The sequence below is a fragment of the Lemur catta genome, chromosome 1 (genome assembly GCF_020740605.2).
Source record: "Lemur catta isolate mLemCat1 chromosome 1, mLemCat1.pri, whole genome shotgun sequence".
Classification (NCBI taxonomy): Eukaryota; Metazoa; Chordata; class Mammalia; order Primates; family Lemuridae; genus Lemur; species Lemur catta.
The window spans coordinates 164,132,796-164,254,691 of NC_059128.1; the positions used below are offsets into that span (position 1 = coordinate 164,132,796).

General features: G+C 39.3%; 1 protein-coding gene across 3 annotated transcripts; it reads left to right on the forward strand.

Annotated features, from left to right (window-relative positions):
- Positions 1–17,664: 17,664 nt before the first annotated feature.
- COL6A5 (collagen type VI alpha 5 chain) lies at positions 17,665–121,356 on the forward strand. 3 transcript variants are annotated; one of them, XM_045538524.1, is made up of 40 exons: positions 17,665–17,749; positions 19,725–20,324; positions 24,801–25,433; positions 29,690–30,250; positions 33,277–33,831; positions 36,298–36,873; positions 39,884–40,459; positions 42,294–42,634; positions 42,738–42,819; positions 44,316–44,458; positions 45,042–45,134; positions 46,928–46,981; positions 48,808–48,879; positions 49,710–49,736; positions 49,848–49,892; positions 49,983–50,036; positions 51,963–52,025; positions 52,660–52,725; positions 53,138–53,191; positions 56,387–56,422; positions 56,922–56,984; positions 58,482–58,544; positions 59,554–59,616; positions 61,254–61,316; positions 63,822–63,872; positions 64,001–64,036; positions 65,392–65,454; positions 66,494–66,556; positions 69,185–69,220; positions 69,336–69,372; positions 72,978–72,989; positions 75,027–75,514; positions 80,193–80,286; positions 80,824–81,483; positions 84,180–84,270; positions 86,430–86,638; positions 110,008–110,697; positions 112,312–112,405; positions 113,091–113,332; positions 120,385–121,356. In XM_045538524.1, the coding sequence occupies exons 1-40, from the start codon at positions 17,683–17,685 to the stop codon at positions 120,402–120,404; spliced, it is 7,836 nt and encodes a 2,611-aa protein (XP_045394480.1). In that variant the 5' UTR covers positions 17,665–17,682; the 3' UTR covers positions 120,405–121,356. The 3 variants fall into 3 exon arrangements, with proteins under 3 accessions (XP_045394480.1, XP_045394470.1, XP_045394461.1); XM_045538505.1 differs by lacking the exon at positions 17,665–17,749 and having other exon boundaries at positions 20,247–20,324; positions 84,183–84,270; XM_045538514.1 differs by lacking the exons at positions 17,665–17,749; positions 120,385–121,356 and having other exon boundaries at positions 20,202–20,324; positions 113,180–113,260.
- Positions 121,357–121,896: the final 540 nt, after the last annotated feature.

Genomic DNA, 121,896 nt, shown 5'->3' on the forward strand with positions numbered 1-121,896 from the left:
TATAAATTATCTCAGCAGTGTAAGATTCCAGAAAACAATGACTCCATTTAAGGGCTTAGAGGGAAAAGGCAAGGAATGGAACCCAAGAACTCTATAGTTCTCATCAGCACATGGAACATTTTCCAACATAGATCATATGTTGGACCACAAAACAAGTCTTAGCAAATTTAGAAAAATTGAAATCATACTATGTATCTTCTCAGATCACAGTGGAATAAAACTATGAATCAATTCCCAGAAGAACTCTCAAAACTACACGAATACATGGTAATTAAATAACCGGCTGCTGAATGATCCATAGGTTATTGATGAAATCAAGACAAAACATTTTTCAAATTGAATGATAAAGGCAACTCAGCCTTCCAAAAATCTATGGGATATAAAAAAAGCAGTGCTAAAGGGAAAGTTCATAGCCTTAAATTCTTACATCAAAAAAAAAAAAAAAAAAACAGGCTGGGAGAGGTGGCTCACGCCTGTAATCCTAGCACTCTGGGAGGCCAAGGTGGGTGGATTGTTTGAGCTCAGGAGTTCGAGACTAGCCTGAGCAAGAGTGAGACCCCATCTCAACTAAAAATATAAAGAAATTAGCTGGACAACTAAAAATATATAGAAAAAATTAGCCGGGCATGGTGGCATATGCCTGTAGTCCCAGCTACTCGGGAGGCTGAGGCAAGAAGATTGCTTGAATACAGAAGTTTGAGGTTGCTGTGAGCTAGGCTGATGCCATGGCACTCTAGCCTGGGCAACAGAATGAGACTCTGTCTCGAAAAAAAAAAAACAAAAAAAACAAAAAACAAAACAGAAAGATCACACATTAACAACCTAATGTCACACTCAAGAAACAAGAAAAAGAACAAACCAAACCCAAAGCTAGCAGAAGGAGAGATATAACAAAGCTCAGAGCAGAACTAAATGAAATGGAAAAAAAAATGATCAATGAAACCAAAAGTCGGTGTTTTTAAACGATAAACAAAATTGATAGACTACTTGCTAGATTAACCAGAAATAGAAGAGAAAGAACTCAAGCTCAATCACAGACGAAAAAAAAGACATTACAACTGATACCACAGAAATACAAAATATCATCTATGACTACTATTATATAAAAACCTTTATGCACACAAACTAGAAAACCTAGAGGAAATGAATAAATTCTTGGAAACACGTAACCTCCCAAGCCTGAATCAGGAAGAAATAGAAATCCTGGACAGACTAATAACGAGAGAGTGAAACAATAATAAAAGATCTCCTAACTAAAACAAAGCCCCAGCCCAGATGAGTTCACAGCTGAATTCTATCAGACCAACAAAGAAGAATTGACACCCATTCACTGAAACTGTTGCATAACATTGAAAAGAAGGGAACCTTCCCTGACTCACTTGACAAGGCCAATATCACCATAATACCAATTCTCATTGACTTTGATGGTCTAGGTCAGGTGCTCATCATTGGATCAATCATAGTGACTGTAGCAATGCTGGCCTAAGCCATATTTCCTCTCCCGGAGTAGGGATGAGGTCAAGATTCCAGCAACTACAAGGATTGAAAATGGGGAAAGCGATTCCTCAGAAGGAGTAATGAATGTTGTGCAGGCAAAATCAGCAGCAGTCTCCTTCAGGATGCTTTATGTACATGATTTCATGTAAACTTCTTAACAACACGATGCCATAGCCATTATTGACCACAACTTACAGATAAAGCCATTGGGGCCCAGACTTTCTTGTCTTTGAGACAGTATCTCTGTGCTTTCTCTAGAGAGCTTTCTTAGATCATTGAGGATGGCCTAACCCAGTGGTTCTCAGCCATGGCTGCATGTCAGAATCACCTGGGATGGTTTAAAAAATGCCAGCGTTTAGACAGTACCCTGACCAATTGAGTCAGAAAGGTTGGGAATGGGGCTGGGCATCAGTATTTTTTCATATCTCTCCAATATGCAGCCAAACTTGAGAATCACCAGTCCAGAGTTTGTTCTCTCTTAAGAAAGTTATAACGAGAAGAGCGAGCAGAGCCATGTTCTGTTTTCTCAGCAACAACAATAACGAGGTATACACCCAGACCCCAAGGAGATCAACAAGCCATAGGAAAGGAGACTACAATTCCACCACTGGAAATCAGGCACTGAGAATGTAGATGGTAACGATGCTGATTTGGAGGTTTCATGATTTGGAGGGCAGCTGCAGTCCAATGTCATTCCATGTGCATATGACAGGTCTCATGAAGTTTTGGCAAACAAGAAAGCATTAGAAATACAAGCAAGATATTCTTCCTTCAGGGATGTTTATTAAAACAAAATAGAGTGTGTAATAAGCTTATGGAGTCAATGGTTGAAAGGTAACAATACTTGAAAAATTAAAAAAAAAATCTGATCCCTGGGCACTCAACTAAAGGAGCCTTCTGCATAGGTCAGTGTGGTTTCCATCAGTGCTCTGGCAAGAAGGGTGACACTTGCCCTTTGGAGGGGTCCTCAGTCTAGGAGGCCCAGACCTTGGAGGGATGGACCTGCTCATTTTACACCTTTGGTAGTGCACACATTCCCAGAAGACCTGGACTCTAATTCACAAAATACTTTCATTTTATAGCTTGAGTTCAATCCTCTTGTATTGTAGATTAGCAAAGCAAGTCTCAGAGAGGGTTCATTATTTGAATTATGAGTTCTAATTCCTTAATATTCTTTTCCGCTATCCCTGATCAAACTTGTAGAAGCCTTTAGAATATATCAAGTGCTTTTGCTTATTTCTTTTTGATACCATTTGATAAATTAGACTCTGAAGTATTATATTTCATTCTTTAAAGTGCATTCTAACTTAATTCTTTACAATGTACTCTGAAACATCGTGCTCATTTATTCTTTCAACAAATATTCACAATGCACCTCATGTGTCCCAGGTGCTGGAATCAGTGCCACAGATAGTTATTGTACGATGGAATTTGCAGTGATGTTTTAGTCAAAACTAACAACTTTCTAACTTCAACTGACCTTACAAAGTAAGCCCCTTAGTTTAGGGCTTAACATTTGGTGCTTCCTGTATTTTATTTTTTCACAAAACTGTCCTGGCTCTCCATATAGACTGTGTGCTCTTGGGGGGAATATTCTATGTATTTTACTGTGTCCACAAGCCTATAGAAGTACCATGACTTATCTATAAGGGGCAGTTTTGGATGACTGGGCAAATGACAGTTGGTAGATTTGTTAATTAAGCTACAGCCCATGTTTCTGACATGCCTTGTTTGTCTTGTTTTTACAAGATGGTAGCATAAGCATTCCTGCCTTCAGTCCTAATCTCCTTTGCTCTTATGAAGATATCCTTTGAGTGGGATATGAGACATTCCTCAAATAAGAAAAACTGTAGAAACTATTTCCTTGCAGTGTGATGTGCTGTGTTATCCAGTTGTAGGCACCTCTCTGTCTTGGGTCCTTGATCTTTCTTCTTCCCTTTTATACACAGAATAACCCCCTGGCAATGGCAAGTGCACTAAGAGGCTTTCTAGTCAAGGTCCACCTGATGCAAAGAATCAGCCCTTCCACAGCATCCCCAGGGCCTCTTATTACTTCCTCTTCCCTAAGCCAGGAACCATCATTGGCTCACAGTTGCCAACAGAAAAAGTCTAAGTCCTCAAGTGCTCCCTAGAGCATCTAAAGCCCTCCACCACTTTGTCATCTCAAGCCCAGTCTTTCCTGCTTCTACCCTACCCTCTTCCACATCCTGGACTACAGCCAAAGCAGAAGTCTGCAGCCTCCAGGACACATGTTCTGTGTGCTCCTATCCAGAGCCTTTGCTGTCACTCTTCTATCTGCCGCCAGAACCATCCCTTCACCATTACTTCTTTCTCTGATACTCCAAGTGCCCTTCAAGTCTAATTAATCCAAATGCTACCTCTTCCTTGAAGCCTTTCCCAAATTCTGCTATGTTTCCATGGTATATTTATTCATCCCCTCATTTGAGATAATACCTCACTCTGCCTTGTTTTATGAGACTTTGCATAATTATTTCCCTGCTGATTCTTCCCTCATTTCCTTTTCTCCTCTCTTACTGAGTACTCACTCTGTGCCAAGTACTGGAGACACAAAGATATATCAAACATACTTGGTCCCTGCCCCAAAGAAGTTTGCAGTTCAGAGGGAGGCGGACATGTAAGCAACCAGAATGAAACCTTCAGACGAGCTTTTTGTCTGTTTTGTTCACCACTGGATCCAAACAGCCTAAAACAGTGCCAAGAACATAGTTAGCACTTAAGAAATGTTTGTTGAATGGATAAATAATCTATCAGAAGATTGCATGCACATGTGTGTACATATGTATGTAAACATGTTTGTGTGTATATATATAAATATATTCAGACTATATAAATAAAGTCTGGTGATTCTATATCCATAGTTGATGCGGGAGAAAATTAATTAATTAATTAAGTCTGGTGAGACCATAGAAGAGGGAAGACTTTGCTGAGTCAGGTTCTAAATCATCAGTAGGCTTCGCCTGGCTAATATTCTGCTCTTATTTTAGGCAAAGTCTAGGTTTCCCTCCTCATTTCTCCATGTTGTCTGCATTGAGCTTTATGTGTGATGGTTGTTCAGTAACTGTCTCTGACATTGGACTGAAGCTATTTCTAGCCACATCAGAACTCCACATCCTCACTTCTCACATTCTTGACCCAGCCTGTATTAAAGGACATACTGGTCCTAGTACTGCTGCCAAATCCCCTTTCCCCCATCTATTTCCTCCTGGGCTGACCCTGGGGGATTTGGAAGGCCTCTGGTTTTTGCAGAGGTAGAACTAGGACTGTATATACAGCCTCCTCTGCTAGAGCAGGCTCCCCAGGACTTGCCGAGAATCGTCCAATATGGTGGCACAGCTTTGCCACATAGTTGCTCAGATTGATGGCGCTTGCTTCCCAGGCATAGAGCATTACTTTATCAATCTCAGGATACTCCAGACATGGTCTTTTTTTTTTCTGGAAATATGTGGCATTGCTGCTATAGGAAGTTGAGTGGCCATGGCTGGATCAATGGGTTTTTTTGTCACCTCCTAAGTAATTAACTTAATTCAACAAATTTTTCTTGAGAACCTACTCTAGAATAGGCACTGACCTAGGCAAGTGTGGCATTCAGTAGAAAGGGATGAAGAGTCCAGTCCTGACTTCAAGAAGCATAGTGTTTGTATGTGTGTGTGTGTGTGTGTGTGTGTGTGTTAGGTACTGGGTAAGGAGGAAAAGTGGGGGATTAAGAAAAGTCTTTCAGTAACCACAGAACAAGGCAAAACAAGGTAAGTGCCAAAGAAGAGGACCGACATGGCAGTCTGGGCAGCTAAAGTGGGTGTCTGAGTGTGTTGATAGATTTGGAGGTGTGGAAGAGGTAGCACATTGTCTTTGAGGAGTGGCACCATGGAAGAAACAAGAGAATCACAAAGGCCAAAGGAAGCAGAGCCATGTAGCCCCCAGAGGATGGACCACAGCACTGGAAAATCAAACCAGGCAATTATCTGGCCTCACTGTCCCTACTGACAGGAAAACCCAATGTGTCTTCCAGATGCTCCAGAAATGGGCCAAAGCACCAGGGAAGTTGAGGCCTAGGGTTTAAACCTTAGCTCAGCCATCGGCTGGTTCTGTGACCTTGGGCATGCCACTCAATCTCAGATTCTCAGCAGGGAATGAGTAGGTGGTGCATGTGCAGTCTAAGGCCCTGACCAGCTGGAGGTTGCAGTCTCTAAGGTTGTATCCTTCTCCCTTTGCTGGAGTGCCATATTCTGGCCAGATCCCCATCTTGGCCTCTTTGTGGCACATATATCTTGCACGGGGAATGATTAACCAGGGAAAGTGGAGGGCTGGCCTTAGGGAGAAAGGAAACAGGGTGGAGGACAGAAGGAGAAAGTACCTGGCCTTTATTTCTTACCATCTTTCACGACCTCTTTCTCCTTTGGCTGCAAAAGGAGAGTGGCATGTTTTATTTAGGATTTAGCAGTATAAACCTCCAATAAAACGTTTACATGCTTATTTCCAATCCAGTGGGCTCAAGAGTTACACCACTGCCTTTGCTGTGTTATTATACTTACTAAATAATCTCTGTTTTCCTTTAGTGTCTGAACCTGCCAGAAGGTTGCAAGCTTTACCATGTGCCTTTGTATTTTGCTAAATAAAGCTTTTCTTTTTCCTGCTTCATCAAGTCACATTAAGACCTCATGCCATGTGTTATAAAACAGACTACTCAGTAGAAAGTACTGTTTATTATTCAGAATGAGTGAAATTTATCTTCTTAGACATTTGTGACCAGAAGAATGTAATCAAAAGAAAGGATGTCATTAATCATTAGACCATTATTGCCCTCCTATTTAGTCTTCTGGAAATGGCTGGGAGTTTCATCCTCCATCTCTATGGGTCTGATCTATTAATACATGTGCTAAACATTCTCACAGGAAATTGCAAGGCCAGCTAGTTGCTGCCTGCCCAGCATTCAGTGTATGGAGCCTTCTCTCCAGATGTGCAGTTTGGCTGTTGATTCTTGAAGCTTGGGGAACCTTTCCTCAAAGCAAATGCTAACTTTGAATTCCCAATCAGCCTCTGAGAATTTGAGCATTTGACAGTATGAGAATGGGTGAGTTGGTTTACTAGGCAACTATTCAAACTTGGACCCCAAGTCTGTTTTGGGGTATATCTCCTTCAAAATGGCCAACTAACTTCCTTGAAGTATCATTTGTTTAGGCCACTCTCTGCCTCAAGTCCTTCCATTAGAGCATCACGGGATTAGAGAATTTTAGAGTTGGGAGCCTTAGAGACATGATCCAATTCTTTCCTAAATATTGGTATTGCAACTCTGATATCTTAGTACCTCTATATTCTAATTTTTTTTTCACTTTTCCATTGGTATAGGAAATTTTGAGTTTTAGAAATGGAAATTTAGCACTGGCTTCCTGCACCAAATTCAAACTTCAAGATGTTACTGGAGAGATAGGGAGGTTGAAGCATGAAAGAGCTGAGAGTCATAAATAAGTAATGATTGATAAAGAGTGGCTTCCCCAGAATAACTACAGGGTTGGGAGGGGAGATTGGGAGCAGTAGAGCCTACATTACAGCACTGGAAGTTCTCTTTTCTGAGAGGCTATCCTATCTCCACCTTATCTGGAGGAACACAAACTTTCACCCTATCCCCAGGTGTACACTACTGGCCGAGGGAATGAAAAATAAGCTTACACACACACACACACACACACACACACACAAATAGATTCATCTCAGGAGCACAAGCCATATGAAAGATAAAAAAATAAGTATATATACATATATGTATATATGTGTGTGTGTGTATATATATATGTGTGTGTATATGTGTATATATATATATATATATACACATATACACACACACACAGTAGAAGTAATGGAAATGACAAATAAGAATGTGAAGTGAAAATAGTGGAACATGCTGTATTTGGGCAGGTGTGGGAATATTACTTGGTACCCAAAGGATGGCAATTTGCCAATATTCATAGAAACTTAAAGTAAATATACCTTTTTTTTTTTGAGACAGAGTCTCACTCTGTTGCCTGGGCTAGAGTGCTGTGGCATCAGCCCAGCTCACAGCAACCTCAAACGCCTGGGCTCAAGCAATCCTCCTGCCTCAGCCTCCCGAGTAGCTGGGACTACAGGCATGTGCCACCATGCCTGGCTAATTTTTTCTCTATATATTTTTAGGTGTCCAAATCATTTCTTTCTATTTTTTAGTAGGGACGGGGTCTCACTGTTTCTCAGGCTGGTCTCGAACTCCTGACCTCGAGTGATCCTCCTACCTCGGCCTCCCAGAGTGCTAGGATTACAGGCATGAGCCACCGTGCCCGGCTGTAAATATACCTTTGACCCAGAAATTCCACCTCTACAAAATTAAGCTATTGCCACCATTTCAGAGCCAAGAAATGCAGAGTGGGAATGTGAGCTGAAGAAAGAACTAAAGCAGAGCCAAGCCAAGGGATGTGGGCAAGGATGGCCACCCAGGATGTGTCCTCTGGGCGCTAGTGTTCATATACAGAGAGGGCAACTGAGTTAAGCCTGGGTTCAGACCAGCCCAGTCTTACTCTCCAAGCTTACACCCACTGTAAAGAAATGTATATACAGCTCTGAACATTTATTGACTCCTGAATCAGCATGGCTGTTCAAAGAGGCCTCTTCTTCATCCCTGAGTTCTTATAATGTCTTGTTCTTAAAGAACATCAGTGAAAATATGGAATAAGGAGATTTAAAAATTCTCTCCTTCATAGAAGTCTCATATTAATGGATTGGAAGCTTAAGATGGGAATACTCCACAAATTTATCTACATTTTAAATACAATCTCCGTCAAAATTCCAGCTGCTTTTTTCTGCATAAATTGATAAAGTGACCCTAAAAGTCATATAGAAATACATGGGGTCCAGAATAGCCAAAACAACCTTGAAAAAGAACCAAGTTGCAGGACTCATGCTTCCCAACCTTAAAACTTTCTACAAAGGTAGAGCAATCAAAACTGTGTGGTACTGGTACAAGAACAGAAATATAGATAATTAGAATAGAATTGAAAGTCTAAAATTAAACTCATACACTTATGGTAACTTTGTTTCTGACAAGGGTTCCAAGAAAATTTAATGGTGAAAGAAAAGTCTTTTCAACAAATGGTGCTAGGACAACTGAATATCCGCATATAGAAGAGTGAAATTATGTCCCTACCTTACACCACATGCAAAAAATAACTTAAAATGCATCAAAGAACTAAATGTACATCTACCCAGAAGAACAAAAGTCTCTATAACAAAGACACCTGTACCCGAATGTTTATAGCAGCACAATTCGCAATTGCAAAGATGTGGAAACAACCCAAATGCCCATCAATCCACAAATGGATTAGTAAACTGTGGTATATGTATACCATGGAGTATTACTCAGCTATAAGAAATAACGGGGATACAACATCTCTTTGGTTCTCCTGGAGAGAGTTGGAACCCATTATATTAAGTGAAGTATCCAAAGAATGGAAAAACAAGCATCACAGGTACTCACCAGAAAATTGGTTTCCCTGATCATCACCTAAATGCACATCGGGGAAGGATACCACTTGGATATGAGACTGAGACGGGGGGTGGGGGGAGGGCATGGGTGTATGCCTACATGATGAGTGCATTGCGTACCGTCTGGGGAATGGTCATGCTTGAAGGTGCTGACTCGGGGAGGTGGGGGGTTGGGGGAGGGTATGGAGGTATGACTACATGATGAGTGCCAGGCGCACTGACTGAAGAATGGACATGCTTGAGGCTCTGACTTGGGGGGATGGGCGGGACATGGACAATGTATATAACCTGAGCTTTTGTACCCCCATGAAGAGCTGAAATTAAAAAAAAAAATGATGAATTCCAAATTAAAAAAAAAGTGTTGATCAAAAGTAAGGATTTTTCAACAACTCAGGTTGGATCCCAGGGATGCTATCTATCAGTAACTAAAAATAAAAAATAAAATAAAAAAAAAATAAAAAAATAAACTCTTAGAAGAACACATAAGAGTAAATCTTCATGACTACTGAGTAGATATTTTAGATATGACAGTAAAGTACTAGCACCAAAACAAAAGTACAGATAAATTGGACTTCTTCAAATTTAAAATCACTTGTGGCTCAAGTGATTTTCTTAAGGTCACCATTAAGAAAGTGAAAATACAACTCACAGAGTGGTAGGAGTATATTTGCAAATCATATATCTGGTAAGCATCTATTACTCAGAATATATAAGGATCTTATAGCATAACAACAAAAGATAAATAAGGCAGTTAAAAATGGGCAAAGTATTTGAATAGATGTTTATCCAAAGAAGATATAGAAATGGCCATTCAGGACATGAAAAGATACCATCATTCATCTTTAGGGTAATGAAAAGCAAAACCACAAGGTACCATTTATATCCACTAGAATGCCTATAATAAAAAGAAGACAATAGCAAATGTTGGTGAAAATGTGGGGAAATTAGAAACTTTATACATTGCTGGTGGGAATGTAAAATGGTGCCTGCACTTTGGAAAACAATTTGGTGCTTTCTCAAAATGTTAAACGTAGAGTTATGATAAGTCCAAAAATTCTCCTAGATATCTTCTCTGAAGAAATGACAACATATATCCACAAAACATGTACATGAATGTTCACGGAAGCATTATTCATAATAGCCAAAAAGTAGAAACAACCCAAATGTTTATCAACTGATAAAAAAAATTTTAAATGTGACTTATCCATATAATGGAATATTAACCATAAAAATTAAGTACTGATACATACCAAAACATGGATAAACCTTGAAAACATACTAAATGAAGAAGCCAAACATAAAAGGCCACATATTATGATTCTATTTAGTGGTGACCACGACCTGTAGGAAGGAAGAATGGGGAGTGACTGCTGTGGGTTTGGCGTTTCTTTTCTGGGTCGTGAAAATGTTCGGTTTTCTCTTTAGTAAAATAGGAGCTTAATCTAAATGATTTATAAACTGTTTTCCAAATCCAGCTTCCAATTGTTTTATTAATATCAATCTTCCTGCCTGTTGAGCAATTTCAAAAGAATTGCTGGAAAAGTCAACTCTAGAATAAAAACCAGCCTTTATGCCTTTGGTATCTCATTTTTTTTTTTTTTTTTTTGAGACAGAGTCTCGCTCTGTTGGCCGGGCTAGAGTGAGTGCCGTGGCATCAGCCTAGCTCACAGCAACCTCAAACTCCTGGGCTTAAGCGATCCTACTGCCTCAGCCTCTCAAGTAGCTGGGACTACAGGCATGCGCCACCATGCCCGGCTAATTTTTTCTATATATATTTTTAGCTGTCCAGATAATTTGTTTCTATTTTTTAGTAGAGACAGGGGTCTCGCTCTTACTCAGGCTGGTCTCGAACTCCTGAGCTCAAACAATCTGCCCGCCTCAGCCTCCCAGAGTGCTAGGATTACAGGGGTGAGCCACTGTGCCCAGCCCTTTGGTATCTCATTTAGGGCAGTTCTATTTTTGAGTATCGGGAATTTTTTTTTTAACTACACAAATTTTTTTTATTTTCTGAATTTCTTCTCTAAATTTGTAATTTACTTATTTATTTTTTAATTCAGGATATTATGGGGGTACAAACATTTTGGTTACAAGAAATGCATTTGCCTCACTCAAGGCAAGGTCACAAGCATGACCTTCCCCCATACAGCGCACCCCATCTCCATTAGCTGTGGGTTTACTCACCCCACCTGCTCTAGCCCCCACCCCCCCACACCTGACCGGCACCCAGTGAGTATTACTACCATGTGAGCACCTTAGTGTTGATCAATTAGTACCGGTTTGATGGCGAATACATGTGGTGCATGTTTTTCCATCCTTGTGATACCTCACTTTGAAGGATGGGCTCAATCTCTATCCAGGATAATATAAGAGGTGCTAGATCACCATTGTTTTTTTTCAGTTGAGTAGTATTCCATGATATACATATATAACATTTTGTTAATTCACTCATGTATTGATGGACATTTGGGTTGTTTCCACATCTTTGCGGTTGTAAATTGTGCTGCTATAAACATTTGAGTGCAGATGTCTTTGTTATAGAATGTCTTTTTTTCCTTTGGGTAGATGCCTAGTAGTGGGATTGCTGGAACAAATGGTATTTCTATTTTTAGCTCTTTGAGGTCTCTCCAAATTACTTTCCACAGGGGTTGTACTAATTTGCAGTCCCACCAGCAGTGTAAGAGTGTTTCAATCTCTCCACATCCATGCCAGCATTTGTTATTTTGGGACTTTTTGATAAAGGCCATTCTCACTGGAGTTAGGTGATACCTCATTGTAGTTTTGATTTGCATTTCCCTAATGATTAGATGTTGAGCACTTTTTTATATGTTTTTTGGCCATTAGTCTGTCTTCTTTTGAAAAGTTTCTGTTCATGTCCTTTACCCAATTATTTTTATTTTATTTTATTTTATTTATTTATTTATTTGAGACAGAGTCTCACTTTGTTGCCCGGGCTAGAGTGAGTGCCGTAGCGTCAGCCTAGCTCACAGCAACCTCAAACTCCTGGGCTTAAGCGATCCTACTGCCTTAGCCTCCCGAGTAGCTGGGACTATAGGCATGTGCCACCATGCCTGGCTAATTTTTTCTATATATATTTTTAGTTGTCCAGATAATTTTTTTATTTCTATTTTTAGTAGAGACGGGGTCTCGCTCAGGCTGGTCTCGAACTCCTGACCTTGAGCAATCCACCCACCTCGGCCTCCCAGAGGGCTAGGATTACAGGCGTGAGCCACCGCGCCCGTCCCCTTTACCCATTTATTGACGGGGTTGTTTGATTTTTTCTTGTCAGTGGTAACCCAACTTGCCAAAATACCTCTAAGATAATAAATACAAGGCTTAGAGTATTGGGAATTTTGATCTATTTCTCTTTTCATAAGGAACAATCCTGATTTGTTGGAATTTTTATGAGACTTTAATCTACCACGAAGATTTCTGATTGATTGTGAACTGTGTGAAGAGAAACGTCAAACTTAAAGTAGTTTGTAACTGGTTATAACTGTGAGAAAGCAGTTTTCATAAGGGCTCACTGAAGAGACATGGGTAGCTTTTGGCTTTTTAAAACTGCACAATATTTGTATATCTTTATAAGGTACATGCGATGTTTTGATACAGGTATACAATGTGAACTAATCAAACCAGGGTAACTGGGGTATCCATCACCTCAGGCATTTAACATTTCTTTGTGTTAGGAACATTCCAATTCCACTTTTAGTTATTTCAAATTATACCCTAACTTATTGTTGATTATAGTCACTTTGTTGTGCTGTCAAATATTGTTCATTCTATTTAACTGCATTTGTACCCATTAACCATCCCCACTTTATCCCCCCGCTCCCCTCCACCCTTCCCAGCCTCTGGTGAGAACCATTATTCTACTGTCTGTCTCCATGAGATCAATTGTTTTAATGTTTAGCTCCCACATATGAATGAGAACATGAGAGATTTGTCTTTCTGTGCTTGGCTTATTTCATTTAACATAATGTTCTCCAGTTCCATCCACATTGTTTCAAATGGCAGCTTTCATTCCTTTTTGTGGCTATATAATATTCCATTGTGTATATGTACCAAAATTTCTTTATCCAGTTCACCCATTGATGGACACTTAGGTTGACTCTATATCTTGGCTATTGTTAATAGTATTACAAAAATCATGGGAGTTCAGATATTTTTTCAATATACTGAATTCCCATCTTTTGGATATATACTCAGCAATGGGGATTGCTGGGTCATATGGTAGCTCTATTTTCAGTTTTCTGAGGAACTTTCCTACTGTTCTCCATACTGATTATACTAATTTATATTCCCAGCAACAGTGTACAGGGGTTTCCCTTTCTTCACATCCTCTCCAGCATTTGTTATTGTCTGTCTTTTTGATAAAAGCCATTTTAAATGCAGTGAGATGATATCTCATTATAGTTTTTTTTTTCATTGTAGTTTTGATTTGCATTTCTCTAATGACTGGTGATGTTAAGCATTTTTTCATAACCTGTTGGCCATTAGTATGTCTTTGTGAAATGTCTATTCAGATCCTTTACCCATTTTTAAATTGGGTTATTTGATTTTTTCCTATTGAGTTATTGGAACTCCTTATATATTCTAGTTATTAATCCCTTGTTAGATGGGCAGTTTGCAAATATTTTCTCTCATTATGTGGGTTGTCTCTTCCCTTCATTGGTTGTTTGCTGTGCAGAAGCTTTTTAGGTTGAGGTGATCCCATTTATCTGATTATGCTTTGGTTGCCTGGGCTTTGGAGGTATTACTCAAGAAGTCCTTGCCCAGACCAATCTCCTGAAGCATTTCCCCAGTGTTTTCTTTTAGTAGTTTTGTAGTTTCAGGTCTTAGATTTAAGTCTTTAATCCATTTTCATTTGATTTTTGCATATGGCAAGATATAAGGGTCTAGTAGTTTCATTCTTCTGCATATGGATATCCAATTAGTTTTCCCAGCACCATTTATTGAAGAGACTGTCCTTTCCCCACTGTACATTCTGGGCACCTTTGTCAAAGATAAATTCACTATAGATGTTTGGATTTATTTCTGGATTCTCTATTCCATTGGTCTCTGTGTTTGTTTTTATGCCAGTACCATGTTGTTTTGGTTACTATGCCAGTACCATGTTGTTTTGGTTACTATAGCTCTGTAGTATAATCTGAAGTCAAGTAATGTGATTCTTCTAGTATTGTCCTTTTTGCTCAGGATAGATTTGGGTACTCTGGGTCTTTTCTGGTTCTACATAAATTTTAGGATTATTTTTTCTATTTCTATGAAGAATGTCATTGCTATTTTGATGGGAATTGCATTGAATCTGTAGATTGCTTTGGGTAGTATGGACATTTTAACAATACTGACTCTTACCTGGGATGAATCCCACTTGATCATGATGAATACTTTTTTTAATATGTTGTTGAATTTAGTTTGCTAGTATTTTGTCGAGGATTTTTGCATCTATGTTCATCAGAGATATTGGCTTATAGTTTTCTGTTTTTGTTGTGTCTTTGTCTGATTTTTATATCAGGATGATACAAGCCACATATAAGGAGTTTGGGAGCATCCCTTTCTTGATTTTTTGGAATAGTTTAAGTAGGGTTGATATGAGTTCTTTGACTGGTAGAATTCAGCAGTGAAGCCATTGGGTCCTAGGCTTTTCTTTGATGAGAGACATTTTTATTACTGTTTCTAGCTTGTTACTTATTATTGCTTTATTCCAGTTTTGGATTTCTTCCTGGTAGAATCTTGGTAGGTTGTATGTGTCTAGGAATTTATCCATGTGTTATAGATTTTTCAATTTACTGGCATATAGTCACTCATAGTAGCCTGTAGCGATCCTTTGGATTTCTGTAGTATCAGTTGTAATGTCTCCTTTTTCATATCTGATTTTATTTATTTGGGTCATCTTTTTTTTGTTTCTTACTTAGTCTGACTAAAGTCTATTTTGTTTATCTTTTCAAAAAACCAACTTTTTGTTTTATTGATTTTTTGTTTGCTTTTTTATTTCAATGTCATTTATTTCTGCTCTGATCTTTATTATTTCTTTTCTTCTACTAATTTTGGGTTTGTTTGGTCTTGTTTTTCTAGTTCTTTGAGATACATCATTAGGTTGTTTATATGAAGCTTTTCTACTTTTTTGATGTAGGCACTTGCTACTATAAAGCTGCCTCTTATTACTGCTTTTGCTTTGTCCAATAGGTTTTGATATGTTGTGTTTTAATTTCCATTTGTTTTGAGAAATTTTTTAATTTCCTTCTTAATCTTTTCATTGACTCACTGGTCATTCAGGAGCATATTGTTTAATTTAAATGTATTTGTATATTTTCTAATGTTCCTCTTGTTATTGATTTCTAGTTTTATTCCATTGTGGTCAGAGAAGATACTTGGCATGAATTCATTTTTTTTGAATTTTTTGAGACTTGTTTTGTGGCCTAATGTATGGTCTATTTTTGAGAATGACCCATGAGCTATGGAAAAGAACATGAATTCTGCAGCTGTTGGATGAAATATTCTGTAGATATGTTTTAGGTCCATTTGGTCTATAATATAGCTTAAGTCCAATGTTTCTTTGTTGACTTTCTGTCTAGATGATCTGTCCAATGCGGGAAGTGGAGTGTTGGGGTCTTGAATGATTTTTGTATTGGGATGTATCTCTCTTTGTTAGTGATTATAATATTTGCTTTATATATCTGCGTGCTCCAGTGTTGGGTACCTATATATTTAAAATTGTTACATATTCTTGCTGAATTGACCCCTTTATCATTATATGATGACTTTCTTTGCCTCCTTTTACAGTTTTTGTCTTGAAATCTATTTTGTCTAATAGAAGTGTAGTTACTCCTGATCTTTTTTTGGTTTCCATTTGCCTGGAATATCTTTTTCCATCCTTTTATTTTCAGTAAATGTGTGTCTTTATAGGTGAAGCGTATCTCTTGCAGAGAACATTAGTTAACTCTGGTTTTTTTAATCCATTCAGCCACTCTATATCTTTTGAATGGAGAATTTAGTCTGTTCACATTTAATGTTATTATGGATAGATAAGGACTTACTACTGTCATGTTGTTATTTGATTTCTGGTTGTTTTGTCTTCCTCTTTTTCTTTCTTTCTTTCTTCCTTTGTTAAAAGTGATTTTCTCTTGTAGTGTGTTTTAATTTCTTGTTTTTTCTTTTTTCTGTATCTAAGTTTTTTGATTTGAGCTTATCACGAGGCTTGCAAAAAACATTTTATAACCAATTATTTTGAACATTTGACAACTCTGCTTACAAATAAATAAGCAAAGAAAAATCTAATAGAAATTCTACCCTCTACCTTCAGTGCCCTTGCTTTTTAACCTCTTGTTGTTTCCATCCATATCTTTTTATATTATCTCTCAAAAAGTTGTTGTTATTTTTGATAGCTTTGTGTTTTAGTCTTCCTATTCAAGATATAAGTGGTTTATATACTGCAATGAAGTATTCTGTATTTGTGTATTAGCTGTTACCAGTGAGTTGTATACCTTCAGAAGATTTCTTATTGTTCATTAACGTCCTCTTCTTTTAGATTAAAGAACTCCTTTTAGTATTTCTCGTAGGACAGGTCTGGTGCTGACGAAATCCCCCAGCTTTTGTTTGTCTGGGAAAGTTTTTGTTTCTCCTTCATGTTTGCAGGATATTTTTGCAGGGTACAATATTCTAGGGTTAAGGTTCTTTTCTTTTGTCACTTTGAATATGTAATGCCACTTTCTCCTGGCCTGGAAGGTTTCCACTGAGAAGTCTGCTGACAGATGTATTTGTATGTTATTATTTTATTTTTTGCTTCCTTTAAAACCTTTTCTTTGTCTGTGACCTTTGGGAAGTTGATTATTAAATACTTTGAGGTAGCCTTGTTTGGGTTAAATCTGCTTGGTATCTATGACCTTCTTATACCTGAATATTGATATCTTTCTCTAGGTTTGGAAAATTCCATTTTATTATTTTTTGAATAAACTTTCTACCTCCATATCTCTCTCTACCTCATCTTTAAGACCAATAACTCTTAGATTTGCTCTTTTGAGGCTATTTTCTAGATCTTGTAGGTGTGTTTGTATTTGACTGTATTTTCAAATACCCTATCTTCAAGCTCACTAATTGTCTCTTCTGCTTGGTAAATTCTAGTGTTGAGAAACTCTGATGCATTTTGCAGTTTGTCACCTGAATTCTTAAGCTCTAGGATTTCTGCTTGATTTTTTTATTATTTCCATCTCTTTGTTAAATTTCTCCACCAGGCTTCTGAATTCCTTCTCTATGTTGTCTTGAAATTCATTGAGATTCTTCAGGACAGCTATTTTGAACCTTTGTCTGAAACGATACCTATCTCCATCACTCTGTGTTTGGTTGCTGGTATCTTATTTAGTTAGTTTGGTGAGGTCATGTCTTCCTGGCTGTTCTCGATGCTTGTGGATATTCATAAATGTCCGAGCATTGAAGAATAGGTATTTATTTTAATCTTCACAGTCTGGGCTTGGTTGAACCCATCCTTCTTGAGAGACTTTCCAGATACTCAAATGGAACACTTGGCACTGCTTGACAAATACTTGCACAGTGTATTGTGCTCTAATACAACTATCCCAATAATTACTTCCTGGTATACAATAAGACTTTTTATATTGCAAATAAATATTTCTTTTGCAGATAAAAGTAAGAAATCTTCACAAAATGAAGATCCTGCTGATTATATTTGTCCTAATTCTTTGGAGTGAAACATTGGCAGATCAGAGCCCAGGTACCAGTATATTTTATGCTTACTATTATGTAGAAAAATAAATGTTCCTATGTCTCAGCAAACTTTAACAAACAGAGGTAAATAAAGAATTTATTTATTTACTAAAATATCAAAGTACACAATACTTAGAAATAGTTGTAGATATGTAATATCAAACTTAAACTCTCAAAGATAGCACAAAGTTATGGGCAAAAGTCATTAGTTATGTTATACCTGGCTAGATAAAGTTTAATTATTCATTGATTTGCTTCAGTCTCAATGTCCCATGTCTCCATGAACACAGTCAATCCATTTGTTTATAGGTCCATTTTAATCTTGGTCTTAACAAGTAGAAGAAAAGAACCCTACACAGAAAACAAATTCTAAGTATTTTTGTGGCTTAATCATTGCCTTCCTTCTATTTTAAAGGTATAAATATATCTATATATAGCTATATACATACACACACATACACACATATATATACACATACATTTCTTTTGCAAGTATGTATATATTTATGTAGTTAGTATATATATGTACACACACGTACGCAGTCATGCATCACTCAATGACAGGGATCCACTCTGAGAAATGCATTATTAGGCAATTTCATCATTGTGCGAATATCACAGAGTGTACTTACACATCGTTGAGTGTACTTACACAAACCTCGATGGTATAGTCTACTACACACCTAAGCTATATAGTATAGTCTATGCACCTGGGCTACAAACCTGTACAGCATGTTATTGTACTGAATATGTAGGCAGTTATAACGTGATGGTAAGTATTTGTGTATCTAAACATACTTATGTCTAAACAAAAAAATGGTAATGCCACTAGGCAATAGAAATTTTTCAGCTCCCTTATGATTTTATGGGACCACTGTCACATGTGCAGTCTGTCATTGACCAAAACATCATTACGGGGTGCCTGACTCTGTGTGTGTGCACATCTGTGTATGTATGGAACGTGAAAGCTAGGTTTTTCTACTCTCTTATAATTACTATTTAATAAAAAATAGTTCAAAGATGCATTTCTAACTATGCACTGTGCTACCTTAGGATTTCCTAGCAAATTTCTGAGTTACTTTGAAAGAAAGAGCCAGTTGTTAGACATTTACCACCACATCACTGATTTCACAAGTGGAGGTGACTGGTCATGACTGCTAAAGTAGATGCTGTCGGTGCTTCCCCTTGCCATAACTCCTTATCAGGCTGGGGAACCCCTCCCTTATCTGCTGTGAATATTTCCTGCAACAGCTCACAAGTGTGCCTCTCTTTCTCAGGAGAATTTCTCTGGGCTTTCCAAGAGCTGTCTTACCTAAGAGGTTATGTCCATAGCACTTCTGCTCCTTCCCTGCCACTCCTGGGGATGGTCTGCATTCAATGACTTACTGATAGGGGAGCCCAAAACACTGACCTTATTGCCTCAAGGAGGGATAGCTTTGCTGTAATTTATGCTCCAGAGCTCCCTGCAGAGCAGGCTAAAGCTGGACCTTACTTGACGACACACCTTTCTCTGCTCCTTCCCTTGTCCTGTCCCACTTCTCTCTTCATCGAGCCCATTCACCTGAAATCCTGGTCTTAGACTCTGCTTCTAACCTCTCCAACCTAAGACAGCTGCTTCCTCTGTACTACCAAAAATTGATATCCATAGACCACTTTGGGACTTTCTTGGGTGGTATCATGTTATTTATCCTTTAGAACAACATCACAGTTCGGGATTCCAGGACTAAAAAATAAAAACAATGTTGGTTGCCTCTGGTATAGACTTAAGGAAGAAAAATCTGTTGGCTAACATTAAAGTCCTTTTGTTTGACATTTTAGTAAAAGCAATTACAGTTTCTTCTGTTTGACCTCCAGAAGACCCTTTCCTTGGGATTCTGATATACACTTAATACTAGAAGATAGTCTCAAATGAGTACTGTGGTCTAAAATGTAAAGGCTGAACAATAACCTTGTTTTTGTTTGTTGTCACTTTATTTTGATAGGGCCAGGCCCTGAGTATGCAGATGTGGTGTTTCTGGTGGACAGCTCTGATCACCTGGGAATTAAATCCTTCCCATTTGTGAAAACATTCGTCAACAAAATGATCAACAGTCTCCCCATAGGGGCCGACAAATACCGCGTGGCCCTGGCCCAGTACAGCGACGAGCTCCACAGCGAATTCCAGCTGAGCACCTTCCGGAGCAGGAACCCCATGTTGAACCACCTCAAGAAGAACTTTGGGTTCATCGGCGGGTCCCTGAGGATAGGAAGTGCTCTCCAGGAGGCTCACAGGACTTACTTCTCTGCACCCACAAATGGGAGAGACAAGAAGCAGTTTCCCCCTATTTTGGTGGTCCTGGCTTCGGCTGAGTCTGAGGATGACGTGGAAGAGGCTTCGGAGGCCCTGCGGAAAGACGGGGTGAAAATCATCTCTGTGGGGATGCAGAAAGCATCTGAGGAAAACCTGAAGTCCATGGCCACGTCTCAGTTTCATTTCAACCTTCGGACGGTCAGAGACCTCAGCATGTTTTCCCAAAACATGACGCAGATCATCAAGGATGTAACAAAGTACGAGGAAGCAGCAGTCGATGCTGATGCCCAAGGTGAGGAAGCCCGAGGTTGAAGAGGTGCCTGATCCCCATACAGACCTTCGTCTGGCCACCCTTATCTCCTGCAACTCCTGTTCCGTTTTTATGAATAGCCATATTGAAGTAGTGGAAACATCTATACATCATACCCTTGCTTGCTTCTGTCTTTGTGCCATTTTCTCTGATAGGAATCCTGATGCACTCCTCTGCTTTCTTATAGCTTGAATAACTCCTGTCATATTTAAATCTTACCCCTACATTCTTATCCTTTTGGAATGCTTTCCTTTTAAATTTCCTTTTGGGTTTCACAGTTCCTTGTGCACACCCTGTGACAGCAGCACTTTCCCTTAACTTTCCATTTCTGTGTTTGTTCTCCTTCCCTCCCCACCAGCAAGGAACTGGTAGCACATGAGGGCAGAATTGGCAACTTATATTCACCCCTGTATGCTTTGTGCCTAGCTCAGTGCCTGACAACGAGCTGTTCTATTTCTTAATGGTTGAATCCATGAGGGTCTTACAGATAAAGAAATAAGATCCTTATCTGTCCTCTTTCTCTCATAGTCCTGGTATGGTATGGGGCACACAATAAATATTTAATAAATGCCTGTTAACTGATACGTAGCAACACTCAATGGGAATGGTAACCTTAGAATTAGACCCTATTAGCACATGTTTATACTTTGTGTTCAGCCAGGCAGAAGTAGGGATACCCTCCATTGTACAGTAGCACAATGCAGTGTACTGCGGTCTTGAGCCCTCCGTGTGCTGTGTTGGCCCATCCCCTCCTGAGCCATTATTTTCCCCATAGAGGTAAAATCTCTCTAGTGAGTATCAGGATCTACTAAAGACTCATTAGCTCTCCCACTTATGCAATCATTTTATGATAATATTTTTTACATCTAAGACGTACTTCCCTCTCTCCCCCACATTTTAACATTTTTGATGTTAGGATGTGTCTTTCAGTAGTGCTTAAAAAAATTTCTGAAGAGCTGTCATTAAATAATGGTGTATCTTCCAGTAGAGTTGATCTTTGAATTGAAGAAGTACTGAAAGTATTTCTGACAAGCTTATGGGTATGAATGAGATCAGTTAGAAGCATCTCAAATTGAACTGACTCAGTACCTTCACTTGTATAATTTAAGACCTTAGCTATCACACCTTCAGTGTAAAATTCTCCCCAACTTACTTTCTGAAAACCCTCGAGAATGTCTCATGTGACTGTATAAACCTTTTCTCTAAGGTGCCATCATCCATGTTGATGTCTGTTGTGTGCAAAGCTACACAAAGGCAGCGCTTACCCACCCATTGCAGCTGGTTTCCTTTGGGAGAATTCTGATTCCCAGGCCAGAAAGCCATCTTCTATTATCCCTAAGCTGCCAGCCAGCCAGTGCCAGAATGGCCTTTCCTTCCATCCCTGGGAAGTCCGTGTATTTCATGAAAAAATGCAGAGGACCTTTTTCTCATCAATTTTCATTCTTGATCCCCTAGGTCAAAAGGAGGACTACCTGTACCCCCTTAACTCACAACTTATCACTTGAAAAGTGCTTTATTTGTGTCTTAGGTGAGTTCTCCATGAAGACTCCAAAAGAGAAGACCCTTGAGTACAAATAGTTTACTTGGGAAGTAGTCCCAGGAAACACCAGTAAGGAATGGGGAAAATGAGGAGGCTGCACATGTAGTATTGATGAGCAGGCAAAACAGGACAACACACAGCTTAAGGGAGATGGTCAATAGTATGTTGTACTGATTAGAGGATCCAGTCATTCTTTTTGAAGGAAAGTAGAGAGAATTTCCAGCATAATGGATTTTCCTGGCTGCTGCTGTGATCAGTTGGTGGTAGTGGGACATTCTGGCAGGTGCTATCTAGTCCTAAGATCCAGGAAGCCACATGGTATGATACGAAGTGGCCTGAACCACAGATCAAAAGATGACACTAGTTGGCTATATGATCTTAGAGAGGTGACACCATATCTCTGGGCCATGCATCAGCACCCTCATTTGTAAGATGTGTGAGTTGGGATGATCTTGAAATTTCCTTCTTGCTCTACCATTTCCTCATTCCATGGCTATAGCTATGGGCTGATGTTTTTAGTACAACCAGGCTAGGCTTTAAGCAAGTAGACTTCCTGAATAATAAGAAGTTTTTTTATCTTGTAACATTATAGGGCCAGTGTTTAGGGTGCTGGGTTGTCTTCCTCTGTTTAGGTATCTAGGCTGGTGGTGGCTCTTCCATCTTCAAATATGACTTCCAAGGTGCCCTAAGAATTGGCATACAGATGATAGAAGCGTTAAAAGATGGAAGATGACTCATGGGAGGGTTTTATGGGCTGAACCTGGAAGAGAAACTACTTCTGCTCACATTTCACTGGTTGGATGTTAGTCACATGGCTATACCTAACTGCAGTGAGGCTGAGAGATCAGGTCTAGCTCTATGACCAAGAAGAGGGACTAGAGTTTAGCAAGCATCTAGAAGGCTCTGCTACAGTAGGTGTTGCCCCTGAGGTACCAGGGGGTCCCTTTCCCTTCACTGTCCTCATCCCTCACTGCTTCTCCCTTAGGGAAATGTAGATGCCATAGCAAGTTCTTAGGGCTTAGGTGCTGCTTCTCCTAGAGAAGAAATATCCTATGGCCCTTGACCCGCAGGGTCTTGGGGATCCTCCCACCCTGTAGGTGGCTGCTTAGCTTGAGTTCTGTAGGACAGTGGAGCTTTACCACCTTCTTAGAGGGCTCTTTGTGCTGATCATGCTTGTCTCACTTTTTCTAACTTAGCTTGCAGCAGTAGTACAAGGTATTGCTTGACAGGACCCTGTCCTGCACTTTTGGAAGTTAAGAGCAAGGGTTTTGGCATCAGGGAGGTCTAGGTTCAAACTCTGGCTTGGCCACTTAGGACCTCGAGTAAGTTGCTTAACGCTAAGCTTCAGTTTCTTTACCTATACAGTGAGGATAATCGTGTTTACCTTATGAGTGAGATGACTTACATGGCATTTGGCACATGGTTTATTTTTATATTATTAATAGTAACAACTGTTTGTAAATAAATACTAACTTGAGCAGGCCACACTGGGAGTTTGTTTTAACCAACTCTGTGGGATTCAGAGTATATTGGTAGATATATGAGAATTATATTTAATTCCACAAATATTTCTGAGTTCCCACCAGGCACCAGGTACTGGAGGGATAGAGATAAGTAAGACATGCCTCTGCCTTCTAAGAACTCATAGTCCTCATGTGTAGTTTTCAGCAAGATTGAGGTTATCTCTTGGCTACTCTTTCTAGTTGCTGTTCATCCACCTGTGCTTGGAGTAGGTGTTTTATGTGAATATGGTGTACTCTCCCTTAGAGTCCAGATTGTGTAATCAACTGTTTACCTGGCATCTTCACTTGAAGGTCCAATAGCTTCTCAAATTTGGCATGTCTGAAATGGAACTCCTGAATCCCCCTTATAACTTGTTCTTCCCACTATGTTCCCTATCTTGGAAAAAGACAACATCACCATCCACTCAGTTGTTCAGGCCAAAAACCCAGGAGTTTTCACCACTTCCTCTTTTCTTCTCAATGCTTGTATCTAATTTATCAAGTTTTCTGTTCTACCTCTAAATCATGTATCAAAACTACCCTGTTGCTCCATCTTAGCTCCTATAATACTTGTCCAAGAACCATTATCTCTTTCTTGGACTAGGGTAATTGTTTCTTTGTTGTTATCCCTGAATTCATTATTTCCCCTCGGCAATAAGAGTGATATTTAAGAGATTTACTTCAGATCATGTGACTCCTAGATGACCTGGACCCTGCCACCTGACCACAGCCACCATTGTTTCCCCTCATTCACGGGCTCCAACCACCCTGGGCTTCTTGCTTGTTCCTACCTGTTGCTGTTCTTTTTGCCCAAATTCCTTCAGAACTCCACATGACTGAATCCTTCTCTTTACTCATATCTCAGCCCAGATGTGATCCTCTCAGAGAGGCTGGCTTCTTCATGCCTCAGGTGAGTTAGCTACCCCCACATGCCCAGCATAGCCACTCGATAAAATCACCTGTTTTATTTCCTTGCTAGCACTTACTACTGTCTGAAATAGCATAGTATAAGTTATCTGCCCTCACCGTAGAAGTGAGCTTCCTGAGGTCAGAGATATTTCTGCTAACTCATCCCTGCATCCCAGCACTTGAGGGGATGGTGGTAGTGGTAAAGATGGTGGTGGTCGTGCTGGTGGGGATGGTGGTTGTGGAGATGACGGTGGGGGTAGGATGTGATAGGAAATTGGCAAGCATTCTTCAGATGGAGGAAATGGCATATGCAAAACTTCTGAAGTCAATGATGTTGTAAGTCTTGTTCAGAATTTTGGTCTTTTGTTGACTGAAAGAAAACAATGCTAACTACATCTGTCATGACTGCCTCTATTTTCACTAATGCATTTTGACAATCTGTAAAGTACCTTTCTCTCCCTGGGCCGGTGATTTATACTAATCCTCATACTTTTCCTCCCTCTGTAGTTCCCCTCCCCATAACCTGTGAGAAAGATTCACTTGCTGACCTTGTGTTCCTGGTGGACGAGTCACTTGGTACCAGCCAAAATTTAAGGAACCTTCAGAGCTTTCTGGAGAACATTAGTAGCTCCATGGATGTGAAGGACAACTGCATGCAGCTTGGACTGATGAGCTATAGTGATAGCGCAGAGGCCATTTCTTTTCTGAAATTGAGCACAACCCAATCTGAATTTCAGCAGCAAATCCAGAAACTTTCTCTCCAGGTTGGGAAATCCAGTACTGGGGCTGCCATCGAGCAGATGAGGAGAGACAGCTTCTCAGAGTCAAGTGGCAGCAGAAGGGCACAGGGGGTGCCTCAGATTGCAGTCCTGGTCACCCACAGACCATCAGATGACAAGGTGCGTGAGGCTGCACTGGACCTTCGGCTGGAGGACACCACTGTGTTTGCCATTAGCATCCAAGGGGCTAACAACACCCAGTTAGAAGACGTAGTGTCTTACCCGCCGGGACAGACCATTTCCATGCTGGAGTCCTATGCAGACTTGGGAACTTACAGTAAAAACTTCCAGAAAAAGCTCCGAAATGAAATATGGTCCCAAATTTCTACTCATGCTGAACAAATGGAACTTGATAAAACTGGTATGTTTTTAAAAAATACTTTTCTTATTATGAAATTATGTAAGTGGTTACCTAGGGCTGGTGCAGGAGTGAGGATTGACTATAATTGGATAAAGGAATTTTTAGGAGTTGTGGGAATATTCTAAAACTAGACTTTGGTGGTGGCCGTACAACTTCATAAATTTACTAAAAATTGAATGATACACTTACAGTGGATCAATTTTATAAGGTGTAAGTCATATCTCGATAAAACGTAAAAAAGTAATATATGTTAATTATAAAATATTATAACAGTGAGTGGACGTACAGAAGAAAATAAAATCATCTGTAATCCTATTTTTAAATAAAACCATTCTTTAGCATTTATTTCCCTTGTCTTTTAGTCTCTCTCTCTCCTCATTCCACTCATGCATACCTACACAGACACACACAGTTGTAAAAATTATATCACATTATATATAGCAATGCCGTCCGATAGAACTTTCTGTGATGATGGAAATGTTCTCTATCTGCACTGTCCAATAGGGCAGCCATCAGTCACATGTGGCTACTGTGCACTTGAAATGTGGCTAGTGTGATGGAGGAACTGAAATTTAAATGTAATATAGTTTCAATTCATTTTAATTTTAATAGCCACATGTGTCCGGTGGCGCCATATTGGACAGTATAAACATATGCAGTTGGGTAACTTGTACCAGTCATGATTACATTTAGGTGTGACCAACAGAAAAAAAACCAAAATAACAGTGATTGAAAGAGGGTAAAATTATTATTATTTTTGTTTGTTTCACATATAAGCCCAGAGGTAGGCAGACTGATCTGGTGTGGTACATACACCACAGTGTCAGGGATTCTGTCTCTTTCTATGTTATTTTTTTGCTGTTTGAGACCTTTTTTCCTAGGACCATTGTGCAAGATACCTGCTCCAGGCATCACATTCACATCCAGCAAGCAAGAAAGATGAAAGAGAAGGAAAAGGGCAGGCCTCCACCCCCTTGTCTTTAAGGATATCCCAAAAGTTACACATACCATTTCTGCTTACATCCCACTGGCCAGAACTTGGTCACATGTTGTACCTGGTTGTAAAATTGGGACCTGGGAAATGTAGTCTTTGTTTGGGGCAGCCAGGTACCTAGGTAAAAATTGGGGATTTAATTAGCGTAGAGGAAGAAGAAAATGGATATTGGGATAACCAGTATTATCTACCTTACCCACTTTTCTGTCAACCTTATATTATGAACTTTTGCCTGTTTCCTTAAGTATTCTTTTGCAACATTCTTTTTAGTTTGGAAATAATACCTACTTGTTTCCATAATTTGTTTAACGTATCTTAAATTGTTGGGTATATAGGTCATTGCCAATGTTTTGCTCTTATAAAAGTCTCCCAGGGATATCCTTGTACCTAAATTTTTATGCATAACCACTAGTATTTTCTCACATTTTAATCTTTTTTATTACTTTTCTTTGATCGTTTTAGTGAAGGATCTCCTAGTTAAGATTCTTTGTGAATTCTGCTGTAAGAGCTGTTTGAGCTCTTTTCAAAGCTACATACTAAGAGATACTTGATGTGACTTTGAGTTTAACTGATTCTGAGATATCTGCTGTCTTCACACATTTTCTCTGCAGATAAAATGCTTCCAAGCAATTGAAAGACGAATTTGGCAACACTCACATGGAAAGGAATTGTAATCTTCCAATGATATTAATGTCTAATTTTAACCTCAGACCAGTCATTTGAAGGCAACTTTAAGGATGCATCCTGGGCCAGCCCTGGATTTTCTGGCATGTTTACATTGCAAGGCAGCAGCAAGAAATAGGTTTCCTGTTACCTCCTAAGTGATATGTAGGAGAGTCCCTCAGAATGGCAGCCACTTTGGTATAGTACCAACTATTAGGGCATAGGAGGCATGTGTGGTGTGGTCTCTCTCAGGGAGTTTGCAATAATGTGACAAAAAAGCTATGATTGTCATAATAGAAATTCTAAATGGGAAGGTAGGGGACCAAGGTTAGGGCAAAGGCCATCCAAGTGGGATGGCTATCTTCCCACTAGGAAGATAAAGCCTCACTAGGTGGCTTCTTATTAATTCATTTGCTCTCAAATATTGGTACCTGACTTAGGCTAGGTTCCTCAGAAGTGGATGCCAGGCAAGGATTCACATGAAATTGATATATTAGGGAAGCATTCCCAGGAAAAAATGAAGATTGATAGGGAAATGAGGAAGTAAAAACAGGAAGGGAAGAATGATAAGAAAAGTCCCATGGAGGGTAATGTTGGCTTACTTCCATTGTGTCATTCTAGAGACAGTGTAGAGCAAACCTTAGAATTGTCCCAGTCAGGGGACAATGTAACTAGAATTTACATTCCAGCACATGGGTGAATGTAAATTTCTAGACACTTCTGGTTCTTTATATATAACTGCACAGCGGAGGCTTTGAGCCAAGGGACACATTCTTTGGCACTGTCCAATCAAAATTTTGTAATGATAGAAACGTTCTCTACCTATGCTGTCCAATATGGTAGCTGTTAAGCAATTGAAATGTAGCTAGTGCAATTGAGAGGATGACTTAATTTTTCTTTTATATGAAGTGGTTTAGATTTACATTTTTCTCTTCCTCATGGCTCACCACCTCTACCTTCCTTGTGATGAATACTTAATTCTTCTGTATTATATGTATAAATCAATTTATTCTGGTTACTTTCAAGTTTTGCTGGCCTGGGATCAGGCTTGCCTTTTGCAGATAACTGCTTATCTTTGCCCTAATACTTTATGTATTGATTTCATAGTTTAATTCTCAGGGTCACACTTATTTCTAGTATTTCTGATTTCCAAAGAAACAACTTCCCATAGCCTAAGGCAGTATCAGTAGCTATAAATTACCCAGAAGCTGTTAAGAAACAAAATAGTTATGAAATGACTAAATTGTCTTATATCTTAAGGATCAGTTCATATACTCAATCAGATAATAGCATAAGTAACCTAAATTTTGAAAATATGCTCTTTTTCCTACCCAGTTTTGACAAATGACTACGTGGGGTAGTACAGAGAAATCTAAAGTACTTTTTTCATAGATTCAGCTTAACAAAGGAAGGAACATTGAAAGGTCTTTTATTAAAAAGAAATTTGTTGAACTCCTATGATGTGCCAGGCCTACTGGGCAGAAGCAGAGAACTAGGCAAAGTCTTTGTCCTCATAGAGCTAACGTTTTGTGGTAAGAAACAGGTTGTGCTCATGAACAAATGGATAAGGTAATTTCAGAAAGTGCCATACAGAAAACAAACAGGTTGATAGGGTAGATAATGACCAATGTACTTTAGCTAGAGGGTAAGAGAAGGCCTTTTTCAAGAACTGACTTGACACGTCCATGATGAGAAGGAACCAGCCACATGAATATATGGGGGGAAGTATATTCCAAGAAGAGAGGAGGGCAAGAACAAAGGCCCTGGGTACATTCCAAGAAGAAAAATAAGCCCAATGTTGTTGGAGCACAATGGGTGAGATAAAGAATTGCTGGAAATAAGAGTCAGAAAAGCAGGAGGCAAGACAAGGCCAATTTTTGATTTTTAAATTCCAAATGCAATGATAGATTATTTAAGTAGAAGAATAATGTGATTTTAGCTTTAAATATATTGTTCTAGTTGTCTGGGAAGAAGAGGTTATTGGGGAGGTAATCACAGAAAGTCATCATCCTATGCCTTTTCTCAAGAAATTGTGAGGTATAAACTGTCTGAAGCAGGTGTCAATACTAGAAAACTTAGAGTCTGGAGGCTTGGGAACCTGGTCCTTACTCTTTAATTAACTGGCTGTGTAATGTTAGACAAACCACTACATCTTGCTCTGTTTCAATTTCTTTACAAATTTGTAAATTTTAAAGAAGAAAATTGGCATGAGCTTTGATGAAGTGTGCAGAGTCTAGCACCTCTTGTATTATCCTGGATAGAGCTGGAGCCCATTCTACTAAGTATCCCAAGAATGGAAAAATAAGCACCACATGTACTCACCATCAAATTGGTATTAACTGATTAACACTGAAGTGCATATTTAGTAATAACATTCATTGAGTGTCAGGCAGATGGGAGGGGAAGGAGGGGATGAGTATATATACATCTAATGGGTGCGGTGAGCACCGCCTGGGGGATGGACACACTTGAAGATCTGACTTGGGTGGGGCAAGGGCAATATATGTAATCTAAACATTTGTACCCCTGTAATATGCTGAAATAGAAAAAAACTAAAACAAAATAAAGAATGCACTTTACTTTTTTTTTTTTTTTGCAGGCTGTGTGGATACAAAGGAGGCTGATATCTATTTCCTCATTGATGGCTCAACCAGCATCCAGAAAAAGCAGTTTGAGCAAATCAAGGAGTTTATGTTGTCAACAATAGGAATGTTTAGCGTTGGCCCAGACAAAGTCCGAGTTGGAGTTGTGCAGTATTCAGATAAGAGGGAAGTGGAATTTAATATTGCTGACTATTCTAATGACATTGACTTAAGCAAGGCTGTTGCTAACATCAAGCAACTAGAAGGTGGCACTTATACTGGGGAAGCCCTGGATTTCATACTGCCAATAATAAAAAATGGAAGCAAAGATAGGACAAGTGGGGTTCCCTGTTACCTCATTGTTCTGACTGATGGGAAGTCCTCGGATAGAGTCCTGGAACCTGCTGAGAGACTAAGGGCTGAGCAAATCACCATCTATGCAGTTGGCATTGGGGATGCTGAAAAAGCAGAACTGCAACAAATTGCTGGGAAAGAAGAAAGGGTTAACTTTGGGCAGAACTTTGATGCTTTAAAGAGCATAAAAAATGAAGTTGTTCACAGAATCTGCACTGAAAAAGGTAAGAAAAATGAAAAAGACTTTATTCTTCACATTTCTTCAACTGCTTAGGCAGATTAATGGCAGGCTGAGACAAGGCCTGATGTGACCAGTTGTCTGGATAACATTTTGCTAACTTCTTTTATCACCACGGAGGGATTCAGTCCCTCACCATACACCCAATGCCAAGATTGGAGGATCCCTCTATAGACAGCTACCCCAAGGCCATCTTGGAAATCATAGTAGGAAGGTTGCTAAGAATGTTGTGGCCTTGACATAACCCAGTGCTGTGCAGTGAAAGAGACTCTATTCTACATGTGAGCTGTGTGTGTGTGCACACAGATGAGTACAGGGAAGTACAGTGTGTATGTGCATGTGCACAGATGGGTGCCGTGGAAAGAAAATGGACTTTGGTTCTAGGTAGATTAGGGTTCAACTCACTTTTCTGCTTGAGCCTGAAACATCCTCATCTATAAAATGAGGATAATACCTACATCAGAGAATCGTTATAGGTCGAGCATCATAAATGCTATTATTCTTATATTATGGAAATTCCCATAACTGGTTGTTTGTTATTTCTTTTATTAATAATAGCCCGTACCAGGTCAGGATGGTATGTGCTGATTGCCACTGTTAGCACATGAAAATGTTGCCTGTTGAGAAGTACATTCACTTACTGGTGGAGAAAGAGGATGCTGGAGTCAGAGTCAAGGTTAAAACCGCAGCTTTCCTACAGATTAGCCGAGGACCCTGAATAAGTTGCTGTCTGTTTGCCTTTGTTTCCTTGTTTGTAGCTTATTGTGAAGCTTAGTGGTGACAACACATGTGGAGCACTTGGAGAAGTGCCTGGCACATAGTAAGTGCTGTGTAAAAATTAGCCATTGCAGAAGTTGGTTATTATGTTAACTGATGAGGCAAGGAAGAGAATTCTCATTTATTTGAACTTACTAAAGTGAAAGTGTTTGAATTTTCCCCGAGCCACTAAAAAACAAAAACAAAAATAAATAAATAAGGAAATAAGTAGCATTAACAGCAAGATCCTAAGTCACGATTTTGTTTATTTTTCTCCCTGTTGTGGACAGTAACAAAGTTGAGTCTTCAGGATATCTTAAAAAGAATGCCAGAGTCAACATTTCCCAAGGTGTCCTGGGATTGATGCCAAGAAAAGTAAAGGGGTTTTAGGAAGCATAAAGTAAATTGTATCTCAGGTCCTTTTAAGGGAGAAGGTCCTGGATGCACCTGAGGAGGTGCAGTCTATCTCTTGCAGTTCAGGCAGTTGCAGTCGAAGTAGTCAGCCTGAACACTTGCATGCCTGGAGGAGGAGGCAAGCTGTGGACAAGAAAATAAGCATAAGATGGTGAACAGAGAGGCAGGAAAACTAAGGAGCCAAAGCTTGAGGGGCTAGAAAAACACTAACAAGTCTCAGAGCAGATGCAGATGGAGTGAGACACAGTATACTGGTAGGGGCCAGGTTAAGCTGCTATTAAAAAAAAACGCAGACTATGCAATATAGAATATTATTTTTCTGCTACATAATAGTTTGGGGTGAACAGTCCAGGCCTCATAAAGAGGCTGTTCCATCCACATAGCTTCCATGTTTAGGTCAAGATTGAAGATCCAGTTTTCATCACTTCCTGTCTGTGGAAAGGGAGAAAGGACCAGGGGAGCCCACCGCACTCAGTTGTCTTAATGGTGAGACCTAGAAGTGGCCAGACCACTTCTGCTCATACCATTGACCAAAACTGAGTCACATGGCCACACCTAGCTTCAAGGAAGGCTGGGAAATATCATCTTTAGCTGGGCAACCATCTCCCTAGCTAAAACTTTATTAACATAGGAGAATGGGAAAGCAGATACTAGGGGGCAAGAAACAGTCTCTTTGGTGGATCAGGGGATTGGCCTTATACAGCACAAGTTATTAAATATTAATTAACATCTTTTCATTTTTCTATATATGGCTGATGCTAAGAGTTTATTTTCGAGTAGTATTGGGTAGACTCTAAGTGTGGAGAGAGAGAGACTGGTTAGAGGATGGTAGAGATTATAGATTAACAGTTTTTTTCCAATAGGTTTTTTTTTTTTTTTTTTAACAATCTGGTTTTGCTCTGCATTTTCTTTTTTTTTAAATTTTTATTTCAGGATATTACGAGAGTACAAATATTTTGGTTATAAAATATTTTTATGTCTTTGCCTCACCCAAACTTTCCAATAGTTTATAGAAATTGGTCTTATATGTGTGTATATATGTACATATATACATATGTACATAAATGTCCATTTCCAATCAGTGGGCTACCTAAAAGTTTTATGTATAAATAAAGGAACAGTCCATATTGAATGGATATGTGCTTACTGAAGCATTAATCACTAATAAGTGATAATAATAAGAAATAATAATCTCTAGTAAAAACTTTTCACTCCAATTTCTTTTCCTTTTTTTTTTTTTTAAGAGATGGGGGTCTCACTCTGTTGCCCAGGCTAAAGTGCAGTGCGATCATCACTCCAATTTATAATATTGATTTATAGTGTTTATGAAATCACTTAAAATTATTCCCAGAAATAATGCTATTTAAAAATTATTGGGAATTGTGTTTTTCAAGAATATACCTAAAACCCTGGAGTATTAGCCCTATGAGTGCAGGAAATTGATTACTTTGGCTCTGATTCCATGTTTTTGATCACCACTACATCCTTAGCACATAGGCTGATGCTTGGCATTTCAGATACCTCCAGAATTATGAATAAATGAATTATGAATAAATGAATTATGAGTGATGCATGCATGCATGCATGAATGAATACATACTTTGGAAGTTGCATTTCCTCTTTACAACTCCTTAGGTAATCTTCAATGGATTTCTGATTCAGAATTCTTATCCACAGGCTTCTACTAAAGAAGCAAATTAAAATTTCAAACATAACAGTAGTTGCTTGGGTTAATTTGCAGTGTTTTCTCATTAATACATTTATTTCTGCCTTAATGTTTCTCCATATTCTAAGAACCACGCCAGCCTGTTTTATTTCTGGTCTTTTTTTTATAATATGCAGGATGTGAAGACATGAAAGCTGATGTCATGTTTCTGGTGGACAGTTCTGGAAGTATAGGACATGAAAATTTTGAGAAAATGAAAACCTTCATGAAAAACCTGTTAACTAAGATTCAAATTGGTGCAGACAAAACCCAAATTGGTGTTGTTCAGTTCAGTGATGATACAAAGGAAGAGTTCCAGCTTAATAAATACTTTACACAGAAAGAAATTTCTGATGCAATAGACAGAATGTCTCTCATCAGTAGAAACACTATGATGGGACATGCACTTACCTCTATAGCTCAGTATTTCACTGGCCCCATGGGGGCCCGTTCTGGAGTCAAAAAGTTTCTCATCCTCATCACAGATGGAGAAGCACAGGATGCTGTGAGAAATCCTGCTAGAGTTCTTCGGGACAAAGGTGTGACCATCTTCTCTGTGGGGGTATACGGTGCCAATAGACCTCAGCTAGAGGAGATCAGTGGGGATGGCACCCTAGTTTTTCACGTTGAGAACTTCGATGATCTAAAGACAATAGAAAGTAAACTCATCTTTGGCATATGTGCTCGCCATGGTAAGTGACCCTGTTATCCTTCTGGACTTGAGGATGTGAGCTGTTGACTTTATAGTGAGGAACAGTGTGTTGTACTGTTTGTTTCGTTTCTACCTGAACTTCGGTGTTAAGTTTTGGTCTTATCTATGTTTTATTAAAACATCCATGACCTCTAGGGATATTTCAGATAAACTTTCATGAAAAACCTGTTAACTAAGATTCAAATTGGTGCAGACAAATCCCAGATTAGTGTCGTTCAGTTCAGTGATGATACAAAGGAAGGGTTCCAGCTAGTTTGGCACAAAATAGTTGGGCTTTGGGGCCTTCAAGTATATGCCAAAAAGACCTCAGAATTTTACATTAAACTTCCAACTCTTTAATACCCACATACCTGGATTTTCCAGAGCCAATTTTGAATCCCAAACGACTTCCTAGAATTGTTTCTTGGCTACCTATAACCATTGTTAAGCTATAAATGATTAGAAATACAAATTCATCTTCATCTTAATTTAATTAAATCCAGTACCTAAGCACCCCCTCTATCAAAAATCTCTTTATATTTTAAAGATATAGTGTATATTTTCATTACTTAACATTATTCTTTGCAACTTCCATCAACTAGGTATTTTACATTTGCCTGTTCATGTATCTATTCCTTTGGAAAATTTTAATTTGTGACTTTTTTTCGGATGATTTGACGTCATCATTTTAACCTCACAAATTGTAGTGCTTTTGAAATTGTATTGAGCAACCTTCAGTTTGAGCCTATCAATTTTAATGCCTCTTGAATGAGAACTTGCTATAAATCTACACATAGACTAAAAACACCTGTGCTTTTAAATCTATCATGTACTATTATCTGTGTTTGGGATCCAATGAAGAGAACAAAACAAAGCATTAGTGAGTTTGTTGTATGTTGTTCCGTGGCAGCATAAAGACCTCTGTTGAACTTTATTCTTCAAAATTATGTGTGTGAAATTTTTAGAAAGTTAACAAATAAAATGTCTCATAGGGCCGGGCGCAGTGGCTCACATCTATAATCCTAGAACTCTGGGAGGCCGAGGCGGGTGGATCGCTCGAGGTCAGGAGTTCGAGACCAGCCTGAGCAAGAGCGAGACCCCATCTCTACTAAAAATAGCAAGAAATTATATGGACAACTAAAAATATATACAGAAAAAATTAGCTGGGCATGGTGATGCATGCCTGTAGTCCCAGCTACTCGGGAGGCTAAGGCAGTAGGATCGCTTAAGCCCAGGAGTTTGAGGTTGCTGTGAGCTAGGCTGACGCCAGGGCACTCACTCTAGCCCAGGCAACAGAGCGAGACTCTGTCTCAAAAAAAAAAAAAAAAATGTCTCATAAACAGTTAAAGTTTAGGTGATAGCTCTAAGACTTCCTTGTTAACAGTTAATTGGAGATTTTTTTTTTTCCATGAGTGGCAATGATTCTAGAACTCCTGATAATGTTGAGAGGTGTATTTAAAGACTATAGCCTCAATTTTGAAATCTTAGTATTTCTTCATTTTGAAAAATGTAATGTTTGTGGAGGACTCATCTATAGCATAAGGTGAAATTTCAGCTGACTCATGCATGAGATCATCTTATAAGTATTTGTCAAGTCATGATTAGTCACCATTTCATTGGGCCATTGCCCCAGGTTTTTATAGATGTGAACTGGGCTTATCCACAGTATCTGAGACTTGAAAATTTGAAACATCAGTGCTAGAAATAAGGACTGGAGATAAAATGGACAGGTGGAAAGTAGAGAAAGACAACCTTTGGAAGGCATGTGCTTAAGTTATTAAGAGAAGGAAAAGAGCTTGGAGAGAGTGCACACTTTGGAGACCCAGCCAGAGTGGTTGCTTGGCTTTTAATGTGGAGAAAGACTTGGGGCCAGGCAAGACGTGATAGGAGCTTCAGCTGTCCCTCTACTTGGGGCCATTCCTTTCTGAGTTCTAATTCAGGAGGTCAGGGGAAGGAGCAGAAATAACTGGAGATGCATGATGTACAAGGGAAGGTTTTCCTTCCAGAAGGTCAAAAGATAGCTGAAGCCAGAAGGAGTAGGATAAAAACCCCAACTTACATAATGAGCTCCTGAGCTCTTTGAAATAGCAGACTGGTTTGGCAAACATTAGAATGTCTCACCATTATATTGGCATTGAACTAACTTCTGATGTTGCCTTTTACTTGAAAGCCTGTCCTAATGAGCTATATACCAAAGCAGAGTTGTGTGGTGTAAGGACTACCAACTGTGGAATCATATAGTTAAGGGTACAAATGTCCTTGGAGTCATGATGTAGGCAAGTTGCACTTTTCTGAGCCTCAGCTTTTTTTCTCTGTGAAATGGCAACAGTCACCTCTAAGAACTAAGTGAGATGCAGTGTCTGACACACAGTAGGCTCATGGAAAATGTTAGTTTGCTTCCCTTCTCAGCAGTCTGTGTAGGATGCACTGCAGAAAGTTTGTGATTTTTGCTATTTTATTCTTTCAGATTGCAAAAGGATTAAACTGTTAGACGTTGTGTTTGTGCTGGATCATTCAGGCAGCATAAGTTCACCACAGAGAGAACACATGATGGACCTAACTATCCATTTGGTGAAGAAAGCGGATGTTGGCAGGGACCGAGTTCAGTTTGGAGCTCTCAAATACTCTGAATATCCAGAAATTCTTTTCTACCTTAACACATACCCAAACAGTTCAGCAATCGTTGAGAATCTGAGGAGGCGCAGGGACACCGGAGGGAGAACCTTCACTGCCAGGGCTCTCGAGCATGCGGACACCCTGTTCAGGGAGGAACGCGGTAGCCGCATCAAACAAAACGTGAAGCAGATGCTGATCGTCATCACCGACGGGCAATCTGATGATCGAACGCTGCTCAATGACACAGCGCTGAAGTTGAGAAACAAAGGCATCACCATCTTTGCAGTGGGTATAGGAGCGGCCAACCAAGAGGAACTTGAGGCTATGGCAGGGAATAAAAACAATACTATCCATGTGGATAATTTCGACAAACTGAAAGATGTTTACATGCCTGTACAAGAAAGTATGTGTACCAATGCACAAGAGGGTAAGTTGTTACTTTTAAAGTTTCTATGGGGGTAGCAATGAAAGTTTAAACAAAAAATAAAGTATGTCTTGGCTTCTTATTACCTAGGTGTCATGGGCTAAACATTTTTTGCTCAGACTAGCAGTTTTCTCATCTCTATTGATTAAGATCCCAAACTTCCCTTCCCACCACAGCATGCATTGAAGAGATTATTCAGGAAAGTTTCAGAAACATTCCTTGCTGTCTTGCCTCCCTGTTGCCTTGTTTTCTTTTTTTTTCTGTGGCAGAAAGCAACTCTTCTTAAGATCACATTTGCCTTACCCTTTTAGTGGCTACTCATGCTGTTCCATTTGGTTGACGGTTTCAATGCAGCCACATGGCATCAGTTTCAGGCCAAACTCTAGTGGAGAGTTTCATGGTTTAAACAGATAGACTTTTGTCTTCAAAGATCCAGGGCCCTGTAAATGGGAATAGAGGCATCCTGTAGGGCCATTGAAGGTTCAAGTGGTCTGATGTGCTTTTCTGGATAAGGAGCACTAGTGCAGAGGGCAGGATATGAGAGTCAAATGTGGGGTACTGGAGACTGGCTGACAGGAGCAGGGAGGCAAGGGGACTGAGCTGATTATGAGCCACCTTGGCATGGGTAGGCTAGAGACGGTGACGGAAGAGTGAGATTTGCCACCTGGTCTCAAAAGCAGCAGAGTCTGACAAGCCATCTAGGGAGGGCTGCTGTGCCTCCTTGGGAGGTCTGAATCCTGTGGTTTGTATTGGCCCAGTCCTCCCCACCTGGCACATGAGTCAGTCAGCTAACTCCTTCCCTCTCTTCTTTCCTTCTTCACTTCCTTCCTCCATCCCTCCATCTCTTTTTCTTTCTTCCTTTCTTCTTTCCTTTTTACCAACATAAGGCTCACTTTTGTAGCCAATACGAATCATGTTTCCAAGGCTAACATTAACCCACTCTCATCTCTGTATTTGGTCTAATTGCAAGCAAAAGCTTCCCTCCAGTCCTGTGGCAGATCAGCATTTGCTTTGCTGAATGGAACCATGCCTGCCCACCATAGCATTAGCTTACTTAAGTAAGGAATAAATTCAGCTTCTTGGTTTCAGATATTGAATGATATCTTCTGTATCCAAGAAAAATTAGGATTTTTCCCATGGCAGTAGGACCATCCCAATTCTTCTGCCTATTCTTCCCTGTCCTTGGGTTCCCACCCTGAAGCCTGGGCTTCCCTTCCTCTGTCCTGCTTTCTGCCAGTCCACTCAGCACTAAGTGATCTTTCTCCTGCACACTGAACTGTGCCACTCCTCTGCTTACAGTTTTTTGAGGCCTCCCTCACCCTTACCTTGGAGGCAATTTCCAAACTCTTAAGCTCCATCTAGCCCCTCCCCACCACTCCAATCTCACTCATTGCCTCTCCCCTCTTCACAGTCCACCCTGGCACTCTGAAATTCCTTCGTGTCTGTGTGCATACCCTTCTGCCCACCATGAACACTCCAGCCCACCATTTCCCTGCCCACATCTTGTCTGTCAAGTTTCAGCCTTTGTTTGCTTGTTTCCTGGCCTGACACCTGACCCCATGTCCCCATTGTGTCCCCAACTCTTGTACCTTCTATTTCTACTGGTGGTAGCACTTAACACATATTTACTGTCTTCTTATCTGTACCTGTTACATGACTATGAGCTCCTCGAGCGTGCTTGGTCTCTTGTTTATTGTTGGGTGCCACCAAATCTAGTACATTACTAAGACTACAGTCTTTTCCTAGGAATATGGAGGCTACTTTATTCTCATTTCCCATGCCTACATTTTGGAGGTGGGTGCTGACTTGGAGTTTGGGATGCAAGGTGTTTATTAGGGATCCACACCTGTGAAATAAAGGGGAAAGCAAGATGGGCAGAAGTCAAACAATGGCATGTGCTCAACAAAGCTCCAAACCTAGCAGAGAGCTCTGGGGCAAGTATTGCCCATGGCAGTTGTGCAGCGTCAGACTGCGATGGCTGGGACTGAGTGAGAAGTCCTTCCCACTTTGTCCCTGTATGTGGACTGCCCTCTGGCAAGGCTTCTCTCTGTAGTGAGACAGACCCTGAAGGAGCTGACAGCTAGACACTGTCTACTGATCATACTCCCACAGCCGGGAAGTAAGTCCTTCCTTGAAGGTCTATCTAGGCAGCACATCCCTGAGTTTAGCACACTACCCTTACAAGGAATTGTGTGACAGTCAGAATTACCTTTAGTAGTCACCCTAGTGATGCCCCTACCACAGCCACTGAGTTTGATTGGAGCTGAGTGTAGAAAGTCATCCCTTGATCTTGGGACATTCCACATTAGACTCAAGGAGATGACACTGTGCCTTGTTTACTGGCCACTAGCTCTTGTGCCAGTAAGTTTTAATATTTGGATTATGATATTGCAGCAGAAAAATGTGCTGGATTTAAGGATAAAAAGGATCTAGAGGTCCAGATACCAGCTCCACTCCATAGTGATTGTGCGCTTGTAGGCAAGTCACTTAACTTCTGAATTCTATTTCTATATTTATAAAATTAGAATAAGTCCTCATAATTTGGTTGTGAATATTATCTGTTACTGTATGCCAAAAGCATTTTTAAATGATATTTCTCAATACAAATGTGAAGTGGTTGCATTAATAGTAGTAGGAGTACTAATTATAGTACAGTAGTACTATTACCTTGATTTCGGTGAATGTTCCAGTCTGGGTATGTTGAAGGGTCTTGTAGCCTTTGTAATTACTTTTTAATGAGTACACTAAATCTATTCAAACTTCCTACTTTCCTTCTCTGATTATCTTTCAGTGTCTTCTCAAATGAATCATGTAAATAATTAAAACTTGAAAAAACTCTATTATCTTTCCACTTCTTGCTATTTTTCCTTCCTTTTGAGGGTCAATCAGTGATTTTCTCTTTTGTTACCATATCTCAATTTGCTCCTAATGTAAAGCAATTGAAGTATTTGAATAAAGGAAAAATTTAGAATGATTCATGAGGAAAATAGTTTGTTCTTTTTTCCTTTTGCAGTCTGTAACCTTCAGGAAGCTGATGTAATTTTCCTTTGTGATGGCTCTGACATGGTATCTAATTCAGAGTTTGTTACCATGACAACTTTCTTGTCAGACTTAATTGATCATTTTGACATTCAGTCTCAAAGAATGAAAATTGGTATGGCTCAATTTGGAAGCCGCTACCAGAAAATTGTTGAGTTGAAAAGCTCTCTGACGGAAACCCAGTGGAAGACTCAAATCCTAACTGTCTCCAAGAGCAGTGGGTTTCCACGAATCGACTTGGCCCTCAGAAACGTGATCAATATGTTTAATCCATCTGCTGGTGGGAGAAGAAACGCTGGTGTCCCTCAAACTTTGGTTGTTATCACATCAAGTGACCCCTACTATAATGTGGCAGATGCAGTAAAAACCCTGAAGAGCCTTGGAATCTGTGTCCTGGTTGTGGGCATAGGAGATGTTCATAAGGAACAGCTTCTCCCCATAACAGGCAATTCTGCAAAAATAATCACTTTTAAGGAATTTAATAAATTAGAGAATGTGGATGTGAAAAAAAGAATGGTTCGTGAAATCTGCCAGAGCTGCGGGAAAACCAGTAAGTGCTCTTTGGTTTTATTCAGTTGCAACTTCTCATTTTTCCATTTCCCAAGGGTGTCTTATGGGCTAGCTCTAGCAGAACATATTTTTATTTAGAATAGTGTGCAGTGAAGAGAGACTTCTCTGCTTCCAGGGCGTTTGAATCAGTCGGTCTCCCTTAAAGATAAAGAAAGGGTACAAGGGCTAGAGAGCCCCCAAGGCTGTGTCTTCTGGTCAGTCCTGTCCCCTCACTGCAAGCCAGTGCTTATTCTCTCACCGCCTGAATTTTAGTCTCCTATTTCTAGTCTCTCCTCTTCTGGAATTCCTAGGACAATGCCCTGCATCCAGTAGGAAGTAAGTAAAATAAACATTTGCTGATTGGAAGTTTTACTATTTTAGCTTTGGTAGATCATCTTCTAAAGGATTCAGCATGTATGTATGTGTGTATAATGTATGTTTTCTTCTTTTGACATAATCAAAACATAGGAAAGATTTGAATTGTGCTGAGAGATTATTTAATCCAGAAGTCACAAAGGCAAATGGCTGCAAAGGCCAGGTGGAGAATGGAGATGGGTCAAGGGGGTGGAGTGTGAGGAAAATGAACTGGGGAACAGTGACCCGTCTCACAGAGATGTCACTGTTCAGCTCCAGCTGAGGGTAGCCATGGGCAACTCAGGTTCTATAAATTTGGGGCTGGGAGTTGGGAAGACAGCATGTTAGGAAACAGCAGCAAATGAAAACATTTTGTGACACGGTGAGCGTTGTAGGAGGGGAAAGGGCATATCTCAAATCATGGTTGGGATGTGGCAAAGTCATAACATGTAACCAAAATGTTTGTACCCCTATAATTTCCTGAAATAAAAAAAAAAAGAAAGAAAACATTTTGTGGAATTTGTGCAACATGCAGAAATTCCTCAGAGGGCTTGTGTTTCTAGAGTTGTTGACTGAAACCACTTCTTCGACAAAAATGTGTTTGTCTTTCTCAGCTTTCCAGATCTTGTTCCATTTGGGGTGCTCAAACAGAGGCAGATTACAGTGGTAGAAAGAGCCCTGGGCCTGGAGTCAGAAAGCCAGCGTTCTAACTCTACTTCAGCAGCAACAACTTCCATAATTCACTGTCTTCCCATCTGTAAAATGAGCGCTGGACAGGATCAGAGCCACCACTGGCACCTTGCAGATGCAGTTTGTCTGTCTTCCCAGTGTTGACAACTTGCTAAATTAGTTCACAATATTTACAAAGTGGAGATTTTACATTAAAAATGTAGATGTCAGGTTCTTCTTTGAAAAACCAGAAGATCTGAGAACACAGGGCACCATTTCCCACATAGCTACTCTCAGCTGGGGCTGGACAGTGAACGGCCGCAGAGACGGGTCATTGTCCTCCGGTTCAGTTTCTGCACATCCTGCCCATTTCACTCATCTACATTATCCACCTAGCCTCTGTAGCCATCTGTGTTTGTGACCTCTGAAAATTAAATAATCTCCAAGGGCAGTTCAAATCTTTCATTTGTTACGATTATACAAATCAAAATATGTCACCATTGGAAGAAAAGCAATAGGCATATGCATGTGCATGCACACACATACACACAGTCACTGAAAATGAGACTGAGCTATGGTTTGAACTTCAGACAGCTACTGGAACATAATATTTGGAAAGGGATAGAGAAAACCCCTGTATTATTAACATATGTGGATAGAGCATCCAGTATCTTCCTTCTCGAACATGTTTTGGGTACTAGAGACCCTCCAGCTCTGGGCCATGACAGCTCTCCTCTCCTTTTCCCTGCCCTGTCTGCTCTTCCTTACTCCTGTCTACTCAGTAATCCTGACTTGTTTCCCTTGGTCTCCAGATTGCTTTGTGGACATAGTGGTCGGATTCGACATCTCTACTCACCTGCAGGGGCAGCCTTTGTTCCAGGGCCACCCCCGGCTGGAATCCTACCTCCCAGGCATCTTAGAGGACATCACTTCCATCAGGGGGGTGAGCTGTGGGTCAGGTGCAGCGACACAGGTGAGCTTGGCCTTTAAGGTGAACAATGACGAAGGTTTCCCTGCCAAGTTCCAAATCTACCAGAAAGCAATATTTGACAGCTTGCTACAAGTCAAAGTCAGTGGGCCAACTCATCTGAATGCACAGTTCTTGCAGTCTCTGTGGGACACATTTGAGGATAAATCTGCATCCCGGGGACAGGTATCCAAGTCTCATTCTATATCTCATCTCCTTGTGTTCCTTTCATCCCAGTTATATATATAACATTCATGTCAACCCATTCTCTACTTGCCCTTTTCTTTAGGTGCTGCTTGTCTTTTCAGATGGTCTCCAGAGTGAAAGCAGCATAATGCTTGAAAATCAATCGGACAGGCTCAGAGAAGCAGGTACCGAGTTTAAAATTTAAACGATGAAGTATAGAATATGTTGAACAAGTCTCCTCCTTTACTCAGGTGCTCTAGATCTTGGGATCTGTCTGGAAACTTGCAGTAGACATTGTTGGTGCCCCACCAAAACCCCTTGACCAGCGCCCACACCCCTCCTCCAAATGCTGCAAGTGCTGTGGCCAAGTGCTTGTACTTGTGACCTTCTACAGATGTGTGCCCTTGAGTGACCTGAGCCACACGTTTGGGAATTCCTTGGTGTAACCCCAGATCAGCTTTTGGGGTTTAGCTTCCACAGGCAACCTCCCTAGGGGCCAAATCATTTCTTGTTTTCTTGCTTGGTTGTGTCACCTTTCCTGCTCAGATTCCTTCAACACCTTCTCACTGTTCTTGGGATACATATCATATTCCCTAATAAGGCTCATGAGGCTTTGCAGGATCTGGCCCCTGCTTCCCACTCCAGCAGTGGCACTTCCCACATTCAGTGTTCCAGGCATGTGAAACTCCCCGCCCCCCCATTCTTCTCCTAGTGTACTTTATAGCTTCATTTCTCCCTATCCTTGCCTAGAGCTCTCCCCATCTCTCTTCCTCCCTAATTCTCCTCCCTTATTCTCTCCATCTCTCATCTCTGGTTCTGTTCCTTGACCAACTTCCATTCATCCTTTAGAATCAGCTTAGACATCAGTTTTCCTAAGAAACTTCCCATGACCCTCCAAGACTGAGTTAGGAACTTCTCCTCTAGGCTTTCATAGAACCCTGATGTTCCCTCTCAGAGCACTTACACTTCTCAGAGAAACCATCTGATTATTGTCCGTGTGTCCCATTGGACCATGAACTCTGTGGAGGGGAGGAGTATGCCCGACCTCTTCACCTTGTATCTCTGCTACAATGATAGTACATAATAGACTTCTAATACAGATATTTGTTTAACAAAAAGATGAGTGAAGTAAATGAACCAGTGAATGAGTTAAGTGAGTGAATGAATAAATGAATGAATGAACTGGATGTAGCCAGGAGTTCAGCTGAAACTGGAATCACCATGGGCTTTCCTCATGCTCTCAGGGCCTTGGCACTGGGAGTAACTTAAGAACTATCATTAATTTATATTCAGGAAAATTCAGAAAACCTTTCTAAAGATGAACAATGCCCTTTCTTAAAAATTACTTTCAAATGCCCAAGAATTGCATCAAAATTGGTTGTGAGATGTTGAACACAGTTTTCTGCTAGTATTTATCTATTGACTTGTAAATAATTTCTCTTAAATACTTTTCCTCAGGGGATTTCATGCTAAAGTCAGGGACCAGAGCCCGTGCACACTCAGAAAATACAGACAAATCTACTGTTGGGTTCTTCATTGGTTGGGAGTACTGCTTCCTCTTATGTTGATTTTGTCCACTTTCTGATTCTTTCAATAATGTTTGCTGAATAGAAATATGACGGGCTTGTCTTCTTTTTCATGTACAACCCTTTGTTTTATATCTGGTATTTTTACTGAATAGGACTTGATGCTCTGCTGGTGGTTTCCCTTAACACAACTGCTCATCATGAGTTTTCCAGCTTTGAATTTGGAAAAGGATTTGATTATATGACTCACCTGACCATTGGAATGAGAGAACTGGGCAAAACACTATCACAGTACCTGGTGAGTTGTTGGACAAAAAATTCAATTATTCAAAATACCATGGGAACTAAATTGGAATTTTGATATGAATTTTCAAAGACTGCCTTTGTTTACCCCACTAAGTAAAATGCCTGGTCTTTAGTATACAAAAATGTGTTAAAGACCAGAGCATTAGAGCATCCATGTTTTTTGCATGTCCTTTCATTCTTTGTCATCTCACTAAAAATAAATGCATAGGGAACTAAAAATCAACCACTATCAAATTAAAAAGCTCTCAAAAATTTATGCTACAGAAATTCCAGGAAACAGGAGACTAGAAACTAGGAACAAACAAGTCCTGGGCAAACTTGGGCTGTGGCTGTCTCAGCACTGGGTGCCCTTTCTATAAATAGAGATCATTTCCTTTGGAGAGGGGATGTTGCCAATGCAGTTGCTAGCCTGGTGTGTTCTCTGCAGTATTAAGTCACAAAGCACCTCTTATTCTCTGCAGCCCCTCACCCAAGGAGAGAAGATGGACTTATAGATTATGATTTGTGTGAGTACAATTCTTATGCAATAAAGTCTCTGACAATTGTTACTGAGCTTTACTTTTCTTTTCCGCCAGGGAAACATTGTGGAGAGGACTTGCTGCTGTACATTTTGTAAGTGCCCAGGGGTTCCAGGAACTCAGGGGACCCGAGGACTACAAGCCATGAAGGTGCCATTCAGTTCTGATACTATATTACCTTGATTCAGTATGGGTGGGACTGAGTCTCGGTGGTTGAATTTACCACCTTCCTTCAATACTAATGTAGTTGCTTTGGGCATTTCATGTGACTTTTATGGTGTAGGAGCCAGTTCAGAAGGGCTCACTTTTGATCCTTCCAGTAAGAAAAACTCCGTTTCCTCTTATATATGTTTGGTGATGTTGCCTCTTGATTTTACAGTTTACACTTTTGTACCTGCTTTAGACAGTTTGAAGGGTGACAAGAAGTGTTTAAAATAGTGAAGATGGAGCCAGCCATGGTGGCACACACCTGTAATCTCAGCTACTCAGGAGGCTGAGGTGGGAAGATTGCTTGATCCAAGAGTTCGAGACCACCCTGAGTAACATAGCAAGATCCTGTCTCATTAAAAAAAAAGAAAAATAGTGGGAAGTTGTGCTTCATCAGCAATAAAATGAAATTGAACTGCAAAAAGATCATAGCATTGTGGATTAATAGCCCTTTAAAAAGCAAATTATAAAAGATTAATTATACAACAATAGAATGAATAAATATATCATGATATTTTCAATAAAATATTCTACATCAATGAAAATGAATGAACTATAGCTCCACACAACATGAATAAATTTTACCGACCCAGTAATGTTCAAAAATGTGAAACACAGAATACTTATTTTATGATTCCATGTATAAAACATTTGAAGAAAGGCAAAACTAACCTATGGTGTCTAGGGATGAACACTTAAGTAGTGGAGTACTTTTAAAAGCAAAGAAGTATTGTAAAAGTCAGGAGTGCACTCCTGGGGTGGGGGCGGGGCGGTGGTAGGAGAAGAGCGGATTGTGCCTGGAGCAGGTACTCTGCCTGGGACCTGGGATGCTCCATTTCCTGACATGGGTGGTAGCTTCACAGACCTTGTACATAATAATTATAAAACTATTGTATAAAATTCACTTTGTAATAATTAAGCTGTACTTTTATATTTTATTCACTTTTAGGCACTTTTTGAAATATACTATTTTAGATATCATAATAAAAGGAGGTTTTTTTTTTTGAAAGAAATCAACTTCAATACTTGCTCATGAGTTCCCCATTGTTCATGCTTATGGAAAGATAATTTATATTGGACTTTTTACTGCATTGTGATGTTTTATTTAGTGTAGTTTCCTCTCTCATTGCTTTGCTCAGATCAATATTAGAATTATGTTCTGGGAGCACAACCCTCTGGTATACTGAGCAGATAGCTAGGACCTGTGGTGGAGGGTAAGAGAAAGCAAAGCCCAAACAGAATCCTTGCCACAAGTAAGCCACGAAACAGTTAAACCACACGTGGCCGAGGGAGGACATGACTGTAATTGAAATATATGCAACCTCCTGTTGGAAGTGCTTATTCTTCCTTGACCTCTCAAAAAAGCAGGAGAAAATAAAATGCTCCCTTTGGAAATGTTCTCAGTCTGCCTGCTAGAAGAGCTGTGGCTGGCACAGCTGTCGTCCCTGCAAACCCCTTAGGCACAGCAGCCCCTCAGCCCTCACCTGCAGGTGGGTTCCAAGGGTCATTCTCAGCAGGCATTAGGAAGGCTGCCTCCTGAGAGGGGCTCCAGAGATGAGTGCAAGGACAAAAGCCAGCTCCAGATGTGGTCAGACTTTCCCCAAACTCATAGCCACAATTGCAAAAACCACGACCAAGTTCAGGGGAGGGACTTACCTAGAATGCCTAATGATTTCCCAAGTTTGAAGTAATGGGGGCTAGCTAAAATTTATTTTTCTTTCTTTCTTTCTTCCCAGGGTTCTTCAGGTGTGAAAGGCAGCAGAGGACACAGGGGAGAGGACGGAGACCCTGTAAGTTTTTGTGACTCCCCCGCAATACACTTTTACTGATTTTCTTTTTCATGGAAATCTTTATTTTTGTATAAAAGGGGTAGATGGGTTTTGTTTATATATTTATTTTTCGTACTTTTTGGGGAAAGCATTGTTTTTCTTTTTCCTTGTCTGACACAGTGTTTAGTGGGAAGGAGGGAACAGACTTACACGCACGTGGCCTGGTGTGCTTCCATCCGTGGCAGAGAGCTGGGCACCCTCACTCTGCGCCCAGGCAGGGCACAGCGGGTTATCTGCCCGGGACTCTCTCCAGGCCTGAAACCCAGTGCTCAGCACACGGCTATGGGCCAGGGCTGGGGCGTACGTGCCTCCACGGAAAGGGAAGCGGGCAACGCAACCCCAAGGATGGCTTCACAGTTAAGGCTACACAGAGACTTGAGAATCTCAATGTTTCAGTCTGAAACCAAAGCTCTCACTTGGTTCATCAATCAAATTATGAAAATAAATTTGAAGTAACTGAAACCACTTGGGTGGCTCATTTGGGGTGGAAAAAGTTCAGGAAGCATCCAAATTGGATCTTTATCCCCTTAGAATTAAGGCCAGTTTCTCATCTGGGCAGCAAGTTATAAGGATTAAAACAAAGACTCTGGAATCAGACTGTCAAGAGTTGACCTAGATGTGGGACCTTGAACAAGATATTTAACTTTTTGACCCCTAGTTTCCTCATCTGTAAACATTTATAAATTCCTCTAGGACCAAAAGGTTAGCTAGTTTACAAAATGACCACTAAGAGGGTGCTCTAAGTCATCCACTCTGTACCCTCAGAGGGGTCTTGTCACCAAACCGGCATGGGAGCCTTCGAGCGTGGGGAATCGCGTCACCCGCCTGCCTGGCTGTGAGCCCCCAGCTGGCTGAAAGTCCAGGCCGTGAGAAGCCACGAGGCTTCAGTCATCAGCGCATGGCCATGAGCGAGGCCTCCGGATTTTCCCAGGAATAATCCTCAGAACAAAGAAAGTAAAGCAGGGCAAAGAAAACGCACTTCTCCCCTTTCTTACCAGGAAGGAAAGAATTAAGCTCATTGCTAAACAATTAATTTTATGCAGCAAAGTGTGAGTAACTGTTATACACCCAGGCCTGAGCCCGCCACAAGGGACACGAAGGTGAAAGAGGACAGTTGGGGTCCCTGCCCTCAAGGAACACAAAATTGTTCATTTTATCCTAGCATTTACCGGTATTTAAATATTTCCTGGGAGAGTTGGTGGGAGACACACACTCATTGACCTTGAGTGCTCTTCCCCATGTGGATTGTCTGGCTTGGAGAGTCTTTAACTGGGGATCGATCCTTCCTGTGAGAACTTGCTCTTCTTGCCTTTGTGTTCTCACTCTCGTAGTGGTGTCACTTCCCAGCAACTGCTTCTACTCAGCTCCAGTGCCCTAGCACTGACTTGTTTCTCTACCGTCAACAATGCTGTCTCTCCCAGTACAGCATTAGGGCCCTGGGCAGGATGTCAGGGCCAACATGTATTACTGGAGTATTTGGAATGTGGCTACAAAGTGAAGTGACTCCAAACCTTTGGCTGTGCTGTCTGATGAGGGCATGAAGTGGCTGAGCTCATCCTGCACCTTTTTGTCAACTTGGATCTGTGAAGAAGCCCTGAAGGTTGACAGGCAATATGTTTGAATACAGAGGGAAAAACAGATTTAAATGAATGAGCTCTCAGGAGCATTTGCTTCGTCTAAAGTTTGGCATGCCCATGTGCTGTAGTTTAACTCTCTAAAAGAAAACCACTGGCAGCTTCTGGCATCTAAGCATCACTTTGGATACTTGTTTTTGTTTCTTTTCTTAGGGAAGACGAGGAGATATAGGACCCCAAGGAGATAAAGGGATTTCAGGATGCGTAGGGGAGCAGGGTCAGAAGGTAAGACTCTCGGAAAATGTTTCTGATTCCCTATAACTATGATCCCCAACCCCTGGGCTGTGGGGTGGTACTGGTTGGTGGCCTGTTGGGAACTAGGCTGCACAGCACAGCAGGAGGTGAGTGGTGGACCAGTGAGTGAAGCTTCACCTATATTTACAGCCGCTCCCCATCACTCGAATCACTGTGTAAGCTCTGCCTCCTGTCAGATCAGTGGCAGTGTTAGATTCTTATAGGAGCACCCACCCTGCTGTAAACTGCGCATGTGAGGGATCTAGGTTGCGCACTCCTTATGAGAATCTAATCCCTGATGATCTGGGGTGGAGCTGAGGCGGTGATGCTATCACTGGGGAGCAGCTGCAAATACAGATTATCATTAGCAGAGAGGTTTGACTGCACAATAAATGTAATGCACTTGAGTCATCCTGAAACCATCCCTTCCTCTGCCCCCACCCCTGTTCTTGGGAAATTTGTCTTCCATGAAACTGGTCCTTGGTGCCAAAAATGTTGATGACCGCTGCCCTATAACATCCCTCCCTCTCTCCTCCCTTCCTTCCCTCCCTTATTTTCTCTCTTCCATCATTTCTCTCTCTTTCCCTTTCTCCACTTACCTCTATTAGTTTCCCCATCTGCAGATTAATTCTACTTTTTAATAATCTCATGGAGTCTTTAGCATTAATTAAATTCCGTCTATAACCCCTTTGTGAATGTATAGCCAGAAGCAATTAAAGAAATACACACTCACTTTCAGGAGGCAGCCCCTTCCTGCTGCAAGTCTGTGCCTCCGCACTCTGTGTTTGATACGTCAGTGAGAGATATTTAATCTTTTACAGGGAACCAGAGGATTCCCTGGACAGAAGGTACTGTAGTTTCTTCCTGGTCAAATTTGATTTCCTAATGGGATTAGTGTCCCAATAAGCGTGTGGCAGGGACCTCCTTTTGCCTGACTGCTGCCTGTGGTTGTCTCTCAGGGAGAACATGGAGACGATGGCATTGATGCATTTGATGGGGAAGAGGTAAGACATATTTCTTCAAGTATCATAAAACTGTCATGAGGTTGATATATTTTTTTAAGTGGGAATTTTGTTTTCCTTGTCTTCTTTTAGGGCTTTCGTGGATTTCCTGGGAAAAAGGGAGAAAAAGGTGATCCAGGATCTCAGGTAACACTTTCAGTATATCAAAGGAATATTTGGGAACAGAGACGGTCTTAACTGCTGTGTGGTTACTTAATTGTCAGTGGTTACTGGGGATAAAATTGGCAAGTGACTTAACCACATAATGAAGTCCTATTATCACTGAATAGGTGCCATATTCTCATTTGGGGCAAGTGGGTAACCATGTAATTTTCAAGAATTTCCAGCTAGAAAAATTCAAAACATACAAGGTTCTTCTGTGAGTATGATTTTTAGAAATCTGAAATGAATGCTTCTGACTGTCAGTGGTTTTTGTATTCTCTTTATTGTGTCTGAGAAAAATAAAAGACAAGAGAAAGAGACAATTATTTTGGTGGCTTTGGTATAGCAAATCACAGTGAAACTTTTTTTATTTTAAATTCAACACCCATTAATATATGCCTACTTGATTTCAAGCAGCTCGACTTTCATGCTCTGATGTATTTATTTATCAAATGTTTTTGACCATCTGTCATGTGCCAGGCACTGAATTATATGCTAAAGAAACAAAGATGAACCACTTAGTCCTGGCTTCAGAATCTCACAGTGTAGCTGGGGAGACAGACATATCAATAGACTGTGATTACACAGAATGTGATTGAGGCCACATTGTAGGTTTCTGCATGGGAGTCCAGAGAAGGACACCTAATCAGGCTGCAGGGGTTCGGGGGGTGTCCAGGAAGTCTTCCTGGAGGAAGTGATCCCTGAGCTGAAGATGAACAGGAATTCATCAACAGAATTCAAGCAAGGCAAAGATGTGGAGGAAGGGCATTCCAGACAGAGGGAACAGCATGATCAAAGACATGGGGTTTGGGGGCACTGCAAGTTTTTCTGCCTGGAGGAAGCATTAGAATACAGGTAATGAGAGGTGAGGTTCGAGAGGTGGCAGAAAGAGATCGGGATGGCACTAGTGACATGTGGCAGAGTTTGGCTTTTAACCATTAGGCAATGGGGAGCCTTTGAAAGATTTTAAGCAGCAGGATCACAAGCAAATTTGCATTTTAGAAATATTACTTGGTAGTAGTGTGGAAGATATTTTGGCGATGACATGGATGCAAGGCAAGGATGAGAGGTAGATCTGTAGTAGTCAGATGAGAAGTGATGAGCCTTCAGGTAAAGCAGTGGCAGTGAGAACTGACACAAGGCATATGAAAGACATAGCAGGGCCCAAGCTGGGGTGAGGCAAGCAGGGCACCAGGGTGCCAAGAGAGACTCACCCTTAGAGTTATGCAAGTGAATTCCTCCCTAGATATTGCACCCCAGGTGCCTCTCTTGCCTCAACTTAGTCTTGGTCTGGGATATAAGATCACCAGATCTAGGTGACCAGGGGAGCAGAAAATGGGGACTCAGTCAGAATGCCTGCAAGAATACTGGCTTGGGTGGATTTAGTTGGGAGCAGTTGGGTTTGAGATGACAGTGAAACATCCCTGTGGAGGTTTCTATTGGGAAATTTAGCTATAGATGTCAGAAGTTGCTAGACTGGCTGGGGTGTCCAATACAATAGCCACTAGCCATATGGGATTATTTAAATTTAAATTAATTAAAATTAAAAATTCTGCTCCTCAGTTGCACTGACTACATTTCAAATGCTGAATGGCCATATATGGCTGGTGGCTACCATATTGGACAGTGCAGATAAAGAACATTTCCATCACTCAAGAAAGTGCTATTGGACAGCTAGACCATGAGAAGTTTTCCAATTTATCAGCCTCCCTACAGATAATCTTGACCATAGGCTTAAAACTGGACTTAGTGCTGCTTGAGAAGACTGAAGAAACCTGGCTAAGATAGGAGGATGTGGAATATTTTATCTGATTGATTACTCCCTCCCCCTCACATACTCGACATTTGACATTAGCACCATTATAAAAGCCCCCTACAAGCTAACTCAAAAGCTCATTTTATTTTTTTCAGGGAAGCCCAGGTTCCAGAGGCCCCCCTGGGGGACATGGAGAGAAGGGCTTCCCAGGAGATCCAGTAAGTTATGAGGACCCTGTTGGCTCTGAATTTTATACTTGCTCCACAGTTCCAGTCTTGTTTTTCTTTGTGTCTCCTGCTAACCCACTAGGCAAATGCTTGTCTTGGGAGTAGGGCTGGTAGGTGTGGAATGAGGCTCCAGGAAATATCTGTCTGTGTTTGATCTGGGCTGGTTATATTAAAGATTCAGAACTGAGAACTAAAGTTTCTCCTTATGAATCCTTATGGTAAATTGACACTTTCAAGTTCCTTTGGGGGAAAATTTCCATTGTTTATTGGACTCCTAATCTTGTAGACCTGCAAATTCCCTATTTGCAGAATCAATTACAGGGGAATCTTATTATACCCTCGAGGGAGTGGTCTAAGAATGTTTGGACCAGTGTATCAGTGAAGCTGCTTATATGGAGAAGTGAAAATCACCATGTAGAAAGCACTCCTATAATTCTTCATGTATCACCAAACCAAATCTCCTTCACACTTGGGGAAATATTGGTCTCATTTTTTCAAAAATCCTATGAATGTTCTCACACCTCTCATCCCTTAACCTAAATTAGCATAGTACTTGAACATCTTACCATTTTACCATTTTGCAAAAAAAAAAAACAAAACTAATGGTTTTTCAATCTTCCTCTAGGGCAATCCAGGACAAAACAATAACATCAAAGGACAAAAGGGCTCCAAAGGAGAACAAGGAAGACAAGTAATTGGATCTATTTTACATATATGAGTTGATTAATTCTATTGCTGAGTGAAATAAATTTAGTAAAATATATAACCCTACCGTAAGTGAGCAGACACCCCTAAGTCCACATCTGAAAGAGCTTTATTTTCTTAAAACAAGGCATGTTTGTAGTAGGCTACATTTCCATGAACAAAATTATTAAGTTTCTGGCAAGCAATATTATTTGGGGAAAGTTGTATAGTAATGCATGTTGCTATACCTTTTTCTTCCTCAAAGGATATATAACCGACAATATTAACATGCAGAATGATTGTAGCATGACACATCTGTTCTGCTGTTTTAATAGTGCTTGGGGTTTTGATGCTGATGCATTTATAATTTACTCTGAATCTGTTGCCTTATAATCTTGGGGGAACCATTGTATTTATAGGGTACAACTGGACAGAAAGGGACACAAGGCAGTCCTAGTTCCAGAGGAAGCAGGGTAAGTATTTGTGAGGAAATTTATTTCCCCTCTTTATCACTTGAAGATGACGCGGAGGCATTCAGAATATTTGTTGCTGCACAGTCAGCTGATACATTTGCAGAGTTTCTCAATCTTGGTGCTACTGACATTCTGGGCCAGATAGCTCTTTGCTGTGGTGGCTGTCCTGTGCATTGTTGGATATTTGGCAGCATCTCTGGTCTCTACCCAGTAGATGTCAGTAGCACCATCCCTCCCCCCTGCCCACTTGTGACATCCAAAAATGTCTCCAGATATTGCCAAATGTCTGTGGTGGATGCTGTGCGGTGGGGGTGGGACAGATCCACCCATGGTGAGGACTTCTGTGACATTGTCTGCCTTTCCCTTTCTGCCTTCCAGATGCTTTTGAACATCTTTGAAGGAAGCTAATGGCTTGAACTTAAAAGCCCTCCTCTGGTAGCTTAGCATTTTAAGGTCTCTTTCTTCCTCTATTTCTCTTTACATGTTGCCAATGGGAAAGAGGAGTCACGAATAAATTCTTCCTGAGTGGACCAAAACGCTGGTGGTTAGAGCCAACTCAGTGGCAACTTCGAGGTCTTGGGGTAACTTTATGGCTTCCGGTGTTATATCAAGCCTATCACAGCAAAAAACAGGGACATTGGATTTCCCAATCCTTTTAAGGAACAACCAAGAAATCACCTTTTCCCTCTGTGGACTGCTGAAGTCAGAGATGATATTTATAATGTATTAGAAACTCCTCTATCATGCACTCAGCATGGACATTGTAAAAAGAAAATAATGAATAATGTACAAAGTCCTAGATTTGGTGCTGAGTTTTGTTCAAGAGGAAAATGAAAATACTTGGATTTCTTTTCTATTACAAATTTGGAATCTGCTTATCATTTTGAAGACTGTGGCTGACTGCCCTTCTCTCTGGGACAGATAGTGAAGAAATGTATTTTAATCCCACTTGCCTTTGTTTATCTTGAATGATGGTTCTTAAGGGAAAAGGGATCAGCACTCTGATGGGTCAGGCTTCCCAGTGCTTCTGGTAAAATTCTTTGGGACTTTGCCCTCTTCTTCACAAAAGAGAATTAAAATGAAATAAAAGAAAGCTACTTCAAACTAAAAGTTTGAAGCTATTAAATGGCACATCAATCAGGCACTTTTAAAAAAGAGATGCCAGGGGTGAGGTTGGAGATGAATCCTTGAACAAGCTAGTTGATTACTTTGAAGTCACTTTCAGGACTTGAGGTTCTCAGCCCCTTCGTCATCTTTTACTATTTCCCTGTGGATCTCCTCCTTTTTAGCTTCTTTTCTCCTGAATTAAACAAGGTAATATTGATATAAAACACCATCAAGTTTTTATCCTCTCCCCCAACTTTCCAATGAAGAATAGACTTCTCTACGTCAAGTGGGTACAGATTCTAAACAGCACAAGCCAACGCAAGACATTGCCTTCTGCGTGACAGAATTTCAACTTACATGTATTAATTGTTGCCAAAACAAGGGATCAACACACTAAAAACCACATGTGAAACCACATTCCAGGCCCTTTGCTTTTTGCCTGACACACACAAAGACTACTTCTATAGCATCTATTTTGTGCCAGGTCCTGATCAAATCACTTGAAAATATTAATTCTTTTAATCCTCATAACATACCTGTGAGGTAGATATCATGTCCATTTTACAAATGAGAAAATCAAAGAACCTTGGGTAATTTGCCCAAGGTCACAATACTAGTTAGTGGCAGAGCTGGGATTTGAACTCAGAGTGTCTCACTCCAGAGTCTGGGCACCTACCTACCCTGGGTTAGGTTTATTGCACACTGCCCTGTGCTGCACAGGCTTTAAAGAGCAGAACTGAGCTCCAGGTTGCCTGACTTCTAAGGAAGTGAAGCCATTGGGAATACTGTTTGTTACACAGAATAACATTATCTTACTCTTGCTTTTTAATGGAGACAGAATTGTGATGTCATGGAAACGGTAGCTTCAACCTTTGTTTATTGTTTCTTCTCTTTCTTACATCAAGAGAATTGCTTATTCACATCCAGGTACAAACAACTGACAAATTACAATGGGTAACTTCTCCCAAAGGGTATTTGAATTTTATTTTATTTTTTATTTTTTTCCTTTTGAAAGCAAGTTTATAAGGTATTTGAATTTTAAAAGCAAAAAGTACCTTGAATTAAGGGGCAGAAACTCAATGGAGAAATTTTAGCTATCTATCTGCCTACCTGGTGGAGCTGGTCAGGTAGTTTATTCTAAAGAACTTTATAAGGTGGGCAGTTGAGAGAATACAGCAGTTCTGAAATAATTTCCATAGCTACCTTTCTGAATAAATGAATATAATTTAAGTACTTGTTTAGTACCGAAAGCAATCATAGTCGTTTATCATGACACTAAGTGAATTGCTGGTTGAGATGTTCCACGGTTCTCTCAAAGAGGCTGGGACTTCGTGGGGGTGTGAGTAGGAGGGTACAGAGTTTATCTTTGCTGTTTAGGAAAAAGTTAGGATCTAGGGCCCAAATCATCTTCCTGCTTGGCTACCCTCCGAAAAGGAAAGGGTGTGGTAAAGGCAGTCACCAGTGGAGAGCCTGAGCTGGCAACGTGAACTTGCTTTGGGATAGGCACAGATTTGGGTTTCAGCGATCAGCCAGGTTTTTTGTTGTTGTTGAACCTAGCCGTAGCATTTGGACCACCACATAGTTGAGCAGACCCCATCAGCCATTTCTTCCTTGTAGAATTCTATAGAGACAAACCCCAGTGGGCCCATGTGGAACACTGTATTTAGAAGTTTTTTACTCTCCCCCAAGATGTAATTAGGGGCCCAGGACAGAGAGAGATGGATGTTATCCTGCTCTTCTCCTGCGAGGAGCCTCTGAGCAGCAGAGGGATTTGCTGGAAACGTAGAAGACAGGTTCTTCAGGATGATTTGATTCTCCAAACAGCCTCTTGGATAATTGTTAGAGGTTGTCAGACTGAATCTGGGTCTGTAATGACTTTTAGATTGGTTTGTAATCAGTGCCCCTCAAATGTTAGTCTATAATTAAGTGCCCAGTGTGAAAACTTGTTTTTGGAAAGTGCCTCAGGGAAACTATTTCTGTGAGCTGCTCATTACTGATGTCGATCAGGGAATGAGACAGGCTGATTTGCCTCAGGGAATCCCTCCAGCCAGACACCCACACGTTAACACTTTGCCTTTTCTCATCCAGGGAAGAGAAGGCCCAAGAGGACTCCAGGGTGCCCCAGTGAGTAAACCTTCAGTCCTGGTCTCTGTGTTAGAAGGGCCCAAGGATGTTTCCCCCCTGCAGATGGTGCTGGGAATAAATGAGCATTTGACAAATGTCGTGGGAAGTGCCCAGCGCTGGGCGTGATACCCACTGACTAGCAGGAAACACACACAACCATCATCTCAGCGCCCAGGAACAGGACAGACCTAAGGCAAAGCCTCCTTCACAGATACCTTGTAGACAAGCAGAACCTGTGCAGGTCCAAATGATGTGCTTTTGACTGCTTTTCGTGTGCTTTGGGAATTGACTACAAGAGAGTGAAATTCTTTATTGGAATAAGAAACAAACTTGCGTTTATTCCTTAGACAGTCTGGAAGAGCAAAATCCTATGCAGAGTAGGGAGGGAGCCACGAGTCAGACAAAATAGCATCTGTGTCCTATGTAAGTTCTATAAAGAGAAAATCTATGTAGAAACTATGTGGAGAAAATCTTGACACTGAAAACTCTTGTTCATCAGGGAGAACGAGGAGATCCTGGACTTCAAGGTACACCGGGAGCTGAAGGATTACAAGGCCTGCAGGTGTGTTGGAATATTTTATAAACATTGACAAATAATGTGAAGCTATTCGGATGGGAAGAAGGCTGGCAGTTCTGCATAAAAATAAATAACCAAGACATTTTTAGTCTGTTCCCCTGCCATACTCTGTGTTCCCCGTCATGGGGTGGGGGGTGATTTTGTTCCGTCAAACTTGCTGCAACATTTGCATCTCAGTAATAAGCCTTTGTAGAGGAAAGTTGTGCTCTTGGACTCACCTGATACTGTGTTTACATGTTAGTAATAATGAGTGATTAATACCTTCCCATTATATTAGTAATTCATGTCAGGATCAGCAAATTGGTTTTCCATAACTGAGGTCCTGCACACAGACTGCCACAAAAGAAAGTTAGAGGTTGGAAACTGTTACTCAACCCACCTAAAGCTAACTCCACAGGGGTGACAGTATTTCTAGAATATTACCCATGAGGCTTTATGTGAGCTATTTGTATTTTCCATGCCCCTGTCATTAGTAATATGGGCATCAGAAGTCAGGGCATCTCTGTCTCACTGTCTTCTATGCCAGGAAGACACCATTGTCATCCCTAGAGAATGGCTTTGTAGCACATGGGTATTTAGTCACCTCATGAAGCCCACTTTATATGGAGCCCACCTTACGCCTGGACTTGTCTGGAAGGGCCTATGTAGGTAGATGTGCCTATTCTAAGGCTTTCCCAGTAATTCATTTTTCTTCTAGAAAGTTCTAGATTATTAGTACTAAATAGGAAATTGAGATTCTCTTGAGTGGTTCTGGGCTCCCTAAAGCAAACTATGAACTAGCAGATTCTGTAGATTGAGTAACCATGGGATCAGCCCCTCGATCCATTCCCAGGCTTTTAGGGGTGGGGGCTGGAGTGACAGTTATTTCACATACCTCAGCTACTCAAAGGTCCCTTTGATACTTAGGAAGTGAATCAAGGCTCATCCAGTACCTCCTGGACAGCCAGGGGCCATTTCACAGCTGTTGCTTTGGTAGTGAGAAATATCACTAACTCAAACTCTAGTTTTCCTTCTGTGTGAGAGAACCATATGAGAAGCATGCATTTGATGGCAAATGTGGCCATGTGGAGGAGTTTGATTCCTCCAACGGGGGTTGGCTGCAAAGTGCTTTACACGTTGATAAGCACTTTGGCCCAGGTAACCTGCCCCATCAAAGGAATTCATCTGACTGTGGTTGGTGTCTTACTTCTTTTTTTCTATAGGTTTTATTTTCCGAATTAGTCTATTTATGTTTACCCTTGTAGGAGAGGGAAGAGGGATGAAGGTCATACCCAGGCAGAGAATTCCTTAATTCCTCAGTGGACTACTGAGTTAACTGGATCTGCCTCAATTACTCTTCTGATACATATTTGATCTCTGAGTTAAAAAGCAGCTTGGAGGGGGTAGACCATTGCTTTTCCATGAGGTGTTTCAAAAGCACTAACTGAGAAATTAAGTTTTCTTTGACATCGTTGCATTATATTTCTTTTGTTACCACTAAAGGGGTTAAATGGAAATCCTGGCAGCAAAGGAGAAAAAGGAAGCCAGGGCCACAAAGGACCTCAGGTGGGTGACTTAGACCCGTTAGGCTCGGTGACTCCCAGCACTTATTTTCCTCTAACTGTGAAACACCTTCACATATAGTTTATATTGTATTATCTATGTATGTATTATTTCCTTGTTGGATTATCTGGGGCAAAGTTTTAGCACAGCTCAGATCCTCATACATAGCTAAAGCACTCTTTCTCCTTCATGGGGTTTTCCTCAGAAAACACAAACCCACTTTGTCAGCCTAAAGAAAGCAGCTGGAAGAATATAAATATTTCCGAACCATAAACATTTTCTCCAAAACCTGATACATTATTCTGATTTTTATAACTTTTAAAAATTATCTGTGCCATGCATATATATCTCCATTGATTACAGACATTTAAAATTGTCCATACAAAGATCCCTTGCTACCCAAATCTATTTGAGTCCTAAGTTCAGCTCTTGACTTCGCCATCTGAATCTATTTGTTTCCTGAATAATGAGAGTTTGGATGGTGAGGGATTTGTAGGAAAAATACTCTACTCAGTTTTTCAGCTTAGACAGTGAGAGTTCAGAAGGCAAGGGATGCCTATATTTCTGTCTTCCTAGCATGTGTGTGAACGATAGTTTTGCCCATTTTCAGATTGGGAAACTGAAACATATTCTGCATGCCATTGTGTGTGGTGGCAGTAAAATGTCTTGTTCTAACAAATTCAGCACATTATGGCAATTTTCCCACATTTAGAAATAACATGTGTTGAGTCAAATATGCCTTTTCTGTTTCTCGGTAAGGGCCCATATGGACTAGTGATGTCCCTGCAGATGAAAATTGTGGTCCTCAAACTAGGACTGGAACCTGAGTCATCTAGTTCAGCCCTGAAGCCTGCCTCTCTCCTGGGTGGCTGAATCTGGTGTTAAGGAAGCATCAATGAGTTGTTGGGAATGACATGAAGAAAAGTAATATTATAATTACCTGTAGTTGTTAACAGGTGTGCTAAGAATTGCTATGGTGCCAATGTTTCGGTCTCTCTTTTTTTTTTTTCAGGGTTCTCCTGGGCTAGTGGGAGCTAAAGGGAGCATCGGAAGACCTGGACTTTTGGGCAAAAAAGTAAATGTTATTTCTTGTGGGTTTCAAACACTGAGAGCAAAAGTCTTCCATTTTCTTCCTGACTTTCACATTAATTCCGCACATGATTGAATCCAAGCACCATCAACAAGCCACCAGCATTCTGCTAATACATTCTCTTCCCTCCGTTGAGCAAAGAATTTCTAACTACTGACCTCTCCATGCAGCTGCTCTCATTTCACTGGGAGAGACAGTGATCTCATCCATCAGAAATAACTCTGAAAAATCTCTTCAACTCCCTGATTTGCTGACTGCAGGAATGTACTTGGCTGAGTCAGGTGGAAGGTGGGGGTGTGAGAACTCAAATCTGTGTGTGCATGTGGATCTCTAACTACAACTACCTTCTTTGAGCTGGCTCTGTTGCAGATATCAGAGAACTAATTATTGGCCTCATCAGAACCGGACTCCTCTGCTCAAAACCTTTCAGCAGCTCCCTCCCCCAGGGCCAGCTTCACAGGGGCAGGAGGGATGGGGGGAGGGGGGCACTGTGACCTCTGCAGCCACACAGGGGGCCTCACTGAGAAGGGCTTGGTTTAATGCTCTGCTGTCAGGGTCTTGAATCTCTTAATTTTTGAGAAAAGGACCTGAGTTTTCCTTTTACACTGAGTCCAGCAAATTATGTCTTGGGTGTTTCCTTTTCCATGGCCCTAGGGAAAATCTTCCATTTTTAAGGTAGTTATAAGATAAATAAGTTCTAGGAAGCTAATGTACAGCATGGTAACAATGGTTAACAATACTGTATTATATACTTGAAATTTTGCTAAGAGAGTAGATCTTAAATGTTCTCCACACAAAGCAAAAAGAAGAAAAGGGTTAACAAGTTGAGGTGATAGATGTGTTAGCTAACTTAATTGTGATAATCATTTTATAGTATATATATATATATATATCAGATCATCATGGTATACACCTTACACTTATTCAATTTTATTTTTCGGTTATACCTCGATCAAGGGGGGAGAGAAAGGCCCTTTATTTACCCTGTTTAATTCTAAGGCTTCACTGCTCACCTGCGTCCTGCATGCCTGCCCCAGGCTTCTCACCAAGCCTTGCCTCTACCTGGATCACTCTCACCCTACCCCTAGCTCACAGACTCATCCTTCAGACCTCAGCTTCCTTCCCTTTAGGCAGCCTCCCTGCCCACCAAATCTGATGTGGATTCCCCTTCTCCTTGTTCCCGTGGTGCCCTGAACGTTATCACACAATATTACAATTGCCTTCCTAATTATTTCTCTTTCCAAGCAGACTGTGCTTGGTGAGGACAGGACCATATCTATTATGTTCAATAGTTTATTTTCTAGGACAATGAGTAATTGCTACGTGGGTAAATACATCAGCAAATGAGTCAGCTTTCCCTGGAGTTGATTTTTCTACTCTTTGCCTTCCCCTTCGGTGCTTTTATAACACTGGGAAAGCAGTGCACGAGTCCAGCCCTGGGCTGTGCTAGATGTCTCCTGCTAGCTGTGGGAGGATCATTCTTTACCCGATTCCCATTCCCTTAGTGAGCACTGACCCCTCTCTGAGAACCTTGAGTCTCCCCATCCAGAGGACAGAACTTTCTGACATGGGAGCCAGGTTTGATTTTACTGATCTGTGGCTCTTCTCATCCCATTTACTAGGGAGAACCTGGAATTCTTGGAGATCCGGGGCCAGTGGGGCAAGCTGGACAGCGAGGAATACAGGTATGAGATTTTGAAGCCTCACCCTCTGCAGCTCAGGGTGCTCAGTCCTGAAATCCCTTCCACGCCATCAGCCCAAGCCCCTGGGGCGTGGAAGGTACTTCGGCATCTAGAGAAGTGTGGAAACATTTCGTCCAACCCCTGCAGCTCTCATTCTATAGCTAGTCTGTCTGTTAAAGTGAAGGAGAACCACAAGGGTGAGAAGGCAGGTAGGCAGAGAGGATAATGGATGAGTTAGAACAGAGCATTTCTATTCTTTAATAACCGATATGGCCACATAGAAGGATGTCAGTTGAAAAACACCACCGCCCATTTCTCTCTCGTTGCAAAACTCTAGAGTGACAACAGGAGATAGAGGCATAGGGCCAAGATATGGGGCATGTCTTTGTCAGGCCTGTACTCTGTCCTGGTGGCTCTTGCTATACCAAAGTCTCAGCCCACGGAGCAGTCAATATAGGGACAATTATTTTATTTCTTTAAAAACATAATATATTGGCCAAGTGCAGTGGCTCACACCTGTAATCCTAGCACTTTGGGTGGCTAAGGCAGGAGGGTCACTTGAGGCTAGGAGTTTGAGGTTGCAGTGAACTATGATGACACCACTGCATTCTAGCCCAGGCAAAAGAGCAAGACCCTGTTTCAACATAATAATAATGATAATGATAATATTTATTATAACATTATACATAAATTTTGTAGACAGTTTATCAAGCACAAGCGTTATTCACAATAGCCAAGAAGATATAGAATCAACTTAAGTGTCCATTAGCAAATGAATGGATAAAAGAAAGTATGGTATATATACAATGGAATACTATTCAGCCTTAATAAAAGAAGGAAATCTGGTCATTTATAACAACATAGATGAACCCGGAGGACATTGTATGAAGTGAAATAAACCAGGATCAGAAAGACAAATGCTATAAAATCTTACTTATAGGTGAAATATAAAAATGATTGAACTTACAGAAACAGGCTGGGGTGATTGTGAAGGTGTTGGTCAAAGGACACAAAATTTCTATTAGGAGCAATAAGTTCAAGAGATCTATTGTATAGCATGGTGAGCACAGTCAATAACAATATCTTCTATATTTGAAAATTGCAAAAAGAAAACAGAAAGAAAAATAAGGGCAAATAAACCTAAGGAGCCAGGGGCGCTTACAGGAGAATAAATGATTAGGGTGTAGCAAGTTCCTGACTTGCTGCTAGACCCCGTAGTTCATTGCCTCCATAAAGGCTTTTAATCTTCCTTCATCGCAATGTCTATCAATAAAATTAAATGCTTGTAGAATGGTCCGGCTATTTCATAGTCTTAAAAGTGCCTTTTTTGTGATCTATTTTGAAAATGTGAATACTATAATAGAGAGAAAGGAAGGAAGGAAAGAGGGAGGAAGGGAAGGAAAGAGATGGGAGGGGAGGGAAAGGGGGAAGGGAAGGGGACAGGAAGGAGGAAGGAAGGAAGGGAAGGGAGGGGAAAAACGGGAGGAAGAGAAGAGAAGAAAAAGGGAAAGGAAGGGGGAAATTAATGTACACAGCATAAAAGATGGGAAAGGGGGAAGAAAAGAAAAATTACCTATAATCCCACCATCTGAGATATTTATCATTAACATCCTGGAGACACCAAAAAAAAAAAAAAAAAAAGGAAAGATCATTTTATTTTTCCCTCTTAACAGTGTATCATAAACATATTTCCATGTAGTTACCTCTTTCCCTCAACATCACTTTTAATAGCTTCAAAATATTCTACTGAATCTATGTACCTTAGTTTTTTTGACCAGTCTCTTATTATTGGACATCTAGTTTGCTTTCAGTTTTTTACTGTCATAAACAACACAGCAATGAACATTCATGTACATAACTGAATTTTTGGATAAAACTATAATTAATTTCTACATAGAAATTTCTAGAAGTAGCATAGCTGGATTGAAGAATGTATACATATTTAACAAAGGCTTTGAACCCTATTGTGAAGTGCCCTTAGGAAAATCCAAACATTATGTGGGTCCATGTGTTACATAAGAGAGTATTTGTTTTAGAGCATCCACAACAACGGATATTGTCACTTTTTTTCATCTTTATCGTTGTCAAAAACGGTATCTCATTACTATTTCAAATTGCATTTTTTGGTCAGTAGTGAGGATGAGAATTTTTTTATTTGTCTATCGGCCATTTATAATTCTTCTTTGGGGAATTCCTTGCCTGTTTCCTTTGGACCAGCTCCTAATTTTCCAGGCAAGAAACTGCCACTGACTCCACAAGTCCCGAGTGACCACCCCTCTGCTTCCTGCACCAGTTACAGGGTGGAGCTGGCCAAAGAAGGACCAGGGGACATAGGAGGAAGTGAGGAGAACTCAGCAACATGCATGTCTCCAGGGCTCAAGGTCCTTAATTAGGACTGGTCCACGTGGAAGTCCTCAGTGCTTCTCTTCTGACACCATCATCCCCCCCAGCATAGATTGCTATTAATTTTCACTTTTGAGAAACTGAAATAAACTGATGTGTTTACAGGGAGACTCTGGCAATCCAGGCTATGGTCATATGGGGCAGAAAGGAGTAAAGGTAAATATGGAAAGCAATTATATTTTAATTGGTAAATCAAGCCTAAATAATACAAGAAGATATTATCATGCTGCAGAAGTGGTATGTTGATGTGTGTATGTTTTAATTTTCTTTCCTGAAAATTATAGGGCCCAAGAGGATTCCCAGGAGATATGGGGCAGAAGGTATTGTGCACATGATGTTTTGAAATTACCATGATCTTAACCTTCTACTTGAGAACTGAGATAAGCCTGTAGGTCTGAATGAAATGGGGAAAGCGAGGAGGGCAGCTGTTTTCTCTGAGCTTCATGAGGAAAAGACCATATTTAACCCCTGTGAATTCTATATTGAAAAAGATTGTTCTGTCCCTCATTGCCTGATGTCCCATGCCTTAAAAACTTACCTTTGGATATCTTCTGAAGTTCAGTCCAATGTCTTCTGATTTCTGATTTCTCTTGCCTTGGTGGTCTCATTCCACATTCTTGACTTCAGTTATTGCTGTTTTTCTTTCATTATTGTGAAATGAAAGATTACAATATTCTTCTCCCTGCTTCAGTTAATCCCAAACACTACTGTCACTTGATTTTTTTTTTTAAAAAGCATAGCCTAATTATGCCACTTCCCTGATCAAATATCTTCCAGAATTCCTCATTGTTTACCAGGTTGAAATCCATCTTCTTGCTGTAGAACCAGATATATCTTCCATTTCAACTAGAGGAGCTCATGTTATATCTCTTTTATACACTGGAATTCCCTAATAAGCTTTCCTTTTTAAAAAAAGTGTCCAGAAGGGTGTCTTCCATGTATTTGATGCTCAAATTAAAATACAAAATATGGGTTAAAAATAGAATGTCTAATCAATCAAACCAAACCAACTATAGGAAAACCGATAATTTTTGAATCCTTTTAAAGTTGTTTTTAATTGATGAATTACCAAAAGAGATTCTTTCTTAAGTATAATAGAAAAGAGTACAAGAAGGGACTTTATAAATAACTGTTAGGGCGAAATTCCTCATTGTAAAACATTAATTTTCTAATTTACTGATAAAGAGAGAAAATTAGCATATTTCAATTTACTGATAAATGTGAAATAAGCATATTGATAACTGTCAAAATTAGTTTCCCACCGAAGTCAGAGTAAAATTTTTTTTACCTTCAACTTTTTTAGAAATGTTTCATGAATATAGAAAGTAATTCATAATTATTATTTTATGTAGTTAATACTCCAAATGTTTTCCCTGGTTTTCAAGCATTTTATTTGGATATTTTTAGTAACCGGATAGCCATCAAATTGATATTTATATGCCAATATTTGTATTATTATAAAATTAAAAATAGTTTGGAGAATATCTAAGTGTACCAATGACTTAGTACCAATTGACAGGAAAAAATGACATTTAATGTTGTATTAGCCTTCGTTAATTTATATAGTATAATTCTTATAAGATCAATTCAGTTTTAGCTTGGAGAGAATATTTTTTATTCTTTAATAGCAAATACTTTAACTTATGATTTAGATATCTTATATCTAAATCTTCAGGGTGATGTTGGTGATCCTGGAATTCCTGGGGAACCTGGACCCAAAGGATTTAGGGGACTGACAGTAAGTAGCCTATAATTCTAGAAATAATAATTTTTTTTTTTTGGCAGACTCTGGCTTTCATGTTGTTACAATAAATGTGGATTATTGATCCAACTCAAGGGCATTTGAAATGCCACTTGCTAGCTGTGACCTTCAACACACCTTTTCAGGGTCTCTATTTCTGTAACATAAGAGTTGAACTTAATGACACTTGAGGTCACTTTCAGCTCTAAAATTATGTGGTTCCATGAATCAGAACTGTTGTAAAGATTTACAAATTGATAACTGGCTGTTCCAAGAAATGTCAGTGCCTTCCAGTCTTTCCTAAAACGCATAATAAATCCCAGACTATTAACCCTATGAGTGGAAATGAAGCTGACTCCTTCCGCTGTGCCCCTGAGGGTTTTCTGATGATTCCACTGTCCATAACAAGGTCATATGGTATATTCATTTTAAGGAAGGCTATTGAGATCTTCTAACTGGCAAAGTGCAGAGTAAGTGCTTGCTTACAACACAATGTTGAGATAAGCATCCTTTCATTTTAAAGTTTGAGTGCAATATCAGTGGTCAACCTCAGATGTGGAAAAGATGCATTTCAATGGGTACCTTCCATCTGGCTGGATAAATGTCACTAGTCTCCATATCCATCATCTGGAGGTATGGGAATGACATGGCCCACTCTTGTCCTCTCATGTGTGTGGGGAATCATTTTTCTCATTTGATCTTTTACACATGGGAGGTTTTTTATTAGATCTCTGTGTGCCCTAATATATTTACCTTTCCTGTTAGCATCAACCCCAGTTTATTACTAATTTAGATTTAAATGCACAGTCAGTACCAGAGCAAAGTATGTCACTAAATGAAGATGCTAAGAAGGAAATGGATGTTTCCCAATAAGAATGGGTGGCTTATGTTACAAGTAAGCAATTTATCTGATTTGAATTAATAGCAGCTGTCTTTTAAAAACAATTTTGTTTTAAAAAATCATAAACTGTCATTAAAACTGAAGTATTCCCCATGGATAGACAAAGTTGAAACTAACGTATGTTTCTATCTGCAGCTCACTGTAGGCTCGAAAGGTGAAAAGGGATCTCAGGGACACCAAGGGCCTCCTGGACGGAGAGTAAGTGTGTCTTGAGACATGAGAACTAAGTAGGGCATACTGGTTTCTCGTATGTTCAATGGAAAGGGCACAGAATTGAAAGTCAGAAGCACTGGGTCCAAGTCCAGATTCTGCTTCTTACTAGCTGTATATCTTTGGGCCAGTCATTGGGTCTTTCAGTTTATTAGTAAAATGGGGATGACAAATCCTGTACTAACCACCTCAAAAGGTAGCTGTGAGGATCAGATCATCAGATGTGAACACTCTAGATAAACTGTAAAGTACAATGCAATTATTAGCTATTACTGTGGTTTGTTACTGAAGCTTTTAAAATAGGAATGAGATTGCATAAGCTTCACACAGATGTCCCTGGCAAAGTTTCATCATGCGAGACAGGTTGAGAGAGTTTCCCAAAACTGCTATTGTTGCCTTCTTATCCTTAAAATTTAGACTGTACAGACATTTGGAAATATAACTACAGCTTTCCACGATGATTCCCTTACAAAAGAAATGGCATCTCTGGAAGAATTCCAGGCAGAGTCAGGCACATCTCCCACTGACAAATATCCATCTCTCTGTTTTAGTGCCTCTCATGTTGTAATGATTTAGTTACATGTCTGTCTGCCCTAACAAGCACAGCCAGGTTTTGTGGAGGAGGCCCAGGCAGCATTGTGTAAGGAGTGGGTAAACTGCTTATCTTCTTTTGTGAATTGTGTTTTCTGACTCCTTGGATGGGTTCTTGAACTTGGGACTTTATAAAGAAAACAAAAATTGCAGATGGTTTTGTGGACAACTAAATCCATAGTAGAATGAGAATCACTGAATTGTAAAAGATACTCTGATACAATCTTTTCTTTCTTTTCTTTTCTTTTTTTTTTTTTGAGACAGAGTCTCGCTCTGTTGCCTGTGCTAGAGTGCCGTGGCATCATCCTAGCTCACAGCAACCTCAAATTCCTGGACTCAAGCAATCCTTCTGCTTTAGCCTCCCGAGTAGCTGGGACTACAGGCATGCGCCACCATATATTTTTTCTATATATATTTTTAGCTGTCCATATAATTTCTTTCTATTTTTAGTAGAGACGGGGGTCTCACTCTTGCTCAGGCTGGTCTCGAACTCCTGAGCTCAAACAATCCACCTGCCTCGGCCTCCCAGAGTGCTAGGATTACAGGCGTGAGCCACCGCACCCAGCCACAATCTTTTCTTTCTTTCGCATTAAGGGATTAGTGAATGTTCTTAGTCATGTGGGTGAAGATCTAGTCTCTGGGCTAATCTGATCTGCTATGGGTTTATCTCCTTTCTGGATTCTGGGGCTCTCATTTGGGGATCTCACATCCTCCTGGTCTTGTGGTTAGCCAGGCTGGTCTGGACTGGAATGTGGCTTCTTTGTCCCAGGCTCTTGATCCTCAGCATCTGCTTAAGAATTTGCTCAAAGTTATTCTGCAGCTTACTCTTTCAGGGCATGGTTCTGACTCTGTGTAAGATGTGGGCTGATTCTCTGTAAGATGTGAGCTGCCTACTCTATCAGCCGGAAACTGTCATCTCTGTTTTCTGCCATAACCTGTAAAAGGAAGAATAAGACTACATCTTTCGCAGTAAGATACATAATTTCCTGATTTGGGTCAGAAAAATAATATACCCCAATGGGTACAATCAGGGATCCTGCAACAGTTCTGGTTCACATCAGTAGTACACATTCAGCCACCTAAGCATTCAGCAGGCATTTAGCTGTTTATTGGATGGTTGGGTAGATGGATAGTTGGATGAAGAAGTGACCCAGTTGTCATTTAGAACAGAAGATTTTATGTTGACATCCCTGGTTGAGCTTCTGGGGGTCAATGAAGTTGTATAAGTATAAGCATGTAATATCCCTTTTCTGAAGTGTACATACTAGCAGTTATTAGTTGCCCCTCAAAAAAATCTATGTGTGTAAAGTATTAAGAATCACTTCCAAGAAGAAGCCTGATCCTGACAAAAGGAAGTTAGAAGGGGAAAAGAGAAAAGCTCAAGCTACTGAGAAAGGAGGACTGACTCCTTTTCAGGAAGCCTTCCCTGATTCACTTCACCCAATTATTTGTATTCCTTTGCTCCATAACACTTCAGCATTCATGAACTTAGTGTGTGTGCTCTTCTTTTGTGCAATATCCATTTTGCTATGCAATTGTCTTTGCGTCTTTCGCATATGTGGAGGTTGTATCTTACCTCCTGCTTTTTAAACTTCCTGGTTTGTAATATAGCTGTTTCTTTGAATTATCAATAAATCCCTCTCCTTAGAGCTGCCCTTTGGAAAGTCTGCTGTTTTCAATTTTAAGCATTCTTATGGAAATGCCTTTTGTTAAGTATTGCATCTTTAGTACAAGTATATTGAAGAAATATTTTTGTTCCTTTACTTCCTATCACTGTAAAAAAACAACTCGGTTCACTCTGGGTAGACATTAGCTTACCTGATCTAACACTGATGCAAAAAGTTTATACCCTTGATATCAGTGGGAAAGTGTGTTATAATTAATCCAATCTACTGGGTTCAGGATTATTTTGACTGCTCTTTGCCAGCTGTACTTTTAAGAAAGAATGTTTTTTGTTTTCTCTTGTTTTATCACTAAAGATGCCAGTTCACATACCAATTATTTTCTTTGTGTTTGTTTTCCTAGGGCATTAAAGGCATGCCGGGGCAGCCTGTATATTCTGTATGTATCTCCTTATTCGTGAGAGAAAACTCAACCAATTCACTGGGAAATAAGTATAGCTACTCAGAGATCACTGTACTCATGTTTCTTTTCTCTCTCTTTTTTAAATTTATAGCAATGTGATCTGATCCAGTTCATGCGGAAACACAGTTGTGAGTATCTGTTTGTCATGGAACAAGAGCATCAGTGGTTGGTGAGGGCACTTAGGACTGAACGCAGGAGGGTTTGTGAAATCAGTAGGCTGAGTTCACTGGTGGAGAAGCCTCTGTAACAGGCTTGCCTACTGTAGGAACATCACTCATCAAAGGTGGGAGGGAAAAAGGTAAAGTAGAAGTGCCTTAGCTTGTGAGGTGGAATGCATGTGGGAAATAATTAGAGACCAACTCAAAAGGTGTGCAGATTAGCTCACACTACTGTAACAATTATGTGCAAGAGGACTAAGAGGGCATGGTGTTAAAGGGATGATCATAGAGTGTAGGGCTAGTTGGTTAGTTAGTTAATGAAGGGCACTTGGATGGAGGTAATTGAATCTGGTTATAGGGATGTGATGAGGAGTAGCAGGAAAATGGTTTTAGCAAAGGAATAAAGCAGGAGTCAACAAATAGAGAGGCTGTCTTTGGTTATAAAGAAGGGGGAAATGAAATAGAAAAGGCCCCGTGATCTCATTTCTGAAAATTTGTCCTAAGGAAATAGCAAAACAAGGAAAAAATTATGGGTAAATATGGTTGTTGAAATATTATTCATTAGAGCAAAATGATTATACATTTATACTTTTTTACACTTGTAGAATAATTAGGTTATGGTGCATCATTTCCTGATACAATATTAAGTAGATATGGGGTTTATGAAAACTCAATCAGAATATGAAAAAAAATTGGCATTAAAAAGCATAAAATCGAATCTTCATTATTTTTATATATAAATTATTTATGTATACACACACAGAGAAACAAATACTAGAAGTGAAACTAGAAAAACATAACAATTTACTGTGTTGGGGTGGTAGAATTTTAGATAATTTGTCTTTCCTTATTATGTTTCCATTGTGGTTTTTAAACAATCACAATCAAAAGAATATAAAAGAGAACAGAGACTTTACTGAAAGAGAGGAGATAAAAATGTAGTCATTGCAAGTATGTGACAAGAAAAAAACAACAAATAACATGTTTAAAAGAACTGCCAGGCTAGAGGGGGAGAGGCTCAGCATCACCATGGATGAAGAGGCAGAGGAGGGATTATGAGGGAAGTCCATTGGTTGGAAAAGATGATGAGTTTAAGCATTTTAGAGGTGGAGAAATGTTGTGTAAACCCTACATGAAGTGATCTACAGGTGGCTAATGAAACCGGGCTCTGGTAAAGGTGCAGGGTCAGGGAAAGAGACTCAGAGGTTGAAGTCACTCAGTTCTAGTCATTAACACTACATGGGTGGAGGAGGTTCCTAAGGATGTGAAACTAGAGAGTCAGAAACAGAAGCTCAAGCGATAAACCCAGGAAGACTTCTTGGCAAAAAGAGTAGGGCCAAGGTGCAGAAACGTGGCATTCCAGAGATGGGAAGTCCTGCCAAATGGGAGCAGCTTGAAGGAAGCAAGAAGAAGGAGGCCGATGGAGAAAGAGTCAAAGGGAGAGGGTAGTGTGAGAGACGTTGCTCGAGAGGTAGAAGGGCCCTTCAGCATGTAGGGGAGGTGGAAGCTAGGGACTGGGGCCACAGGGTAAGTAGGGGAAGTGAGTGTGGTGATCAAAATCCCTCCAGGTGTTGCCAGTCTTCTCAGCAGAATCAAATAACATCTTCCCAAGGAAGACCAAGGGTAGGTGGAAGGGGCCAGTAAGGCGAGGACCAGCCCTCGGAGGATTTGGGATTTGAAGGAGAAGTTTTCCAACATTGAATGAAAAGAGTTAGCCAATAAAGTGGGGAGTCAGGAAAAAGTGGGCGGGTTCTGTAACCACACAGGTGCTGGCTGGATAGCATTGAGCTCCAGCTGCAGCCTGGAGACCAGGATGTGAGTGACAGGCCTTTAGGGCACATCCAAACAGCCTCACTTCATAGATGACACCACCGAGGCTTCTGGTCTAACGTCGTTGGCGCTTCAGTCCAGCAGCAGCTCTTTGCCAGACAAGGATGAGGGCCAGTCCTGAACTGGTGTCTGGGACCCTCCCCTAAGAATAAAACAAGAGATCTAGGAGGCTGGTGGCAGGGATGGAGAGAGAAAGGGGGTGGTTGAGAATAAAACAGGAGGCCCCAAACGAGACATAAGTAAAGAGGATTTTTTTGAAGACTAAATTTAAAAAAAAGTCAAGCTCATTCTTATTAGTATAAATGAAAACAAAAAAAAAGAAACACACTAGAAGAGGCCAAGTAATTACTCCCAAAGTCAACCAAATTTGCCACACTCAAACCCAGCAGGTTTGTCTACTTCTAGAGCCTGTTCCTGCAGCCCGCAGGTGGGTTTGAAGTTCATGCTGGAAGTTCTCAGTCAGAAGAAAGGGGTCTGTGTCAAGCTTGAGATGCAGAGGAGGCTGTGTGTTATGTTGCTGTGTGCTGGCTGCAGCATCTTGGTGGCCACGGGATTAAGCCCAACAAAAAGTACTCACAGGGTTGGTGCTGTGAGACAGCAGGAGGGAAAGGAGGTTTGTTGCCAGTGTTAATAACATCTTTCATTATATTGGAGTGACTCATCTGATTCCTAGGAATTGAGTGAAATGAACATAGAAATTGTCAGGCCTGTAGTTTCTTAGAGATTTACCAACACTTGCCCTGATTCCTCTCAGGTTTACGGAGTAAATCAGTTAGAAAAACCAGATGTTGTTTTGCCTAGGAGAAACCCCTGGGTTCTTTTCTTTCCTCTCTCTGGAGTTGGAGATCACTCAGAGGAACTATATTTCTTATTATGCCAAAGACAAAGTTTATTTGGAAATCCCCCCACGGTTCTAGGGAAATAGAAGTCCCCAAGGTATTCATCAGGGAAGAAAATAAGACCCCATATTTTAGCCTTTTGTTGCTGAATGACTCTCAGAAGGCTAAAGAAGAGAGACAAAACAAATTGAATTTCAGCTATCTTGCCATTTAATCAGAGGCTCATCTATTTTGCTTCTAAGACAAGTGACCTGTGTTTCAGTTTCAACCTAAATTCTGCTGAAGTCTGCTGGCCGTGACTCACAAGGGGAAAAGGTCAGGAAGGTTCACAAATTCACAAAATTCTATGGACGTCTTCCTCAGTCCTTTAACCTTGGCTTCCTGTAACTTAAAAATTAGCCTCATTTGCAATTAGAATCAAATAAAATCTTAAACTTTATTGAAAGATTAATCAATAAGACAGTTGTAGTATATCCATACAGTAGGAAACTACTCAGCAATACAAAGCAGTGAACTATTGATATATACTTCTACATGGATGATTCTGAAAATAATTTTGCTGACAGCAGACAAAAAAAGGAGTATCTACTATATGATTTCATCCAGATAAAATACTAGACAACACAAGCTAATCTGTAGTCACCAGAAGCAGATCTGTGGTTGCCTGTGGATGACGTAGACAATGAGCTGAGGGACAAAGGGATACGAGCAAATTTTAGAATTTGGGGAGTGATTATTTTCATTATTTTGTTTTTTTGATTTTGTGGTGATGGTTTTAGGGCTGTATATACATCAAAACTCATTAAATTGTGTGATTTTTAAAAAAAGAAATTTTATTTGTAGGATTATTATTTTTAGTCTGTGTTTCAAAAGCATAACAGATTCTTCTCTCTCTCCTTTTCATAGCTTGCTGGAGAGGTGAGTATTCTTACCATATTGTTTCTTGCTGAGATAATTACCACATTCTGACAAGACCAATTTGAAAAAAATCCTACTCCCATGGGAAAAAGACCTTCTTCCTTTCATGCAGACGTGCGTCATCTTTTGCTTACAACTCTGTCCATGTCCTGTGTGCCCTGATTGTCAAATGGCAACTCCCAGCCCCCAGGCCCTCCACGTTATCATTCTTTCTAGGCCCTGCCATAGTTAACACCTCAGTTTCTCCACAGAGAAGGCCCTATGTTGGGGTTGGGGGGTTCAGTGAACAGGGCTCTCTGGCTGATCTGCATTCTGCTGCCCTGTCTACTGCCAACCCCCTTGACACCAGCTTCTTGGATGTGTGAGTGTTCTTTCCTCCCTCTGACCCACACTCACGCCCATCTCACTAAGTGTCACCACTGTAAACCTCACCTTCCCCGGGCACTCGGGTGGTCTCTCAGGGCCTGGACTGCTGTTGGTGCTCCACAGTGCCTTGGACCTCTTGGGTGACTTAGCTATAAAAGCCAGTGGCTATGTCAACTTCAAGGGCTCCTGGTCTCCAAGAGGCCTGCTGAAATAGACCCTCAGGGTCTTCGAGCTTGTCCCAAAGTTTGGAGCCATTCACCTTAATTCTGCAAAAAGTATCTTGCACATAGTAAGTGCTCAATAAAACTTCATGGATTTGGATCAAATGTATCAGGTACCCTGCTGGGGACTATGGGAGGGAAAGTATAAAATAAATAGAAATCAGTGGCTACCGTCCAGGAGAACCTGTAATGATAAGTCAGTCTTAAAGATATTTTCAACTATTTTGTCAAGAATTTTTAGTATAGGGCTAAGAAATAAGTAATACTTCATTGTTCTTATTCTATTGTTCATTATCAGCTTTCATATTTTAAAATTACTGAAATTTCTTCACAGTAAAATTCCTTGATTCAGAACACATGTCTAAATCAATACTTTCCTATTTCTATTACTAAGAGCAGAGACTGGGATATGGAATACTTTGAGAGATGTGCTTTCGGAGTTAGCCACATGGGGATAGTAAAATAGCCTAAGTAGATGGAGGTGCTTATTTTTTAAAAAAATCCTTTTTTTCTTCCTGTGTTCAGACTTGAGTAAGGACATTGAAAAGTTAAGTTTGATACATAGGGCAAATTCTCTATGAATTTCCTAAAGTTCAATCATTGTAAGACCATTAGTGTTGAGCTGGAAATTGCAGACAGTCCCATTTTTATAATCACTCATTGCAAACCTTCCTTGGTTCATGCTGTTCCTTTCCTCCTGCCACCCTGGACTCCATTCAAAAACTACCTTTCATGAAGCCCCTGAGATCGCCCCTCTTTGGAAACATCCTCTTTATCCTGTGAATCCTCTTTAGGAATAATAATCAGTCTATACCTTATACTATAATGATCCTTCTCAATACAAGTTCCTCGAGGGCAGACTTGCATTTGGTTCATCTTTGCATATATTTCACAGTGGATGTCACACTGCATTTCATATGGTAGGTACGCAATAAATATTTGTTGCATAAGTGGATGGAAATATTCCAGCTGTCTCTATCATTAATAGATCATTTCTGAAGATTTTAGGGGAGAGCAGATTTTCAAAATCGCCAGTAAACTCTAATTTCCTTTTATTCCTTTTAAAAATTTACATACTGTAAAATTTACTTCTGTGTGTGTGCTCAGTTTTACCACATCCATAGATTCATGTAACTACCACCCCACTCAGAATACAGAACGGTTCCTCCAGCCCAAGAACCACCACCAATTTCATTTTAGATGGCTGATTAATAGCGGGCTGTGAAGTCTGAGCATTATATAGCCAAATATTCATGCTCTACATTTATGTAATAGCCTCACATTTACAGAGCAGATTCCTTTGCTTTCTTTGCATGGGATGCCCGTAGTTCTGGAGCTAGATGAAGCGCTTGCTTTGCCTGCATGTGAACCAGCTTCACTGCAGTGATGATGGCTGTGGGAAAGGTTTTTGATCCAGTGAAATAATACTTCTGCTTTTCTCTTTTTGTAGAAAAGTGTCCAGTGTATCCAACAGAGCTGATATTTGCCCTGGATCAGTCCTCTGGTATCACAGAGCAGAGATTTAATCAAACAAGGGACATGATCACTTCCATTATCAATGACCTTAACATCAGGGAAAATAACTGCCCTGTAGGAGCAAGAGTTGCTGTTGTTTCCTATGACTCAGGCACCAGCTTTCTCATCCGTTGGTCCAACTACCATAGGAAGAAGCAGCTTCTCCAGCAGCTTTCCCAGATAAAATATCAAAGCAGCACAGAGGCCCGAGACATCGGTAATGCAATGAAGTTTGTGGCCCGCCACGTTTTCAAGCGGACGTATGCAGGAGGCAACGTGAGGAGAGTTGCTGTGTTCTTTAGCGATGGTCAAACAGCCAGTAGGTCGTCCATCATCACGGCCACCATGGAGTTCAGCGCCCTGGATATCAGTCTGGCAGTCTTTGCTTTTAATGAAAGAGTTTTCCTCGATGAGGCTTTTGGAGTAAGAATTTCTCTTGGTAGCTTCTTTATTTTTAAGATGGTGGCACTGGTGGGGCATGATGGGAGTGGTGGAAAGTCAAGGCAGGTATGTGGCCTCTTAAAAACCCCTTTGCAGTTTTCACAGCTATATTGTTGTTGGTGCTCATGAAATCCAATACCTGATAATCACAGTCCATAATAATGACAACCACATTTGCTCAGCTCCTGCTGTATGCCTGCCAGGTACTGTTCCTAGAGATTTGCATACATACTCATACATTCTCACAACCCTTTGAGATGAATGTAGCTGTTCTCTCCATGTTAAAATGAGGAAACTGAGGCCCAGAGAGTTCTAGTGATTTATCCAATTATGTACAGCTACTGAGTGATAAAATCGAGATTCAAACTCAGGTCTATCTGACATAAAGGGCCATGGATACAGTGCTCTGTCAGTCTCTGCTGTGCTGGTGTGTCTCAGATTTGTCATCTGCTCACTGTCTCATTGAACAGCTGGTCTTAGCTTGTGATGGATGAAGTTCAGGGGATCTTTGAACCCCTAAAGGTGTATAAAACATTTGATGTGTGTGAACATTTTTCCCAAAAGAGGCTCTGTCACTTTTGGACCCACAGATTATCAAGGGATCAATGCACCCCTCTTCTTCATCCTAAAAGCCTTAAAAACCTTTCATCTACTGTTCTAAAACTTTTAAAAATATTCAGATTATCCATTAAATACATTCTTCTGGAGCTGGGTGAAGCCATCATGTCCTTCAAGAGATTATAAAGGTCTGTTTTTATACAAATACACATATTTCTGCTGTAAAAAGAAAAAGAATCTCTCTATAGCATGGAGAGAATCTGCTCCTAACACATCCAAGAATTTTTTGGAAATAGGAGCCACAGAGTTACAACAGATTCTGACAAAAGGGATTGTGGGAAGTCCAAGTTCTATGGTTTTCAGTTTTTCTTTTCTAAAAATTCTCTACCTTCCTAATTTTGCTCCTTGGGGGAAATAAGTGATATTTCAGCTTTGAGAGCTGCAGTAAATTCTAGAATAGGAGAAATCTCAATAGGACCTCAAGTTCAATCCTTAACCTCAGACAGGACCATGCCAAAGCCCTCAGACTCCCCAACAGAGAACAGCCTTCAGTTACTCTTGTTAACAAATCATTTTTAATTTGCATCATCTCTACAGAGTAAGTGATCCAGGAAACTGTCTAGTTCTTACCAGATAATAACCCCACACATTAGTTCTGGCCACGTATCATGCTTGAGCAACACCCACTTTTGTCATTCTTTGTACCTCCCTGTCTATACACTCTTCTCCACTCAGGACATTCTCCTCCCTCTCCTTCCTCCCTCCTCCCCCTCCTCCTCCTCTTCACTACATCCTCACTGCTTCGACTCTGGAGGTATAGAGTGTCCAAGAGTATCCGTTTCCTCACAAGCTTAAAGCTGGATTTTATCTATCGAGCTTTTAAAATTTTTGCCAATCTAGGCCGGGCGCGGTGGCTCACGCCTGTAATCCTAGCTCTGGGAGGCCGAGGCGGGTGGATCGCTCGAGGTCAGGAGTTCGAGACCAGCCTGAGCAAGAGTGAGACCCCGTCTCTACTAAAAATAGAAAGAAATTATCTGGCCAACTAAAAATATATATACAAAAAATTAGCCGGGCATGGTGGCTCATGCCTGTAGTCCCAGCTACTCGGGAGGCTGAGGCAGTAGGATCGCTTAAGCCCAGGAGTCTGAGGTTGCTGTGAGCCAGGCTGATGCCACGGCACTCACTCTAGCCCGGGCAACAGAGCGAGACTCTGTCTCAAAAAAAAAAAAAAAAAAAAAAAAATTTTTGCCAATCTGATAAATAGGAGTGTCCCATTGTTGTTGTTTGATCATATTTCCGTGTGAGGGTAAAAATTTTTTCACATGTTTATTGCCCGTGTTTGTTTTTCTGTGAAACTGCCATCTCCCATCCCTTGTATCACTTGTTTTTTGTATTATTTCTTTTGGCAAGTCTACTTTTGCCTTACCTTTTTATTCTGGACCCTGTCTCAAGTGGCATTTAAATTTGTAGTGTCCCACTGATGTTCCAGAAATTTCTAAAAATTTTTAAGGTTTTAGCAGATTGAATCTCTATAAGACTGATTTTCTTTATAGAATATATATTTTTAAAAATTATTGCATGATCTTTTTTCTTATAAAGTTTGACAGAATGGACAGAATTAGTAGGTACTCATGTTCTCCTAAAGTGTTTTATTATTTTTATTATTTTAAATTTATTATTAGTATTATTTGTTAGTTTTATTATTGCTGAAAGAGACCCTCTGTCTACTGTAGATTGATTTTTTGTCTTTCTCCTGAATCATTCCAATCAGGAAAGGAAAAAAGAAACAAACAATTTTCTTGACCTAACTTTTCACTTCAGTTATGGTTCATATCTTGTCTCCCTATATAGAAATCTCCTAAAAAAAACTGCCTATACTTGCTGTCTCCAGTGCCTCTCCTTGTGTTCCTTCTGGAACTAATCCCAGTCACATTTTCATCCCTCCTACTCTCCTGAAATTGCTCTTGTCAAGGTCTTCAGTGATCTTCATGTTTCTGCACCCAGGGGTTGATCCTGAGTCCTCATCTCACTTGATTTATTAGCAGAATATGACACCAATGATCCCGCCCTTCTCTTAGATACATTTTGTTCACTGACTTTCAGGATAGCTCATTTTCCTGGTTTTCCTCCTACTTCATTAGTTACCCCTGCTCAGTCTGGTTTTCTGATTCCTCTTCACCTTCCTGACCTCAGAATGCTGACGTTCCCCAAAGCCCGTTCCTTGGCCCTCTGCTCTATGTGCATGCAATCTCTTGGTGCTCTCATCCATATTCAGGGTTTTAAATATCCTCAATGATATAAATTTGTATTTCCCAACCAGACCCTCTCCCTGAACTCTAGATTCATATACACAACAGCCTACACAACACTTCCTTGAGAGTTTGGAGGTTCTGGCAGAGGAGCATCAGCTACTCGTGTATCCTTGATGGGAGAATGGTCCTCTATTGGGGAAGGTTGTCCTCTCCGACCAAGCACACAGCTTCGGGAGGGATGCCCATGGAGTAGTGAGGGAGGAAGGGGACATCGCCTAGCCAGCTGGATCAGCTGTATCAACCCTGGAAGTCGGTGAGGTGACAGATGTTGCAGCCAGATTGACCTCACATCCAACACTTCCACTTTCCAATTTATTGAGTCCAAAATGAAACTCCTGATTTTTTTCTCAAAACTTGTTCAACATACAGCTTTCTCCATCTCAGTTAATAAAAGCTCCATCCTTTTACTTGCAGTTATTCATGATCCCTCACCTTTTCTTACATCCAAAGCTCTTAATTTTGTGTCTGTATATTTGTACATATGTACACTAACATGTATATATATATATATATATACTATAGTATATTAGTATTCATTAGTGAATATAGTATTCTTTTAAGTACTAGTGTTAAGTATTAGTATAAGTACACATATTAGTATTATTAGTAAAAAAATGTATATCCAGAGTTTGACCACTTCTGAATACCTCCTCCTTTGACACCTTGATCCAAACCACCTTGATCCAAGATCACCACCAAGGTGAACTTGTCACCTTTTCTTTAGTGTCCTTGCATCCATACTTGCCCCACTACAGTCTATGTCAGCACAGCAGCCAGAGTAATCCTACCAAACCCGAAGCCACCAGGTTATTCCTCTGCCCCAGATCCTCCAGTTTCTCATTTGTCTCAGAGGTAAAACTAAGGTCTTCACAATGGCCTGCAAGGCTCTAAGTGATCTACTTCCCAAACCCTCTTAGTATCTCTCCAATCTTCCCTTCTCCTTCCCTTGTTCTCACTCCTTCCATCCCAGGCACACTGTCCTCCCTGCTGATCCCTAACAAGCTAGGCACAGCCCTGCCTCCCCAGAGCCTTGCTCTGACTAGTCCCTGTGCCAGAAATTCTCTTCCCCCAGATATGACTTCTTCCCTCTCCTCCTTTGAATTTTTGCTTAATGTCACTTTATCAATGGAATCTGTTTAAATATGACCCAAAATTTCCTATCCCTGTACCCTGATTTGTTTTTTCTATAAAAATTATTACTTCCTAACATACTAAATAATTTATATATTTATTATGTTTATGGTATATCTATCTCCACTCACTGGAATATAAGATAGAGGTTTTTGTCTGTTTTGTTCATTTCTACATTCCTAGAACCTAGGACTGTACCTATAACATTGTAGGCGGTCAATGAATATTTGTTGAATAAATGAATGAAGAGTTGTTTACTCATGTAAATAAGCTTCCTTAGATTACCAAGTCAACATTTAGTCCTTACATGGGGGACCAAGAACATCAAATACAAAATAACACCCAAACCATCCAATTTAGTAAAAAGTAGAGAGTAGGAATGTAGTATATACTTTCTAATCATAAGGCTGGAATGATTATAAATATTTTCCAGTGCTCACTCAGCACTTTACAGAAAAACAGAGGGTGTGGCTTCTCTAGCCCCTTAATTTGCTGAGGAAGAAAAAGCATGAGCATCTTTGTGGATGGAGAGATACCCTCATCACCACCTGGGAATGATAGATTTCTTTCAAACTAATCCTTAAGGTCTGTGCACAATGGCTTCCTGATAGTGACTAAAGAAAATGAACAAACATGCTTCTACTTCTTTTTCAATGCAGTTTGATGACACTGGGACATTTCAGGTGATTCCAGTTCCTTCAAATGGGGAAGATAAAACATTAGAAAGACTTCGGCTTTGTACACTTTGCTATGGTAAGACCAAAGAGAAGAATTTACTGTGCTGAAAACTTTAAATGCCTTCTGGTTGTTATTCAATCTGGCTTTATCAGAGATTTCTATTTTTAATTGTAGGTTCCATTTTCAATTTTCTAGTTTTCCAACACCATATGTGATGGTTTCAGTTTCTGTAATGTTTGGAGTTCCCATAAAATTGGAAAATTCGTTTAGAAGATTATCCCAATTGATGTAGTATTTCCTGGGGACAATTGGGTGGTTCATATCAAAGTCTCTAAAATATTGAATATATTTTCTAAATGACTTTGGCCATGACTTATAGACTTCAGGTATACATGCTACCTACATCTGCATTCAATGAAGACCTTCCCAAATTGTCTGTTAGCGGCCACAGAAATATTGGGACATTGAAAATTCTTCATGAATTTAAATTATATGAGATTGAAGAAGTATTGATCAGATTATTAATTCTTGATAATTAGTGACTGAATCAATCTCAAACAAGTATCTTGTGTCATTGTTGAACCAATGATGTGTCTCTCTGTGTATTTTCAGATAAATGTTTTCCAAATACTTGCACTCAAGAGATTTTCTTACCTGAAAATTCATACATGGACGTAGCCTTCCTCTTAGACAATTCTCGGAATATAGCAAATGATGAATTTAAGGCTGTGAAAGCCTTGGTGAGCTCAGTGATCGACAACTTCAACATTGCTTCAGACCCTTTAACCTCAGACTCTGGTGATAGGATTGCCTTGCTAAGCTATTCTCCTTGGGATAGTTCCAGGAGAAAGAAAGGTGCAGTAAAAACAGAGTTTGAGTTTACAACTTATAACAGCCGAGTCCTAATGAAGAGACACATCCAGAATTCCCTCCAACAGCTAAATGGAGAAGCCACAATTGGTCGTGCCCTACTGTGGACCATGGAAAATCTCTTCCCAGGAACACCCAACCTAAGAAAACACAAAGTCATTTTTGTGGTCTCAGCTGGAGAAAATCATGAGAGAAAGGAATTTTTAGAGAAGATGGCTCTGAGGGCCAAGTGTCAGGGCTATGTCATATTTGTGATTTCACTGGGCTCTACCTATGAGGACGATGTGGAGGACTTAGCCAGCTACCCACTTGATCACCACTTGATACAGCTTGGACGAATGCATAAACCAGATCTGGATTATATTGTGAAGTTCTTAAAACCATTTGTGTACTCAGTCAGACGTAAGTTATTATTCTGTTGTTTTAATAAGTTAGTACTTGTTAATAGTATTGTTAACCTAACATATCTTTGTGTCTGCAGCTGATCTAAATACAGTATGTGGATTAGATGATGAGATAGGGGCAGGGATGGAACATATCCTGAATATACTCTGTTTATATCCTGGTCATAAAATGATGAGAACTTTGTTATGGTAGAGTGTCTCTTAGCCAAAATCTCAGCATTAGAAAGAACAGTGACTGCAGAACTCTTCAGTCATATTTTCTCAACCTGAAGAAGTTCTAGCAGCTTTTAGGTGGTCTCCAGGATGAACATTTAAGTAAAAGTTTTACCTGTTATACTACCTGGTTTATTTCCAACTTTGGCATACCCTGGAGACCTGTGTGAGGGTGTAAAGATAGAAAAGTTTTGTGCTCCTCCCAAAGAGTCTGAGCATACAAATCACCTAGGAATCTTGTTAAAATGTAGGTTCTGATTCAATTTGTCTAGGGTGAAACCTGAGATTCTGCATTTCTGACAAGCTCTGCAGTGATGTCAATGCTGCTGGTTCAGGGCTCACACTGTGAATAGCATGGCTGTAGGCCAATGCACCACAAATTGTCGCTCATTGGATAGGTGCTGGCCTACAAATTGATCAGTGAAGAGGTAAATATAGAAATCGAGAGTAAGCATCTAGAAACTTTTAAGGCAATTTGACATTGCTGCAGCATGCAAGTGTATGATCAGTGGACTCTCTCATTAAATAGGATATAGAGCAAAAGTATCAGTCTGCAAAGGATTAGAAATAAAAATACCTTGTCCTCTACTACAAATGATTTGAGAAAACACTCTTCTAGAGCAATCATTCTCAATTTTTGCCCCCGAAGGACATTTGGAAATGTCTGGAGACGTTTTTTGGTTGTCACAACATGGGAGTGCTATTAGCATCAAATAAGTAGATGCCAGGGATGCTACTAAACATCCTGCAATTCACAGGAAAGACCCTACCTGACACAAAATAGAATAATCTTGCCCAAAATGTCAATAGCACTAAGGTTGGGAAACCCTGCTCCAGAGGATTCCACAGAATCAGAGCGGATCCTTTTCTTTCTGGGACTCTAACAAGCTTAAAGCTAGATTCTGCCGGAACCTGTCCCACCACCCTACAGTCCTAAAGTTTTCTTGGTATTCAAGGAATCTCCCAACATGACCACAGTGATAATGTCTTGAGAGTTTACTCTTCATTGCAGGAAGAACTCTACCTTTTTCCTGTGACTTGTGTTCAATTAATGAAGTCAATAATTGCCCTCTTGGGAATACTATGTTATTTCTTTAAATCTAAGATGCCCTCAATTGTATAATGTGAAAAGGAATAAAAAAAGACTTCCAGTTAAATTTTGATACCGACTCTCTTATTAGAGTATTTTATTTTATAGTAGTTGGAAGAATTCTTTTATACGTATACTACCATGTATCACTCCTTTGCATGCATAAAAAGGAAATATGTGTGAAATAGATGGGTTATGGCATTTCTATAACTTTTTCCCATTCAGAATTTGAGTCTTGTGAGCTACGTTTTGACTCAGAGTCATCAATATCCATCCTTTTCCATACAATGTTGTTCTTCGTACTATCCAAGTTGATGATAATAGAGCATTTTAAAAAAGACTATAAAATAACTCAAAGCTGGTCATGCTGTGCTCTTAAGTGGCTTTGCAATTACATAGAGCTAGCTTACCTTGACTCTCACTTGAGCAATGCTGTTAAACACATCCAATTTACTGCCTTCCCATAACCATTTGGTTCATAGGAGTTAAAAGACTCCTCTACTGATACTTCTGGGAATTTTTCCCAAACTGCTGGCCCCGATTCTACAAGTTTGGGTGCTAGCACTTTTACTGTTCCCAAATGCACAATCAGTGACAACTGCATTACAATTCCTGTCTGACCGGTAGCAAGTGTCAGATGTAATTGATAAGAATATATATTTTTGTTTCAGAGAAATAGAAAAAAGAAAAAAAAATCCTCATCTTATTAATAGAATCAGAGAAAGGAGATTATTATAAAACTAAAGACATTCTCTGAGATATTTTCATGGAATCTTGGATCATGCAATAGTCAAAGCCTTCCTTTAACTAAAAACTATTTATTCTTCTGAATGAGAACGAAAAATGATATACATCTCAATATTTTAAAATGTACAGAACAACATAAGGAAGGGAATAAAAGGGACATATTATTCAGACCAGTAAGTTAAAGTCTTGCCTGTGATTCTTTTCTTTGTAGGAAATAAGTGCTAATTGGTGCAGAAACACAGAAATAGCATCACGTAATACAATATTACCTTGTCCGTGTTAGACCCAGTAGCATAAGTCCGAGTGAAAAAGCTTTAGAAAATCAGAATAGAATATCTCTTAGATTATGTTAGCCTAAGTGTATAGAAATCATGTGTCCCTGCAATGCAATTAACCCTTGGATGAACAATTTGAGGAGTTCTGTTTCCACAACCCTGGTAATTCTTTGATTTCTAAAACACTCTGAAATCAAGTTTTAAATGCTCTTTCTAGTTGCTACTATTTTATGTTTTCATCGCAGCCAAATTTTGCTGAAATATGTTAGTGGTATTTATTGCTTCAAGGAGATTCCTGCTAGGATGCTCTTTACCTAGCAAATGCAATTTCTAGTTTTAAAATTTAACTATAACTTTTTTTCTCAATAGGAGGATTCAATCAGTACCCACCACCAATGCTGGTGAGTGCCTGCAGACTCATCAATTCAGAAGGACAAGATAATCAAAATGGTGATCACCAGTGAGTTATGTTTATTGTACAAGTGACTGTTAATTGGCTGATGGGTATATAACTGGCTGATGACAGGTTATTAGGTTGAGTAGTTAACAAGGTCTTTGAAATAGAGGCTCTTTATGTATTCCATTTTCTGTAGCAGAAGTGACATATCAAACATGCTTCCTGGTCTGATAATTTTATAACATGAGCTGTATTACAATTTTGCCTTTAAATTCATGGTTTCCTCAGAAATTCCCATATTGAAATCTACCCCAGAATAGAACACACAATTTATCCTCAACCCACCTCAACCTCACTTCCCATTTCTTCCCATGACAAGGTGCTGAGTTCTGGCCACACCGAACTCATCTGCCTTTGTGAATTATTTCACCCCTCCTGGGTCTCTGATCATACTGCCTGGGACCCCATTCCTCCAAGTGAAACTCTACTCATCTTTCATGGTCCAGATTGAAGCCATCTCTTCTTTGAAGCTGATCTTTACATCTTTACTCCCAGTCAAAATCCACAGTTGTTTTTTTTTTTTTTTTTGGTGCCATTTTATAGCTCTGCAGGGGCACTTGCTAGAGTTTATCCCAATGTCTTACTTTGCTGAAATCTAAGGCTACATATGATTTACTTTTTCTTCCCCAAAACATAGCATAAAAGACCCACAATATAATTGCACATGTAAACAATTTTTCTTAATATTGTATCCTAATTAAAAATACAAATAATCTGAGTGAATCTTGATGCTCAGAGTGAGAGTGGCCCATCCTGATTGCTCTCTCCTTCTCTGTGTATTTCACCAAGCTTGGATCCCTGACTGCAGCCTTGTGAAAGCCCAGATTTAGGCACATAATTACCCCGTATTCTCAAATTGCAATTAAGCAAAAGAGCTTCTCAGAACAGATAAGGCCTCTTAGATACATGCAGAAGCAAAACTGTAAGATAAAGAGTTCCCCAGAATTCATGCAAGTACATGTTCCTCTAGAGTCAGATTTCATTTACTTGGTAGTTTAGCAGGGAAGTGTCTAGCAGCCAGCCCCTTCTGAAGGACATGTTACGTGAAGCGGTGTTTCCTAACCTTGAATAAACCATAAACTCATTTAAAGGAAAATCGATTCTTACAGGATTGCAGACAACATATTATACTGTTATTTAAATATGTACAGACATAAATCTGACTGTAAATACCAAATGTTTGTAGTTCTTAGGCAGCTATTAAACCAAAACAAGTTAGTCCATCAAATGAGAACAAACTCAATGAAGACAAAAATTTTCAACTTTAGTGTAATGGATTATTCTTCTTAGTCAAATGGAATCTCTAAAAACCAAAAATATATGATACATATTGGTAAAATATGTAAAATATGGTACATGCTGCAGAGGTACCTTTTATGTTCAACCTGCCTGCTCTGTTGCATGATGACTTGATTCCTTACCTTGTATCTTTACCTGCACTGCTGAAAAATTATCATTCACACAGTGTCATGATAGCATTTGGTTTTCACTTGGTGTGAACATATTATGCATGTATTACGTCTGACTTTTTTTCCTTTGCTCATTAACTCCCAACAGTTAAAGTAGTATTACTGGTACCAAACACCAACATCAAACACAAATGCAAACACAGACATTGAAATTGCATAAAATTGCATAATCAAGAATACACTTATATAGAATATGGTTTCTATCATCAGCTAAATAAAAACACAAAATTCTCAAATTATCACAGAGAACTCTTAAACTGCTAAGAATGTAAATGTAGATACCATTTCAAGAAGTGCTGATGCCAATGGGATATGTCTTATATAGTCTTATTTTTCTCAGAGCAGTGCTTGGTAAATTAAATGACTGTTTTCTATATTTTCTATGGTGATTGGTATCAATCTGAGATATAATGAGTTTGTTCCAAATAACCTATAAACTTCTTGTCATTATCTAAAACTGCACAAATCAGACTTTTTTTATTTCAAAGCAGTACTTCATAGGCTCTAAGCAGATGTGAGAAAAGGAAGGATAAATAGGATATTTTATTTATCAGATAAATGAATTATTTGATTGAAATGAATTTAGATTTTTACCACACCATAGTTTTTCTTTTAGGAAATAACTAAATAACTATGTTAAAATTCTGGGATTCTGTAAGGTTATCTAGACTCACCTAAAACTTTCCTTTTTAGATTTACTACTGAGCTACTGGAGATTTCTTCAGGAGAGAATGGCTTCATTGATCAAGAATTAAGTGCTGGGAAAGGCTCATCTTTTATGTTAGACGACAGTGGAAGTGACCATTTGGTTTATCTTCCAAGCCAAATTTTTGAGCCACAGAAATTAGCAAATAATTATGAAAAACATCAGGAATCTGTAGACATTGCAAGTCTCACTTCTGGTAAGGAAATGAAAAGGCATGATGGAAATTTTTAAATAGCCTAGATCCTCACTTTTTAACACTAATAGAGAATCAAATAAATTAAGGCTAGTACCTAAGGCAACTATTTTTTTTTATTTCAGCTTATTATGGGGGCATAAAAGTTTAGGTTATGTATATTGCCCATGCCCCCCACCCCCCCAAGTCAGAGCTTCAAGAGTGTCCATTCCCCAGACAGTGCGCATCCCACTCATTATGTAGGTATAAACCCATCCCCTCCCCCCACACACATCTGCTCGACACCCAATTGGTGTTATTCCCAAATGTGCACTTAGGTGATGATCAGGGAAACCAATTTGCTGGTGAGTACATGTGGTGCTTATTTTTCCATTCTTGGGATACTTCACTTAGTAGAATGGGTTCCAACTCTTTCCAGGAAAGTGACTACAAGGTGCTATATCACTGTTGTTTCTTATAGCTGAGTAATACTCCATGGTATACATATACTACAGTTTACTAATCCACTCATATATTGATGGGCATTTGGGTTGTTTACACATCTTTATGATTGTGAATTGTGCTGCTATAAACATTCAGGTTCAGATGTCTTTTTTATATAATGTCTTTTGTTCTTTTGGGTAGATGCCCAATAATGGGATTGCTGGATCAAATGGTAGGTCTACTTGTATCTATTTAAGGTATCTCCATAATGCTTTCCACAGGGGTTGCACTAGTTTGCAGTCCCACCAGCAGTGTATGAGTGTTCCTGTCTCTCCGCATCCATGCCAACGTGTATTGTTTTGGGACTTTTTGATAAAGGCCATTCTCACTGGAGTTAAGTGATATCTCATTGTGGTTTTGATTTGCATTTCCCCGATGATTAGAGAAGTTGAGCATTTTTTCATATGTTTGTTGGCCATTCTTCTATCTTCTTTTGAAAAATTTCTATTCATGTCATTTGCCCACTTTTTGATAGGGTTGTTTGATTTTTTTCTTGCTGATTTTCCTGAGTTCTAAATAGATTCTTGTTATCAGTCCTTTATCAGATGTGTAGCATGGGAAAATTTTTTCCCATTCTGTAGGTTGTCTATTTGCTCTCGTGACTGTTTCTTTGGCTGTGCAAAAGCTTTTAAATTTAATCAGGTCCCATTTATTTATTTTTGTTGTTACTGTGATTGCCTTTGGGGTCTTTTTCATAAATTCTTTGCCTAGGCCAATGTCTATAGGAGTCTTTCCCACATTTTCTTCTAGAATTCTAATAGTTTCACACCTAAGGTTTAAGTCTGTTATCCACCGTGATTTGATTTTTGTGAGAGGTGAAAGAGTGGTTTCAGTCTTCTACATGTGGCTATCCAGTTTTCCCAGCATCATTTACTGAATAAGTATTCTTTGCCCCAGAGTATGTTTTTGTCTGCTTTTTCAAAGATTAGATGGCTATATGAGGATGGTTTTATATCTGGATTTTCTGTTCTGTTCCATCGGTCTGTGTCCCTGTACTTGTGCCAATACCATGCAGTTTTAATAACCACAGCCTTGTAGTATAGTTTGAAGTCTGGTAAATTAATACCTCCCATTTTGTTCTTATTGCCTAAAATTGCTTTTGCTAAACAGGGTCTTCTCTGGTTCCATACAAAGCATAAAATTATTTTTTCTATATCTGTGAAAAATGATGTTGGTAATTTAACAGGGGTTGCATTGAATCTGTAGATCACTTTGGGTAGTATAGACATTTTAACAATGTTGATTCTTCTGGTCCACGAGCATGGTATGGCTTTCCACCTGTTTACATGCTCTGCGATTTCCTTCCTCAGTGTTTCATAGTTCTCCCTGTAGAGGTCCTTTACCTTAAGGCAACTATTTTTTGCAAGTTCAAGATGGTGGATACAACTTCTGCTTTTATTGAAATTGAAGAAGTAAGTTGGGACAGGCACCACTAGGGAGATCACTGATATGAGTTCTCAAAAATGTCCCTGATACTCTCACCAAACTTAAGATTTTTCTAGAATCCACAAATTAGAATGTTAGTATAATACAGAAGGAGGCAGTGTAGAGAATATCAGAGCAAAAGAGGAATTCAATTTTAAAAGTTGGCCTGGCCAGTGCCCCCAGAATTTGTGATTAAAAAAAAAGATATAAATTTTATTTTTGAGATACTCAAAAATGGTAGCATGTAAACTCCCCCGGTGCCTATGTTATACATTTTAATGGCAAAGCAATAACTTTTGCAAAGACTTAATAGTTTCAAACAAATCAGATACATAGGATTATGTCTGTATTTTCATTAAAAAGTATGAAATTCCAAACAGACTATTTACCCATTCCCCTTATGAATCTAGAATCTTCTAAAATGCTTAATTGTCCAGAATGCCATTTTAAGCATTGTGTCAAAAGTTATCATGTGTGTAGTTACAATATGCAAGTATAAAAGAAAAGGGGGCCAATTTTGTACTATGATATTTGTCCTTAGATGCTTCCTTGGATATATTTTCTTTTTCTTGGGTTCAACACTCATGTTCCCATAACTATTTCTGAAATATAAATATTTGAACCTTATCTTTAAAGCAGCTAAGCTTACCTTTGTAGAAGCTACAATTATGAATTTAAAAAGCCAATCAATTCATTAGCTGAAAAATAGGCATTTTATCTTAAAGAAGAAATGATGCAGTAAAATTAGATGTATGTAGTACCATGGCATTAAGGCATTGAAGTGTGTATTTTCTTTAGTTAAAACACTTTTTTAATTCTCATATAAGACATAGCTTAAAGAAGAAAATTAAAGATTTGTTCTTTTTAATGGATGTTGTTAATTTTGGGTGTTCATTTTAATGATATGGGAATTAAAACAGCCCTCAGGGCACAGGAATTTATTATGGTTTGGTTTAAAAAGAAAAAAAAGAACAGGTGTTTTGGCTGAGTGTTAGAATATCTAGTTGTCATTTGTGATAGCTTTGTTAGAGGTAAACATTCCAAAGTCTAGTCATTCAGAAGTGTGAAAGAAAGACAGATATGACTGGGTATTGGAAGGAAGGGAGGAAAGGGAGGAAGGAAACTCATCTTTGCACCCATTGTTATGACCACTGTTCAGTAGTAAAAGGAAGACTTTTCATTAGGTTTTCAGATACCTGAGAATCAATATATTTGTAGTCAGTGTAAGGTCCAATTTGGCTGAAGAAATAACTGATCATAGTTCTAGCAGGACAGAAGTAAATCCCACCCCACCGGACCCCTCCTGCGTGAGTTAAAGTATGCTGGGCATTCTGTGGGTGACTGTGTCAGGCCGTGATAGCCTGGAAACAATGAGCACTTCAGACCTATGGATAATATATGTTTATATGCTCTAAAATAAATCCAAGTCTCAGATCTTAAGTGTTTTCTATGAACTTTGTGCTATTCCTTCCTTCCTCCCTCCCTTTTCTCTCTCTCTTTCTCTTTCTTTCCTTTTTAAATAATCTTTAGCAAGTTGCTAAAAAAAAAAGTGGAGAACATTCTGTAAAATGTGCCATCCATCTGGAGAACAAATTGTGGTTCAGATATTTTATTCAGTCATTTGGAGATAAGCTCTGATAAGTTCCAGATGTATAGCACAAATAAAAGGTTGATAACTTTCATAAGCACCACCATATGCTGTGTTTGTTACTCATTTATAATGTACTTCTTACAGCTGTTAGCTGATCTTTCTGCCCTTGAACTGAGAGTCTTGGAGAAAGTCAGGAATCTTAACCATTTAAGAAATTTATAGTTCCCAGAATCTTGTGGGCTCGCAATGAGTTGCGATCACCCTCTTTCACAAGAAGCACAACCACTATCTCCATACCTAGGCCTTGCCTTCAGCTTCTTCCCTCCTGCTCTGACTGGAATTGACTTCATTTTTAAATCTATCACCTTTCCTGGCCCTCTCCGTTCCTTAGAGCAGCCCAAGGACAACTCATATCAGAATTACCTGGAAGTCTATTATAAGCACAGAGTCTTAAAGTTCTCCTCAGAACTACTGCTTTATATTTAGGACTATGAATGGGGAGGGTAAAGCTACTAGCTCCAGAACCACGATAGGTGGTTTTTGTATGCTCTCAAGTTTGTGATCAGTTATCCCAGTGGTTCTCAAAATGTGATTCCTATACAAGCAGCATCAGCATCACCTGATTCACTCGCTAGAAATGCAGTAGCTTTCATCCCAGACCTACTGAATCAGAAATTCTAGGAGTAGGGCTCAGTAATCTGGGTTTTAACAAGCAGTTCTGGTGATTCTGAGGTAGGTTGAAGTTCGAGAACCACTGTACTTCATGCTGTTTTGGTGTGCCAGATTTGGTCTGTGTTCTCAACAGAGCTAAAAGCAATTGGGTATCTAGCATCACAGAAAGGAAATGAGAATTCATGTTTCAAAAGAGTTCCAGGTGAACTGTGTTATAATTTTATTTTACTCACCCAAGAACATCCATCCATCCATCCAACACCTATCTAACAAACCAAATATGTAGAGGTTATTTAGAGATACTAGCTGGCATTTTTTTTTCTAGCAGGCGTTTTGACTATGACATCTGTCATATAAAAAGCCTTTGCAACATGAAGCCCCTCCTAATTACTTACCAATGGAATGTACTTTGGTCTTTGGAATTATGTGATGAAGAATGGGTATTTTAATTAAATTGCAACTGTTGATTCAGTGGCAAGTCTAGCACTTTCATCAAACACGCTGTGTTAACCAATACTTAAGGTATAGCTAGTCTATTTTCAGAATTAAAGAAGGTCCAGATAATTTGTAATAAATGTTAAATACCAACCCAAACTCAGCCTAGAGCTTGCTCCTAGCTTTAAGCATCCCCAGGCCTTAGGACAACTTGAACTCATGTTCTTTTTTTTTTTATTTCAGCATATTATGGGGGTACAAAAGTATAGGTTATGTATATTGCCCTTGCCCTGCCCCCCCCCCGAATCAGAGCTTGAACTCATGTTCTTTTCAATGAATTCATTATGAAATGAGAAGCAACAAGTCCCTCTTTAGACTAGGGTGGAGTTGTACCCAAGGAAATTTGCCCAGGTTTTCTTTTCTTTTTTAATTTTCTTAAACTTTAATCTTATTCTGATCTACAAATCAGCTTTAAGAAAAGGCAATATATCTTTTGATTTTGAATCAATCATAGGATAATAGAACTGGAAGTATATTCAGTAATATTACCCGATGCAAACTCACCTGAATGTGATTGTACTCTAACCCACCCCAGAGAACACAGTGTAATGTCTAGAGACATTTTTTATTGTCACAACTGGAGGGTGCTACTTGCATCTAGTGGATAGAGGTCACGGATGTTGCTAAACATGCTACAGTGCACAGGACAGCCTCTCACAACAAAGAATATCAAGTCAGACTGTCAATGGTAAGAGAAACCGTGTTTTACAAGAAACCTCATGTCCCCAAGTTTATGGCACAGATTCACTATAGAGGCTCTTGACCTCTACACCCTGCCCACTCTTCCCCCATTAGACTTCTAGGATTCTGCTAATATTTTATAAATTATAAAAGTACTATCATACCATATAAAATTCAAATACAAAGTCTCAAACAATTTAGCAAATTGAGCTATTTTTAGTGTGGGATATATTGTTTGGTTTTTCCAAAGGCATGTATGTTTACATAGTTTTATTTAATTACATATCCTGCCTTTTACATAATATGCCATAATATTTTTCGTATTGTTGTAAGATTCATGCTAATTTTTTTTCTTTTTTTTTTATTTCAGCTTATTACGGGGGTACAAAAGTTCAGGTTATATATATTGCCCATGTCCCGCCCATCCCCCCGAGTCAGAGCCTCAAGCGTGTCCATTCCCCAGACAGTGTACATTGCACTCATCATGTAGTTATACCCCCATCCCCTCCGCCCACCCCTCATCCCCCCGAGTCAGAACATTCAAGCGTGACCATTCCCCAGACGGTGCGCAACGCACTCATCATGTAGGCATACACCCATCCCCTCCCCCCACCCCCCACCCCCCCACCTCAGTCTGATACCCAATTGGTGTTATTCCCAAATATGCACTTAGGTGATGATCAGGGAAACCAATTTGCTGGTGAGTACATGTGATGCTTGTTTTTCCATTCTTGGGATACTTCACTTAATAGAATGGGTTCCAAATCTCTCCAGGAGAACAAAAGGGATTCTATATCACTGTTATTTCTTGTAGCTGAGTAATACTCCATGGTATACATACACCACATTTTACTAATCCACTGATGAATTGATGGGCATTTGGGTTGTTTCCACAACTTTGCAATTGTGAATTGTGCTGCTATAAACATTCGGGTACAGGTGTCTTTGTCATAGAATGAGTTTTGTTCCTTTGGGTAGATGCCCAATAATGGGATTGCTGGATCGAATGGTAGGTCTACTTGAATCTGTTTAAGGTATCTCCATAATGCTTTCCACAGGGGTTGCACTAGTTTGCATTCCCACCAGCAGTGTATGAGTGTTCCTGTCTCTCCGCATCCACATCAACATGTATTGTTTTGGGACTTTTTGATAAAAAGAACTGATAACCTAAGGCAATCACAGCAACAACAAAAATAAACTAATGGGGACCTGATTAAATTAAAAAGCTTCTGCACAGCCAAAGAAACGGTCACGAAAATAAACAGCCAGCCTACAGAATGGGAAAAAATTTTCGCACACTACACATCAGATAAAGGACTGATAACAAGGATCTATTTAGAACTCAGTAAAATCAGCAAGAAAAAAATCAAACAACCCTATCAAAAAATGGGCAAATGACATGAATAGAAATTTTTCAAAAGAAGATATAAGAATGGCTAACAAACATATGAAAAAATGCTCAACATCCCTAATTATCAGAGAAATGCAAATCAAAACCACAATGAGATATCACTTAACTCCGGTGAGAATGACCTTTATCAAAAAGTCCCAAAACAACACATGTTCGCGTGGATGCGGAGAGACAGGAACACTCATACACTGCTGGTGGGACTGCAAACTAGTGCAACCCCTGTGGAAAGCATTATGGAGATACCTTAAACAGATTCAAGTAGACCTACCATTCGATCTAGCAATCCCATTATTGGGCATATACCCAGAAGAACAAAAGTCATTCTTTAACAAAGACACCTGTACCCGAATGTTTATAGCAGCACAATTCACAATCGCAAAGATGTGGAAACAACCCAAGTGCCCATCAATCCACGAATGGATTAGTAAACTGTGGTATATGTATACCATGGAGTACTACTCAGCTATAAGAAATAACGATGATACGACATCTCTTTGGTTCTCCTGGAGAGAGCTGGAACCCATTATACTAAGTGAAGTATCCCAAGAATGGAAAAACAAGCATCACATGTACTCACCAGAAAACTGGTTTCCCTGATCATCACCTAAATGTACGTCAGGGAAGGATACCAATTGGATATCAGACTGGGATGGGGGTGGGGGGAGGGGATGGGTGTATGCCTACATGACGAGTGAGTTGCACACCCTCTGGGGAATGGTCATGCTTGAAGGTGCAGACCCGGGGAGGTTGGGGGGGGGAGGGGATGGAGGTATGACTACATGATGAGTGCCAGGCGCACTGTCTGGAGAATGAGAATGGATGCGCTTGGGACTCTGACTCGGGGGGATGGGCGGGACATGGACAATGTATATGACCTAAACTTATGTACCCCCATGATGAGCTGAAATAAAAAAAATAAAAATAAAAATAAAAATAAAAATAAAAGAAAATTTTCAAAAGAAGATATAAGAATGGCTAACAAACATATGAAAAAGTGCTCAACATCCCTAATCATCAGGGAAATGCAAATCAAAACCACAATGAGATATCACATACTAATTTTTGTTTTCCTTTTTTTTTCTTTTTACAGATTTAGGGGGTACAAGTACAGTTTTGTTACATGGATATAGTACATAGTGGTGAAGTCTGGGCTTTTATTGTAACTGTCACCTAACTAGTGTACATTATATGCATTAAATAATTTTTTCATTACACTCCCCCTCTCCTCCCCTCCTACCCTTTTACCCTTCCAAGTCTCCAGGGTATATTATCCAATCCCTGTGCCCATTTGTACACATTATTTAGTTCTCACTTATAAGTGAGAACATGCAGTATTTGACTTTGTTTCTGAGTTACTTCACTTAAGATAGTGGCCTCCAGTTCCATCCACGTTGCTGCAAAATACGTTTTCATTCTTATGGCTGAGTAGTGTTCCGTGTGTATGTGTGTGTGTGTGTGTACACACACTATGTTTTCTTTTTCCAGTCACCCACTGATGGACACTTAGATTGATTCCATGTCTTTGCTGCTGTGAATAGTGCTGTGATGAACATCTGAATGCAGGCATCTTTTTAATATGATGACTTATTTTCTTTTGGGTAGATACCTAGTACTGGGATTGCTGGATTGAATGGTAGTTCTGTTTTAGTTCTTTGAGAAATCTCCATACTGGTTTCCATAGAGGTTATACTAATTTACGTTCCTACCAGTAGAGTGTAAGTGTTCCCTTTTCTACATGTCCTCACCATCTGTTATTTTTTTTACTTTTTTTTTCTTTTTAGTTTAATGGAGTTCTATTTGTCCCTTTTTGTTTTTGTTGCATTTGCTTTTGAGGTCTTACTTACGAATTCTTTGCCTAAGCTAGTGTCCAGAAGAGTTTTTCCTAGGTTTCCTTCTAGGATTTTTATGGTTTCAAGTTTTACATTTAAGTCCTTAATCCATCTTGAGTTAATTTTTGTATGTGGTAAGAGATAGGGGTCCAGTTTCATTCTTCTGCACATGGATTCCAATTTTCCCAGCACCATTTATTGGAAAGGGTGTCCTTTCCCCAGTGTATGTTTTTATTGACTTTGTTGAAGATCAGCTGGTGGTACATATGTGGCTTTATTCTTGGGTTCTCTATTTTTGTTCCATTGACCTATGTGTCTATTTTTATCCCAGTGCCATGCTGTTTGGGTTACTGTAGGCTTATAGTATAATACGAAGTCAGATAATGTGATGCCTCCAGCTTTGTTCCTTTTGCTTAGGATTGTTTTTGCTACTCAGGCTCTTTTTTAGTTCTACATAAATTTTAGGATTTTGTTTTAATTCTGTGAAAAAAGACATTGGTATTTTGATAGTAATTGCATTGAATCTGTAGATTGCTTTGAGCAGTACAGTCATTTTAACAATATTGATTTCTCCGATCCATGACAATTAGATGTTTTTTTCATTTGTGTCATCTACAATTTCTTTCATCAGTGTTTTGAGGTTTTTTTTTTTTAATAGTTATTGCAAATGGGATTAACTTCTTGGTTTGGTTCTCAGCTTGGTTGTCATTGATTTCTAGAAATGCTACTGATTTCTGTTTATTGATTTTGTATCCTGAAACTTTACTAAATTTATTTATCAAATCTAGGAGTCTTTTGGCAGAGTCTTTAGGGTTTTCTAGGGATATGATCACATCATTAGCAAACAGGGATAATTTGACTCCCTCTTTTCCAATTTGGATGCCTTTTATTTCTTTCTCTTGTCTGATTGCTCTGGTAGCACTTTCAGTACTATGTTGAATAGGAGTGGTGAAAGTGGGCATTCTTGCCTTGTTACAGACCCTGGGGTGCATGCTTTCAATTTTTGCCTGTTCGGTATGATGTTGGCTATGGGTTTGTCATATGTGGATTTTATTATTTTGAGGTGTGCTCCTTCTACCCCTAGTTTGTTGAGAGTTTTTATCATGAAGGGATGCTGAATTTTATCAAATGCTTTTTCTGAATCTGTTGAGATGATCATATGGTTTTTACTTTTAATTATTATGTGATGGATCATGTTTATTGATTTACATATGTTAAACCATCCTTACATCCCTGAAATAAAACCCACTTGTTATGATGTATTATCTTTTTGATATTCTGTTGGATTTGGTTTACTAGTATTTTAATGAGGATTTTTGCATCTATGTTCATTAGGGATATTTGTCTGAAGTTTTCTGTTTTTGTTGTGTTCTTTCTTGGCTTTGGTATCAGGGTGATACTGGCTTCATAGAATGAGTTAGGGAGGATTCCTCCCTCCTTGATATCTTAGAACAATTTCAGTAGGATTGGTACCAGTTCTTTGTATGTCTGGTAGAATTTGACAGTGAATCCATCTGGTCTTGGGCTATTTTTTTGGGGGGGGAGGGTGGGAGGAATTTTGTGTTACTGTTTCAAACACATTACTTATTATTGATATTTTCAGGATTTCTATTTTTTCTTGGTTTAATCTTGGGAGGTTGTATGTTTCCAGGAATTTAATCATTTTTTCTATGTTTTCTAGTCTGTGAGCATAGAGTTATTCACTATAATCCCTGATGATCTTTTGTATTTCTGAGGTATCAGTTGTAATGTCTCCTTTTTCATTCCTGATTGTATGTATTTGAATCTTCTCTTTCCTTTTCTTTTCCTTTTCTAGTTTAGCTAGAAATCTATCATTTTTGTTTCATCATTTTAAAGACACAACTTTTTGTTTCCTTGATCCTTTGTATTATTTTTTGGTGTCTATTTTATTTAGTTCTGCTCTAATCTTTTTTATTTCTTTTCTTCTGCTAGCTTTGAGTTTGGTTTGTTCTTATTTTTCTAGTTCCTTGAGGTGTGATATTAGGTTGTTAATTTGTGATCTTTTGATTTTTTGATATAAGCATTTAACAGTATAAACTGCACTCTTAGCACTGTTTTTCCTCTATTATAGAGATTTTGGTATATTATATCTCCATTTTCATTCATTTAAAAAAATTTTTTTTATTTCCACCTTAATTTCATCATTGACACAAAGATTATTCAGGAGCAGGTTGTTTGATTTCCATGTATTTGGATAGTTTCAGAAGTTCCTCTTGGAATTGATTTCTAGTTTTGTTCCACTGTAGTCCAAGAAGATACTTGATTGATACCAATTTTTTAAAAATTTGCTGAGACTTGTTTTGTGGCCTAACATATGGTATATCTTGGAGAATGTTCTATGTGCTGTTGAGATGAATGTATATTCTGTGGTTGTTCGGTAGAATGTTCTATAAATGTCTCTTAGGTGCATTTTGTCTAAAGTTAATTTAAGTCCAGGGTTTCTTTGTTGGTTTTCTGCCTAAATGATATGTCTAGTTCTGTCAGTGGGGTGAAGTCCTCCACTCCTGTTACAATGTTGTCTATCTCTTTTCTTAGATCTAGTAGTATTTGTTTTATGAATCTGGATGTTCTGCTGTTGGGTGCATATACATTTAGGATTGTTATATCTTGTTGAATTGATCTCTTTATTTTTATATAATGGCCTTCTTTGTCTTTTTGTACTGTTGTTGATTTTATGTCTCTTTTATTTGATATAAGTATAGCTACTCCTGCTTACTTTTGGCTTCTGTTTTCATGGAATATCTTTTTCCATCCCTTCACCTTTAGTCTATAAATGTCTTTACCAGTTGGGTGTATTTCTTTTAAGCAGCATTTGGTTGGATAATTTTTTTTCATCCATTCTGCCAATCTATCTTTTCAATGGAGCATTTAATCTATTTATATTCAAGGTTAATATTGATATGTTAGGTTTTGTTCCTGTCATAATAATGTTAACTGGTTTTTCTTTTCTTTAAGAAGTCTGAAAACAGGGCCCCAATCTCTTCTGGCTTGTAAGGTTTCTGCTGAGAAGACTGCTGTTAGTCTGATGGGATTTCCTTTATAGCTGACTAGATGCTTTTCTCTTTCTGATTTTAGAATTTCTTTTCTTCATATTGACTTTAGATACCTGATGACTATATGTCTTTATGAAGCCCTTTCAGTATATTTCCCTGGAGTTCTCTGACCCTCTTGTATCTGGATATTGAAATCTTTAGAAAGACTAGGGAAGTTTCCCTTCATTTTGTTTTCCAAACCTTTTGCTTTTTCATTTCCCTCAGGAATACCTACGATTTGTAGGTTCAAATACTTTACATAATCCCATAGTTCTCCAAGTCTTTTTAAATTTTTTAAAAATCTTTTTCTTTATTTTGTCTAACTAGATTAATTTACAAGACCTGTCCTCAAGTTCTGAGATTCTTTCTTCTTCTTGATCTAGCCTAATTATTGCAGCTTTCAATTACATTTTGTAATTCCTTCAATGAATTTCTCATTTCAAGAAATTCTATTTGGTTTTTCTTTAAAATATCTATCTTCTTGGTAAATATTTATCTCATTCATATCCTGAGTTGGTTTTATGATTTCTTTCTATTGGTTTTCAGATTTTTCTTGGATCTCATTGAGCTTCTTTGTAATCCATATTTTGAATTCTTTATCTTGGATTTTAGAATTTTCTATTTGGTTAGGATCCATTGTTAGAGTGCTAGTGAGATCCTTCAGGGGTCCCACTCTGTTTTTTCATACTGCTAGAATTGTTATGCTAGTTTCTTCTTATCCAGAGAAACTGTCACTTCTTGTCTTTGAATTTACTTTCTTTTGGATAGGACTTCCCCCCCACACTTTAGGGTATGACTGTAATGTAAATTGAGTAAGGGCATTTGGATTTGCTTCTGGGTGTTTTCAGGGTCCAAGACTGTATATGAATTCTTTGGTTATGGATAGCCTTAGTGTGGTGGTTTACTCAAATGCTGGTTGTAGCAGTGGTATACTGGGCATGTGAGTGGGCTCTCGACCTCCTGTGGAGATAGGGAGGCGGAGGTGTCAAGAAGCTTATCTCATTCCCAAGCACTGTGCACTCGTGTCAGTAGATTTTGTATTTAGTTGTGCAGTTCGACCTCCAGATAAGAGTCTCCTGTGGCAGTAGCAATAGGGCATATATATGATTTTTGCTTACCTGGAGAATCCTTCTGGTCCCTCAGACCATGGGCTGTTCTATGGGATGCATGAAGCTGGGCAGAATTGAATTGAGCTCACACACCCTTAGGTGTCCCAATGGCGGGCACAAGCACCAGCCCTGACAGAGGTGGGGGGGTAGTGGCATAGACTCTGTAAGATTTTCTTGGTTATCAATAGCCTTAGTGTGGTGGCTTTCTTAAATGCCAGTTGTAGCAGTAATGTAGTGAGTAGGTGAATGGGCTCAGGGCCTCCTGAGTATCTGGGGTAGTATGGGCTATGGTGGTAGCTGAGGTTGCACAAAGTTTTCTCCTTCCTGAGTGCTGTGCCATTATGTCAGCAAATGTTGTAATGGGCTGTGCAGGTTGCCTTTCTGGCCGGTAGGTGGCACATGCAGGAGAGAGCCACCTGTGATGATGGCCATGGGATTTATTCTTGATCTCTGTTAACCAGGAGAAGTACTCAGATGTCCCAGGCAATGAGTGGGGTCATGGAACTCCCAGGGGTCCCTGTCCCATGTTCCTCCACTGAGGTGGGTGAGAGGGAGCAAAACCAGGTAAAGGTTGAATTGGGCAAACCCACATTCAGGCTCCACAATGGTGGGCACAAGTGGCAGCCCCAACAGGGGTTGGAGGGCAGTTCCCTGGCCATTGGGGCAATGTTCCAGAGAGGAGCATAACTGCCTCTGCAGCACCAAAGAGCTTGCACAGGGAGAGAGGGATGGCTGGGGCTCCACAGCCCAGCAGGCAGTAGTGGGACCCACCCAGCTCACACACCCTTGACCCAGTGGGTCTCCCAGCCATGGCCTGCCACTGGCAGCAGGCTGAAAACAGCCAGCTGAGCCCCAAGCAGTCTGTGCTCAGATTGTGAAACTGCCCTAGGCCACAAGACTCCCTGACTGGGACAGAAACCACAGCTCTCAGACCACACCCCTCCTAGCCTGGGCCTGCAAAGTGGGGGAGAGGCACCCCCAACTCTCCTGATGGCATCAGCCCATGCTATGCTCTCTCAGTTCTGATGAGATCGGGAACATTCAGGGTGGTATGGCTGTAGACTCATCTCTCAGTTCTGGCTATGGGGCATCATCCACACTTGAGATTAAATTACAAATCTCAGCTCCAAGCCTCTCTCAGCTTGTGACCACCACCTGAGTAAATCTGGAAGATTTCTCCAAGGTCCCTATGATTTGGATCAGGATTGGCTTCCTTCCCTCAACACCAGGGTCTGGGAGCACATGCAAAGCACTTCCCAATGTCTCTTCTTCTCACACACTCTCCATCACTCACCAAGTCAGATCCAGTGCTGGGAAGGGTCAAGAAGCTCCCCTGTGGCCTAGACTGCCCAGCTCCCCAGTGGGAAGGTGTATTGTAGAGAACCACTCTCGCCCCACCGACACTTTCATGCTTTGAAGACTCACAGTTTACTGTCAGACCCATGGTGCAGGCTGCTGCCCACGACTCCTTTCAAAGTATCCAAAGTTTCTTTCACTTTTCTGTTGAGCTCCTGTGCTTCTCCTGGGATAAAAGTTCACAGTGCAGATCTCTACACACTATTTTGCTATTTTCTATTTCCAAGAGAATAAGGTGTACTAATAAAGCCTCCATTCCACCATCTTGGAAAAAAAAAAGAAAAGGCATGCTGATTTTTCTGAATGTCCTCATAATGTTCCTTTCAATAAATGAATGCATTTAATCATTTACTTCTTTTTGAACACAGCTTCTAATTTTTGTTGTCACATATCAAACTTGAATATATATTTTTACTTCTGCTAAATTTAAATCTGTAGTAGAATTAAATGCAGCAGTATTGGCTTCTGAGTCATCTGTGGAACATAAACTGAACGTTCTACTTTTCTGTCAGTACTTTTTTTAAAGAAGAGATCAGTAATGGAATTGTGGTCATATCTGAAATTTACTGACATGTTTCACAAAATCTTTAGGAAATTTCAGTTATCTTGAGGTTCTTTGTGAAATAAACTGAGTCTCCTGCTACTTCATTTGAAACTGTAGACTGAAGTATTGTATTTACTTTTGCTTGGTGATTTATTATAAATATTGTCATTATAGTTTTAGTTGTCTTCTTGAAGGTTTTACATGTGGACAAGATTAATGTCAACTGAGAGTTCAGATACGTGGACTATCTGAATTGAAATGTACACTGGGGTTGCTTTTGTATGTCTTAAGCAATTATTTGTTGCAACTAATAAAGCAATGTTCTAGAGTATTGGAGTCATTTTATGTCATGTGGTCACTTTTCTAATGGAAGAAAACTTGGATACTTGAAGTGGTAACCAGGTGATAGTGGTGGTGATGATGATGGGAGTGGTGGTGATGATAGTGTTGGTGCTGGTCATGGTGGTAGTGAAGACAGTGGCAGTAAAGGTGGTTGTTGCTGATGGTTTTGGTAAGGGTCGGTGGTAGGTATGGTGGTAGTGATAATATTACTGGTGTTGGAGATGGTGTTGATGGAGATAAAAGTATGAGGGTGGGGTGATAGTGATGGTGGTAGTGGTGATGTTGGTTGGTAGTGATAGTGGCCCTCATTGAGGGCTTACTATACCAAAGGACTCTGTTAAGCATTACCATAGATTTCCCTTGGTTATTCAGACATTCTTTCCTGTAACAAATATGTATTTGGCTCCTGTTCTGTGTTAAGCCCTGAGCTAGACTTTTTGGGGGATTAGAGAGAATTAAAAAAAAAAAAAGACTCAGACATAGGTCCTGTCTTCAAGGAGCTTATAATCTGTCCAGTGTATTCTGTGTGTACAAAAAAATGCCTAATACAAGGCAAAAAGTATTCAGTTCAGTAAAAATAATATAAATGGAATGCTTTGGGGGGATTAATTTTTTTTTCCATCCAGGTCAATTCTCAAAGCATTGCATATACTGTCTCATTTGACTATTTAACAATGTCCAAGGTATAATAGTAACCACAGAAGCTACTGCTTATTGAGTGCAACCACGGGCACTCAATATATAAACCACGTAAGCACTTTGTATACATGATTTCATTTAACCTTTACAAAAATCTATTATTATTCTATTGTACGGAAAAGGACACTGATGCAAAGGTTAAGAACCCACACAGAGTCACATAGCTTGTAAGTGGCAGAGTCAGAATTCAAACCTGTGATCATCGGCACAAAAGCACTAACTTTTAACTATGTATATCATGTTGCCTGGTGATGGCCTTTTCTGCATTTGCAAATGAGGAGATATATTCAATTGCCAAATTTGAGAATAAGTTAAATCATGTCATTATTTGGGAAAGTTATTTGTAAATAATTTTGATGGCACAATGCTATTTTTAAATTTCAATTTAATTTAAAAAACCCTCTTTTTATAAACTCATCCAGAAGCATGGAACACAGATCCATTAAAACCAAAGGGCCAGATCCAGGTGGTTTGGTTATAAATGACTCTCAAGGCATGCATCACTTTTTCTCAGTGTGCTGGTACCTTTCTGTAGACTATTGTTTCAGACTGTGAAATGGTTCACAAAACTCACTCTTGTCATCTAAATGCCAGCTAGAAAAATCTAGGCCATAAAAATTAATTCTGAGACTTTGGGGGAACGAATAAAACCTATTTTAAGACTTTCTCCTACTTGTTCAGGTAAATGGGGGAAGAGGACCTGAAACAGCAAAACGAGAATTTTAGATGTGTCTGTATTTCCCTTTGGCATAAAATCAACGACACCCCATCAGATACACACACTTGTGCCTGCCTCCTTTGCTGCCCTAGCTCATGCCCTTAGAGCTTGACCAGTGACCTCACTAGACAGGCCTGGGCTGGCAGTGGTGAATGGAATTATTGCCAACTCCCCCAAAGTTAAGCATGCATGAACACAACACAGTGACCCCCTCATTTCTGAGAGCATACTTACACTTGTGTGTAAGTGCGTAAGTTATACCAGCTGACTTTGCATTTTTTAAATGAAAATCCTGGCTTTCAGAATATGATAAGAAGGATTCCCAGATGCTTGAGGCTTATCTGTTTGTTTGTTTCCTTCTAAAAATTTTATTTGTGGAGTGTTTAGGATATGCTAGGCAATGTGCAAACTCTAATTCTCTCAAAAACCTTATAAGGTTATAGTTTATTATTAACATTTTTTAGGTAATGAAATTGAGACATGAAGAAGACTCAGGGTCACAGAGTTAGAAAACGGCAGACGCAGGACTCAAACTCCAAAGGTTCTTCTCTCATACCCACTGCTCTGCAATGTTTAGAGAAGAAAAAAATTGCAAATTTTATTTAATTCATAAAATTGCTTACTTTTGGAAGAAAACATTCTCTAGCAGCTTTAAACAGAAGGAATAGCAATGAACTGAGAACCACATTCTTCATAGCAGGTCCCAGGGCCTTTAGTGAGCCGGCTGATGTGTGCCTTAATGTTTCTGTTCCACCTTCATATCTGATGACGTGTTCTTCTGAAGGAGTTAGACAGCTAGACAAAGCTGGGTTTAATCCTGCCTCTACCACTAACAGGCTGTCATTTCTTAGCTAATTCATTTACCCTCTTCAAGCCTCAGTTTGCTTATCTGTAAGAAGGGAATGATGACAACTCCACCCTCATAGTGCCATAAGGAAGATTAAATAAGAGAAGATGTGTGTAGAGCTGAGCACAAGCCCTGAAGCAAACTGAATGCTTAATTAAATATCCAAAAAGTGGGAAAGCAAAAAGAAAGTATTTCCAACCTCATGGGAAGTCATTATAAAAATTGTCAACTTGAAAAATATCAGCTACAGTTCATCTGGACAGAGCCTTACACATAAAGTAGCCTCAATTGCACATGTGGTTTGCCTGTGGAAAACACATGGCTAATTTCGGCCCCTGGACAAATTTCAAGGCAGACCACTGGATAACTCATGCATATCTTGAGATTTCCCACAAATACCATGAAAGGCAGCACAGCTGCCTCACAGTATACTTAATCCCAGTCCAAATGGCCCGAGTCCTTTACATTCTCCCTTCTCTCTAAGTTTCCTTCCCACCCCCGCTTCTCCCTAAAGTTATGGAGCACACTTGGCATTGTGGCTTAAAGCCTTGGCCAAAGTTAGGCTGATCCCTCAGGGGGGTTCCCTGGAAATCCAGCTGGACCCCTTATTCCTTCCAAATCTTGTCCCTAATAAAGTGAGCCAGCTTTTCCTCCTCTGCCATTCGGAGGAAATTCTTCCACAGAGTTGAAGACGGGAATTTGGCTTGGTTGACATTTTTAAAAATAAACAGCATTATTGTGAGCTATGGGTATATTTTGTGCACACTTCTGCCAGGTTTTCTTGAAAGAAAATATTTTTGAAGGCCCTGTCTTCCTAAGTAAGATGAATTTAGACTCGAAGTAGAATAATCACATCTTGTGTTTGACTAAATTTTAGAGTTTTTAAGACATAATCATCCACATTTACCTTCTTTGATTCTCATGCTAATTCTGTAAGTAGGGAGGGAACTTATTTTTAGAAATGTCATAGATGAAATATACCTCTTTAGAAAATAGTTTTGCTGAATACTTTGGAAAACGGTTGAGATTTTCCCCACTAATAAAGAGAAAACTGTAAAAAACAGTAATAGTTCTGGTATTGTCAGGGTTGATTTTTCTAGAGACGTTGTCCCGGCTTTTTGGCTCCTGGCTTGAAGGAATGACAAGTCCGGCAGGTGTGAGGGTGTGATGATAGACACTAGCATTTCCACATAAGCAGCTTTTTTACGGTAGGCTTGTTAACATAGAATAGCAAGTGAAAGTACATTTCCTGAGGGGAAATGGGTTTATCTCCATTGGTGGAGAAGACAGCTGGGGTCTTACTATAATTTTATTTTTATGTTTACACCTTATGATATATTAAATGGTGGGTGGAATATTTATTACTTTACTGACAAAAGGGTGGAGAGTTTTTAGAACTAAGGGCACTTCTCAATTTTATTCTTATAGGGTAACTTCTAGGGGTTTCCATGACAATTGTAAACTGCCATGGCGCTGATGGGTGTGATTTTTATCATATTAATGTGTGTTAATGAGGAAAAGGCCACCTTTGGATATGAGCTCTTAGGTTCTGTGCATGCTCCTGGCCAGGAAAGGTCCCTAACTGCAAGTTCCTGTCCTTGCGGGTTAGGTTCTAAATATTTATTGGTCTCTTTTTTGCCCCCTTCCTTTTCTCCTGTGGTTAACGTTGCCCACCTACACCTGTCCCTCACAGTATGGGCATGCATGAAAAAATATTCCACTAACATAACTCAACCCTTCCTCTTCTACCAGAACTTTTGTGATGCTTTTCCTTAGGTTTTAACAAACTGTTTTGGTTGAGCTTTTTAAGGAGAAACTGAAACACTGTGGTTGGAAAACAGATATACTGGTAGCAGAGTAGGTAACAGTTAGTCAACCCCAAGATTGCAAACTCCAAAAAGGTAGAAATGTCCATTTAATTAATCTTCACAGTTGTAACCCACTATGGCTGAGAACTCTAGTAGCGTTTTTTGTGGTGTTTTACAGCTAAAGTACATTATATGGCACCCATAGCAGAGACACATGTTGTCATCTGCACTTCTAGTTTCATATTTGGTTGTTTAATCAGAGACCTCCATCTTGATCAGAAATTCTAAGAAGAGTTTGAAACTGGATTCCTGGTGGAGAATGGAAGATCCATAAATTTCAAACATGCTTGTGAAATGCAAAATCCTGTTCAATTAATACAAATATATTAACAATGGAAGAATCTGGTCTGTGTATATGGCCAATTCTTAGTCCTTTGTGAGAAGGAAAAGAACATGGAAGCATCTCAAACAGGATGGTCAGTTCTCATCTATTAGAGCTGCCCAAGATGGAGAAAAGAAGCTAGATTAACCTCCCAACTGAATTAACCAAAAAAAAAAAAAACCAAATAAAACAAAATATATGAAAAAACACTGGACATCAGGAAATGAAAGACAGTGATCCTGAGAGAAGGGGAACAAATGGAGTGAATTTCTACAATTGTTCCAGCTTACTGCCTTGAGAAAGTTTTCAGGCCATGATACAGGAATGGGGATTGAGGTGAAGCCCAGTGAGCTCCTGGAGATAAGGAGACAGAGCTGAAAGTTTTCATAGACAGAGCACTCTGAAGGTGTTAAGAGTTTGCAAGACAGAATACCGAGAGAGGAGATAGCTGCACAGAAAGTGGACCCCAGAGAGCTGCAGAGGGATTCCGTGGATTATTCAGCAGAAAACTGATAGCACATGCATATGCTGGGGAAAACCATCTGAAAGTAATGCCATTTGCTCCACAGGGCCAGGAATAGTGCCTTTTCCCACAAGCAAGACTGGGAAAATCGCAATTCAGACAGTAATAGGGAGAAAACTTAGGAGGGTCTTGCCTTAGTAGTAGGAAATAATTAGCCCTAAATGAAGCACTGCTCTGGACTAACCAAGCAAATCATAACAGCAAGACCCAAAAGGATCAAAGTCTTTCCACATAACTTAACTGCCTCCCATAACAAAGCACATAAATATTTATAAGAATACAAATGTATCCCACACCCAACAGAAAAATTTCACAATGTCTGGCATACAAAGAAGCAGAAAGACACAATCTATAATGAAAAACATAATCATTCAAAACCAAATCAGAACTGACGCAGATGTTAGAATTAGCAAAGATATTAAAACAGTTATTGTAACTGTGTTCCATATGTTTAAATTTAAGTAAAGACATGAAAGATATAAACAGAAGATTTAAATAGAATTTGTAAAGATAAAAATTAAAATATATAAGATGAACAATACACTGGACAGAATTAATTGCAGATTAGATTTGGCAAAAGAAAGAAAATAGTGAACTTGAAAATGTAGCAATAGAAATATTCAAAAGGAAACACAGGGAAAAAAGATTAAAAAATAAAATGAAAAGAACATCAATGAGTTTCCATATCTTCTCCCAATAGTTCGTGGAAAAAGTGGACAGAATCAGCAGAAATATATAGTAGGCTTGAACAACACTATCAACTAATTAATTGACATTTATAGAACACCGAACAGCAGAGTACACATTCTTTTCAAGTGCACATAGAACATTTACTAAGATAGAACATATTGTGGGCTATAAAACAATGCTCAAAATTTTAAAGGATTCAAGTCATACCAAGTATGTTCTCTGGCCAATACAGAAATAAATTAAACATCAATAGCTGAAAGATCTTTGAAAAATCCCCAAGTATTTGGAAACTACATAAGCACTTTTAAATAATTCATGATCAAAGAAGAAATCAGAAGGGGAATTAGAAAGTATTTTGCAATGAGTGAATATGAAATCAATATATCAGAATTTGTGAGATTCCACTAATGCAGTACTTAGGAGGAAGTTAATAGCATAAATGTTTATATTGGTAAAGAAGAAAGTTTTCAAATCAATGACTGCTATTTCTACCTTAAGAAACCAGAAAATGAAGAACAAGTTAAACCCAAAGTAAACAGAAGAAAGAAAATAATAAAATTAAAGTGGAACTCAATGAAATGGAATAGAAAAACAATAGAGAATATCAATAAAACCAAAAGTTATTTCTTTCAGAAGATCAATAAAATTGATAAACTTATAATCAAACTCACCAGGAAAAAAGAGAAAACATAAATTACCAATATTAGAAATGAGAAAGGAGACATTCTACACATAATAAAAGAATAACCAGGGACTATTCTGAACAATTTTTTGCATATAAATTAGCTTAATTGAAATACACAAATTTCTTGCAATGCATGAATTACCAAAGTCCACTCAAGAAGAAATAAACAAAATAGCCCTATACCTATTAATGAGATTGAATTTGTAGTTCAAACCTACCCACAAAGAAGAAGGCTCCAGACATAGATGATTTCACTGGTGAATTTAACAAAACATTTAAGGAAGAAATAATAACAGTGCTACACAAACTCTTCCAGAAAATTCAAGCAGAGGGAATATCTCTCAATTCATCTTAAACTTTATTTTAATTTTAAATTTTTATGGGTACATAATAGTTGTACATATTTATAGGGTACATGTGATAGTTTGATACAAGCATACAATGTGTAATGATCAAATCTGAGTAACTGGGATATCTATGAATAGATGGTGTTTACCAGAGACTGGGAAGGCTAGTGGGGGTGGGGGGATAAAGATGGGTTGGTTAATGGGTACAAAAATACAGTCAGAAGGAATAAGATCTACTGTTCAGTAGGACAGTAGGGTTACTATAATTAACAATACTTTATTGTATATTTTTAAATAGCTAGAAAAGTAGATTTGGAATATTTCTAACTCATTTTTTGAGGCCTGATTACCTTGATACCAAAACCAAAGATACTGTAATGTCTTTTATGTATGAAAGAGAAACTAGAGACCCAACATTTCTTGTGAACATAGATGCAAAAATTTTAAACAAAATTTTAGCAAATCAAGTCAACAATAGATTAAGAAAAGATAATGTGAGGTTTACACCAGAAGGCAGGATTCATTGAACATTCAAAAATCATCTAATAGAGAATTTGCTTCATTAATAACATCACCCATGGTGTTGGGGTTTTGGGGTTTTTTTTTTTTGCATTCTATTTCAATATTAAGCCTTTATAGCATTGATACACGTTAATCAATTCATTTGTTGTACGAAATAAAATAGTAAATGTAAAAGCATCTAAAAAAGGGTTGAACAGAAAGGGTTGATCAATATAAATTTGTTCCAGTTATAAATCTACTTTTTTGCTTGATTAGGTTCACAAACTTCTTCTTTCACAAAAGAATAGAACATCAGCTGTCTACTTTCTGTCTTTCTGAGCTGGCATTTACTGTTGTGGCCTCACCAATCAGTCATCATTCCCATGATTGTGGACAGGTTTCATGATCTCTTAGGCTTAGGATAGTGCTACTTAAAATACTGGTCTGCAATAAGGTAAGAAGCTTGCATCAGAATGTAAATCAAGGCATTCTTTCCTTCATTAAGAAAGTCTTGCTGCAAAAAAAAAAGTCAGCTGAACTAATCTTTGTGCTTAGTAATATAGTTGACTTACATCATGGAGCACTCTCTTTATCTTGTCATGGACTAATAAACTAGTTGTAGCCTGGCACTTTGAGTACCAAGTTCTTAAGAGGATGTCCTTTCACAGCTTTTATATTCTATAGACAGCACTTGTTTATACTTGTTCTCATGATGTCATTCTGCAGTGCATATTTTGAACATGTGTATAAAGGTATACGTGTTTGTGCCATCAATAAATGTAACTTTGACATCTATACTTTCTCTTGGGGTCATTACATATATTAATTAGATCTCATGCAAAAATGTACTCCAAATTTTGTAACTATGTAGGATGCACTAAAAATAGCTATATATTTCTTGTCTTGCACATTAAAATAGCTTGAGGATAAATCAATCCTTTCACAAAGTTCTAAGATAGGGTGGCAAATAGATTTCTTCCCCTGTGACAACACATGTCAAAAGGTAATGCCTCTCTGTGCACTATGTGGAGACAGATGTGGAGAATGCATCTGGGAATGAGTACTGTGACTGATTAGTGATGTCTGTCATGGGTATGGGAGTGAAGCACACCCCAGGCCATCTATGTGTTTCCAAGTTTATCCCTGTATTGAAAAGAATGACTTGAGTTATTCTGTTGCAGGACATGAAAATCATGGCAGAAAAGAAGAACCAGGCCTTACTAATGGACCTGGAGATGCCTCTCTTCAAGAATACTACATGGATGTGGCTTTCCTCATAGATGCTTCCCAAAGAGTAGGAAGTGATGAATTTAAGGAAGTGAAAGCTTTTGTGACCTCAGTGCTTGATTACTTTCACATAGCTCCAGATCCACTGACCTCCACCGTAGGAGACAGAGTGGCTGTCCTGAGCTACTCTCCCCCAGGCTACGTGCCCAACAGTGAAGAGTGCCCCATCTACCTGGAATTTGATTTGGTTACATATAACAGTATATATCAAATGAAACATCATCTCCAAGACTCTCTTGAGCAACTCAATGGAGATGTTTTTATTGGCCATGCCCTGCAGTGGACACTTGACAATGTCTTCGTGGGAACCCCCAATCTGAGAAAAAACAAAGTTATCTTTGTAGTATCTGCTGGCGAAACAAACCCATTAGACAAGGAAGTCTTAAGAAACGTATCTCTGAGAGCCAAATGTCAAGGCTACTCCATATTTGTGTTTTCCTTTGGTCCCACACACAATGACAAGGAATTAGAAGAATTAGCCAGCCACCCCCTGGATCATCATTTAGTACAGCTTGGCCGAACCCACAAGCCAGATTGGGACTATATCATCAAGTTTGTCAAGCCATTTGTTCATTTAATCAGACGTAAGTCATCAAAATTTTTCTATTGCTTTTGCAATAGATTTAATGTCTCTGTGTATAATCCAACAGCAGATTTAGTGAAATGACCCTCACTTCACTTAACAGTGATGGGGGGTGAGTAGGAGACAATGAAAAATCTCAGGAAAATCCCAGATCTTTTTGACCTTGAGCCTTGCTGCTACACTGCCAAAGTATTTTCCAGGAAATCCTCAAATGGGTGAAAAGATAGAAACACTAATCTTTGAGTGTTTATGATGTTCCAAGTTCTTTAAATAGATAGTGTCATTTAATCTTCAGTACAGCCCTCAAGGGAAAATATTTATATCCCCATTTTACAAGTGAAAAAACTGAGGTTCAGAAATGTTAAATAAATTTATCAAAAGCTCACACATCATAATTGGTAAATTCTAGACTCAACCACACATATTCTGACTCCAGAGGTGTGCTCTTGCCCATTACACTATATTTCAATTACTAAACCCTTAACAAGGTACACTGCTGTAATAAATAATATCCCCTGACACCTGCTCCAAGGACTTCTATTTTGTCTTCTTATTAATTAACCTTGGTTCTGACTTTAATTCTTATAAGCCATAGGTGCAAATCTCTTCTACAGCCTCTATCCCAGGCAGCTGGCTCTGGCACAGCCACACAGGGATTTTTAGGGGTGTCTTTACAAAGTGGGGCTTTAAGGGTGGCTGCCCTAGCCTCTGCCCATGTGTTGTAATTTTTTCTTTTTTGAGACAGAGTGTCACTCTCTTGCCCTGAGTAGAGGCCGTGGCATCAGCCTAGCTCACAGCAACCTCAAACTCCTGGGCTCAGGTGATCCTCCTGCCTCAGCCTCCCGAGTAGCTGAGACTACAGGCGTGTGCCATGATGCCTGGCTAATTTTTAGTAGAGACAGGATCCTGATCTTGCTCAGGCTGATCTCAAACTCCTGACCTCAAGCAATCCTCCTGCCTCAGCCTCCCAGAGTGCTAGAATTACAGGCGTGAGCCACCTCACCTGGCCCATGTGTTGTAATTTTAGACATGGGTATAATAGCACACACAAGACCTTATAGCATCAAACAAGTCCTGGCCTGCACCGGAATTAGAAATCTGGCAAAGGCCACGTGGATTGTTCTCTGTAGCTCCTGCAAGTTTACTAGAGAATCACAGGGATGCAGGTTTTCTGACACATAAAAAGCCCCAGGGCTTATGTAGTGCTCAAGGATCTTAGAATTTAGGAGTTATATTTAGTAGCAGGCAAAAAATTGTGTCTTTCTCCCAAGCCCAGGATAAATAAGGCAGACAATTTCGATAGCTAATAGAATCTCGTAGAAAGAACATAGGGAGAGAAACAAGTGATAGGATGGATTTAGAGATGTCCTTGAATTATATCACAAGCTTATGACATGCAGATTATGGGAATTATATACTGTTACTGCTATATCTCATTGACTTTGCCAACAGCAAGGAATTTCAATGCCAGAGTGTGCCTACTTTGCTGAGTCCCTTATAAAAGTAATATGTTCTTGTAAACATTACCAACCACGGGAAAAGATGAACTGACTTTGGATGATGGACATAATGGGGAAGGGTAAAATTCAGACTAACTAGCCCACTCTCTCTCCAGGTGCCATCAACAAATATCCCACGAAAGATCTGATTGCCACATGTGTTAACATCACCTCTCCCAACCCAGAGAACGTTGGCACAGACACTGTATTGTAAGTTGAGAAATTCAGAGTTTGGGCAACACTACATCTGGAAACAGTCCTTAAGAAAATAATTTGAAATTAATGGCATTTTAGTTTTCAAGATACAAGTTTTTTTGGGGGTTGGGGGGTGTGTTTTAAATGCTACTTTTGATGACAGCACAGGTATGGAGTTAATAGCAGGTAGAACATGACCTATATTAGAAAGAACCATGTTTCTATTTCTGTTGCTTTTATTGAAAAAAAATTAGTAACTACATAACAGGACTGTAATATTGGATGCTGCCAAAACAGAAAACTTATAATATCAAAGATTAGATATGACAGTTTTAGAGCAGCAGAAAAACATAAACAAAACAAAACATTTGCCATTTAGAAAACAAACACATGAAGACTGGCAGGAAGGATCCTTTCAAGTTTGATTTTGCAAAGTACAACCCTAAGTAGTCAATAAAAATTTAGTGATGAAAAATAATATTGGTTTGGAATCCCAAACTGCTGAGATAAATAAATGTCAATTTCCCTTGAGAATATTATAAAATTGCCCTTGAGTCAAATTTCATTCACAAACTACATTTGGACTATTCCAATCACATGCATAAAATGAGTTCCTCTCATACTATCTGGCTGTATTTACATTTAATCTTGCAAGGGATTTGGCTAACTAATTTTTCATCTCTCTTCTACATTACTGTAGACTTATTCCTGAGGTGTATGAAATAAAGACAGAAAACAGTGAGCTGTTTGGTGAAACTGGTTCCCAGGAGCAATATTTCCTTGTATTAGGTAACAAATCTAGTGGTTCTGAGATTGCTACCGATTTGATCCAGAAGTTATACAAGCTCTTTTCAATTGAGGAATTGATGATGAAAGACAAGCAAGAGGTACATTCCGAAGAAATTACAACTCCAGTGAATGATGAACAACAAGGGAAAAAAGGTAATCTTGAGTATCATAGAGCTGAAGACTCTGAAGTACCTTTGTTCGTTGGGATCTTCCCCTGGTGGAAGATGAGTAATTAGAATTCACTGGGACAGGTAGAGGTGAAAGGACATAGATAAAAGAGGGGCTTAGGGTTACCAGGGGGTACCCAAAATAGGGAGCAAGGGAGACAAAACTCCAGAAAGACAAAAAATAGAGTCAGCTGTGTTGACAAATTCAGAACTACAAGTAGGTAGAAATGCTTGGTGTGGAGTTGGGGCACTGAGAAATGGGAAGGGCAAGAACAAGGACAGCAGGTCCCGAGTAAGCAGGAGGAGCCCTGCACTCTTGTGCAGAATTCGGGTGAGGTAGGACTGTTCAAGGAGCCTCCAGGGTTTGAACACTTGAGGTCTGCTTTCTCCCTTAGTGACCAGGGCTTTCTTGGTGTGAAAGGTGGGCCCCTAGCTGAGCCCTAGCCTCAGTGGGGCCTGGGGAGGACGAGGCTGCTGTGGTCCTGAGATCTGTGTGAAGGCTGAGGGCAGCTTCACAGGCTGGGTAGGGAAATGGTCATGGACCTACAGCTAAAAATGAAGGAGCACATGCAGAACAGGGAGCTATTGTAGGCTCTAGAGTGGCAATTTACCCTCCTTGCTGTGTACTAGAATTGTGGGAGATTGAGTTAAAATAAATGTTCCTGGCTATCTACTAAAGCTGAAAATACACATAAACAATGACTCAGTGATTTTACTCCATTGTATATACCCAACAGAAATATATATATTCACCAAAAGTCATGTACTAGAATGTTCATAACAATACTATTTATAGTGGGAAAAAAATGCCCGACAGAAGAATTGAGAAGTAAATTTGGGGTGTGTGTGTGTGTGTGTGTGTGTGTGTATAGGGACCTTTTAACTATAACTGTGGGGCCTGCATAAGTCCAGACTCTCCCTTAATCTGTATGTAGATGGGAAAGACCCCAAGCAGAATAGTGAAAGCTCTGGAAACTAAACTGTGACTACTGCCCACAGAAAGTCAGACAGCCTTTGCATTCTGAACCTCAATGGGTTGATTGCCTGCTAAAATAAACAACAACAAATAAAATTCTACAGAGAATTATAACAGGAGTTAGAGTCTATACAATGTTATATTCAAAATATTCAGAGTACAATCCAAAATTATGCAACTTAAAGAGAACCAGGAGATGCAAATAATTCTCAAAGAAAAGAACAGATAACAGATGCCAACCTCTGTTGACTCTAATGTTGCAATGTTGCAACTTTCAGACAGAGAATATGCTCCATGAGGTGAAGGTAAACAACTTGAAGTAAATGGAAATATAGACATTCTCAAAAGAGAAATAGAGACTATAAAAAAAGAAGCAAAAGGAAATTTTAGGAGTCAAAAGTACAATGTCTAAAATTAAAAATTCACTAGATGGTCTCAATAACAGAGTGACAATGACAGAAAAAAGAGTCAGTGAACTTGAAGGATCATTAATTATACAAATTGAAGAGAAAAGAGATTGAGAAAAAAATGAACAGAGCCTTGGAGACGTGTGGAATAGTATCAAAAGGTCTAACATCTGTTTCATTGGAATTTCATTAGGAAAGTAGAAAGAGATTCATGCAGGAAAAAGAATTGAGGAAATAATGACCAAAAACTTCCCCAAATTGGTAAAAGACATAAATTTAAATATTTTAAAAGCTCAAAGAAAACCCTACTCAGATAAATCAAACTGCTGAAAACCAAGGAAAAGAAAAAAATCTTGAAGCAGCTAAAGAAAAACTGTGTTACAATATAAGGAAACAACTGTCCAAATGACTAGATTTCTTATCAGAAACCATGGAGGCCAGAAGACAGAGGAACATTTTTTTGAAGTTCTGAAAGAAAAGAACTGTGAACACAGAATTTTATATTCAGTGAAAATATCCCTTTGGAATGAAGACAAAATCAAGACATTCTCAGATGAAGGAAAACTAAGAGAACTTTTTGCCTGCAGACCTATTCTAAAGGGAAAACATGATGTGACAATGAGGGAGTTGGAGTGAGGCCAAATGACTGGTGACTGGATGGGTGGGAGACATACTGGGGAGGTGAAATTGAGAAAGGGACACAAATGAGAAATCACGTAGGTGACTGAAAAGGGAGGCTGGCTGAGTAAGAGAAAGGGGCAGGTATCAGACACAGCTTGCCCATGCAAAGACTATACGGTTTCTAAGGTAAATTCATACAAATTATCTCATTGGATGCCCTCCAAAACCCTGTATGGGAGATGAAATTAAAATCCCTAGTATGTAGGTAGGGAAACTGAGGCTCAGAGGTTTAGTGCCTTGCTGGAACTTGACTCGGGTTAAGTAACTTCTGATTCAATGTATTTTCCCAACATCAAGGAAGGAATTAGGGGTAGATCAGAGACAGAGAAGGTGGGCATAAGAGGGAGTATATTAGTCTGCTTGGGCTGCCATAACAAATACTATAAACTGGGTGGCTTAAACAACAGTAATATGTTTTCTCAAAGTTGTGGAAGCTGTTAGTCCAGGATCAAGGTGCTAAACCTCTAGGCTTCCTGATGATGGCTCTCTTCCTGGCTTGCAGATGACTGCCTCCTCTCTGTGTCCTCACATGGTGGGAGAGGGTCCTGGTGTCTCTTCCTCTTTTTATAAGGGAACAGGTTCTATAGGATCAGGGTTCCACCTGTAGGACTTCATTTAACTTTAACTACCCGCCTATCTCTAATACAGTCATCTGGAGGTTAGGGCCTCAATATATGAATGGGGGAGGGGAGGGAAGGTAAACAATTCGGCTCATAAAAGCCGATATGATTAATAGTGTGATTTACAGGGAAAGAACCCCAGAAATCAATGGTTCCCAATCCTGTTTATACATTACAATTGCCCAGATAGTTTTTGAAAAGTCCAAAGTCCAGCCCACATCCCATACCAATTAAATCACATTCTCTCTGAGACACATGCATCAGTTTTTTTTAAGCTCTCAGGTGATTTCAGTGTGCATTCAAGTTTGGAAAACATTGCTATAAATCCTGATTAAGTCAATCCTGTTAGATATGCCAAGGTGGTTTCCTGCTGAAAATGATAAGGTGGGTAGAATCAAAAGGATTATCATCAAGTGAGCATTACCAATACCTTTCTTGTTTAGTATCATTCTTCATAATTTTTTTCTACAAAAGTGTTTTGCATTTTTCTATTGTAAGTATATGTCATACATCTAGAAACAGATGATATCTTTAATCCTTTTCCTCAATGATCTCTTCCCAGCAACTTGGTTTGGTGACATTTGGCAAGCCCTGTTCCATGAAGCCAGTCGGAGTCTCTTCAGAAAATATTCATTTGACTTTTTTCTTAGAATGATAGAAGCTTAGAATTTGAAAATTGGAATAATTTGGATATCACTGAGCTGTACTGTAGCTATTTACAGACAAGGAAATGGAAGCTACGGATATTTGAAGTGTCTTACTTAAGAATATTGACAGCACCTAATCCACCTAATCTACTTTTTGTCATAGTGCCTCATACTCAGTAATTATGTTTATAGAATGTAAGTTCACCTTAAAGTTAGGCTATGAAACAGAACTCATAAAACCTATCTCTGAATTATTGAAAAGTTGGAGATGATACATATAAAGCTTAAAATATACACTATGCCTGGTATATATTCAACTAATATAATCCCTATATGAATTAAGTTTGGTAATATGTTTGGCAATTAAAAGTAAAAATCTAGGCTGGGCATGATGGCTCACGCCTATAATCCTAGCACTCTGGGAGGCTGAGGTGGGAGGACTGCTTGAGACCAGGAGTTCAAGACCATCCTAAGCAAGAGCGAGACCCCTGTCTCTACAAAATATAGAAAAATTATCTGGGCGTGGTGGCACGTGCCTGTAGTCCCACCTACTTGGGAGGCTGAGGCAGGAGGATCCTTTGAGCCCAGGAGTTTGAGGTTGCTGTGAGCTATGATGACACCACTGCACTCTAGCCCGGGTGACAGAACGAGACTCTGTCTCAAAATAAATAAATAAATACATAAAGTAAAAATCCATTGTGTAGTATTATCAACCTTTATTTTGCTTTGCTCATCTCATTTTCTTGAAGAGAGTGGGCTTTTTTTTTTTTTTGCCTATCCAGTTTTCTTATATTTACATTCTACACATCTACGTAAAGGACAAATTTTATGTGATAATGTACATTTGCAATATTTTAATGTGGACTTTTGAGAAGAATAACTGTATCTCTTTTCCCTTTATGCCAACCCAGGGCTTGTTTCTTAGTCTTTATTTTTCCAACATTAAACGTGGTATTTCTCAAAGTATGGTCCCTGGAGCAGCAATATCAGTATCATCAGGGAAGCTGTTAGAAATGCAGATTCTTGGATCCCACCCCAGGTGTACTGAATCAGAAACTCTAGAGGTGGAGCCCTCCAGGTGATTGCGATACAGGCTAAAGTTTAAGAACCACGAACCTAGTGTTATAGATATTGACCCCAAATCAACCTTATTTAATGGCGGTCCTTTCACTGGATATTGGGTTAACAGTATCCTATACATATTTCTATTAAGGAAGAAGTGTGTTGCTAGAAATGAGGTATTTGAACTCATTTCTCATTTGGAATGTTCTGAATTCAGATATATTATAGAATGAGGTGATAGGAGTGATGATAAATTTCATTTAGTAATCTGGCCTGTTCCATTTCCCAACACTTGTCAAAGGATGTATGTCTCCCGAGTGAGAATTCCATGAGAACAAAGTGAAGAGTGTATTGGAGAAATATCAGTGGAGAGCGCTATACTCTGAATGTTTGTGTCCTCTCAAATTCATATGTTGAAATCCTGCAAGATGATGGTATCAGAAGGTGGGACCTTTGAGGAGTGATTAGGTCATGGAGGTGGACCCCTCATAAATGGCATTAGTGCCCTTATAAAAGAGGACCCAGAAAGACTCCTCTTCCCCTCCACTATGTGAGGACACAGTGAGAAGGTGCCATGTCTGAACCAGAAAGTGGTCCTGCACCGGATGTTGATTCTGCCAGTGCCTTGATCTTAGACTTTCCAGCCTCCGGAACCATGAGAAATAAATTATTGTTGTTTATAAGCCACCCAAGTTATAGTAGTTTGTTAGCATCCTGAACAGACTAAAACAGAGAGCAAGCATTCTTTCATCAGGTATCCAAAAAAAAAAAAAAAAAAAATCCACAAACTATGGCACTATGGCAACAGCCATTTAGCTATCTTGGAATAGGATCATAAGATGTCACCACAGGAACCCTTAATAAGAGAATTATTTTAATCAAAAGATGAGATCATACTCTTTCTAAGGCAGAGGATTGTTGGTTTTACAATAAAGACTAGTTCTGCCAGTTAGGATATATAGGGGAAATTCCCCATAAAGTGAGTGAGCTATGAAGCTTCAAAATTCTGAAGAAAAATCATATTGAAATACAAAACAGATTATTTAAAAATCTGTCATGTGCTTAATTTAGCAATATTAAGCTTTTAAAACCATATTTTAGTTTTTCAAATTAAATACTTTGCTTCTGAGAGAGTAACGGGTATAGCTAATAGCCATTTGGTAAGTTTGGTAAAGCATTCTTGGGGTACATTTTCCAGAAATGAGAAAATATCAAATGACTGGGTAAATGATGCTTTTGTAAAACCTTTTAAAATAATACTTGCTCATTTCTGGCATATAACTCAGAAAAGAATTTAAAGAATTGTTTGACATTGCTATGATAAAACTCCTTCAAAACTCATCTATGTAAACAAAATGGATTAGTGCTTAAATCTATAACAATAAGTAACAATTCTATCAATTATGATATTAAACTTTGCTTCACTGTAACAATAAATAGTAGTAAATAAAAATAATAGTAAAAACTATCCATCATATTGATAAATGTATTTCCAGTAAAAATGTTTACTTTTTGCCTTGGTAAAATTACTAAAATTTAAATATATATGCTGTTTTGATAAATTCTAATGATAATCCATCTAGAAAAAAATTTTAACACATAGAAACTTATAGTCATAGGAAATAAAAAACATACACATATTTTTTTCTGCAGAGAATTATGATTAGGCAAACAATAAAAGATTTTAAAGTATATGCATATATTAGAGTTAGAATGAAATTCTATGGCGGAAGTGGAATGGAAATACAAATTTAAGGAGAGAAACAAACACTATAAAATATATGACTTTTAAACATGAGCTTGTTTACTTATATTCTAAATATAATGGTGGACTCCATTGGGTAAGTTAAAAGAGAAATGTGGAACTTTTATTATTAAATGTCAGTTTTTATAATATTTCACAAATTACATCCGTTTTAGCTGCTTACACTCATAATGAAAAAAATTATTAGTTAACTGTAAAATGTGCAAGGCAAGAAGTATATGATTTTTTTTTTCCTTTGAGGTGGGTACTTAAGCAAAGTTGTCTAAAGACCACTAGGCTGGAGGCTCTCTAAGATGCTATCTTAGGCCAGCTTCCCTCGAAGCCAACCCTGAGTTGAGAGTTTGTCTACATGCATTTACTGAGGACGTGCTTACAGAAGAACCAGCAAGAGAATGGAGGAAGCCAGATGGGGAAGAAGTAGAAGCCAAACAAGGGTGTTATCTCAGGCAGAGTCCTACAGAGGGCAGCTTAAGCCTGATCCTTCAAGGGGACTCAGACGTCTAAGTTAGGCTGCCCAGAGGCAAGGAAGCTGTATTTTCTTACATCCTGTTAGATTAGACAAGTTCTGGGCAGTGCCCTGATATTGTGTAGTGTACATTTATTCAAGTGCCTATTTAATAATATCAGCCACTAAATTTGCTAAGCGTGGAATTTCAAATCATGAATGTACCAATGTTTTCGCAGGAGGGAGTATGTTTGTAGTTCTACTTTATATCTATTATCACACCACCTTGAATTGGATTTTTATTTTGACTATGAAAGATGACAAAAACTACTTGTTTGTGTTTCATGTGAGGCATATAAAGGAGTGGCTTCCAGAAGAAATATTTTAAACAAACACAGTAACATTAAGAGCAATGCAATTTTTTATGTTTTGCAGATGGTAAAGACAAAAGATGATCATAGCAGAAAAGAAGATAGCTCCATTGGCATGTATAATTCCACGTGGTTCTAACCAGAAATTATAAAGCATCTGTTAGAGGTGGAGTGGTAAATGGCAGGAATTTTTCATGAAAACAATTGGCTAATAGCATGCTAAATTTGCTCTCCTCCTCAGATCTGAGGGGAAGACTTTTCTGAGTGATCAATGAGGAGACCTGAGAAACTAGGAATGATTTCATTTCTCCTGAGAATTGGGAAAACTGACCTGGAAGAGTTAACTGAATCTTCTTTGACAGCTCTGCACAGTTCAGACGTCAATTTTGATGATATATCTGCCTAAGAAGAGTTTTGTCATGATTTTCATCACATCTATATCTCAGATTGGACTCCTGAGTGAAAAGCATTTAGCATTAGAGTTTCCTAAGAAAATCTTCTACCTGTTCTTAGAACTGGAAACCCATGCCCATATCTTCAGTTCTGGTATGACCCTAATACTGCATCTGGCACCGATTGCTCTGTAAAACCACCTGTCAGGCTGCTACCACCCCAAGTCAATGCTTTCCCTTTACCAGGGTATGTACAAAAGAATGGATTGGGTGAAAAAGAAAAAAATGAGAAGAGGCTAATTTTACAAACCACTATTTTGTGCTGTGATCGTTTGCTTTACATTTTAGCAGGCTTTGCTTCGTGTATATTGAATTGTTGCTGCAATAAGAAAATTATGGAAGCGCATAAATACGCTGTATGACCAGAACAGTTCTTGGGAATTACAATGTAGTAAGAGACAATTTCTAAAATAGAAACAAGTCTGACCTGGAAGTGTGTTCTGTTCATTTTTATTCAACTGTGGTCTAAAAGACCCATTAGAACACCAGTACAGGACTAAACATATTTGGAACATTTACATAAAATGTAAAATTAGCCAACAGTGAATTAGTTTTAAAAATCATTCCCACTATAAAATATATACATATAATGGTATTCAACATGTACCCCCTAAATCTATTAAAAGTTTTAAAAAATTATTCAATTTGGTTAAGGCAACAAGTAATTACCAAGTCAACAAGCATCTATTGTATAAAAAATAAAATGACTATGTTAATGGAATAATACCATAGACAATTTTGAACTTTTTCCATATAATTTCCCTTAACATTACTGTTATTTGTACAATTTAAAAATAATACAATCAACTAATTCTAAGTTGTCAAAATTTTTAAAGTAACCATTTATTGCTCTCTGGGAAGTTCTAAAGTAAATGCTACTCATTTAATAAAGTTTCGTTTTTCCCTAAGAACCCTGATGTGTGTAGGGGTGTGTTTGTGTGTGTGTGTGTGTGTGTGTGTGTGTGTGTGTGTGTGTGTAAATGTATGTATGAAGAATACATTAGATCCCTGAATCTGAAAATGACATGGTTGTCAAGAATGTGAAGCCTCAGAAACTCACCCTCTGCCTGATAGGAATGTGAATTGTTACAACTTTGAATAGCATTTTAGCATTATTTAGTTAG

What these genes read in the sequence shown, in the direction of transcription:
- COL6A5 (XM_045538524.1), top strand. Translation starts at nt 17,683, where the DNA reads ATGAAGATCCTGCTGATTATATTTGTCCTAATTCTTTGGAGTGAAACA. An exon ending in CCAGAGCTGCGGGAAAACCA is followed by an intron (nt 40,460 to 42,293) that starts GTAAGTGCTCTT and finishes CTTGGTCTCCAG; the next exon opens with ATTGCTTTGTGGACATAGTG. An exon ending in GAGGATTCCCTGGACAGAAG is followed by an intron (nt 49,737 to 49,847) that starts GTACTGTAGTTT and finishes GTTGTCTCTCAG; the next exon opens with GGAGAACATGGAGACGATGG.